General features: G+C 41.8%; 3 protein-coding genes across 6 annotated transcripts; 2 read left to right on the forward strand and 1 right to left on the reverse strand.

Annotated features, from left to right (window-relative positions):
* Positions 1-9,201: 9,201 nt before the first annotated feature.
* EDDM3B (epididymal protein 3B) lies at positions 9,202-9,639 on the forward strand. Its single transcript, XM_047074591.1, has one exon. The coding sequence runs from the start codon at positions 9,202-9,204 to the stop codon at positions 9,637-9,639; it is 438 nt and encodes a 145-aa protein (XP_046930547.1).
* Positions 9,640-20,324: 10,685 nt separating this feature from the next.
* LOC124508759 (ribonuclease K6-like) lies at positions 20,325-21,769 on the forward strand. Its single transcript, XM_047075389.1, has 2 exons — positions 20,325-20,577; positions 20,963-21,769. Exon 2 carries the CDS (start codon positions 20,970-20,972, stop codon positions 21,432-21,434), a length of 465 nt encoding a protein of 154 aa, XP_046931345.1. The 5' UTR covers positions 20,325-20,577; positions 20,963-20,969; the 3' UTR covers positions 21,435-21,769.
* Positions 21,770-40,415: 18,646 nt separating this feature from the next.
* LOC124508760 (ribonuclease pancreatic-like) lies at positions 40,416-89,912 on the reverse strand. 4 transcript variants are annotated; one of them, XM_047075390.1, is made up of 8 exons: positions 89,768-89,912; positions 89,214-89,502; positions 83,882-84,020; positions 77,254-77,402; positions 72,402-72,530; positions 70,243-70,380; positions 69,415-69,512; positions 40,416-42,468 (listed from the first exon to the last, which is right to left on the reverse strand). In XM_047075390.1, exon 8 carries the CDS (start codon positions 41,333-41,335, stop codon positions 40,646-40,648), a length of 690 nt encoding a protein of 229 aa, XP_046931346.1. In that variant the 5' UTR covers positions 41,336-42,468; positions 69,415-69,512; positions 70,243-70,380; positions 72,402-72,530; positions 77,254-77,402; positions 83,882-84,020; positions 89,214-89,502; positions 89,768-89,912; the 3' UTR covers positions 40,416-40,645. The 4 variants fall into 4 exon arrangements, with proteins under 4 accessions (XP_046931346.1, XP_046931347.1, XP_046931349.1 ...); XM_047075393.1 differs by lacking the exons at positions 40,416-42,468; positions 69,415-69,512; positions 70,243-70,380 and having other exon boundaries at positions 72,191-72,530; positions 83,882-83,952; XM_047075392.1 differs by lacking the exons at positions 40,416-42,468; positions 69,415-69,512; positions 70,243-70,380 and having other exon boundaries at positions 72,191-72,530; positions 83,882-83,974.
* Positions 89,913-134,920: the final 45,008 nt, after the last annotated feature.

Here is a 134,920-nt window from a genome sequence, read left to right on the forward strand (position 1 = left end):
AAAACTAAACTCTCAAAATTGTAGGCATACCACCCATGACTCCAACAAAGGCAGAGTCTGCACACTCCTTCTCTACACAAGAGTTCACTGTATGACTTTGAGTGTGCCATGTACCTTCCAGAATATATGATTAATAAGCTTTGTTTTTTCCAAGTTCACAATGGTTGTTGCTGAGATGTATCCTGCCATCATAATAAGAGCCACAAGGGCCAGTCCGCCCACAAGATTGGCTCTGGTTGGGGAAATGTCTGTGGGGGCTCAACACAAATCATGCAGGCAATGTACATGCCTCCAGGGATCCCTAGTTGATGACATCACGATACAAAAGCTGAGTCCAAGACAAAAGAGTGAGGATATACAGAAAAGAGAACCCTGCTAACTACTGGTGGGAATGTAAACTGGTGCAGCCATTATGGAAAACAGCATGAAGACTCCTCAAAAAATTAAAAATAGAACTATCCTTTGATCCAGAAATCTCATTTCTGGGTGTTTATACAAAGGAATTGAAATCAAGATCTCAAAGAAATACCCACACCTTTATGTTCATTGCAGCATTGTTCACAGTAGCCAAGACAGGGGAAAAAAAACAAAAGGAGCTTCAGCAGAAAGAAATCTTAACTGAATTTCCATCATTTGACTAAAGCAGAGCCTCCTAAAAAAATGGCCACCACTAACTTCCCTCCAAAGCAGTCTCCAGACAGGAGGTGTTTCAAAAAAACTGTGTAGAGTTGCCTGGGTGGCTCAGTCAGTCGAGCATCTCACTTTAGCTCAGGTCAAGATCTCACAGTTCTTGAGTTCAAGCCCCACAACAGGCTCGCTGCTGTCAGCACAGAGTCCGCTTCAGATCCTCTGTTCCCCTCTCTCTCTCTGTCCCTTCTCAGCTCGTGCATGGCTCTCTCTCAAAAATAAATAAATAAAATGTTGAAAGAAAGAAAGAAAGAAAGAAAGAAAGAAAGAAAGAAAGAAAAGGGAAGGGAAGGGAAGGGAAGGGAAGGGAAGGGAAGGGAAGGGAAGGGAAGGAAAGGAAAGGAAAGGAAAGGAAAGGAAAGGAAAGGAAAGGAAACTGTGTAGATGAGGTTTATCAGAACCCTTCATTTGTCTTCCCTAAAAGCCCATTTGTTTTTCCCTTGGAAGTCTTTCCCCACTCTCTTTCCCCTAACTAAGTTGGTTTATAAACTTCTATCTCTAGCTGGTCAGTGAACCTCTTCATCACAATGCATGTGTACAATTAAACCTGTTTTCTTTTTTTCCTGTTAATCTACCTATTTTCCTCCCAAAGACGTGTTTGGAAATGTATATTTAGAGTGAGGAGGAAGGATGAGAAAAGAATTCTGTCCTTGGCTCAATCCAAGTAGTCGTGAGAGTCGGTAAGTAAAAGAAACAACCTGAGGTGCCTGGTTGGCTCACTTGGAAGAGCATACAACTTTTGATCTGGGGGTCATGAGCTTGAGACCCATGTTGGGTGTAGAGATTACTTTAAAAAAGGCAACCTTAAAAAATAAATGAATAAAAGAAACAACCCATGCTGGGCACATAACTCACTTGTGGAATTTACCATCGACTCTTGTCTGTATGCCCTCTGCTTATGTTCTACTGACCTTCAATCCTTCCATAATGTATCAGACCCTGTATTACCTACTGTTTTCAAGTGTAGAGGTAGCAAAATTTTCCCTCCTTCGTTTCTAGGTTCTTTGACTGTTGTGACAAATAAACTGGCATAAAGCAAATTAGCAAGAGAAATTATAAGAGAAGTATTAAGGCACAAGTGTATTTCTGCCTGAATGTGTTTTTACTGAGACTTCAGAAATTCATCCAAAGCCTAATAAAAATAATGAATTGTCTTTTTTTTTCTTACATACCATTTCTCTCTGCATAAATAGTTATGGAAGATTTTAATTAGAACATTATGAATAATAAAAGATAACATTTATCACAACTGTCCAGACAATCAAGATGGGGTTAATTATGGAAAGGCTAGAACAAAGCATTTTATTTGTCTCTCATTTAAGAATTCCCAGGTAAGTGGTATAAGTTATTTAGGAATCCCATTTCTTCTGTTACATTACTCTGCCATCCCCAAGGGGAGAGGTGTTAAGCTCAATTGTATCATACACCCCTTTGGCATTCTGGTGAAGCCAATGAATGAGAATAACAATAATAATTAAGAACAAGACAATATTTTTAAATGCACAAAATAAAATACATTGGATTTTAAATGAAATTAAATAAAATATTTAAAGTTTGTGATATAGTAATATATGTGTTTATTAGTGCATTAAGTAATAATATCTAAAGGGGGTCTAATCACTACTGTAGTTTTGAGTATGATCAGTGCAAAATATTTTGAGATATTTGCAATGACTATAAACTGATATCAAAGATTTCCACTGTTTTTAATTCAAAAGTGAATAATTGTTTTTTTGTTTTTTGTTTTTGTTTTTGTTTTTTAATTTAACCCAACATCAGACTCGAACTCGAACCCCAAGATGAAGGGTCACGTGCTGTATCGACTGAACCAGTCAAGCGCCCCCAAAAGTGAAAGAATTGTTAAATTTCAGTTGCAGGTTAGTGAAAATAAAGATGTTAATTTTCCCCCCTGTGAAAATAAAAAGGAAACCTGGTTTAGAATGGCGTGGGGAGGCCAGCAGGGGGCGCTCTCATACCCTGCCACTCACGCCAATTACAGATCCTACGGAAAGACTACTTTGCAAGTCTTAATACTTTACAATCCCAGCAGGAAGATAGGCTTTCCCTCCCTACTAGGGAACAGCCCAGCCACTTAAGACTGTCACAACCCAGCCAATGAAAAGCCATTACACCTCCAATTCCTAGTTTACGCCAATGGACTGTTTATAACAGGCTTCCAAACTTCTTCCTTTCCTCTAGAAACAAGTGTTCCTCTCCTTTGTTCAGGGGACTGGCCTATGGTTTTGCTGTAGCTTGCTTGTCCTTGATTATAATTCTCTGCTATTCCTGAATAAGCCCATTTTTGCTGGTAGAATAACTGGTAGTTTTGTTTTTTAAGGTTGACACCCCATACCAGTTCATGGATCCTATAAATTCCATTCCTGTGGTTCTTGGAAACCCCTGGATTCCAGGTTAAGACACCCTGAGACATAATGATCATCTGCATGAGAAAATTTATCACTATGTTTTTGGGAAACAGCTGTACCAAAACACTGAAAAACTGAATAATGGTCAACAAAAGGATATATCAAGGAATTAATAGAAAGGAGCTAAAGTCAAGGAAAATGTTTAAAGAAAGAATATAATTAACAAATGGTTTTAAATTTGTATTCAAGGATAATATCTCTTTAGGAACTCAAATCAGAAGCCACAACCCAAGCAGCTTCTATTACAAAAGCTGGTAGAACTCTAGGAAGCAGACCAAATGAACAGCTCTCAGAAACAATGGTTAACTCACTTTCCTGGGTTGCTTTGGTAGTTGATTTCTGCAGATATAAAGGGATATGTTCCTACAGTTCAGTTCAGGTTGTTTCCCAACTGGCTTTATTTCAGAGAAGCCGTAGAATTTATGGCTTAGCCCATAGTTGAATGTGTGGATGTATGCTTTGGTTCACAATTTTTCTTCCACATCAAAAGTAGAATATCACACTTATTTCAGAAACACTGGATGAAGTAGTTAAAACTAGAAATGACTGGGCTACAACAACCTGATATTATCAACCAATATTATCAACAACTGATATCAACATAACACTTTATTGTTTAAAAAAAGCTACTTTTGGGGCGCCTGGGTGGCGCAGTCGGTTAAGCGTCCGACTTCAGCCAGGTCACGATCTCGCGGTCCGGGAGTTCGAGCCCCGCGTCAGGCTCTGGGCTGATGGCTCAGAGCCTGGAGCCTGTTTCTGATTCTGTGTCTCCCTCTCTCTCTGCCCCTCCCCCGTTCATGCTCTGTCTCTCTCTGTCCCGAAAATAAATAAACGTTGAAAAAAAAAAAAGCTACTTTTGGGGGTGCCTGGGTGGCTCAGTCAGTTAAGCGTCCGACTTCAGCTCAGGTCATGATCTCATGGTTCGTGGGTTCGAGCCCTGCATCGGGCTCTGTGCTGACAGCTCAGAGCCTGGAGCCTGTTTCAGATTCTGTGTCTCCCTCTCTCTCTGCCCCTCCCCCACTTGCACTCTGTCTCTCTCTGTCTCAAAAATAAATAAACATTAAAAAAAATTTTTTTAAAAAGCTACTTTTGGGGCGCCTGGGTGGCTCAGTTGGTTAGGCGTCTGGCTTCGGCTCAGGTCACGATCTTGTGGTCGCGAGTTCGAGCCCCACGTCAGGCTCTGTGCTGACTGCTCAAAGCCTGGAGCCTGTTTCAGATTCTCTGTCTCCCTCTCTCTGACCCTCCCCCCGTTCATGCTCTGTTTCTCTCTGTCTGAAAAATAAATAAACATTAAAAAAAACTTTTAAAAAAATAATTTAAAAAAGCTACTTTTCCATGCATTGCTTCCTGTAATTCTCAGAATTACTCACTCATGTCCTAGAATGTACTGTAAAATATACGGTATTGGAAACCCATGGATCTCTTTCTGAGCTTGCACCTTCACACAATAGTCCTCATAGTTTCTCCCCACTGCCTCTCTCTGTGTTCATTAAGTCACTACCTGATTCAGCAGATCACAGGAACTTGTTAGAAAGGGCTGTTGATATGTGGCCACATGATGGCCACCTTAATTCTTCTCAGAGTCATCTTTCAAATCCTCCAAACCCAGGTGCCCAAAATTCCTGCCTTTTTACTCTCCCTCTTCACCCAAAAATACTAGAGAGTAATTGGACTTGCAGTACACCCTGAGACAACTCCCATTCAGTCTCTCAGCACACAATTACCAATTATTCAAGGAAAACTTGACATGAGCTGGGCTTTGAAGTGCACCAGAGTTTCTGTAAATCCAAATGTGTTTCTATAAGTGCCAATACTTCTCTACCTAATCCTAATGACATATCTCCCATTCAAAGAGAAGATCAGGACACTATATACCAGGATGGCATTGCTACTAATATGCTTTGAAGATAAGCTCTGGGTATGAACTGAATGTGATGACTATAAAACAACAACAACAAAAAATTTCCCTTTACTCTCTGTGAGCAGTGAAATAAAATAAAATCACTTATGGGGTGACTAGCTGGCTCAGTTGGTACATATTGTGACTCTTGATGTTAGGGTCATGAGTTTGAGCCTCATATTGGGGGTAGAGTTTACTTGAAAACAAAAATAAATAGTCACTTAGGTCAAGGGGGTGGGTAAAATGGAGCAGGGAGACCATTAAGGAGGTGGCCTTTATCTATGTCCTCATTCGGTGGAGTCATGAACTTTTGAACTGGGTCAACTCATAAATACTCTAAAGACTCTGCAGAACACCTGCAACTTGCTACAGTATCAATTGTACCTTTGCATAGTGATAGCTTTAGCAACCAATTATGTTTAGCCAATATTAGTTTTCTGTCAACAACACCAATCAAAATTCTTTGTAAACAATGTATAACAGCATTCCTCTTTTGTCTCTAAAATCCCTGACTTTTGCTCTCTTGTGGGACACTATTTGGGTTGTGTGATCAGAGCACCCCAAATTACAATTCTGGATCTCAAATAAGTGATTTTGCTTAATCATTGCCTCCTTACAATTTTTGGTTGACACCGTCTAGGTTCTTTTATTACCTCTGTAATAAAAACAGATTAACAAAAGAAAAACATACAGAAATTCAACAACATGTGTATCTCTTGTATATATTGTGGATAGTCAGAAAAACTGAGTAAAACTTCCCAAAATGACTCAAGCCACCACCTTAAATACCATCTTCAGCTAAAGACAAAAGAAATGGGTTCTGGGTGGCTCAGTGGGTTAAGCAGTTAAGCGTCTGACTTCAGCTCAGGTCATGATCTTGCAGTCTGTGAGTTTAAGCCCTGTGTCGGGCTCTGTGCTGACAGCTCAGAGACTGCTTTGGATTCTGTGTCTCCCTCTCTTTCTGCACCTCTAGTGCTCTCTCTCTCTCTCTCTCTCTCTCTCTGTCTTTCAAAATGAATAAATGTAAAAAAAAAAAAAAAGGACAAAAGAAAGATATTGCAGTGGGAGTGGGGAGGCCAGTTAAGGGAGGTTATGAGGAAAAGCGCAGCAAACAAAGTTAAGGTTTGTTGTGTATATTTAAGTCTGTGCCTTCTCCATTGGTAAGAGTTTCTTGTGATTTAGAGTCAGCCTTCTCTTCCTGGTACTAAGAGTGAGATACTCTCACAAATGGAGATTTCCTAAATGTCCCTTACAAAAGGGTAACTTCCACTCCCGGGTTTCAGAGCTTCTCCTGGGCTTGTGGCTTCTTAAAAATAACCAGCTTAAATAATCCTTATGCCAAAGAGGTATAATTTGGAGTGGCATGCTTTGCTACCGTTCATGACAATTTGATGATAAGGTGGCCCAGTGAGAAACTCAACCAAGGTGGCTTAGCTGGGAGTAGCCCTCAAAGAAATGCATTGATAGGGACGCCTGGGTGGTTCAGTTGGTTAAGCATCCAACTTTGGCTCAGGTCATGATCTCATGGTTTGCAAGTTTGAGACCCATGTCAGGCTCTGTGCTGACAGCTCAGAGCCTGGAGCCTGCTTTGGATTCCGTGTCTCCTTCTCTCTTGCCCCTCCCCTGCTCGTGTTCTCTCTCTCTCTCTCTCTCTCTCTCTCTCTCTCTCTCCCTCTCTCAAAAATAAATAAACATTAAAAAAGGTTAAAAAAATTCATTAATGGAAAGCACATTCAAGGATCTCACTTTATCCATAAATTGCACCTTGGACTACATACCCTCTTTATCTCTCAATGAAGATTCCACAGTTCACAACTCCAGAGGTGTTTTGTTTTGTTTTTCACTGATGTTCCCATAGACCATAGCCTAGTCATCCGGGGAATTTTCCCCAGAGGTTTTTTGGGATGTGAATTTAGGAGATAAATCTCTGATTGTCTCCTGATAACTCCAGACAACGCCTCTTCAGTATTACCTCTCCCCAGAGCCTTGCCATTCCTTTGTGCCCTCAAGTGAGTCTTTGATGTTGGACACCTTTGCTCCAGGCTATTCTCAGAGTGAACCCAAGTGTTCTAGATGAGAAGGTACAGGAACAGGTTCACTTAGTAAGTCTGTTCCCTCTCTCCCCACCCCCCACTATTAATCGGTGGAGTGCTGTACCTCTCACTGCTATTCCTCTCTTCACTGGCACAGACTTCTTGGCTCTCTGCTCTTCAGATCCACATACTGATTTCCACCACCAGTGACACGTGAGTGTTGGATCTGAACAGGGTGAGTTAGATTTAGGGTTGGTGCTGAGGATGCTTGAGGGGAAAGGCCCAGGAACACTGGAAGGGACCTGACTGAACTTCTAGACGGTAGAGTTAAGATTGGAAAGTGCTCCAGTTTGTAAGAAGCAAAGACCTGAATTCAACTCAGGAGTAATCCCACTGATACAGTCTGTCCTGTCAACCCTTCCAATCTTTCCAAGCATAATATTTTGAAGCAACTTGAATCCTGATCTTTTATCCTGGTTAGGACCTTTGGCCAGGTATAGGGTGCCAGAAATGAGCAAGTGCCTATTCTGTCTTCTATGCTCGATGAAGCACTTTACACAATAGGGGAGGAAAAAAATTTCCTTCCATCCTTCAAGATACTTCCAACTGGTTTAAGAATTAAAATGAAATAAGATTTAGCAGGAGGGAAAAACACCAAAGTTTTATTATGTGCACATGGAGGCCCAGTAATGAAATGGAGACCCCAAGTAAATGACTGAGGCAGGCAGCTTTTATACATTTTAAATAGTGAGACAATACATTTGTGAGGAATTGACAGGAGAGAGAAAACAAATGTTTGGGAGTTCCAATTAGTAAGGAATTCTAAGCAGAATCTGGTCTGAAATAGTAGATTAGTAAAAAGGAATAAAGTTTGTTTATTCAGCTTACTTGGCTTTAAAATTCCAATCTCTGGTGGGTTGCCTGGCTGGCTCAGTTAGTGGAGCATGCAACTCTTGATCTCAGGGTTAAAAGTTCGAGTCCCACGTTAGGCATAGAACCTACTTTAAAAATAATTTTAAGCAAGTAAAATCTCTATCTTTGGTGATAAGAATATCTTTTTATTTCTTAGTATAAGGAGGGTACCTTTCATATGAGATTCATTTTCTGCTTTTAGGGGGACAGAGGAGGGTCTGAGTGTCCTTGTACTGGCTGTTTTCCAAGTAGCTTCAATTCAAAACAATCAATATACTATTGTGACACCTTTTAGGGCTCTCACATGCATATCTTGTTAGAGTCCCTCACAAGTCTGTGAGGCAGCTATTATTAGGCAGATTTGAGGACACAAGTGCTCAGAGAGTTGAGAATCAGGTTAGAGATTTCATAGGGCCAGCTCCACTCCCCATGGTAAATGAGGACAGAGAGCTGGTTTAAAGGAGAAACTTTTTCACACACCTCTATGCCCTAATTTTGGCCAGGGTAGCTCCTGTGAGGGTAGTTTCAATCTTGGTACAGGATTGATTAAAATGATATTTCAGAACTGGAGCTCCTATATGATGGCATTCTTAACAATAGATCAAGATTGTTTATAACTATGATAACTAGGTAAACGGCCTCTGAGAAGGTATGTGGGTAGTCAGAAGTGATAACAGGCTTTGGGGAAGTGTTATAAGGAAGGCAGGATTAGATAAACACCATCTTGCAGAATCAGTGTAACTGTAGCCTGGGGTCTGAGGGAACCAAAGCCTTCTTGCTTGGAAAATATCACCCAAGTCTTCACTCATCTTCTGCATTCCCTTAAAAGGTGGCAATCCTTTCCACTTCACAGCCATACAGCTTAAAATGCCATTTTTTTTTTCAGACTCACGCTCTTCTGAGAACTGATCCGCACTGTAAGACAGAATTAGCTAGAGGGTGATTGGTGGGAGTGGAAGAGAGGGCAGACAGGAGGTGTTTGAAATCCTCAAAATAAACTCCACCTATTTTTTACAATTTTGTGTTTGTCTCACTCAGGCTCTAGCATAATTTCAGTTCTCATAAACTTTATTATCTAACGAGATTCATCACCTTCAAGCCTGGGAACAAAATGATAAAATTGGGCCCAAGTGCCTACACTGGCAGGGAAGGAATTTTAAGTTGGAGGTCAGCTCTTAGGGCAGCTGAAATAATGCTTTCCTCTCTCCCTGCTGTGGACTCACAGGTGGCCCTGGTGACTGAGATGGCATCCTCTCTAAAGGTCCTTGGCCCTATCTTGGCCCTGCTGTTTCCCCTATGTGGGCTGCTTATACACAGCCAGAACCTTTCCTGGAGGGAATTCATGAAGCAGCACTACCTGAGCACAAGCTGGAAATTCAGCGACTACAAATGCGATGATCTCATGAGGGAAAGAGGAGCTCCAAAAGACAGGAACTATCACACCTTCATCTATACCTTGTGGCACAAAATCGAGCATATATGCCTCAGGAAGTGGAGAGATCGTTACAGAAATGTATATATATGGGCCCAGCATCCCTTCAAAATCCTCCAGTGCTACCAGGAGAGTAACAAAAAGGGCTACAGAGAACATAGCAGCTACAGCTACATTGAATTCCACTGTGGCATGGATGGGTATGTGGACAGCATAGAGGACATCCAATTGTTAGACATCAAAAATTAGAAAGTCTACCCACACCCCCAGGTTTTAGTAGAGTGCCCATTACTTCCCAAGTGGTAGCCTGATGCCTACATCAACAGCGCTGGCTACTCCTTCCTTTGCATGTATGTGCCAATGTTTTCTCACGACTGGAGTTATGTACCACAAGGTTTCTTGATATTAAAACTGCCTGTGTTGTTTCTCTACCCTGAATACCTTTCTGCCCTCATTTACCTGATTTGCTCTTACATTTTTTTTTTTTAAGATTTACCTCTTATGGCTTTTCTTTTTTACTGAACCAGGGATTTTCCTGATAATGACTCTCCTTACACCTCCCCGAGCTAAATGATCTTCCCTTCCTTAAATAAATTATATCATTCCAATGTGTACGAAATTTATACATGCTATATGTGCAGAGTATGTGTTCTGTGACTGGTATAGGTGTTACAGGGTGTGTGATGCAGATTATGCTTGGATATGATTTGTGCTGAGTGTAGGGTTAAGGTGTGTGTTACTGGACTCATTCATCAAACATATCTCTAAGGAAATGCATGCATTTTGGATAGGTTAAGGCATTATGTTTCTTGAGGAATAATACATTAAGTAGAAGATAATCACAGAAATGAGTTTACCTGATAATAACCATTTTCACTAGGCAGAGAAATAGAGTCCAATACAGGACTTTAAAACGCAACCTTCAAGAATGGGTCTTAAGACTTCAATTTTGTTGGAGAAAAGAGGAAGTGAATTGCAAAATGAACTGTTGAGGACACAAGTAAGCAGAGTCCACGAGAATTCTGTTTGCTAAATGGGGAAGAGAGATTCAGAGAAAGATAAGTCTTCACTTCATATAATTTTGCCTCAGGCAGGTATGGGGAGGAGAAATACTAAACACTAAAGTACCTTGTGTTCTTCAGCCTCTTGCATTGTTGAAAGACTCCAGTCCTGAAACAATCAGAGAAAAGACCAAGGTATGAACATTTTCAGTGAGGCGGCTGTGCTCCTAGTCCTAGAGGTCTGGCCTCAATGAGTAGCCAATGAATCTAGGTTGGTCATCCTGTGCCAAGAGCAACACCACAGGTTTGCAATTTTTCAGTGCACCTGGGGATGAGCAGACAGTGGGGAGATGATGACCTATACAAACCAAACTCACAAGAGATTAGTGTTAAACCAGTAGTTCTGTATCAATAATCAATCTACATATGAGGAGGAATACTGATTGTTTTTCTCAGTTGATAAAAGCTGCTTCACAATGTAATGGCAGGGGTGCCTGGGTGGTTCATCCTGTTAAGAGTCCCACTCTTGATTTCGACTCAGGTCAGGATGGTGAGTTCGAGCCCCACATCGGGCTCCTCACTGTCAACTTGGGATTCTCTCTCTCCCTCTCTACCTCTAGCTGCTTGTGTTCTCTTTCTCTCAAAATAAATAAATAAACTTTTAAAAATGTAGTGGAATATTTTGTGGTGGCATATTTTGGTTTCCTATAGTCATATTTCAGAATGGTCTTTTCTGGTCACCCACAGTAAGTTTTCACAAATACCCCACTTAAAAAACTTTGAAAGTTCCTTTTGTTAAAGTGTTAAAAGATGATAGGAGCACCTGAGCAGCTTAGTCGGTTAAGTGTCTGACTTCAGCTTAGGTCATGATCTCACAGTTCGTGAGTTCAAGCCCCGCATTGGGCTCTGTGCTGACAGCTTGGAGCCTGGAGCCTGCTTTGGATTCTGTGTCTCCTTCTCTCTCTGCCCCTCCCCAACTCATGCTCTGTCTCTCTCTCAAAAATAAGTAAACATAAAAAAAAATAAAAAGAAAATAAAAAGATGATGGTCCAAAACAGTATAGGAGGAAAATGGATTTAAGCCCAATTAGTATAATAGCTTTATGTTGTTGCTTGGGTTTTCCCACATCCACTTCTTTAACCCCATTTGAATAGCTGCATATTCATTTCCTGTCAGGAACTATCCTTTTATTAGAGGGAGAGAGAGTGCAAGCAGTGGAGAGAGGAAGAGGGAGAGAGAGAGGGAGAGGGAGAGGAAGAGGGAGAGGGAGAGGGAGAGGGAGAGGGAGAGAGAGAGAGAGAGAGAGAGAGAGAGAGAGAGTCCTAAGCAGGCTCCACACTCAGCACAGGTCTCCACAGGACTCAACTCAGGGCTTCATCCCACAACCCTGGTATCATGACCTGAGCCAAAACCAAGAGTCAGATGCTCAATCAACTGTGCCCCTATTCTTCTCCCCCTCTTTTAATTTATTTTTTTTAATTTACATCCAAGTTACTTAGCATATACTGCAAACAGTAATTTCAGGAGTAGATTCCTTGATGCCCTTTACCCATTTAGCCCATCCCCCCCTCCCACAACCCCTCCAGTAACCCTCAGTTTGTTCTCCATACTTATGAGTCTCTTCTGTTTTGTCCCCCTCCCTGTTTTTATATTATTTTTGTTTCCCTTCCGTTATGTTCATCTGTTTTGTCTCTTAAAGTCCTCATATGAGTGAAGTCATATGATATTTGTCTTTCTCTGACTAATTTTGCTTAGCATAACACCCTCCAGTTCCATCCACGTAGTTGCAAATGGCAAGATTTCATTCTTTTTGATTGCCAAGCAATACTCCATTGTGTATATATACCACATCTTCTTTATCCATTCATCCATCTATGGGCATTTGGGTTCTTTCCATACATTGGCTATTGTTGATAGTGCTGCTATAAATACTGGGGTTCATGTTCCCCTTCCTATTCTTCCCCTTTTTGTGTGCAGTGGTGAAGTTTTGGGGTGATGGGGGGGGTTCGTGGGGTCCAGAGCCGATGGCCAAGAAAGAATTCTTGAAGATGTCTTTGGTGCAAAAAGATGATTTTATTAAAGCATGGGGACAGGACCCATGGGCAGGAAGAGCTGCACAGGGGTCGTGAAGGGTAACTCATTATATACTCTCAGGTTGGAAGGGATCAGGGATAGAGTCTGTAAGGAATTTTGGAAGCAAGATTTCCAGGACCTTGAGGGGCTAGCTGTTGCTAGGGAAACACCACTTATTACCATTTAATAAAACCTCAGTCATGAGACCCTTCAGATGGATATCAGAGGGGCTATAATCCTGGAGCATGATTGCCAGCATATATCCTGGGGCACTTGACATAAAGGAAGTAGACTTACAGGATCCTGGAGGTTGGGATAATGTTTTGTTTTATTTAATTTTTTAATGTTTATGTAATTTTTGAGAGTGAGAGAGCAACGGAGAGAGACAAAGCATGAGCCCAGGAGGGACAGAGAGAGGGAGACACAGAATCTGAAACAGGGTCCAGGCTGTCAGCACAGCTGAGGTGTTGAACTTGCAAACCACGAGATCATGACCTAAGCCAAAGTCAGACACTTAACCAACTGAGCCACCCAGGCTCCCCTAAGTTTGGAAAATGTTAAGCCAAGGTTCCTGTTGCCCAAAGCAAAGTGTCATCATCAAGGCAGCTGAGCTCCGGTAGGGAGATCACTCTGCTGGTCTCAAAGGCTTGTCAATGGGCTGCTTACAGTAAGGGAATTTAATTTCGCTTTTGCCTTACTTTCCCACATCACCATGGCAAGCACTTAAACCTCTTTCCTTTGTTCTTGGGTAGCCAGGAGCATGTGAGGAATATCACACATATTCCACCTGGGGAGTGGGATATGCCAGCTTGTATTTTTCCCTCAGCTTGCCTCATGCTCCCTTATCATGCAGTATTGGTGGAGTTATCCATCAAGGTTCCCAATCTCCTCTACTGGGCCAAATGATGGTCATGAGATTCGAGCTAGGCTAACAGGATTTTTTCTTATAGGAGACCAGAATATAACACCCTAAAAGATGACTCTTTGGCATAAAGATTATTATTTTTTATCAATGGAGAAGGCACAAACTTAACTATGCATAACAAACTTTACTTTTGTTTACTATACTTTTCCTGGTCATCTTTCCATAACCTGCCAGCCCCACACTGTTCTTCCTTTGTTTTAGCTAAAAATAGTCTGTAAGCCCAAAGTCATAGCACCTTATTGAATGACTCATCCTGATGTGGAGAACAAAGGCAAAAGAAATATAGGGAAAAAATTGGGGCACATACTTTGCTAGAGGCGAAAGGCAACCTTAGCTTGACATTAGCCTGATCTCCAGGACCCTGTAAAAATCCCTTTGGAAACTTCCTTTTTCTCTACCCCCCCCCCCAAGGTATACGTTAGGAATCATCTTCCAAGCATATGGCCCACTGCTATTCACCTGAAGGGTCTCATGACTAACATTTTACTAGACAGTAGTAAATGATCTTTTCCTAACAGCAGCTAGCCCCTCAAGGTCTTGGAAACCTTGCTTCCAAATTCCTTAGAGACTTAGGCTGTCCCACACCCCCTCTCAACATGAAGGTATATAATCAGTCATCCTTTACAACCCCAGTGTTAGCTCTTCCTGCCTGTGGGTCCTATCCTCATGCTTTAATAAAATCACTTTTTTGCACCAAAAATGTCTTAAGAATTCTTTCTTGGCCTTCAGCTCTGGACCCCCACCACCCCAAAACCACATCAGAAAGGAGCTCCAAAGAGCCGTACAAAAGGGAAGACTTTTCTAGTCAGGGCTGTGGAGCAAGGAAATTTTAGCAAAAGAAAGCAAAGGATTGTTTCAGGGAGGGTCACTTTCCTTTAGGGGGAAGAGCAGTGGAGGCTTATCATGCCAATTACCTCACCTTCCTTTGGGGTGCGAAAAGAGCCCATCTGAACGATTATTGACTTGGTGCTGACCAGAAATTTCCTAACCGACCAGTTGAGACTACATTTCTGGGAGAGGTTGAAATTGCAGTTTGGTTAGGTATTAGGCCCCACCTGGATGACTTGTCCCAGCATAAGTGACTCTTGAGCTTACGGTTCTCTTAACATTCCTAAATTTCCATTCCAGGTACAGGAGGCACACATTCTTTCCCCCTGTAGTCTTATTATGGGAAAGCTGTGTAAGTTAGAAATCAATTTGCTTAACGGAGGAATTCTAACCCAATTACAAGGAAGGAAGGAAAGCGTTTGGTGTAAATGTGTGGTTAGTAAAAGCCACCTTGCCTTGAAGAACTACAGTAAAGAACAGAAGAGTGAGACAGCACATGTGAAGTTTTCTCACTGAATATACCCTTTGATTGCACTTTGGTATAATTATAATGTAATTTAATAATCTTAGTAGAATGCAATAAGCACTAGTAAAAGCTGAACACATTAAGGCTGAGACAATAGTTCTGTGCCTAGAGAAGGGAAAGATCAGAGGAGAGGGTATCTGAGCACAGCCTAGAAAGATAGGTGAGTAATCAAGCAGAATAGATCAGAATAGGTCAGAAAGAGTAATCAAGCAGAATAGGTCAGAATAGGTCAGCAAAAGAAACAACACCAGTGAAAGTGTGAAGTGCTAAAATATAATGTTTTCGAGGTACCTGGGTGGGTAGCTCAGTCGGTTAAGCATCCAACTCTTGGTTTCGGCTCAGGTCATGATGTTGCAGATCTTGAGCTCGAGCCCCATGTCGGCCTCCGTGCTGACAGTGTGGAGCCTGCTTGGGATTCTCTCTCTCTCACTCTCTCTTCCCCTCTTCTGCTTGCTCTGTCTCTCTCTCAAAAAATAAATTAAAAAAAAATTTTAAATATAATGTTTTCTAAAAGTAAAAAAGAGTAGCTATCATGAAAATTTTAAAAATAAATCCATGTTATTGAATAACTTCATAAATAAACCCATTTTATTGGACTCATTAATTAATAAGGAAATCAGTAACATGTTCAAAATGGTTCAAGTGTGATCTTGGTTTGTAGAAATGTATATTTTCTGCTGGACAAAATTCAGTTGCACTGCAATGAACAGGAAATATCTGCATTATATTCAGTTTTGTACAATTTCATTTCTATACTGCAGGTCAAGGAAAGGTATACACTTCTGTAGTGTCTGTCCATCCCTGTAGATCTGCTAAAGAACTCCAGGCACTCCAATGGGAGGACACACAATAATCTCTTTTGTCCATTTCCAAGTCTCAGACAATTTTCCCCTCAGGAGATATGGAAAACTGACAACTTATGCAGGAAAATGTATAGAGTTCCTTAATACTGGTGTGGAAAGGAAGAAAGAAATCATAAGAAACAGTATGACCTAGTAAATGGCCAAAAAAAAAAAAAAAAAAGGCATTACATGCCCAAATTGACCAATGGGCTAAAGGTTGGGGACAATTTTGAGTGCCAGCTCTGCAGAAACCATAAAACCAAACCTCACAAAGAAACTTGGAATTTAGCACGTAGCATCAGCTTCTGACTCACTGTTCTGGCCACTCACTGGCCAGATGCCTGACACAGAAATACCTCAGTAACCATGGAAGGGGGAGTGTTCTAAGCGGTCTGAATATGGCTGATAATCATCATTGTTGTTTGGTTAAAGATACTAATCTTCTGGGGTGCCTGAGTGACTCAGTCGGTTAAGTGTTCGACTTGGTTCGGGTCATGATCATGCAGTCCGTGGGTTTGAGCCCTGCATCGGGCTTTGTGCTGACAGCTTAGAGCCTGAAACCTACTTCAGATTCTGTGTCCCCCCCTCTCTTTATGCCCTTCCCCCGCTCACGTTCCGTCTCTCAAAAATAAATAAATGTTAAAAACATTTTTTTAAGATACTAATCTGTTATCTCTGTGACAAGAATTTGGCACTCTTACTTTTGCCATCAGCAAGCATATAAGTCTAGAGAAAGGAATAGGCTGAATAACAGGCCTATCCCCTTCCAGCTGAGCAGGAGAGTGGAGGAGACACAGGTGTGTTTAAATACACATGGGGGTGTGTGAGGTGTGCCCACAATGGACACATCAGATGCCCTAAACTTGCTTTGCGATTGTAGGGCTGGAACAAGGGCCAAGCCAACCACCAGGGTCTGTTCCCAACACAAGGAGCTTCTGACAGTGTTCAGGATACATTACTCCAGGATATGGCATCTTGGCATAGAGAATCTTTTAAGCTAAAGAAATTTGAGAAACGACAGGTGAGGAAAAGACTTTCTGATCTTCCCCTGAAGCAGGCCATAAAACTCTCACGCGAGAGGTGCTCTCCCTATACCCAGAGGAAAGGAGCATCCTTATCTCCAAAGATGGAGAGACATGGAGAAGAATCTGAACAAACTTCTTGCTGAGTTTCCCCCAGTTGACTACACTTAGCTCATACCCTTTGTTCTATCACATCTTTCCACAACTTTCCACTTGTCATCAAACCTAGCATGAAAACACTCAGGTTTAACCACTTCTTTGGGTCTTCACATCCTTAGCAAGGCTCCCATTTCACATTAAACTTATGTTAAATAAATGTGCATGTTTTTCTGTTGTTAATCTGTTGTTGTTATAGGGAGCCCAGCTGAGAACTTCAAAGAGTAAAAGGAAAAAATATTTTTCCTCTCCTGCACTTCTAAGATTTGGGATAATTTCAGAAAGATAGATAGGAGAAGTAGACTCTCCCATTCATGTCCTCCCCAATCTGTCTTGCACTTTATCTGTGGTAGCTAGGCAGTAATTCACCTGCCTGAATTAAGACAAAGTGAAAACTTTATTTCAGGAGTCAGGCAAAGCCCAGTCTTGAGAACTTGGGCAATGGGTGAAAATCCATGTCAGCCAAGTAAAATGATTCTCAACTAGAAATTGGTATCAGATTCACTGTGGAGTTAACCAAACATAGGTGTGCAAAAGACCTCATTCCCAAAGATTCTGTTTCAGAAGGCCTGGGATCTTGGCATTTAAAAAAAAATTTCTTGGACCATTCTTTTTCTTTTATGTTTATTTTTGAGATAGAGCATGAGCTTGAGCAGGGGCAGAGAGAGAGGGAGATGCAGAATCCAAAGCAGGCTCCATGCTGTCAGCACAGAGCTCAACATGGGGCTTGAACCCACCAACTGTGAGATCATGAGCTAAGTTGAAGTCAGACACTTAACCAACGGAGCCACCCAAGGCACCCCTCTTTAGGCAATTCTGATGTGAGGCCAGGGTTGGGAAGCCCTGCCTAGGGACATGGTAATCAGATACAGTTTCCCTCTGCTGGTGAGCTTGGGTACTGTCAAGTTGTGGAAGTGCAGAGAAAAGGGGTACTGTCCTGACACATGTGGCTGTACAATTGGATATATGAGTGCTAGGCAAATAGACATCTTTTTTCTTTTCTTTTTCAATTAATAGACTTATTTGTTCAGAGCAATTTTAGGTTTGCAGAAAAATTGGGCAGAAATTAAAGAAAATTCTCTTATGCTTCTCCCTTCCTCTCTCTCCTAACCACACAGTCCACAGTTTTCCTGCTATTAACATCTTGTGTTAGTGTGCTCCTTTTGCTGTAATTGATGAACCCATATTGATTATTATTATTAACTGAAGTCCACAATTTAATTAGGATCAATTTTTTGCATTATATAGTTCTATGGGTTTCGACCATGCATAATGTCATTGTAGGAGAGGAAAAAGTTTTCCTTGGCTCCCTAAGGGTCTCTGGCTGGGTTTGAAAATTAAACCAACATGGGGCGCCTGGGTGGCGCAGTTGGTTAAGCGTCCGACTTCAGCCAGGTCACAATCTCGCGGTCCGGGAGTTCGAGCCCCGCGTCGGGCTCTGGGCTGATGGCTCAGAGCCTGGAGCCTGTTTCCGATTCTGTGTCTCCCTCTCTCTCTGCCCCTCCCCCGTTCATGCTCTGCCTCTCTGTCCCAAAAAATAAATAAATGTTGAAAAAAAATTTAAAAAAAAAAAAGAAAATTAAACCAACAAAGAGAGATTTAGTAGGAGAAAAGCATATGAATTTTATTGAATTTTTTACATGTACATGGGAACCATCACAAGGGAATGAAGAGCTGAAGAAATGACCAGAGCAAGAAACTTCATACCTTTTAGACAAACAAACAAAACATCTGTGAAGAATTGACAAGATAAAGGGGTTTGGTTTGTGGATAGTAAATGGTGAGGAAGTAACTAGAAAGACAAGGGCTAGCTTAACAAGGTTTGTTTGCAGGTTCCTCTGTACCACCTCTGGCTGGTATGTCTTTGTCTCCAGTAAAAGAATTTATTTCCTGCCTTTATGCAAAAGAGAGAGAGAGAGAGAGAGAGAGCGCTTTTCTGCATTTACTGATTCTAATTGCCTTTACTGCAAAAATAATTTTTATGTCTAAGAGCCAGATTTTGAGGTGGAGGTCTGGTTTCCTTCAGCATGAACAAGGACTATCTCCTCATTTATTTAGACTTTCTTTAATTTCTTTCATCAGAGTTTTATAGTTTTCCTCATTGATCTTGTACATTTTTATTAGATTTATATCTAAACATTTCATTTTTCTTTGATGCTAATGTAAAAAAAATTTTTTTTCAAATTCCAATAGTTCATTGTTGGTATATAAGAAAGCAATTGATTTTTGTATATTAACCTTGTATGCTACAATTTTGCTATAAATAGACATCATTTTTATCCTGTAGGTAACTGAGGCCATTAAAAGCAAAAGTGTCCCACTATTACATTTATGCTCCAGAAATACTAACTTGGAAGTGATATGTACAACAGATTGGAAGGAAAAGAAGCTTGAGGCTGGGAGTCCATGCAGGAGGCTTTTATGTGAGCCCTCCATGAGACAACAAGATTGTGAATAAAGGTATTGCAGCACCAGTGGAATAGTAATAACAGATTCAAGAGGCAAATACCCTCAATTTGCCCTTTTCCTTCGTGTGTATGGGTCTTTTTGTTACCAAACTCAAACTTGTCCGTGCATCTGATGCACAGTAAGCCAAATTCTGAGACACTGGATTTAAAACAAAGAAAGCTTTATTGTAGGAAAGGCAGCCCAGGGAGAAGTCAGAGGATCATTCCCAAAGCTGCTTTGCCCTGATGAGCTTAGCTACAGCTTATATACATGAGAGAGGGGAAGGTATGAGGTTTCAAGAAACCCCCTTGTTAGGAGGGAGGCCTTGAAACAATCTGGAGGTAAGCATTCTTCTGGAAAATGAGTCGCTATTTGGGACCTGGGATCAGACACATCAAGATAGATGTTACTGTCCGGTCTCTATCAGGTTTCTACAAGTGGTGGGTAAACAGGGAGTAGGGGTGAAAAACTGACTGATGGTGCATGGGGTTAAGAGGTACGTTAAACGTAAGTACAGAACAAAACAACGTGGAACTGAGTTAATAATGCAATTAATTCAACTGTAGTTTTGCTCATGCTTTCAAAACAGGTCCAAAAACCAATAGTCCTGCCTTATCTTCACACACAGTTCCCTCTTTGGGGTGCCCTTACCCCACCTCTTCACCTAACTTCTAATTAATCCTCAAAACTCAGTTCAGGTGTTGTGACCTTCTCTCTGCTCACTCCTCACAGTTCCCTGTTGTTTCCTCCACCACAGCTGCAAGTGCTATTTATATTTATTAATATACAATGTAGTGTTCTATTTATCCGGCTGTCTCTTTCATTAAATCATGAGCTCCTGAATCTAAGTAGCCATTATCTAGCCCCCAATAAACATACACATAAATAAATAATTCATTCATGTCTGTTGTTGGAATTCACAACATTATCAAGTACATGACAATTATTATATCAAATTTACATGGTGTGCTTTGTCCTAAAGAACTGAAATCATAGAGCTTCAAAACGCTGAAGCTTCAGATCAGGAAGGAAACACTCAACCCATATCAGGAAGTCATCAGTTCCTCAAAACTTCTTTGAGTCACGTTGTTTGTTTAAATAAGGCTTACTCCTCCTGTGTCTGCAGTGATACTGATTTTAAACAGTGAGTTTGAGAGTCTGGGTTTCATCCACACTGTGCGTAAGAAGTTCACCTTTCAAGTCCTAGGTTTCTCTTTCCTAGGGCCCAGAACCCATCAGTCCCCTGCTGCACCCAGGTGGACAGGAGGCTCTGGCATACCTGGGAGGGGAACAGCAGACAAAAGCCTCTGAGTCTGGGACTAACCACTGCTTCTGTTCTCAGCGGGAGCCCCGACACGGAGACCTGGTAAGGAGAGAAGCCTGGGAGCTGGGGAGTAGAGCAGTGAAGATGGCTGGAAGGTCTGCATCAAATAGATGGAGGACAAATATTCCAGGAGGGTGGAGGGAAGAAACAATGTTCTGTAAGCATAAGTATAGGAAAAAGAGAAGAAAATGATCTGCCAATCAGAGGAAAAGACATCTTACCTTATATTCCTCCTCACTGGGCTTCAGTCTCTTCATAGGATTGTGAGACTCAAGTGAGGAAGAAGATAGCTAAAAAAAAAAAGAAAAAGGAAAGACCAATGACCATCTTAAAAGGCACAATAAAAATCTAAATGGTTGTGAATAATAATTTTGCTCTTATTGCTTCTACTACTATCACTACCTCATTTTTTTCTCTCTTCTTACAGAGAAAAGATGAGACTGGATCTTCTGGGACGCTTTCCTCTCCTCCTGCTGCTGCTGGCTTTATGGGGGCCAGTGCGTCCACTTTGTGCTTGGCGTCAATTCCTCACCAGGGCCCAGTGGTTTGAAATTCAGCATGTAAGGTCAAGCCCTGTCAGCTGCAACACGGAAATGAATGGTGTCAATAATTATACTCGGAACTGTAAGGTTCACAACACCTTTCTGCATGACTCCTTCAAGAACGTGTCTGATACCTGTCTTTTGTCCAACGTGACCTGCAAAAATGGGATGAATAACTGCCACCAGAGTCCACAGCGTGTTAATATGACTGACTGCACACTCACTTCAGGGAAGTATCCCAACTGCAAGTACAAAGATACTCCCCTGTACAAATTCTTCATTATTGCCTGTGATCCCCCTCAGCAGGGCGACCCTCCCTATCGGTGGGTTCCTGTACACTTAGATAAGGTTATTTGAAGTTTCCATCACTTTCCCTGTCATTCAGCACAGGTTTTCTTATGATATCCTCTGCTATTTCTTTTCCTTTGTTGATTTCCATGGTTCCCATAGAAGAAAGAAGGAGGGTACTGGGGGGGGGGGGTGGATTCACATGCCAAGGATGCAAGACCAGCGCTGGGGACAAAGAGACATGGGATTCTTTTCTGCTTTGGGAGCTCTGTGTGTTTTGAAGGAAGGCAATAGGCAAGAGGGCAAAGAAAGACACAGGCTTCCATATTTTTAATCTTGGAACTTCTGCCAGGCTTTGGTGCACTGTGTTCACAGCAATAAAACCACTTTCTTTTGCATTGTAACGACTATGAGTATGTGTGTTTGGGGCCCCTGTACATCATTGCTACTCTGGAGCCATCTAGACTTGCATTTGCCAGCATTCTCAGAACTATTTGGGTCTTAGGCAACCTTAGAGGTTATTAAGCAAACTTGGGCCTCTGCCACTTCTCTCACCACTGTGTCTTTGGGACTTTGGAGCAAGAAAGTTCTCTATCCCTTCAAACTCTGTTCATAGATTTTACATATTTCCCTTAAAACCATTGTCTATGTTTATCTGTAGGTGGCATGGATGCCTCATAGACTGTTTTGACAGCACTTTCACACACAGATTCTAACACTGACAACTGACGCATCGTAGATCTTTACTATTGGTTTCTATATTTCATCAGATAATGTTTTAAATATAGGTAGTAGTAAGGATAATAATCCACTATAGGCTTAGAGTCAATTCTCCCATTATCATTTTTTAAAAAAACTATTTTTTAAATGATTATTTATTTATTTTGAGAGAAAGAGTACTAGCAGGGGAGGGGCTGAGAGAGGGGAAGAGAGACAATCCCAAACAGGCTCTGTGTCATTAGCGCAGAGCCCTATGAGGGCTCAATCTCATGAACCATGAGATCATGACCTGAGCTGAAATCAAGACACTCAACCGACTGAGCTACCCAGGTGCCCCCAATTCTCCCAATCTTTTGGAATCAATGAAGAGAAAACATAAATTCAAGAAAAAAAAAGCAGTGGGAAACTAAAAAAAAAAGCCTTATGTAAATCCTGAAATATCACAGAAATAATGGCATTTTGGAACAGGTAGTGGATTTAGAAATTGAAGGACTAGGGCTAAGAATTAGGCTGGAGTAAGAATTTAGGTCTTACATCCGGATGGCCAACAGGCACATGAAAAGATGTTCAGCGTCGCTCCTTATCAGGGAAATACAAATCAAAACCACACTCAGGTATCACCTCACGCCAGTCAGAGTGGCCAAAATGAACAAATCAGGAGACTATAGATGCTGGAGAGGATGTGGAGAAACGGGAACCCTCTTGCATTGTTGGTGGGAATGCAAATCGGTGCAGCCGCTCTGGAAAGCAGTGTGGAGGTTCCTCAGAAAATTAAAAATAGACCTACCCTATGACCCAGCAATAGCACTGCTAGGAATTTATCCAAGGGATACAGGAGTACTGATGCATAGGGGCACTTGTACCCCAATGTTCATAGCAGCACTCTCAACAATAGCCAAATTATGGAAAGAGCCTAAATGTCCATCAACTGATGAATGGATAAAGAAATTGTGGTTTATATACACAATGGAATACTACATGGCAATGAGAAAAAATGAAATATGGCCCTTTGTAGCAACGTGGATGGAACTGGAGAGTGTGATGCTAAGTGAAATAAGCCATACAGAGAAAGACAGATACCATATGGTTTCACTCTTATGTGGATCCTGAGAAACTTAACAGGAACCCATGGGGGAGGGGAAGGAAAAAAAAAAAAGAAAAAAAAAAAAAAGAGGTTAGCTTGGGAGAGAGCCAAAGCATAAGAGACTGTTAAAAACTGAGAACAAACTGAGGGTTGATGAGGGGTAGGAGGGAGGAGAGGGTGGGTGATGGGTATTGAGGAGGGCACCTTTTGGGATGAGCACTGGGTGTTGTATGGAAACCAATTTGACAATAAATTTCATATAAAAAAAAAAGAATTTAGGTCTTAGATGTAGGGGAGGAAGAATAATTTTCCCTCTATCCTCCTAGATTCTTGACTGAGACCCTCCCTATCCCATAATAAAAAGGCAGATTAATGAGACAAAAACCATTTAAATTATGTACATACATATGGGAGCCCCACAAAAATATGAGATATTCAAAAGCAGCCAGCCAGCTGAGGCTTATGTACCATCCTGGGCTAAGGAAAGGATAGGGGTCAAGGATTTTAAGGCGGGGGGGGGGGGGAAGGCAATTCATAGCAAGGTAAGAAGAGGAAATGTTTGGTAAACAAAATTTGCCCTGCCATGAAGATGAGCCACTCAGATGAAAAAGCAATCTCTATTATAGCTCACTTCCATGTACAGGTCCCCTTTCTCATGTAAATTTGCTCTATGAAAGGGTAACCTCTACTCTGCTTTCAGAATTTCTCCTGTGTCTCAAAATGAGCAGCTTAAAATAATTCTTATGCCAAAGAGTCACATTTTGGGGTGGCATATTCTGCTACACATCATACCCTTCAGTTTTCTTGTCAACTACTAGACTCATTGGGCTAGCAGGCCAGTGTAAGTCAAAGTCTTTTGTAGACTGATCTGACTTTGAGTAGCAGCCAAACACAATGCATATTAGAAAGGCCACATATTGAAATAGTTTCAAGTCTGTCAATTACCAGTACTGCAGAATGGTTCTTTCCAAACCAAGCTATTCCTTTAACAGGTGTGCTAATTGGGCTCACTTTCCTTTATGCCACATATTTATATCATATCTTTGAAACAAAGACTGAAATATGAAGTTTCAGGTTTCAGGAGCATGGATTCCAAGGGTGCTAAATATTTAAGGCCCTTCTCAGTGGGAAGAGAAATGAAGGCAGGACAACTTGGCGTCTGAAAAGGTGGGTACCCATAGGGGAAATTCTGAGAGGATTTCAGTCCTCCAATTTAGAGCAGCTTTCTTTTTTTTTTCCCCAATATATGAAATTTATTGTCAAATTTGTTTCCATACAACACCCAGTGTAGAGCAGCTTTCAATAGTATTCATCTTTAAGCAGTGTTGTACTTACATTGTATAGTTTCAGTCTTCAAGTAAAGTCTGTGGGGAGTGGACAGAAGGACCTGTGTTCGTGCTTGATGTAAACCAGTGTAAGAAAGTAGCATCATCCTCAGGGAACGGGATCTTCAGATGGCCTGCGCTGACCTAATCGGGAATCAGAATGGACTTATGTACAATATAAATGATGGGGTTTGGGAATGGTGGTGGGGGTTCGGAGCTGACAGCCAAGAAATACTGTATTTCTTGACAGCCAAGAAATAATTCTTAAAGATGTCTTTGGTGCAAAAAGTTGATTTTATTAAAGCACAAGGACAGGACCCAGGGGCAGAAAGAGCTGCACTGGGGTTGTGAAGAGTGCCTGGTTATATACTACAGAGTTGGGGGAGGTAATGGCAAAAGGCAGGCCTCCAGAAGGACTCTGATATGCTAAAGAGGACTCCAGGGATACCTGAGTCCTTGCTATTGTCAAGTTCAGGTTGTTTTTTCCTCTAGTAAGGCATTATCATTAGGATGGTAGGGGGTTCGTGGAAAAATATTATACTCTGTATTTGCCTCAAGTATTTGTCAATGAGCTCAGGTTATAAGGACATTTAATTCTACCTGCCATTTCCTTCTTGCCTTTATTCCCCACATCACTATGGAGGGGAGGGTGATAATAGGGCCTCCAGGAAAGTGAATCCATAGTTTTCGGGAGATTAGGCTATTGATTGTAAACTGATAGATTAGGCTATTGATTGTAAACTGATAGAGATATGTCCTGCATGACTGTGATCTCTATCAGTCAACCACTTGTTTCCTTTCCTTTCCTTTTGCTCTTGGGAAGCCAGGAGTGGCTGAGGAATATCATACATATCCCACTGGTGGGGAGGAGAGGTGCTAGCTTGTGCTTTGTCCTCAGCTTGCCTCATACTCCCTCATCATAAACATTACCTGGACAATTCCACAGATTCTTGGAGAAAGAAAAGACTGAATTTCCTTTACTCAAACCACTCAGTTACTCACTGTTACTCAACTATAGTTATTTATACATTAAAGGGAACTCATAGATTGAAGAAATTGTAGGAGGGAGTAAGAATGAGGATAACTTGGGGAAAATCTCTTATGATGAAAGGTGTTAGTTCTAAACAAATGGACTAGATGGTGGAGTCTCTCAGATTTGTGCTATTTTCTGCATTCAATAATGTATTCTGGGAGAGTCAAGATAATTGACTAAATCAGATACTCATTTAGGTATATCCCTAAATCAGCTAAAATGACCTGAGAGCATTATACAATGGTCCAAAAAGTAGTAAAACTTAGAAAAAAATTTAGGAAGTAGGAGTTAAGATGGCACAGTAGTGGGGGACCCTATGCTTGTCTTGTCCCTTCAACATAGCCAGATAAAGATCAACTCATTCTGAACACCCAAGAAATCAATCTGAGGACTGAGAGAACAAACTGCACATTCAGAGGGAGAAAAATGGCCACATAGTGGTAGTTAGGAGCTGCAAAGAGTTGATTTGGGGGAGAAAATAATCAAGGCTGCTGCAGAGGGGAGGGACCCCTGATCATGGAGAAGGAAGCAAGAGAGAAAGAGTGAAAGTAGCACATAGGGAATTGCATAAGAAAAACTCTTCCCCAAAACCATTGACTGAGAAAAGGAGAAGGGCTGACTATTGCAAGTTTTTATAAGCAGCAGATCTCAAAGTTTGAAGTTTTAGAAGTCCACCCTGATGTGGGAAATAATGGCAGAAGGAAATGCAGATAAAATCATATTTCCTTATGACCTGCAGCCCATTGACAGATACTGGAAGCAAGCAGAGTAGAAAATTTCTCCCGGAACTCCCTACTGTCTTAATGTTAAAGCTTTGCTAGAGAGAAAAACAACTTTAGCCTGACAGCAGCTAAGCCTCCAATATCCTGTGAGTCTTCTTTAGCATATGAAAATCACTTTGGAAACTTCCCTTTGACTTTACCTCCCCCAACTACTAAGTATATAATCAGTCTCTCCTCATGGTCCTGGGGTGGCTCTTCCTGCCCACGGGTCTTGTCCCTGTGCTTTAATAAAATCACCGTTTTGCACCAAAGATCTCTCAAGAATCCTTTCTTGGTTGTGGGCTCTAGACCCCACCACCATTCCAAAACCCCATCACACACCATCTCTGCCTAGTCAACTCAGTGGTTCTCCTCTGGGGAAGGAGGACAGAGGCCCAGGAGTTGGACACTTAACTGACTGAGCTGCCCAGGTGCCCCCAGATGAACTAGATTTTAAACTGAGGTCTGTAATAAGAGATGAAGAAGGGCACTACATCATAATTAAGGGATATATCCATCAAGAAGATCTAACAACTGTAAATATTTATGCCCCTAACTTGAACACCCAAATATATAAATCAATTATTCACAAACATACAGAAACTCATTGATAATAATACAATAATAGTAGGGGACTTCAACACCCCCACTTAGAGCAACCGACAAGTCATCTAAGCAGAAAATCAAGAAGGAAACAATGGCTTTGAATGACACACTGGACCACACGGACTCAGCAGATCCATTCAAAACATTTCATCCTAAAGAAGCAGAATACATATTCTTTTCAAGTGCACGTGGAACATTCTCCAGCATAGACCACATACTGGGTCACAAATCAGGCCTCAACAAGTACAAAAAGATTGAGATCATGCCATGCATATTTTCAGACCACAATACTATGAAATTTGAAGTCAACCACAAGAAAAAATTTGGAAAGACCACAAATACATGGAAGTTAAAGAACTTCCTTCTGAAGAATGAATAGGTTAACCAGAAAATTAAAGAAGAAATAAATAAATAAATGGAAGGCAAATGAAAATGAAAACAGGACAGTCCAAAACCTTTGGGATGCCCCAAAGGTGGTCCTAAGAGGGAAGTATATAGCAATACAGGCCTGTATCAAGAAGCAAGACAAGTCTCAATACACAGCCTAACCTTACACCTAAAGGAGATAGAAAAGGATAAGCAAATGAAGCCTAAAGCCAGCAGAAGAAGGGAAATAATAAAAAATAGAGTAGATATAAATGATATAGAAACAACAGGAACAACAACAACAACAAAAACAGAAGAACAGATCAATGAAACTAAGAACCGGTTCTTTGAAAGAATTAATAAAATTGATAAACCTCTAGCCATACTTAGCAAAAAGAAAAGAAAAAGGACCCAAATAAATAAAATCACAAATGAAAGAAGACAGATGACAACCAACACAACAGAAAAAGTAAGAATTATAAGAGAATATTATGAAAAATTATATGCCAACAAACTTGGCAATCTGGAAAAAAGGGATAACTTCCAAGAAACATAAAAATTACCAAAACTGAAACAGGAAGAAACAAAAAATTGAAGAGACACATAACCAGGAAACAAACTGAATCAGCAATCAAAAATCTCCCAACAAACAAAAGTCCAGGGCCAGATGGCTTCCCAGGAGAATTCTACCAGACATTTAAAGAAGAAATAGAGGCATCTGGGTGGCTCAGTCAATTAAGCATCTGACTCTTGATTTTGGCTCAGGTCATGATCTCACAGTTCATGGGATCAAGCCCCACACTTGGCTGTGCTGACAGCACAGAGTCTGCTTGGGGGTTCTCTCTCTGCCCCTCCCCCACTCATACTCTCTTTAAATAAATAAATAAATTTTTAAAAATAGTTAATATCTATTCTTCTCAAACTTTTCTAAAAAATAGAAATGGAAAGAAAACTTCAAAACTCATTCTACAAAGCCAGCATTATCTTGATTCCAAAGCCAGACAAAGCAGAATTATAGGCCAACATCCCTGATTAACATGGATGCAAAAATTGGCAACAAGATATGAGCAAATCAAATCCAACAGTATATTAAAAAATTAGTCACCACAATCAAGTGGGATTTATTCCTGGGCTGAAAGGGTGGCTCCATATTTGCAAATCAACCAATATGATACACCACATTAATGAAAGAAAGGATAAGAACCATATGACACTCTCAATAGATGCAGAAATAGCATTTGACAAAATACAGCATCCATTCTTGATAAAAATCCTCAAAAAAGTAGGGATAGAGGCAACATACCTCAATATCATAAAGTCCATATACAAAAGACCTACAGCTAATATCGTCCTCAATGAGGAAAAACTGAGAGCTTTTTCTCTACAGTCAGGAACAAGACAGGGAAATCCAGTCTCATTGTTATTTAACATTGTACTGAAAGTCCTAGCCTCAGCAATCAGACAACAAAAAGAAATAAAAGGCATCAAGGAAGGATGATGCCTTGATTTGATGATCATTTGATGATGATCAAATCATCAAGGAAGAAGTCAAACCTTCACTATTTGCAGATGACATGATACTCTATGTAGAAAACCTAAAAGACTCCACCAAAAAATTGCTAGAACTAGTACACAAATTACTCAAAGTCACAGGATATAAAATAAACATACAGAAATCTGTTGCCTTTCTATACACCAATGATGAAGCAGCAGAAATCAAGTAATTGATCCCATTTACAATTGCATCAAAAACAATAAAATACTTAGGGATAAATTTAACCAAACAAGTAAAAGATCCGTGTACTCTGAAAACTATAAAACCTTTATGAAAGAAATTGAAGAGGACACAAAGAAATGGAAACGCATTCCATGCTCATGGATTGGAAGAACAAACATTGTTAAAATCTCTATACTACCCAAAGCAATCTACACATTTAATGCAATCCCTATCAAAATAACACCAACATTTTTTAATTTATTTTTTTAATATACATCCAAGTTAGTTAGCATATAGTGCAACAGTAATTTCAGGAGTAGATTAATGCCACTTACCCATTTAGCCCATCCCCCCTCCCACAACCCCCCCAGTAACCCTCTGTTTGTTCTCCATATTTAAGAGTCTCTTATGTTTTTGTCCCCTTCCCTGTTTTTACATTATTTTTACATCTCTTCCCTTATGTTCATCTGTTTTGTGTCTTAAAGTTCTCATATGAGTGAAGTCATTTGATATTTGTGTTTCTCTGACTAATTTCACTTAGCATAATACCCTTTAGTTCCATCCACATAATTGCAAATGAACACCAGCATTTTTTACAGAGGTAGAACAAACAATCCTACAATTTGTATGGAGCCACAAAGGACCCCAAATAACCAAAGCAATCCTGAAAAAGAAAAGCAAACCTGGAGGCATCACAATTCTGGACTTCAAGATGTATTACAAACCTGTAGTCATCAGGACAGTATGTTACTGCTGTAAAAATAGACACATAGATCAATGGAATAGAATAGAAAACCCAGAAATGGACCCACAACTATATGGTCAACTAGTCTTCAACTAAGCATGAAAGAATGTCCAATGAAAAAAACAAAGACAGTCTCTTCAACAAATGGTGTTCGGAAAACTGGACAGCAACATGCAGAATGAAACTGGACCACTTTCTTACACCATACACAAAAATAAATTCAAAATGGATGGAAGACCTGTATGTGAGATAGGAAACCATAAAAATCATAGAGGAGAACAGAGGCGGTAACCTCTTTGACCTCAGCTGAAGCAACTTCTTACTAGACACGTCTCCAGAACAAATGGAAACAAAAGCAAATATGAACTACTGGGACTTGATCAAGATAAAAGTCTTCTGCACAGCAAAGGAAAAAATCAACGAAACTAAAAGGCAACCTATAGAATCTCAATCTTCTGTTGATGAATATGTAGAAAATTTTTACCAATGTAGATTTAGATGTGGAATTGTCAAGCCATATGTATATTTTCAATTTTACTGAATATTGCCATATTTTCTTCAAACCGATCGTAGCATATTGCATTTTCCAAAGATGTCCACACCAACATATCCCATTCTACATGCTCTTCTTGTAGTGTGATGTTGATTCTCCTTTATTAAAAGGTATGGTCTGTGTTTCCTTTCCCTGAGTATGGGTTAGTTTTAGGAACTCACTTCTATTTTATTTTTTTAATGTTTATTTTTGAGAGAAAGAGCGCAAGTGGGGGAGGTGCAGAGACAGAGGAGAGACAGAGAATTTGAAGCAGCTTCCGCAATGACAGCAGAGAGCCCCATATGGGGCTTGAAGTCATGAACCACCACGAGATCAGGACCTGATTCAAAATAAGATGCTCAATGCCTAAGCCACCCAGGGACCCTGGAACTCACTTCTAATAAATAGAACACAAAGTAGCACTGCATGATGTCCACGGCCAAGTCATAAGAGGTGATACAGCTTCAGCTGCATTGTCCTTCTCTGTCTTGGGACACAATCTCCATGCTATAGAGAAGCTCATGCCACCCAGAGAAGCCTGGTACAGATATTTCAGCCAACAGGCCCAGCTAATGTCTCAGCCACTATCAACCACTCATCATGTGTGGTGAACACGCCTTCAGGTGATTCCTGCTCTTAATCTTTGAGTCCTCCAGCTGTGGCCTCAGACATTGGAGCAGAGACAAGCTGCCCTCACTGTGTTCTATTTGAATTCCTGACCCACTCAAATTTTTCCTTTCTTTATAACAAAACAAAACAAAACAAAAAACCCAAAGGAGGGAGATTTCTCACACAAACCTTCTAAGGGAAATATTGAGCAATATAACAGCCTATGGCCCCAGTTTTTACCACATATGCAGAAATGTTCTTTTTTCCCCTCTTGTGGTCATATTGTATAGCACCCTCCTAACAACAGTTAACTAACAACAGTTGATAAACGGCCGTTAGCCAAGATTGCAATGCAGGCTGCAGCTCAGTGTCTAAAAGTATGAAAGTCCATTCATGTCATGTTCCAGCTACTGTTTTAATCAAAGGAGTTCACCATGCGGGAGTCTCAGAGTGTTCACTATCAAGGACAGAGTAAAGCTGGGGAGTGTTTTAGTTGTTTTTTTTGTTTTTTGCTTCTTTGTTTTTTATTTAACTGAAATCCATACTTCATTCAGATTTCCTTAGATTTTACCAATGTTCTTGTTCTGTTCCAGGGTCCCATCCAAGACACCACTTTATATTTAGTTGTCATGTGTCCTTAGGCTCCTCTTGACTATGACAGTCTTTCAAACTATCCTTGTTTTTGAGGACCATGATAATTTTGTAGAGAACTGGTCAGGTGTTTTGCAAAATGTAATCATCCTAGTTTTAAACCAACTTTTCTGGGGTGCCTGGGTGGCTCAGTTGGTTAAGTTTCGGACTCTTGATTTAGGCTCAGGTCATGATCTCAGGCTCTGCGCTGACAGCACAGGGCTTGCTTGGTATTCTCTCCCCCCGCCCTTACCCCTTCCCTCAAAAATAAATAAATAAACATTAAACCAAATTTTCTTTCAAATTGTCATTAATTGGTGGGCCCAGGCTGCAAAGAGGAGTAGTTGGCTTTTGCATTGAAAAGACCTGTGGTAGGAATAAACAACGGAATATCCTTGGAAGTGGGGGGCTGAGTGAGTGATTGATTGATTGATTGATTTTCACACTGACACGTTTTTAACCTGCAGCTTTCAGAGCAGAGATGACCCGGTTCTGGCAGGTGCACGGAGACCAGGGCCCCTGTGCCCACCGTGTTCGCAGGGCGGGCAGTCTATCACACCCTGCATCCTCCTGTTGTGTCCGCCAAGCACAGGCCCGGGTGTCTGTGTCCAGCTGGGCCAGCCCACAGCTAAAGTCGGTCTGGTACATGGCACCTCTGCAGGGTCCGCACCCCCTCCCACGGTTGCTTCAGGGTGCCAGCCGTCCCTCGGGGACCGGGTGGGGGACCACGGAAGTCCCTGGCTCTGAGGAGCACCCGTTAGATGAGACCCGGACCCCTGCCTCCCTTCAGGGCCCAGTGGGAAGAGCGTCCAGGAAAGATCTGGGGTCCCACGGTGAAGACTTCGGGGGCGCGGTGCGCCAGGGGCTGTGCCCAGGCTCTCTGTCCGGATTCAGATACGTGCTCCCCGCGTGCACTCGTCACAGTCTCCCACTTCCGAGCAGCAGTGTGAGAGTTACAGTCGCTCCACATCTTTGACGATATGTGGTATGGTCAGTCATTTTATTTTGATCACTATAATAAGTGTGTAATGGTTCTAATTTGCATTTCCTTAATGACCGATGATATGGAACAATTGGATAGTTTGATTTCCTATTACTAAATGTTGAGTTTTGAGATTCCTTTATGTGCTCTGGATACATATTTTTAAAAATCAGATATCTGGTTTGCAAATACTGTCCTAGTTAGTAGCTTGTCTACTCATTCTCCTGATTCTTCTTTTAAAGAACAGAAGTTCCCAGTTATGTTTAAAGCTTTATTGACATAGAGCTGAAACACCATATGCTACATGTATTTAAAGAGTATAGTCTGGTAAGTTTTGACCTATGCATCCACTCATGAAACCACACCATGATCAAGATAGTAAACATATCCATGCTTCCCCCAAATTTTCTTCCTACTACTTTATAATCCCTCCCTCCTGATTTACTGCCCCCACCCCCACACCAATTTTATAATAAGTTTTGAAACCAAGTGGTGTTAGCCTTTCAACTTTGTTCTTTTTAAAGTTGTTTTGGCTATTGTAGGTTCTTTGTATTTCCCTGTGAATTTTAGAATCAGCTTACCCTCCAGGGATTTTGATTAGGAATGATTTGATTCTATAGATCAATTTGGGGAAAACTGACATATTAATAATACTGAGTCTTTAGACCCATGAACATTATATAGCTCTCTTTACATTTTCTTGGCAAATCTTTTGATTTTTAATATTGATGAGGTTCAGGATGCACGTCCCAAACTATGGCACCTTGGCATAATATATGTTCATCAATCTGTTCCCATTGCTCAGATGAAGGAAAACATGGAGCCTTCCCTTCTGTCCCCACTAACACCAAGCTCCAATGCTTTAGTGCAGGATGTATGATGGGATGAGTTACTTCAGGGACTGGGGGATGAAATGGTGGCACACAGAGCACTGATCCAAGAAATTAAGAGATTCAACTCAAGACAACTGGAAGAATTGGTGACAGAGTGTATTAGTTTGCTAGGGCCACCATAATAAGATACCACAGACTGAGTGCCTTAAACAACAGAAGTTCATTTTCTCACAGTTCTGGAAACCAGAAGTCCAAAATCAAGGCTTTGGAAGGTTTGGGTTCTTCCGAGGCCTCTTTCTGCAGCTTGCAGAAGGCTGCCTTCTTGCTGTGCCCTTACATGGTCTTCTCTGCCCACATGAACACCTGACATTTCTCTGTGTGTTCAAATTTCCTCATCTTATAAAGACACCAGTCACATTGGATTAAGGCCCACCCTAAGGGCCTCATTTTGACTTAATCATGTCTTTAAAGGCCCTAACTTCAAATATAATCACATTCAGAGATACAGTCAAAACATTTCTGAGAACCTAGGGCTTCATCATATAGCCTTTGAGAAAATACAATTCAGCACATAGCAGAGGGTATCAAGAAATGGATAAATTTTTAAAGAGTGGTTTATAGGAGCCTCTAAAAACCAAGTAATGATGTGAGGCATTCATGTGTTTTAGTCTCTAATTACAGCTTGGCTACTTCTGTGAGATGAGAATACAATGAATAAATTTAATCTGTACTCTGCTCTTATGACAGCTGTTTATTTGGTGGCTACCAAGAGTGTTGAAGATTTCACAGATAGCAGTTATGTAAAAAAATGTATTGAGGAAAGAAATGATGGTTTTATATCTCCCATTATCTAGGCTGACTGAAGGAATTGCAGGTGCATATAGGTGCTATAAAAAATACAAGGGTTGCAAAATGAACTACTGGGACCTTATCAAAATAAAAAAGTTTCTGCACAGTAAAGGAAACAGTCAGCAAAACTAAAAGGCAACTGACAGAATGGGAGAAGACATTTGCAAATGACATATCAGATAAAGGGTTAATATCCAAAATCTATAAAGAACTGATCAAACTCAACACCCAAAAAACAAATAATCTAGTGAAGAAATGGGCCATTTCTCCAAGGAAGACATCCAGATGGCCAACTGACACATGAAAAAGTGCTCAACATCACTCATCATCAGGGAAATACAAATCAAAACCAAAATGAGATACCACCTGACACCTGTCAGGTTGGCTAACATTAATAACTCAGGCGACAACAGATGTTGGCGAGGATGTGGAGAAAGAGGATCTCTTTTGCATTGTTGGTGGCAATGCAAGCTGGTGCAGCCACTCTGGAAAACAGTATGGAGGTTCCTCAAAAAACTAAAAATAGAACTACCCTACGACCCAGCAATTGCACTACTAGGCATTTATCCACGGGATATAGGTGTGCTGTTTTGAAGGGATACATGCACCCCCATGTTTATAACAGCACTATCAGGAATAGCCAAAGTATGGCAAGAGCCCAAATGTCCATCGATGGAAGAATGGATAAAGAAGATGTGGTATATACATATATATACAATGGAGTATTGCTTGGCAATCAAAGAGAATGAAATCTTGCCATTTGCAACTACGTGGATGGAACTGGAGGGTATTATGCTAAGCGAAATTAGTCAGAGAAAGACAAAAATCATGTGACTTCACTCATATGAGGACATTAAAAGACAAAACAGATGAACATAAGGGAAGGGAAACAAAAATAATATAAAAACAGGGAGGGGGACAAAACAGAAGAGACTCATAAATATGGAGAACAAACTGAGGGTTACTGGAGGGATTGTGGGTGGAGGGATGGGCTAAATGGGTAAGAGGCATTAAGGAATCTACTCCTGAAATCATTGTTTCACTATATGCTAATTGGGATATAAATTTTTAAAAAAATAAAAAATTAAATTAAAAAAAAAAAAAGAAAGTGCCGAAGACCTAGAATAGCTAAGACAAACTCATAATTTGTGATTTGAGGAAGTAGTGGGGGAGATCTGAATTGGGAGGATTTTCTAACTGCTTTGGAACCACATTTATCATATTGTATCCAGAACTAGTAGTAAATAAGTTGTTTTAAATCAAAAAAAGAAAAAGAAAACAGAAAAACTGAATTAAAAGTGGTTAAAAGATTTGAATAGACACTTCAAGTTGTGGATGACAAGCAGAGGAAAAGATGCTCAATATTATTAATCACTAGAGAAATGAAAATTACAGCCACAATGATACACCACCCTATGCCAGTTATAATGGCTAAAACTAAAAGGACAAACAATACCAAGAGCTGGTGAGAATGCAGAGAAAATGATGGGAAGGCAAGATAGTACAGATTCTTTGGAAAACAGTTGAATAGTTTATTATTATGTCAAACATATATTTACCATAGGATCTAGAATTCCAAATCCTGTTAAGTAGCCAAGAGAAATAAAAATATGTGTTAATATTTGAATATTTATAAAGGATTTATTCATAACTGCCAAAATTTACCATCTCAAATGTCCTTCAAATGGGTAAAGAAATTGTGGTATACCCATATAATGGAACACAAACGACTGATACATACAACACCATGGATGAGCTTCAAATACCTTATGCTAAATAAAAGAAGCCAGATTTAAAAAAAAAAAAAAATACAAGGACTGGATATCACTCTACAGAACTTAAGTAAAACATCAAGGCTCGCCATAGAGTTGGCCCACCATTCCTAAAAGCCCAAATAAAGAAGGTAGAATTCCGGAAAAGTGAAGCTATATTTCCTGTGAGGAAAAATAGATATTCTTCCTACTCCTGAATGATTTGATCAGTGAACTTTCCAGACCAGAAAGTCAACAGAACCAAGGGAGCTATGTACCCAACTATGCCATCCTTTCTAATCTTGTTTTCTTATCCCTTTTTATCTCCAAGTCTCTCCAGACCTACTTCTTTGATGCCATATCCTTAATTCCTTCTACCTTCCATCTTCTGACTTCCTCTGCTTTCTCCACTGCCTGCCCTCCCCAACCTCAACACTCCCACTTATACAATCTCCAGCTGAAAGCCGATCAGTACTGTATTGTACCGATCAGTACAATCTCCAGCTGAAAGCCGATCAGTACAGTATCAGTATTGCTGAGTGCAGTACTAAGAAGCATATCATAGGTCTCTCCACTGGACTGCCTCTGTGGAAACAGTGGGCAGGGGAAGGAAGATTTGGGGTGTAGAAATTTGGGGAGGGGAGTTTGCATGGTTCTTTAGGATGTTGAATCACCATTTGCTGACTGGGCCCGCCAGGCGCCCCCCAACTTCTGTTAGGCGTGTTTCCAATGGCACGCAGGAAATTCCAGATCACACTCCTGCGTTCTCTTGTTTGCTGTCCAGATCTTGGCTCCGCATGAGCTGTCAGGGTCCAGAAAGCCTAACAAGCCCCGATAGGAGCTAGCTGCCAACTTTGACTCTCAGAGACTGTCTAAAGTTGCCTGAGAGGGAAATCAGCCCTAAAAGGGTGCTTGAAGTTGGCTAGGACAATGAGAGAAGAAATCTGAATAAAACCAGATCTCAATGATGTGACTATTCTAGAGATGCCTTCTCACACGTAACCAAAAACCACATGCCACTGGCCGGCACAGCTAGAAAGGGAATAGTTGCTCACCTAGAAAGTCGTCAGTGTGAGGGGACTTTGAAATTACCAAACCCATCCCTCTGGCTTTACAGATTAGAACACTGTGGTCCAGGAATGCTTGGCTGGCTTAGTCAGTGGAACATGCAACTTTTGATCTCAGGGTTGTGAGTTTGAGCCCCACATTTGGTATAGAGATTATAAGAAAGGAAAAGAAAAGAAAAGAAAAGAAAAGAAAAGAAAAGAAAAGAAAAGAAAAGAAAAGAAAAGAAAAAGGAAGGAAGGAAGGAAGGAAGGAAGGAAGGAAGGAAGGAAGGAAAGAAAGAAAGAAAGAAAGAAAGAAAGAAAGGAAGGAAGAAAAGGAGGAAAACGGTGGCCCAAGAGGGCTACAGACTTGCCTCAGGGCACAGGGAACTGATAGTAGGGCTAGGACTAAAACAGTTGCCCTGGCCCAATTATCCACCCGGCTGCATACTCAGAGAAGGTGAAAAAGGAAGGAAACTGACCCCGTGTGTAGGCCCCGTCCAGACTTGCAGCAAAATGAATGTAGGGAATGAGGAATAGCAGTGATGAACTTTAAAGTACAGTTACCAAACTCATTAGCAGGAGCCGCCCAGTGATACTCTGTCCCTTCAGGTGAACAACTCCTTCTTTATTGTTAATTAAGAAGACAATAAGAGAGTGAGAAGGGGGATAAGCTTGGAGGGAGGAGGCTGAGAAGACACCCACCCATCCACACGTACTGCAAGCCACAGAGAAACCCAAAGTACGTGTGAATTTCTTGAATGATCTGTGGAGGTGCTATCGGTCTTGTCCCCCAGAAAGTGACTCCTGGCAACATTCTGAGATGCTTCCAGGTATGTTACTATACTAGTCATCTAGTACGTTTTCATTCTGTAATTTCTGTGTACGGACCTCCATCATGAAACACGAATCATACAGGCGGAGGGCCGTCCCACACTTAGGATCAAGTCCCAAAGGCAATACTGAAGTGCTTTCCATTGAGGCAGATAGATTCAATGCCCCGTTAGTGTTCCCACTTGCTCCATGAGGGCTGAATCAGTCTAAGAAGGCAGGAGGAGGGTGTTGGGAGCAGCCTTTCATTTCAGTTAGAGAGAAAGCTCAAACTGCAAGCACTAATGAAGCAGCACTTGGAAAGAAAGAACCTGAGTGATTCTCATTGACTATGCAGGGGTCTATTGGCTGCTGAACTGAAGGAGGAGTTTACCCCAGAGAGGGCCAGGAGAGGATCAGTGGGGCAGGAGCCACTGTGATTTTGTGGGTACACTCGAAGCTGTGGGAGTAAGGAAGAGCTGGGACACTGAGCTGTGTTTACCTGTCCATTGAGAATGCAGAATTCCTGAAGCTTGTTTGGTTTAAAGAATTTTCTGAATATTAGCATTTTCCTTCTTAGAAGAATCACTGGATATGGCCATTTCTGCCTTTAAACAGATACTCATCTTAACGTGTTAGCACCTCCAACTTAAAATTAATCTGCCTGGATTAGTCTCCTGGAAGGGGTTACTTACACCTTTATTTGTGGGCTAGCTACAGTCTCCCCACTGAACAGAGATCTCTGGTTTGTCACCAGACTGTTTGAGGTCTTTCTCTCCTTGATTGTGCCTGACCCTCTCCAGGACAGGACTAGGTCTTTCTTCTCCACGTGTCCTCCTATTCAGAGTACTTTCCCTCTGCACCAGCTCCCTGGCTGTGCAGGTATGGACCATTGTCATCACCTATCACTTTATTCCCCAGATGGAAGCCCCCAGCAGTCCCAGGCCCAGAATGTGCGGGCGGTCAGAAGCCAGAGCTGGTGAGTGCACAGATATTGATGCAGTCACACCCCAAGTGAGAGTTCTTAAAAGCTCCAGTGAAGTATTCTCTCAGCACCAGCAGGAGGGAAATGAGGAGCTTTGGGTTTGGGAACAAAAGTGAAATGAACTTAAGACAAATTCTGGCTCAAGGAACATATCTAGGAACTCCAAGTTTCCTTCTCTTCCATCCTCACTGCTAGTAAGAACGTGATCCCCATTACCACAGAAATGCCCCCCCACACACAGAGAGGGACAAATGGCTCCCTCTCACCTGTAGCCCTCCTCCCTCATACAGATGTGAAAGATTCATGTTGCATAAGGGAAACACAGTCTCTTCTGACATTTATGAGTGTGGCACATAAAGACAATGACAGAACTGGGCAAAGAGGTTGGAGGTAGGGCCTTTCTCTAGTTCTATGACCTTGTCTAGAGCCAGATGCAACTGTAAAGAGGGGGGTCAGATGTAATGATTAAATGACGACAGAAGCTGAGTCTAGCCTTTACAATGACTGTACAGAAGTGGCGCCAAGAATGGAGCACTCACAGGCCAAGTGCACTGGGAACCTGGGAGAGAGCCACCAGTGAGCTCAGGGAGAAAGCCACCAAACTCCCTCCACAGCACTTAGTAAAAGAGAGACTACAGACTATTCTTCCTGAGTCAACTCTGGTAGCAGAAAGGACACCAAGTGGAAGGAAGCCAGGGGACTGGGGTCTAGCCCCAGCTCTGCCACTAACTAGCAGTGGCCATGAACAAGTCACTGAACCTTTCTGAGATTCAGGCTGTTCCTCTGGAAAAAGGCAGGGATGACATTAGGGATGGTGAATGGCACACACACCTTTACCTCCATCCTGCCTTTAATAGAGGCTATGGTTCAACCACATCACTTATTAGAATTTTTTTCTACAGCATTCTGGGCAGGACCTTCCAAAAGGGTTGGTACAGAAGCCAAAATCTCCTTATTCTCCAATTTTATAAACTCTACAGTGCCCTCTAATTCCTACATTGAAGGTTCCGACTTTCCAACTAGGACATAACTATTTTTTTTTCTGATTTAGTGATAGCTCACTCAAAAAAAAAAAAGGAAAAGGACAATTTAGGATCACACTTTCATACACTCCTGTATGCAGTCTGTTCCACCCAGGGGCTGAGCAGGGTCTTCCTGAGGTTACCCCGTCCTTCCTTCTGTGCCAGACATTCTTGTATTTGAGCCTTGCCCTCTGTCAGTTCACCCAGCATGACAGTCCCAGACTGGAGCTCCCTTCTATCCCAAATAGCCCATACTTCACAGCTTAATAATATTTGGCATCAAGGAATCTACAAGGAGGGGAATGATCTCCAGTTACTAAAAACCAAGACGAGAGAAGGCATTGAATGATTCTATCCAATGCTTACCAAAGCTAACCAGAATTTCAGTTCTCACCCCTGGCAGGAAAGCAATCACACAAACAGTACGAGGATGAGGCCAGCTTCAGAAATTCAGGTGGAGGGGCGCCCGCGTGGCTCAGTTGGTTAAGCATCTGACTTCAGCTCAGGTTATGATCTCACAGCTCAGCTCACGAGTGTGAGCCCCGAGTCAGGCCGGGAACTGGATTCTCTCTCCCTCTCTCTGTCCGTCCCTCCCTGCCCCTCCCCCCCCACTCTCTTTCAAAAAAGAAAGAAAAGAAAAGAAATACAGGTGGATGCAACTGTGTTTTATTGAAAGAAGTTGTGAAGTGGTTAACATGGGGCACACCTCACCCCTCAAACCATGCAAGGGCAAGCCTTGGGCAGGGAAACATTTGTGTACTGGGGAGGAGCACCAACTTGAGTTACTTCCCTCAGGGCAGGGGAGAGAGAGGGGAGACGCAGGGGTCACAGTGGTGAGGGGGTGCATCTCACTGCTCCGGCCTCAGGTGGAGACCTAAATAGAATCATCAAAGTGGACTGGCACGTACGGGTCCCCCTCACAGGCCACGATGATGTATTTATCTTTCTGGGTGGTCTCATATATACATCTGGGGTATCTGGAGCTACGCCTCAGGTGGCAGTCGGTGATATTCATCTTTGAGACACTCTGGTGGCAGTTGGGCTGCCCATTCTTGCAGGTGACATTTCCCTGGAGGCAGACGTCCTGGACATCTGCCAGAGGCTCGTGTACAAAGGTGTTCACCGGCTTGCACCGTCCGTCTGTCATTTGCCGGCGCCTCATCATTTCGTTGCAGTAGTTGGGGCCGAAGTTGGTGGGGTTCGAGTCCACGTGCTGCCGCTGGAACTTCATGGCCCGGGATTCCTTGCCCAGAGAAGGCTGGACGTACCCCAGCGCCAGCAGCACCAGGACCAGAAGTGGGAACCAGATGCAGAACCTTTTCTGAGCCATGGTGGTCTCACTTCCCTGGGAGAGCCTAGCTAGGAAAGGGAGAGGAGAGAGAAAGCGCTGCCTGAGAAAGAGAACCCCAGCTCCTACCTGTGGCCTCCCTGGCTCACAGTCTCCCTTTGGGTCCTTCAGAAAGATATCCCTCCCTCTGCACAATTTTCCAAGTAATGACACACTCACATACACTGTTCTCCCACTAGCTAGAGAGAGGTGGTCTTCCCCTCCGGGTGGTGACATTGAAAGTGACCTCAAATCCTGCAGTCCTGTGCCTGACTACTAGGGAGTTTTAAATTTAAAATACGTCTAGACCCAGAACTCAAGTGGCTCATTAGAAAATACTTTTGAATAAACTGTGAGCTAAATTGCATCCCTGAGATACCACCAGAACATCTAGGATCATAACTGACAGAGCCCTGTTGTCCTCCAACACAAGGGAAGCAGCCCACTGCCCAACACTGGCATCACAAAGGGATGCCATTGTATTCCAAAGAGAGGTGCTTGTGTCCCCCAGCTTGGGGCAGGGGGGCTGCTGCTCTTTCTCCAGCCCCATTCATTAGTTGTCTGCAGCTCCCATGCTCCATCTGGATATTTGCCTAGCCCAAGCTTTCTCCATGCGAGCCTCACCCACCCTGATCCTTCTTCTCCAACCCTTAAGCAGAAGGAGTCCCTGAGACTGCCTCTTGGGCTACTGACCTGGGTCTCTAGCTTCGTCTCCAGGTGAGAGCAGAAGGCCAGTCTCTGCAATCCCTGGATCCCCGGGGTATGAATCTTATATAGATTACAAAGGGGCTTGGCTTCTAAGAAAAGAAGGGTGGGAGGAGCATCTTGCTTTCAGTCCAGAGGGAATCGAGGACGTTGGGAGCAAGGGGTGAGGAATCAGCCAGGCCAAACTTTTGCAGCATTGCTGGGAAGGATGAGTCTTTTCCTATAGGAACCTTCCTGTGAATCTCATGGGTCTGCTGGTTCACAAGGAGCAGCAGAGAAAGTCACCACAGCACTGGTGCCTGAACTCCAGCAAAGTCTTTGTAATCTCAGGGCCATTTTCACCAAAGAGCCCTCAGTAGTGGTTAGCAGAGGGCACATAAACATGTGATCACCAAGCAGGAGGGAAATGAAGGTCCTCTCTCTCCCCAGGAGTCCTGGAGTGGTTGAAATTCCTTCTGTGAGGAGGGGGGGTGAGGCGTCCAGCTGGAGGCTTCTCAGGTCCAGGGGCAGGGAGGTAGTGCCCGCCTGTGACCTAGCCCAGTGTGGCCACTGCAGCCGACGTGGGTTCGGAAGGTGAGTGTGTGGGTGGTTCGCATCTACAGCGACCACTCCTGTAAGGTCAGAGTTGAGGAGAGGAACTGAAGCTAAACCAAAACCCCAAATCCCTGTTGAAGAAAAAAAAGAGAATGCCATATTTCTTTTTATTTTATTTTATTTTTTAATTTATTTTTTTAAATTTACATCCAAGTTAGTTAGCATATAGTGCAACAATGATTTCAGGAGTTGATTCCTTAATGCCCCTTGCCCATTTAGCCCATCCCCCCTCCCACAACCCCTCCAGCAACCCTCTGTTTGTTCTCCATATTTAAGAGTCTCGAATGTTTTGTCCCCCTCCCTGTTTTTATATTATTTTTGCTTCCCTTCCCTTATGTTCATCTGGTTTGTCTCTTAAAGTTCTCATATGAGTGAAGTCATATGATATTTGTGTTTCTCTAATTTCGCTTAGCATAATACCCTCTAGTTCCATCTACGTTGTTGCAAATGACAAGATTTCATTCTTTTTGACTGCCAAGTAACATTCCATTGTGTGTGTGTGTGTGTGTGTGTATATATATATATATATATATATATATACCACATCTTCTTTATCCATTTATCCATTGATGGACATTTAGGCTCCTTCCATACATTGGCTATTGTTGATAGTGCTGCTATAAACATTGGGGTGCACTTGCCCCTTCAAAACAGCACAACTGTATCCCCTGGATAAATACCTAGTAGTGCAATTGCTGGGTTGTAGGAGAACGCCATATTTCTTAACAGCAGAATTGCCTCTGCCAACCAAAAAAAGAGGCAAGACTGATGAAGAACAAAGGCCTTAATGGAGGTGGGAGGTCTCAGGATTGCAATTTGGGGAGCAGATTCCAGAGTACCCAGAAAAGTGTTCTGCCTACACAGGAAGAGTGGGATTTTCAGGAGAAAGAGGGACAGGGGGGCAATTACCTAATTCAAATAAGGGAGGAGAAGGAAAAATGTGATTGGCACTAACAGACTGAGCCATGGGTATTTACACTTTGACTAACTGACTTCTTGGTGTTATCAAGCCACACTCTTCCTGATAGGCATTAATTAATTATTCTGTTTTCAGAAAGTCCACACTGCCACTTTTATGATCCAGATGCCAGGTGTCCTGCTGACTTTGTAAACAACTGCTTGTAAAACAATTACTGTGTCTGGCCCAGATCAAAAGGTCTTCTTGCCCAATTCAAAAGTTCATTAGAAAAGGAAATGGAATTTCAAGATGGATTCTGTTGTGTCTAGAAATTTTATAAAATTTCACACCTCCTAGAAAGGGACCTGTTTTTGCTGGGTGACCATTTCAATTCTTGTGGAGTGAAAAAAATAAACATACCCTCCAACTGTCTTGGTCCAAATTCTGACTTAGCATCTTACGAGTTGGGCAAGCTAGTGAACTTAATTTATTTCTCTGTTCCTCAGTTTCCTCATCTCTGAAATGGGGATGATGATATGTATGTCTTAGCTTTATTATGAGGACAAAATAAGGTAAGGTGTACAGAGGGCTTAGAAAGGTCTCTAGAAAGCATGATCAATGTTGGCTCTCGTGATTGCTCATGTAGGGTGGTGTTGAGATCCTTAAGGAGTCTGTTTCATTAACATTGTGCCAACTCTGACTTACTCCTTATAAGGGGTGAAGTAAGGGAACTGCCAGGCTTTTGCTTTACTGAAAACCTGAATTGAAAAAAGCATGAAGTTTTGAAGCCCTGGGATGGGAGAGACAAGGGAAAGGGAGAGAAGAGAGGGACTTCTGGGAGAAGAACAGAATTCTTTAAAGGGAAACGTTTTTATTGTTTGCCACATGATATCCAAGAAATCTGTAGTAAAGTCAGCACTATTTGCTAATGCACATGAATTTGGAAGTAGCAGTAGGGCCAAGGAAGATGTGGTATGGTGTGAGTTTTCAGTTTTGTATTTCTGTAATTTGACCAACACCCCACCCTCCACCTGGGTTTTGTCTTCTCTTAATCCTTAGACAGTACTCATATCATCTGGAGTAGTGTTGGGAGGAAAACTTTTCCTAACCACTTAGGTTCATGTTGGAGAGCCTACAAATTAACTGACAAAAGACAGTTTAACAGGCAAATAGACAACATTTATCCATATGCCTGTGTAAGAGCACAAAAGTGGCTTAAAGCTAAAAAGCTAAGGATGAGGGTTTATATGCTAACTTAATAGGGAGAAGGGGGGGCTCTATAGGAAACAGGTGGGGTTTTGTTTTGTTTTTTAATTTTCTTTTTAATGTTTGTTTATTTTTGAGAGAGAGAGAGAGAGAGAGAGGAAGACTGCAAGCAGGGGGAGGGGCAGAAAGAAAGGAAGACAGAATCAGAAGCAGGCTCCAGGCTCTGAGCTGTCAGCACAGAGCCAGATGCGGAGCTCAAACCCACAAACCGTGAGATCATGACCTGAGCTGTAGTCAGTCACTTAACCAATGGAGCCACCCAGTCTCACTTTGTTTGTTTGTTTGTTGTTTTTTTTTTTTTAAGAGAGATAAATGAGCTTTTAGGGGAACAAGTAGGAAGTAAGATAACTTGTGATAATGTTTGTTTATGCAGGTGTGAGTGATTTGTCTTCTTTCTGGCTGTAAAACTGCCCCAGAGGGGATTTACAGTGCCTTCACTCTCAGAAGACTCTGCCTTTATTCAGATAAAAGAAGCTCTGAAAAGCCTTCTTCTGCATCTTCTGAGTCTCAAATATCTTCAGTTTAAAATAATCTCCATATCGGGGCACCTAGGTGGCTCAGTCAGTTGAGCGTCTGACTTTGGCTCGGGTCATGATTTCATGGTTCATGAGTTGGAGCCCCACGTTGGGCTTTGCACTGACAGCATGGACCCTGCTTCAGATTCTCTGCCTCCTTCTCTCTCTGCCCCTCCACCATTTGTGCTCCTCTCTCTCTCAAAAAATAAACATTAAAAACAAAATCTCCCTATCAACTCTGGGGATCCAAGTGGGCCATGCTAAAAAATCAAAATCAAGCAGAGTGAGTATACAGATGTAATTGGCTTTATTTGATGATCCATGAATGGGGCTGCATCCCATTGAGCAGACAGAAGCTCTGAAGAGCTGTACAAAATGGAAGACCTTTATAGGCAGAAGAAAGTGGGACAAGGAAGTTAATCTAGCAAAGAGTGGATTGTTCCAGGCATAAGTAATAGAGTAAGTCAAAATATCACGTGCTACCTAATTAAAGTACAACAAGAAGAACACAGCATCACTTCCCTGATCTTCCTATCAAAGATGCTTAACTTGAATTTAATAATGAAGAAAATCAGGCGAACCCAAATTGAAAGATATGCTACAAAACAACTGTCAAAGTCAGGAAGTCAAGAAAAACCTGAGGAATTGTCCCAGGTGGAAGGAAAGTAGAGAGACATAGCAACTAAAACAACATGTAATTCTGAACTGAAATCTTTTGCTATAAAAGACACTATTGAGGGGTGCCTTGGTGGCTCAGTTGGTTAAGCGTCTGAATTTGGCTCAGGTCATGATTTCACGGTTCGTGAATTCAAGGCTGCTTCAGATTCTCTGTCTCCCTCTCTTTCTGCCCCTCCCCTACTCTTGCTCTGTCTCTCTCAAAAATAAATAAACATTAAAAAACAATTTTTTTTAAAGACACTATTGAGGCAATTGGCAAACTTGAATGGGATCTGAGGATTAAATTGTGGTTCAGCATCAATGTTCATTTCCTGTTTGATGACTGTGGTTAAGTAGGAGAATGTCCTTGTTTGTATGCAACACACGCTAATGTATTTGGTGGGGGTGAGGGTGGCAGGAGGTGGTGGGCATCATGGTTTTAAACTGGTTTATGGCTCAATTGGCTCAAGAAAAAGAAAGCTCTTGGAATTCTACTTTCAACTTTTAGGTGAACTTGAGTTTCTTTTCAAAATGAAAAAAAAAATCTCATTAAAAAAATATATATCACAATGGGAAAATCCAGACAGGATATTTTAGAAAGAGAGAGAGGAGAGGCAGAGGGAGAGAGAAAGAATCCCTGGGATCATGACCTGAGCTGAAATCAAGAGTCAGACACTCAATCAACTGAGCCATCCAGGCACCCTTCAGACAGAAGACTTCTAAAGTTTATTTGTTTATTTCAATAGCAAGAGAGAGAGAGAGAGAGAATGTGTAGGGGAGGGGTAAAGAGACAGGGAGAGAGAGAGAATCCCAAGCAGGCTTTGCACTGTCAGCACGGAACCCAATGTGGGCTCATGAACCAGGAGATCATGACCTGAGCCGAAGTCGGACGCTTAACCAACTGAGCCACCAGGCACCCGTCAGACAGAGGACTTCTAAATCTAAGAGGACCTGAGTCAAAATTTCAAATGCAAGTATGTTGCAAAATATTCAAAACCAGAGATGAGAATGAGCACCAGAAAATCTGGAACAAGAGGGCATGAATGGGATGGTCTTAAGTGATCACCTAGGATCCTTGTAAGGACAGGGTAGGATATGATATCTGGAGTGGTCACATAGGTTGAAGGGCCAGAGGAAGTGAAAACAAAAAAGAAACAAATGGAGTCCAAAAATAATACACTAACTCCAAGAAAATTCCAAACAGAGCAATTAAAGCTCTGATTTACTGTTCGGACTTGAAATGAAATGATAATAAATAACAGTCAAGCACAGATTCACATGAAAATGAAATGAAACTAATCTCATTCCCTGCCTTGACAAGATAGAATTAAGGAATATTTGGCATCTTTACTTCAGCAAAGCATTGGATAAAGTCTCGTGATACATGGCTACCTGTCTCCCTGGTTAAGTCAGATCTTATAATGCTGTGACATGGAGCTGCTTCATCAGGCCTGTCCTGTTCATCACATTTACAGATGATTTCAACAAAGATGCAGGATCTCATAATACATGGTGCAACAGACAGATGACAGAGAGAGAAAAAAACATGGATGATAGAATCAAGACCCAAAAAGCTCTTGCCAGTCGTAGTGGATTACATCCAAAAACTAAAAGATGAAATTTCACAGGTATAAATCTTCTGACTTTGGAAGCAGAAAACAAAATGCATAACTACTGGACAGAGGTGGGATGATGATGAGTTTCCCAGCAATACCTTCCTCCATGCTACGCTGCGTGCTTGCATAGTGTAGGGCTGTGCTAGGCAATATGGATACAACAGTGATTCAGACAGAATTGCTGCCCTCAGTGACCTTACAGTCCTTTGGGAGATATAAGCAAATAAACAGTAAAATAAAATGCTACGTGACAGTCCAACTCTTGGCTTTGGCTCAGGTCACGATCTCACAGTTTGTGAGTTTGAGCCCCATGTCGAGCTCCTCGCTGAGTGTGGAAACTGCTTGGGATTCTCTTTCTCTCTGCCCCTCCTGGCTCATACACTCACGTGCATGCGTGTTCTCTCTCTCTCTCTCTCTCAAAATAACTAAACTTTAAAATGTTTCATGGCAAAGACCACTAGTGTGAGAGATCGTATGGAGGAACACTTCGCCCTACTTTTGTAGGCTTCAGAAATGTTTCCCAGAATAAGTCACAGCTGAGTGGGGACCCAAAAGATGAGTAAGAGTAAAGTAATGTTGAGGGAGAGTTTTCCAGATAAATGAAGCAGCAAGTCAAAGATCTGTAGATGAGAGAGGGCATGGCTCTTTGGGCCTTGAAAGTCCTGGTGGGCCTGTGGGGCTAATGTAGGAAGTAACAGGTATTAGGAAAGACAGTAGGGAAGGACTAGAGACAGCTACATTAGAGAACCTGAGGGAATTGATGGTGGCCTGAAATAAGCTATGAGAATAAAAAACAGCAGACAGAGATGAAAGAGCCAAAATCTACAGAACTTGGTGATTGGTTGGTTCAGGGCAATGAGAGAAAGGGGACATTGACAGGGTGCCTGGCTGACTCAGTTGGTGGAGTGTGTGACTCTTGATCTCAGGGTGGTGGGTTCAAGCCCCACACTGGGTGCAGAGATTATTTTTTAAAAATCTGAGGGGCGCCTGGTTGGCTCAGTCGGTTAAGCGGCCGACTTCAGCCAGGTCACGATCTCGCGGTCCGTGAGTTCGAGCCCCGCGTTGGGCTCTGGGCTGATGGCTCAGAGCCTGGAGCCTGCTTCCCATTCTGTGTCTCCCTCTCTCTCTGCCCCTCCCCCATTCATGCTCTGTCTCTCTCTGTCTCAAAAATAAATAAACGTTAAAAAAATTTTTTTTTAAATCTGAAAGAATGGGAAGGGAAGGGAAGGGAAGGGAAGGGAAGGGAAGGGAAGGGAAGGGAAGGGAAGAGAAGAGAAGAGAAGAGAAGAGAAGAGAAGAGAAGAGAAGAGAAGAGAAGAGAAGAGAAGAGAAGAGACCTGGTGAGTAGAACCCCAGATTACATTGCCCTATGTAGCAATTTAATTGTTCATTTAATACTCCCAACAACACCAAGAGATGAATGCTGTTATTATATCACTTTGCAGATGAGCAATCTCAGAGAAGTTATATAACTTGCCAGACTTGAGGCCAGAAAGTAATAGATTTGATATTCAAGCCCAGATTAACTAAAACACACTGGACTGGGCATTTATTTTCACATATCAGGTATAAGACATAAATAAGAAGTAATAATTTTTTAATTAATTTATTTATTTTGAGAGAGAGAGAGAGAGTGTGCACACACATGAGCAGGGTGAGGTAGACAGAGAGTGAGAGAGAGAATCCCAAGCAGGATCTGTGTTGTCAGTGCAGAGTCCAACAGGGGGCTCGATCTCACAAACCATGAGATCATGACCTGAGCTGAAACCAAGAGTTTAATGCTTAACTGATTGAGCCACCCAGGTGCCCCAAAGTAATAGTTTTTAAAATGTCATTTTCCATTTAAATTTGAAAGTTTATGGGGGCACCTGGCTTGCTCAGTCGCCGGAGCATGTAACTCTTGATGTCAGAGTTGTGGGTTTGAGTCCCATGTTGGGTATAGAGATTACTTTAAAAAACTGTTTTTAAGTTTTACTTTAATGATCTTCTGGATTTCAAGTTTTTGTTCATATGTGTACATAGATGTCCAAAAGTGTTGATGCTTGAATGGCAAGTCATGGCAAAGGGAACAGCAAAGTATCTTCCAGGTCCTGCTTTGTTACCAATGGAATGTCCATTAGCAGAAGAGGCACAGAAGTGCTAGGAAGTGATGACTGTAGGAATTCTGGCTTATGTGATTCATTTATAAAGATGAAGAACACAGGAGGAACACCCAGTATAATGAGAAAGATAGACTATGGGGTTTTTGAGATTATTTTCAAAGGAATGACAGACTGATAGGTGACTTCTCAATAGAGACTGTGGAAGGCAGAAAAGCAAGGAACTATTATTATGTTTAAAGTGCTGACAGGAAATCATTGCCAACTGTGATGAGAAAAACAATTTTTGAGTTGCTGCCTAGACATCTTACAGTGTGACAACTGCTCAGAGTCTGGATATTTAGATAAGAACAAGTTCTTGCTCTGCTTTACCCAGGGCACCTTTTGAAATAACCACTTGTAGCTGAGCTGGTGGAAAGTTAGTGGCCTCCACGCCAACCACCTTTTAAGTGATGGGTGCCTGTTACCTTGCTCTCTATCTCTTGCTTACTTGTGACCAGGGACAGAGGACCGCCCTATCCCCTGGTTCACTGTGCCATTGGCTCATCCCCCAACCTTCCCTCCCCACCGCCCCACCACTGCCTGCCCGACCCTCCATCTCACCATTTCTGGGATCTGTAAGTAAAAATCTTGTGACTTTACTTCTATTTATGTGTACTGAAACTATGCCTCCAAGCAAAATGACACTGGGCTTTTCATTCCCCAAAGTGGCAGCTGGAAGGCTGACGGAGTAACATGGCCATGTAGGTGGCTTGCACCTCCTCTTCAGCAGGTCATAATCTGCGTATTCTTAGTTTAATACCTGAGCTCTGGTTTCTCAACACAACAGCCTAGAATTATTTACCCTGTCACATAACAATTAAGGTAAAATAAAACATTTGCAGACATAAAAATAAAATAAAATAAAACCTCATGGAATTTCTAACTAGTAAACCTTCACTAAAAAAATTTCAAAGCACGGATTTCAGTTTAGAGGGAAAAGCTATTCGATGGATGTCTGAAATTCAGGAAGGAATAAAAAAAAGATGATGATAAATATGTGAGCAAATATAAAAAACCTTCTCAACTGCATAAAATAATAATATCTTGTTGAATTAAATAGATAAAATCAGGGGTGCCTGGGTGGCTCAGTCGGTTGAGTGCCTGACTCCGGCTCAGGTCATGATCTCGTGGTTCGTGGGTTCGAGCCCGCGTCGGGCTCTGTGCTGACAGATCGGAGCCTGGAGCCTGCTATGGATTCTGTGTCTCCCTCTCCCTCCTTCTCTCTCCCTCTCCCCCACTCACGCTCAGTCTCTCTCTCTCTCTCTCTCTCTCTCAAAAATAAATAAACATTAAAAAAATTTTTTAAGATAAAATCGAAATATATGTCAGTAACATAATTTGGAAGTAATATGAATTGCCAAGTGTTCAAGAGATGACTAAAAGGTATTGATTAGACTTTTATATGTTTAGTATGCATTTTGGAATCTCTAAGGTAAATAATAAAAAGAATGGGTATGAATTCCAAATAGCAGAGACAATAAGTGCAATGGGGATCAGTTAGGATAGGCTTGGTTGTACTCCAGTAACAAAGAAACTCAAAATTTCCCGTTTCTGCTACAGGTCTATCCTGGTCCAACCAAGGGGCTCTGCCCCCTGTAGTTACTTCGGAATACAAACACACAGACTTCGTCTTGACACATACCTCATAATCACAGAGGCAGAGGAAAGACAAGCAACCCACAGGATGGTTCTTAACCCTTCTACTGTAAGGGACACATGTCATGTCTACTCACACTTCATTAACCAGAGAAAGCCTCATGGTCACATTTAAGTACAAGGGACAGAGAAATAGAATCCTTTTAGGGGAGCCAAGATGATGGAACAGCATGGAAGGTTTTTGTGTCTCTCGGGTCCATGAAATAGAGCCAGACCAACGCTAAACCTTCCTGCACACCTAGAAAATTGATCTGAGGATTAACACAACAATCTTCACAAACTGAACCACAGAATTCAGTACGTACGCAGCATGGAGAGGTGAATTTAGGGAGAAAGAAGCCACAGAGGGTAGGGAGCCAGGTGTGTGTGCGGTGAGACGACGGAGATGGGGGGAGAATACAGGAAAAGCACCCCCCAAAAAACAGCTGGAGAGAAAGTGGAAAAGTGAAAACAGCTGCAAGGACTGAACTAAAAAGGGAGAAAGGAAAGGGTTTAAATTCCATTAAGACTATCAACAGGGGGCGCACAGAGTCTGAACTCCGCAGCTTGATACCTGGCGGTGCTCTGGTGGGAAGGGTGAATCCCCAGGAGCAGAGTGGAGTCCAGGGTTCTTCAGGCCACAAGTGGAAAGGCAGTTGCCTTGCCGGGAGGACACCTGGTAGAGGCTGTGTGGGTCCCCCAAAGGTAAGGCCCCAGTGGACCCGGGAGAACAACCACATTCGCTGGTGCTGGAACAAGGTCGTTAAGGGTGAAGCCTGGTGCCAGATGTGTGTTGCGATTTTCCATAATCCTTGAAACGCTGATGCTACACTATCTTATGAACTTTTTCTGGGGTGGGCTGGCACCCAGCCACAGTCTCTGGGCATCAGTAGCAGCACTGTCCCGCAAACGTTCCTCGGTGCAGCTGGCACCCGGTCATTGCTCAGTGAGACCCTCCTGCAGAGGGGCAGAACAGGTCAAAGCCGCAGTCCCTCAGAAGTAAGGGGTGGGGAGAAACAACAGCATCTGAGACAAAACTCAAGAGGCAGATGCTGCCTGGGGCTTGGTCGCAGACTGTGTAAAAGCGTGGAGTGGATGGAAGCTGAAGACAAAGGATGGGTGTGCGATTGCTGATCGGGGAGAACAGAGTTCGATACTAAGACTGGGTGACTGGGTGACGCCATTTTAACCGCACCTGCGCATGCGCATACGCACCTACAAGCGCCACAAGAATCCACCCCAAAAGCTAGGCAGCGCCATCTAGTGGAGAATGGAGCCATTACCCTATGCCCCGCCCAACTGGGCCAACCTCACTCTTTAGGAACACAAGTCTCTCCACCTGCTTAGTTTATGGACTATAAAGTGCTTCATAGTTTGACTCCTAGGGGAAGACAAAATAGCTTTAGTCATATTTCAGTCCGTTCGTCGGTCCATGCATTCAATATTCTTTCTTTTTTTTCTTCCTTTTTTCTTTTTTTCTTGTTTCTTTTCTTTTTTTTGAATACAGAAAAGAAAAAATTCATTTTTATTTTCAATTTTCACTAAAAATATTTTCTTTAATTTTTTTCTACCATATTTTTTACTTTTCTGTAAATTTTTTCAAATTCTATTTTACTTCCATCATTTAATTTTAGTCTACTTCAGTGTTTTCATTTTTTCAAATTTTCAAACAATTTCTTTTTTTCTTTCCCATTTTCTCTCTAACTATCAAGCCCCTTTCCATACCCAGACCAAAACACACCTAGTATCTAGCATCATTTATTCGATTTTGTGTGTGTGTGTGTGTTAATTTTTTAATTTTAATATTTTTTAATTTTAATTTTTTAATTTTAATTTTTTCTAACTCATTAATTCCTTTTCTCCCTTCAAAATGACGAAACAAAGGAATTCACACCAAAAGAAAGAGCAGAGAGAAACGACAGCCAAGGATTTAACCAACACAGATACAAGCAAGATGTCTGAACCAGAATTTAGAATCACGATAATAAGAATACTAGCTGGAGTCGAAAATAAATTAGAATCCCTTTCTGCATAGATAAAAGAAGTAAAACTAGTCAGGATGAAATAAAAAATGTTGTAACTGAGCTGCAATCTCGAATGGATGTTGTGGTGGCAAGGATGACTGAGGCAGAACAGAACATCAGCGATATAGAGGACAAATTTATGGAGAAAAATGAAGCAGGAAAAAAAGAGGGAGATTAAGGCAAAAGAGCACGATTTAAGAATTAGAGAAATCAGTGACTCATTAAAAAGAAACAACATCAGAATCATAGGGGTCCCACAAGAGGAAGAGAGAGAAATAGGGGTAGAAAGGTTATGTCAGCAAATCACGGTGGAAAACTTTCGTAACCTGGGGAAGGACACAGACATCAAAATCCAGGAAGCACAGAGGACTCCCATTAGATTCAACAAAAACCAACCATCAACAAGGCATATCAGAGTCAAATTCACAAAATACTCAGGCAAGGAGAGAATCATGAAAGCAGCAAGGGGAAAAAAAGTCCTTAACCTACAAGGAAAGACAGATCAAGTTTGCAGCAGACCCATCCACAGAAACTTGGCAGGCCAGAAAGCAGTGGCAGAATATAGTTAATGCGCTGAATCAGAAAAATATGCAGCCATGAATTCTTTATCCAGCAAGGCTGTCATTCAACATAGAAGAAGAGATAAAAAAAAGTTTCCCAGACAAACAAAAATTAAAGTAGTTTGTGACCACTAAACCAGCCCTGCAAGAAATTTTAAGGGGGACTCCCTGAGGGGAGAAAAGATGGGGAAAAAAAATAAAGACAGATCAAACTCAACACCCAAAACACAAATAATCCAGTGAAGAAATGGACAAAAGACATGAGTAGACACTTCTCCAAAGAAGACATCCAGATGGCCAACTGACACATGAAAAAGTGCTCAACATCACTCATCATCAGGGAAATACAAATCAAAACCACAATGAGATACCACCTGACACCTGTCAGGTTGGCTAACGTTAACAACTCAGGCAACAACAGATGTTGGCGAGGATGTGGAGAAAGAGGATCTCTTTTGCATTGTTGGTGGCAATGCAAGCTGGTGCAGCCACTCTGGAAAACAGTATGGAGGTTCCTCAAAAAACTAAAAATAGAACTACCCTACAACCCAGCAATTGCACTACTAGGCATTTATCCAAGGGATACAGGTGTGCTGTTTTGAAGGGACACATGCACCCCATTGTTTACAGCAGCACTATCAGGAATAGCCAAAGTATGGCAAGAGCCCAAATGTCCATCGATGGATGAATGGATAAAGAAGACGTGGTATATATATACAATGGAGTACTACTCGGCAATCAAAAAGAATGAAATCTTGCCATTTGCAACTACGTGGATGGAACTGGAGAGCATTATGCTAAGCGAAATTAGTCAGTCAGAGAAAGACAAAAATCATATGACTTCACTCATATGAAGACTTTAAGAGACAAAACAGTTGAACATAAGGGAAGGGAAACAAAAATAATATAAAAACAGGGAGAGGGACAAAACATAAGAGACTCATAAATGTGGAGAACAAACAGTGGTTGCTGGAGGGGTTGTGGGAGGGGGGATGGGTAAGGGGCACTAAGGAATCTCCTCTTGAAATCATTGTTGCACTACATGCTAACTAATTTGGATGTAAATTTTAAAAAATAAAAAATAAAACAAGTTAAAAAAAAGAGTTAGTACAGAAGACACTGAAAATACAGCGCAGAGACAGAGCATAGCCCCAGGAACAAGGCAGAGATGGGTAAAGAACAGGAGACTGTGTTCTCTGTGAGCATCTTGGAAAGGGGAACATAGGTACCAGACAAGGAAAGGGATGCAGCTGAGAAACGGGGAAGTTGACTAAGTATATGAGTGGAACAGGAACGTCCTTTCTAGCAATGGAATTTTCTCCTATGAAAGGGACTTGAGTGACTTCTCTTGTTTGCCTCAAACCTCTGCTTTAAAACAGGGTTCTAGGGGTGCCTGGGTGGCTGAGTTGGTTTAGCATCTGATTTCGGCTCAGGTCATGATCTCACAGTTCGTGGGTTTGAGCCCCACGTCAGGCTCTGTGCTGACCACTCAGAGCCTGGAGCCTGCTTCTGATTCTATGTCTCCCTCTCTCGCTGTCCCTCCCCCACTCACACTTTGTCTCTGTCTCAAAAATAAATAAACATTTTTTTAAAAACCAGGGTTCTAAGAATGTCTACATCATCTCTGTTGTCCTCTGGATCATAGGGAAAGTTATCCAGTATAGAATGAGTCTGTGACCCATTACTGAGAGGCCTCATTTCATCAACATTGATTTATCTTCACTATACATATCAAAAGGTGATGTCAATCTCTAGGAATGTTTCTCAAGTAGTTTGACTTACATCACAACTGTAGTTTCTTTATGTACATACAACATGATATTTATTTCCATAAATTGCTTTTGAGAAACTGAATAGAACCAGTAGTGGGGTACCTAGCTGGCTCAGTCAGAGGAGCATGCAATTCTTGATCTCCAGGTCATGAGTTCAAGCCCCATGTTGGGTGGGGAGATTATTCAAATAAATGAAACTTAAAAAAAAAAAAGAATATATCCAGTAGAATGAAGAGACCGTATGTATTAGCTGTAGCTTCACGACTGGTTTGCTGTGTTCAGGGAAGATTATTTCACCTCTCTGGATCTGTTTCATCTCTACAAAACAGACAGGCTTGATGATTGGCAAAGCAACAATAAAAGATAATTTAAATGTATAGGTATTGGAGTGTATTTGGACAGAGGTGTAGAATCAGTTACTGCAACACTGACTGGCATTTTTGGATGAGTAAGATTAATACACAAGAGTCCTACATTACTATTTTTTGGGTTTTTTTGTTTTTTGTTTTTTTTAATTTATTTTTGAGACAGAGAGAGACAGAGCATGAACAAGGGAGGGTCAGAGAGAGAGGGAGACACAGAATCTGAAACAGGCTCCAGGCTCTGAGCTGTCAGCACAGAGCCTGACACCGGGCTTGAACTCATGGACCACAATATCATGACCTGAGCCGAAGTCGGATGCCCAACCAAATGAGCCACCCAGGTGCCCCTCTGTTTTGAAGATCAGTGATATTTCAGCCTCTGTAATTTGTTTCCATATCTGTAATTAGGGATAATTAAAGTACTTTACTCAAAGATGATACAGACTGAATGTTTGTTTCCCCACCCCCACCCCCAAATTCATCTATTAAAACCTAACTCTAAATGTGAGGGTATTTGGAGGTGGGGCCTTTGGGAGGTGATTAGGTCATGAGGGTAGAGCTCTTATGAATGGGATTAGTGCCCTTATAAGAGAAACCACATAGAGCTCCCTTACCCTTATTGTCATGTGAGGTAATAGAAACTGGTTCATAGCTACAAAACCATACGCCCCTGTTTTCCCAGGACCATCCCTATTTATGCCCACTCTCTTGGCATAATACATAATAATGTCCCTTTTCACTCTCAAAAATGTCCCAAGTCAGGGGCGTTTGGGTGGCTCAGTCAGTTGAGGGTCTGACTCTTGATTTCAGCTCAGGTCATGATCCCAGGATCATGGGATCAAACCCTGCACAGGGCTCTGCACTGAGCATAAAGCCAGTTTAGGATTCTGTGTCTCCCTCTCTCTCTGCCCCTCCCCTCCATCTCTATCTCAAAATAAATAAATAAATGTTTTTTTAAAGTATCTCAATTCAGACGGTAAATTATACAGTCACCATATTCAAAGCACATAACAAGCCCTTAACAGAATTGTAACACTATTATTACCAGTGATGAGGAAAACAAAGGCAAGAGAAATGTAGCTTAAATTAAATCTCCCTGCAGCTTGTAGTCCACTGATAGACACCTGAAACATGCAGAGCATGACCTTCCTCAAGGAACTCATGGCTGCCTTACTGCCATAATATTTGTGTTTTATTAAAGACTAAAAGTAACCTTATCTTAACAGCAGCTGGCCCCTCAAGGTCCTGACATCCTTGCTTCCAAATTCCTTAGAGACTTATGCAATCCCTAACCCCCACTAATTAAAAAGTATATAATCGGTCCCTCCTCCTCTCAGTGCAGCTCTTTCTGCCCACGGGTTCTATCCCCATGCTATAATAAAATCGCCTTTTTGCACCAAAAACATCTCAAGAATTCTTTCTTAGCCATTCGCTCATGAACCCCATTTCATAATTTCATCACGAGTACTGATATTGTTTCCTAAAGAGTCACAATTAAAAGTTCAGTTTTAATTCTGAATTAGTAGGTGTGACAATGGTTGAAGTTTTTGATTAGGCATTTTCCTATCAGGAAAATGCAGACAGATCCGGACTTGGACATCATTATGGACACACTGAGATTTACATTGGGGGAACTTGCAGCAGGCAATGAGAAATTCGAAGCAATGCCTCTGAGAGAGCCTTGGGACACCATGTACAACTGAGCATAACTCCATGGGGGCCATGGTGGGCGCTATGGCTGCACCCAAGGGGGAAAACGGAACAGATAAGTTTGTTAACAGGAGGCAAAGGGTGTCAATGAAGGCTGAAGGAAGAGGTGTCTAAAACAACACAGCTTCCTTGCACTTGAAGGTTGGATACCAACCTTTGGATACCACCTCTGTGTGGTAGACAGAAGAGGGGCCAGGAAGAAAAGGGAGCAGATCTGGCTGTCTGGGCTGCATCCCCTGTCATGCCCTATCTCCTGAACTCCCTCTCAAGAGCCCTTGATTCCTGCTAGGATCCTTGAGGCAGTTCAAATCTCCCAGACACACCCTGGCCTCAGAAAAACAGACCATTGCAGATAGCATTTCAGAGCTAGAAGTTGGTCAGCCAGTTCAGATGACTGGAGTTACAGCCAAATAATAAAATCATTATTGACTTAGGGTCTCAGTGAACAATGCAGTATTTGTGTAACATTTCTGAGCTCTTGCTGATTGTTCAAGTTTCAGAAAATACTCTCTTCCAGAGAAAAGCAATTAAAATTAAACTGGGTATTTGGAGTGAGGGGAGAACATCTGGGGTTTGCCCTGAACTTTCACTGACCTTCAGCCCCTTAGGGCATGCTCCTCATAATCAGTTCATCACGTCCACTGACTAGTCTAAGGAAAGAAAAGAGGGCTCCCCCTGGGATGGCCAGATGCATCTGCCTACTTATCTTTCTGTTACCATCTCAGTCTAGAAACCACTTTCTGCTCCTGATTCTATGCCCAGTTAATTTCATTTGTGACTTTGTGGAACATAATGTAGTGGAAAACAGCACAGGAATGAATTTGAGCCTGAAAGCCAACAGTCTAACCTAAGGTTAACAACGTTGTGTTGACTATGTATTGCTATACAGCACGCTTACTAAACACCGACACTTTTATTATCTCTGATTTTATGGTGTAAGTGTAAACCTTCAGTCTTAAACAGGGTGGGGCAGAGGTAAGGGGAAAATTGCAAGCACATCCTTAACTTTTTGAGTGGTCTTATTCTTTTTTTTTTTTAATTTTTTTTTTCAGCGTTTATTTATTTTTGGGACAGAGAGAGACAGAGCATGAACGGGGGAGGGGCAGAGAGAGAGGGAGACACAGAATCGGAAACAGGCTCCAGGCTCTGAGCCATCACCCCAGAGCCTGATGCGGGGCTCGAACTCACGGACCGCGAGATCGTGACCTGGCTGAAGTCGGACGCTTAACCGACTGCGCCACCCAGGCGCCCCAAGTGGTCTTATTCTTTAAAGTGGTACTGGCAAAGCAATTCTCAAACTACATTAGGTGTATTACAGGAGTGATCAAATGAGCCCAAGGGTTAATGTTGTGAAGAGCCAGGGTTCAACTTGGACATGTGATTACAGAATGGTTGGAGGAAACATAAGGGAGGAAGAAACTTTCTCTTCTACCCTCTTAAGTTAAGTGACTGAGGACCTACAAATTAAGCTGACAAAACAGAGTGGCGCCTGGGTGGCTGAGTCGATTGAGCATCCAACTCTGGATTTGGGCTCAGGTCATGATCCACGGTTGTGGGACCAAGCCCCATGACGGGCTCTGCACTGAGTGTGGAGCCTGCTTGAGATTCTCCTCTACCTCTTTCCCCCCCCCACCCCCTCCCCCACTCACACTCTCTTTCTAAAAATAAAAAAGAAAAAGAAACAAATAAATAAACTGACAAAACATAGACTAACAAGAGAAAAAATTAATTACATACATATATACAACACCAAGAATGAACCCTAATGTATTCTATGGATTTTAAGTGATTATGATATGTCAATGTAGGTCCATTGGTGGGAACAAGTGTACCACGTTAATACAGGAGGCTATGCATGTGGGCATGGGAGGCAGAGGGTATATAAGAACTCTATACTTTCTGCTCAGTTTTTCTGTGTATCTACAACTGTTCTTTAAGAATTAGGTCTATTTAACAGGAAATCTAAAAAAGAGAGATGCTAATTTCTTCAAAACTTTCAAAGACCTAAAAGACTATGTAAATGTTACAGATTAAAGGTGGCTAAAGAGACATGGCAATTAAATGTGACACCTGACATTAGGCTGGAACCTGTACTAGAGGGGAAAAAAATATTCTGTGGAGATTATTGGGCCAACTGGCAAGTTGGTATGCAAATAGACCAGATAAAAATATTGCTTCAAAGGTACATTTAGTGCTCCAACCAAATGTGTCTATGTATTACTGTACAAGTTTTCTTTTTGAATCCCTTGCCATTCCTGTTGTCCAGAGAGCTTTTGCCCAACTGATCTCATCCCAGCCACCTCCCAACTTCAACTAACCACCCCATGACCACCCAGAGAACCTGGCAGACCATTTCAGCCCTGAGTGATCTAATCTTGCTCTGAACTCAGAGAGGCTATTTCTGCACTGCTTACATTATGTTTTTAGAACCTTGTGTTTCAGGGGCACCTGGGTGGCTCAGTTGGTTAAGCATCTGACTAGTGATTTCGGCTCAGGTCATAATCTCATGGTTGGTGAGTTCAAGCCCTGCATCGGGCTCTGCAATGACAGTGTGAAGCCTGCTTGGGATTCTCTCTCCCTCTTCCTCTGCCCCTCTCCCTGCCCTCTCTCTCAAAAACAAACAAACAAACAAAAACACCTGGTGTTTTCAGTCATCTCCCTGTATAAGTTTGCATGATAACTTTCCAACTAAACTGCAAGGAAACTAATACTGGGCCATTGTGCTATGTTTCTTTTTACCTCTTGGACTTTTCTTATGATAGATGTTCACTATAATTAATTTATTTGACAATTATGTATCAAGCATCTATACGCACTGGGCTTTATAGTACAAAGATAAATAAGATATGGTTCCTGCCATCAGGGCATTTATAGTTCTATATGTGGACCCACACTGTAATCAAAGAGTTTTAAATGTGCTAGGAACATAAAGGAAAGAATAGGAACTGTCCCAAGGAAACCCCAATGGAGTAGTTGACCCTTAAGAGTTGAAATATTTGCAGGTGGTCACCAGGTGGACAGGAAACTGTTGGCAAGGTCTTAATATGCACAGCTGACACAGCAAGTGCAGCGCAGGAAAGTCTTCTGCATAATCTCCAGGTCTGTGCTTCCAGTCCCTCAGCATGACAGCCGCAAGCCTTATCCTACACTAGCCCTACAGCTCAAATGTGCAATGACAGGTAGGTGGAGATGGGTGAGCCCAGGAGATTAAAGCCATGGCTGGACACAGGAGGACCTAGAGTGGGGCACACACAGTTTCAGGGTTTGCCATAAGCAGAGAAACAAGAAGGAAGCCTTGATCTTAATCAAGAATGTATGGACAGGCCATGAGGTTGATACAATGAATCCATCCTGAGAACAAGCTGTCAGGCACCTGGGCAGGCTGCGTGCGGTAGCCATGCACCCAGAGAGGACAGGCTGTGTGCACTCTGTGTGGACAGACGGATTAGACCACAATAAATGATGCTGATAAAGGAGGAAATTAGGCTAGCGAAAAAGGAAAGGACGATTCAACAGAAGACCTTTATTTCATCAATGATCTTTCATGATCGTTGACATGTGGGATAACTGATTCTTTTAAAGACCAGCCCATGGGGCGCCTGGGTGGCTCAGTCGGTTCAGCGTCCGACTTCGGCCCAGGTCATGATCTCGCGGTTCATGAGTTCAAGCCCCGCGTCAGGCTCTGTGCTGATGGCTCAGAGCCTGGAGCCTGTTTCAGATTCTGTGTCTCCCTCTCTCTCTGAACCTCCCCCATTCATGCTCTGTCTCTCTCTGTCTCAAAAATAAATAAACATTAAAAAAAAAAATTTAAAGACCAGCCCAAATATTCTGCTTTTCTGGCAGAAAAAAAAAAAAAAAAAACATATAGAGAGAAGCAACAGAGGGAGAGTCAACATTTATCTTTTCGTAATCCAGTGGAGCATCTCACAGCCTTCTCCACTGCTCTGTAATAATTGTTCTAACTCTCTGTGTTCGCATTTTAAATGCAATTAATTTTTCTCTATTCTCAATATTTATGGTAAGTTAACATCCATACAGAATTTGTCACTACTTAACATAGTTTGTCACTGCCACCGCTGCTATCATTTGAAGCTAGTGGCAGAATGCTTAGCATGGCTCCTCCAGGGGAAGCATCACTCAGCTCCTCTCTGTCTAGTACTGAGGCTCATTGCATCTTTCTGTCGTCTGCAAGGGATCTCAGAACCTCAGAGACATACCGCCTCACTTTCAGGGTCACAGTGGAGAGAATTGTTAACCTGGGATTTGACTGCTGGAGCTCAGGTTGGATCTTGCCTAACTCCTTGTTGTGAGCTGATCCAAAATTTCATTCAAATGAGAGTCTGCAGTCACTGTTGTCCCTTCCTTTAAGAAACTGGGGCTTTCCGGGGCACCTGGGTGGCTCAGTCAATTGAGCATCTGACTTTGGCTCAGATCATGACCTCACAGTTCGTGGGTTCGAGCCCTGCATCAGGCTCTGTGCTGATAGCTTGGCACCTGGAACTTGCTTCAGATTCTGTCTCCGTCTCTCTGACCCTCCCGTTCGTGCTCGCTCACTCTCTCTCTCTTTCAAATATAAAATAAAACATTTAAAAAAAATTTTTTTAAGAAATTGGTGTTTTACTTGGGGCGCCTGGGTGGCTCAGTCAATTAAGTGTCCAATGCTTGGTTTTGGCTCTGGTCACAATCTCATGGTTCATGAGTTCGAGCCCCACATCAGTCTTTGCAATGACAGTGCAGAGCCTACTTGGGGTTCTCTTTCTCTCTCCCTCTCTCTCTGCCTCTCCCACTCACTTACTCTCTTTCTCAGAATAAATAAGAAATGGGAGCTTTCCTTTTCCCATTTTCCTGAGGCCATGCCGACTCTATGGCAAGAAATCCAGGAGCTGTTGACTCTTCAGCTGATTCCTTCTAGTATGGATTTTATTTCTTCCCTTTCTACCTCCTCACCATCATCTTGCACCCCCTTACTTCTCCCCAGCCATACTGGCCTCTTTAAGGACAGAGAAAATGCCAAGCTTTTGCCATTCTCAGGGTTTTTGCACTTGCTATTTTTTCTACCTGAAACGTTCTTTTATAAGACTGTCTCCTTATCTGACAGGTTTCCATTTAAATTTTCCCTCAGTGGAGATTCTTCCCTGACCACCCTGTCTGTGGTCCTTGTCTTGGTCCGTTCAGGATGCTACAACACACTCCCATAGACTGGGTGGCTTATAAACAATGAACTTTTATTTCTCACAGTTTTGGAGGCTGGAAAGTCCAAGATCAAGGCACAAGCAGATTTGGTGTCTGGTGAGAGTCCACCTCCCGGTTTATCGATGGCTATCTTTTTGCTTTGTCCTCATATGGTGGCAGGACCAGGACCTCTGGGGGATCTCTTTTATAAGGGCACTAATCCCACTCCAGAGGGCTCTACCTTTATAACTTAATCATCTCTCAAGGGCTTGACCTCCAATACCATCACATTAGGGGTGAAGATTTCAACATTTCATTCAGTCTATAGTAGTTCTGTTCTTCTACACACCAATTCCTCTATTACATCACATTTTTTCCTTCATAGCTCTTATTGTAATCTGTATTATTTATTTTGTTACTTGTTTAATATTGTCTGCCTCCACTCAAATGAATGTTTCAAAAGGTAGGGCCTTTGATTTTTCACAGAACTACAACAAACAATCCTGAAATGTGTATGAAACCACAAAAGATCCCAAATAGTCAAAGCAATCTTGAAAAAGAAAAACAAAACTTAAAGTATCCAATTCCAGACTTCAAGTTATACTATAAAGCTGTAGAAATCAAGGCAGTATAGTATGGCACAAAAATAGACATATAGATCAATAGAACAGAATAGAAAACCCAGAAATAAACCCACAACTATACAGTCAACTAATCTTCAACAAAGCAAGAAAGAATATCCAGTGGGGGAAAGATGGTCTTTTCAACAAATGGTGCTGGGAAAACTGGACGGCTACATGCAAAAGTATGAAACTGCACCACTTTCTTTCACCAAACCCAAAAATAAACTCAAAATGGATTAAGGACTTAAATGTGAGTCCTGAAACAATAAAAATCCTAGACGAGAGCACGGGCAGTAATTTCTCTGACATTGGCCGTAGCAACATTTTTCTAGATATGTCTCCTGAGGCAAGGGAAGTAAAAGCAAAAATACACAATTGGGACTACACCCCCAAAAAATCTTCTACACAGCAAAGGAAATAATCAACAAAACTAAAACCAACTTAATGGGAAAAGATATTTGCAAATGACATATCCAATAAACAGTACCCAAAATATACATAAACTACATCTATATCTATATCTATATCCATATCTATCTCTATCTATCTATCTATCTATCTATCTATCTATCTATCTATAAAAGGAACTTACAAAATTCAACACCCAAAAAACAAATAATCCAATTTAAAATTGGGCAGAAGAGGGGCGCCTGGGTGGCGCAGTCGGTTAAAGTGTCCGACTTCAGCCAGGTCACGATCTCACGGTCCGTGAGTTCGAGCCCCGCATCAGGCTCTGGGGTGATGGCTCAGAGCCTGGAGCCTGCTTCCCATTCTGTGTCTCCCTCTCTCTCTGCCCCTCCCCCGTTCATGCTCTGTCTCTCTCTGTCCCAAAAATAAATAAACATTGAAAAAAAAATTAAAAAAAAATAAATAAAATTGGGCAGAAGACATGAACAGACATTTCTCCAAAGAAGACATACAGATGGTCAACAGACACATGAAAAGATGCTCAATATCACTGATCGTCAGGGAAATGCAAATCAAACCACAATGAGATATCACTTTGCACCTGTCAGAATGTCTAAAATAAACAACATAAGAAACAACAATTGTTGACAAGGATGTGGAGAAAAAGGAACTCACATGCACTGTTGGGAACGCAAACTGGTGCAGCCATTGCAGAAAACAGTAAGAGCTTCCTTAAAAAGTTAAAAATAGAGGGATGCCTGGGTGGCTCAGTCGGTTGAGCATCCGACTTTGGCTCAGGTCATGATCTCACAGTTGATGGGTTCAAACCCCACATCTGGCTCTGTGCTGACAGCTCAGAGCCTGGAGCCTGCTGTGGATTCTGTGTCTCTCTCCCTGTCTCCCTCTCTCTCCCTCCCCTGCTCATGCTCTGTCTCTCTCTGTCTCTCAAAAATAAATAAATGTTAAAAAATTTTTTTTAAGTTAAAAATAGAACAACCCTAAAATCCAGTAATCTCACTACTGGGTATTTACCCAAAAAATACAAAAACTCATTCAAAGGGATACATGCACCACTATGTTTATTGCAGCATTATTTACAATAACCAAATTATGGAAGCAGCCCAAGTGTCCATCAACAGATGAATGGATAAAGAAGATGTGGTATATACACACACACACATATATATATGTGTATATATATATGTATGTATATATATGTGTGTGTGTATATACGTGTGTGTATGCGCATATATATATATATATATATATATATATATATAATATTCCATTATATTACTCAACCATAAAGAAGAATGAAATTTTGGCATTTGCAACAACATTGATGGAGCTGAATAATATAATGCTAAGCAAAATAAGTCAGTCAGAGAAACACCAATACCATATGATTTCATTCATATGTGGAATTTAAGAAACAAAACAAACAAGCAAAGAAGAGTAAGAGAGAGAGAGAGAGAAGCTAAGAAACAGACCCTTAACTATAGAGAACAAACTTATAGTTACCAGAGGGGAGGTAAGTGGGGGGATAGGTGAAATCGGGCATGAGGATTAAAGAGTGCACTTATCATGACATTAAAAAATTTAAAAAGTAGGGCTTCTGTCTGTCTTTCACACAGCTGAGTTACAATGCCTAGCACATTTCTCACATTTCCTGGCAAATAATAGGCACTTAAATAACAGTTGATGAATGAACAAATGAACGGTGAAAATTAACTCTCTGGCAAGTGATTTTGCAGTTAGTTTTTATCAGATTAATGGAGTCAATGTGATCCTTGATCAGAACTTTATCAAAGCTTCTGATTATAAAGGATAAGAATACCTATTTATGATTATATTTTCTTATTAAACTAGTTGTAGGCACTTAAAAAGCAGGAACCACATGTAAGTTCACACAATCATGATAAAGCCTACATGAATATCATACTTATTAAGGTTAAAATCATTCGATAATAGTTGGAAATAGCAGAAGTTTTTTTCAATTACCCGTGGGCCTCTTTAAGCATGGTGTTTTTAGAAGTCTTTCAGACTTTTCTTCATATTTTTATGATCTCCCTCCACTACCACCACCACCCACACATGCTTTAATGTACTGATTCATTCCTTACCCTAACAGAGGTTAGGTCAGCACTCATTTTCTAGGGGAAAAATAACCTTATCTTTCATTCGTTCAGAAGGAAAGGAAGACACAGAAACTCTAATAGGAGGATTACACATCTACTCTTCACCTAAGACTGAGTCTGGGACAAGCATCTTATTCTAGAACTTTCCTTGGAAGAGAAATGCTAAAGGGAAGAGGAGGAGTGGATATCTGTTGGGGGTTCCTTTTCTTTTGATGAAAAGAAAGGACCGTGGGTCCAGTGCTTAAGAAGTTGCCTCTCCCACTAGATGGTTCAGTGAGCTATGCTGTATGGCATCATTATTACCTTTGTGTTTGCTAAATTTCCTTTAGGTCTTTGTTTTTCCTTTGTTAGTAACAATAGTTCCCAAAATGCCAAATGAATTTCCCATTCACACTGGGCTCTGTGGGGGTTAATGTGGCAGAGAAAATGAGACAGTGGTAAATGGAAACCGAGGGAACAATTCACAAGTGTTCAAAATTAATCTGATTAAACCTGAAAGAATTTTTCATGGTAGTAATTCTTTTATACCTCTCATAATAAATATGTCTAAGGCTTCACTAAGTTATAATTATGTTTTAAAATTTCTAAATGTTTGTGCTGGGAGAACTGGATACCAACATGCAGAAGGTTGAAACTAGACCACTTTCTCACACCATTCACAAAAATAAACTCAAAATGGATAAAGGACCTGAATGTGAGACAGGAAACCATCAAAACCCTAGACGAGAAAGCAGGAAAAGATCTCTCTGACCTCAATCGTAGCAATTTCTTACTTGACACATCCCCAAAGGCAAGGGAATTAAAAGCAAAAATGAACTATTGGGACCTCATCAAGATAAAAAGCTTCTGCACAGCAAAGGAAACAACCAACAAAACTAAAAGGCAACCAACGGAATGGGAAAAGATATTTGCAAATGACATATCGGACAAAGGGCTAGTATCCAAAATCTATAAAGAGCTCACCAAACTCCACACCCAGAAAACAAATAATCCAGTGAAGAAATGGGCAGAAAACATGAATAGACACTTGTGTAAAGAAGACATCTGGATGGCCAACAGGCACATGAAAAGATGCTCAACGTTGCTCCTCATCAGGGAAATACAAATCAAAACCACACTGAGATATCACCTCATGCCAGTCAGAGTAGCCAAAATGAACAAATCAGGAGACTATAGATGCTGGAGAGGATGTGGAGAAACGGGAACCCTCTTGCACTGTTGGTGGGAATGCAAACTGGTGCCGTCACTCTGGAAAACAGTGTGGAGGTTCCTCCAAAAATTAAAAATAGACCTACCCTATGACCCAGCAGTAGCACTGCTAGGAATTTACCCAAGGGATACAGGAGTACTGATGCAAAGGGACACTTGTACCCCAATGTTTATAGCAACACTCTCAACAATAGCCAAATTATGGAAAGAGTCTAAATGTCCATCAACTGATGAATGGATAAAAAATTGTGGTTTATATACACAATGGAGTACTACACAGCAATGAGAAAGAATGAAATATGGCCCTTTGTAGCAACATGGATGGAACTGGAGAGTGTGATGCTAAGTGAAATAAGCCATACAGAGAAAGACAGATACCATATGTTTTCACTCTTATGTGGATCCCGAGAAACTTAACAGAAACCCATGGGGGAGGGGAAGAAAAAAAAAAAAGAGGTTAGAGTGGGAGAGAGCCAAAGCATAAGAGACTCTTAAAAACTGAGAAGAAACTGAGGGTTGATGGGGGGTGGGAGGGAGGAGAGGGTGGGTGATGGCTATTGAAGAGGGCATCTTTTGGGATGAGCACTGGGTGTTGTATGGAAACCAATTTGACAATAAATTTCATATATTAAAAAATAAAAATAAAATAAAATAAAATTTCTAAATGTTTAATTATTTTGAGAGGGAGAAAGAGAGAGAACGAAGCAGGGGAGGGGCAGAGAGAGAGGGAGACAGAATCTGAGCACAGAGTCCAATGTGGGGCTCAAACTCATGGACCATGAGATCATGTCCAGAGCCGAAGTTGGATGCTTAACTGACAGATACACCCAGGCGCCCCTAGAATTATGTTTTAAATTGTTAAGTTCCAAGTAACTGATTAAAATTTTAAAATAATATTTGTTTAATAATTTTTATGCATCAAGCTCTGCTATTCAGGGAACACCATCCCAGGGTCCTCCCTGGATTGCTCATGTCTGCATATAGAGACCCATAACACTATGGAATCTTAAGGAGAGGCTTTCTGGACCTGATATGCTCACCAGCATCAGGGAATAGATGTACATCAAGGAAGAAAGGCTTCACAAAATTCCACATGGGCTAACTTCTTCATTCTGCAACTTCTTTCACAAAGCCCCTCTCAGTTCAGACTATTCTCATTCCAACAATTCTCATATCAGAAGAAGCATGGAGAAGAGTAGGATATAAGCTTTCCTGCTTATCCTGGAGAAGGAGGACTAGAAGAGTTTCTTTATGTTATTTTTGCAGGCCCTCGGGCCATCAAAGTAAATGGTATGCTCTTTCCATTGGTATTTGAAAGCTTCTACCTGACAAGGCCCTTGTAATTTATTGGCACCATAAATTCTGTTCAGAACTGTGTAACCTTCCTATTGTTCAGGTTTGTTGCCTAGTGTGATACCAAGATTACATTGACACTGAAGAGCAAACATGGGGAGAATCTCAGCACCCAAAGGGGATCATGAAATAAATCAAAAGCATTTTCCAAAGTTTATCAGAAACCATGGGGAAAAGGGGTTCCAAGGCCTAAACAGTTAGAGACAAAGAACAAAATAAAGTTATACTGAATTTATAACAGACCTTTCCATGTTCTAACACACATTGTAAATATCTTAGAACCAACCATGATAAGCAGACTTTTAAATTTTTTATTTTATTCTATTTTATTTTATTTTATTTTATTTTATTTTATTTTATTTTATTTTATTTTATTTTATTTTATTTTATTTTATTTTATTTTATTTTATTTTATTTTATTTTATTTTATTTTATTTTATTTTATTTTATTTTATTTTATTTTATTTTATTTTATTTTATTTTATTTTATTTTATTTTATTTTATTTTATAGGAGAGAATGAGTGGGTGAGAGGAGCAGAGGGGGAGAGAGAATCCCAAACAGGCTCCACACTCAGTGTGGGGCTCAACACACAGCTCGATTCTACCACCCTGGGATCATAACCTGAGCCGAAACCAAGAATCAGATGCTCAGCCTACTGAGCCATCCAGGCGCCGCAGCAGACTTTTTAAACTTCTTAACACAGACGACCTACTCTTTCCCCTCAACAGAGCATCCAGTACTACCAGTGTTTCTGCAATAGTATTCCTCTAAGATATAAGAGGATTAGTGGTCTTTAAACCATTATCAGGAGAACAAAAAGGAAAAGAAATGAAAGTCAAAGGGAGAAAAGGTTTTATTTACTTTTACCTCCTCTGAATGGCCTTACTGACATTTTAATTATTCTTTTTAAAGCCTTAACCCATAACTATTGACTAATGTGAATTAGAAAAACTTACCTAATCCTTTTCCCTCTCCATAGAGGACCTGGTGGAACCTTCTGTTCCCACAATACTAATCTTCTGAGATAACAGGGAATTAAGACCTTTGAAGTTCACTACATAGGAAAAGAAATGAAATGCAAACCAATAGGTGCTATGGTTCTATGCTATGGTTTTAACCCCCCTGGATGGTTGACTGTCTAGGTAGCCTTTTGCAAAGCCTTCTTAACCATAGTTGTTATGCATTAGTGTGCGGTGGGATTAAACATTCCATCACACCGCCAGTTTTCAGAGAATTCATTAGGATACCTAAGATACTCACAAATGCATTTTCCAACTTCCCTTAAATCATGTCCCCACTTGACTACTGGTCACATGGAAACCCCTGAGATAGTCCACTGAGTAAAAAAACAAGGTGGTTCTTGTCAGGATATACTGAACTGGCTAAAGAGCTGACTCCCAAGGAGAGTGGCCAGAGTGCAAAGTAAAATGCCCTGTTGATTCAGGCTGATGTCAGAATTCTAAAAGAACCAGGGGCATCTGGGTGCCTCAGTCGGCTAGGCATCCAACTCTTGGTTTCAGCTCAGGTCATGATCTCATGGTTGGTGAGATCCAGCCCCCCGTCAGGTTCTGTGCTGACAGAGTGGAGCCTGCTTGGGATTTTCAATCTCTCGCTCTCTCTCGCTCTCTCTCTCTCTCCCCCCCTAGCCCCCCACACATGCTCTCTTTCCCTCAAAATAAAGAAACAAACAAACAAAAAATTCTAGAAGAACCAGCCCAGTGGGAGGACAGGTTTCAAGCACTACCTGACTCTATAAGTCAGGTGGGAACTGTGGTAATATTTACAGTGAATAGCCTGCTGAAAGAAGGCTTCTGCCACCAGCTCAAGGGTCTGGAACTAAGGAGGCAGCTCTTGACAGGAGAGCACTGGTAAGAGATTTGAATCTCTAGGGTTCTGGTCCTGGTGCCAGTCCTAGAAGACAACTAGAGTTAAAAACAGGAAACCCAGACAATCAATGAGATATAGAACAGAAATTAGTATCACATATAATTGGTAGAATATTCTGGTTTATATACTTATTGATGTTTAGCACACTCAGTGTACTGGGTCAGATGAAAATATGTCCCACCATTCATCAATCAAACATTTCTCAGCATGGACTCTGTACCAGGTAATAAGGATTCAAAGACACACCCCAGTCCCAGGGAGCCTCCAGCCTCATGGACTCACTAGATATGGCCACTCATCTGCCTCCATGCACAGCAAGACCACAGGCATTATGGGAGAAAGTGTCTCTCACACTGGGAGCTTTATCTTCTCATGGAGTCTTTGCTCATACCCTCTTATATCCTCCCTTCCTCCTTCTTTCCTCTTCTTGTCTCCTTTTCTCCCTTTCAGATATTCCATATCCCTTGGCCTATTTCAGTACATGGCTCACTCACATTTGATTACAGCACATGTGTGTCTCTCTGTTTTCAACAATATGTGCTGAACTGGAACATTCTAGAGATCATTATCTGGGCGTAATCTGGCTTGGATATTATTAGTGGACCTTCACATATTTTTACTTAATAAACTTTCAGACTATTGGAGAATGTTCACGCAGGAGATCCTGATAGAGTCTCCAGAGCTCTATCTCAGAGAAATCAGGAGCATCTGAATTTGTGATGATGCACAATTAGTGAGAACAAAAAGATGCATTCTAAGGTTGTTCACTTTTAAAATGATTCCATATTTGCATAGAATTATCTTCCCAAATAACAAGATCTGTTAGCAAAGGTCTATAGCACAGTAACTTTTTTTTAATTTATTTTGAGAGACACAGGGAGAGCACAAGCAGGGAGGGGCAGAGAGAGAGGAAGAATTTCAAGGAGGCACTGTCAGCACAGATCCCAATGCAGGGCTCCAACCCCATGAGACCATGACCTGAGTCAAAATCAAGAGTAGTCAGACGCTTCACCAACTGAGCCATCCAGGTGCCCCTGTAGCACAGTAAGTTCTAATTTGAGGCAATAAGTTGGCTCTCAGGAATGTTGCCAGAAACTTCCCCATCCCCACATTTTTGAGACTAAGGAAGAGATGCTCAATCATCAGAAAACCAGTTCTCTTTCTCAGCTCACCTCCCCTGTAACACACACACACACACACACACACACACACACACACACACACACACACCAAAAAGCCTCCTTTAAGCTTAGGTGAGGTTAAGAAAGAGCAGCTGAGGGGCACAGTGCATGAACTCCTCTACCTTTGCAGAAACTGCCGCAGTTCCCAGCAACTGGATCTCACGTTGCAACTCAAGGTAAATTTGAAATTACAGACTGGATACAATTACGTCATATTCTCCCTATTCTGAGTCCTTAGGTGGGAAGAGCACAGAGACAGTGCTCAGAAATTTTTCAGTAAGAAAATTAAAAAAAAAATGCAAGGCAGAATATTTTTCTGAGATCTTACTTTTTCTTTCTTCTATTTTCCTCATTCCCCTCATTCCAACAGGAAGCCAGATGTTTTGTATTTCCTTGGCTTGGGGATATCTGTAGTCTTTGAAGGAGGGATGTATTTGAAGTCATACTTAATTTTATTGGGTTGTTTTTCTTTTTTGAGAAACCCGAATTCAGTGTAAAGTATTAGTCTCAGCATGCCTAGGTGGCTCAACGGTTTAGTGTCCAACTGTTGATTTCAGCTCAGGTAATGATCCCAGGATCATGGGATCGAGTCCCTTGTCAGGCTCCTCAGTAAGTGTGGAACCTGCTTAAAATTCTCTCTCTCTCTCTCTCTCTCTCTCTCTCTCTCTCTCCCCCCCCCCCGCCCCTCTCCCCACTCTCTCTCTCAAATAATTTTAAAAAATAAATTCAAAAAAGTAGTAGTCTCTTAGAAAGTATGGGAATGTTGAGCTTGGGGAGAGACCATAAGAGCAAGGTTGGAGGGAAGGAATGATCGCCTGGGGGAAGCAGCATGGGTGAACCTAGGAAGGCTGACCCCAGGCACAAATAATCCTCACCTGCAGGAAAATCCCTGTGTCCTCAAACTATTTGTGGGTACCCTCTGGTCTGAGGAGAGGGAGCCAGGAGCAGGTCCAGCTGGACAAGCAGCAACATGGAGCCCAGGTCACCATAAGGCTGGCCATTTCCTGCTCAAAAATAAAGAGAGACAAGGGAGGAGTCTAGGTTGCTGATCTCATTGTGCTCTGCAGAGAGGTGCTCTCCTATTATTGCATTTTCTTTTTTAAGAAGAGATCAAGGCTCAATGTGCAAAATATTCTCATCAAAGATACAAATTCAAGCATGGTTTGTTTGTTATTATTATTTTTTAATGCTCATCTCCACAACCACAGACTACACCTCAACTCTTGCTTGCTAGAGGTCCCACTCTCCACATTGTCTTCATTACTTCAAATTTCTTTGGTTTCCTTTTCCCTTAAGGATGATGTTCTCTCCAGCACCAGCACATGACTGCAGCTTGGCCTGGCCACGTGAATCACCACCCATCCCTGGAAGGCAAATTCTCCCCTCAACCCTGACTTACACTAGTCTTTTCTTATCCAAAACCTTGGTACCCAGCTTCCATTAGGAAACAAGTATTTCTTTGGGTGCCTGGATAGCTCAGTCCATTAGCTGAAGTTAGCTGAAGTCCAACTTCAGCTCAGGTCATGATCTTGTGGTTCATGGGCCCAAGCCCCGTGTCAGGCTCTGTGCTGACAGCTCAGAGCCTGGAGCCTGCTTCAGATTCTGTGTCTCTCTCTCTCTCTGCCCCTCCCCCACTCATGCTCGGTCTCTCTCTGTCTCTCAAAAATAAATAAATGTTTTTAAATTTTTTTAATAAAAAAGGAAATAAGTACTCCTTTTATTTGCCTCCATTTGGAGGCCTGATGCCAACAAAATAAGATTTTCCCCATTCCTACCCTGTAGGATTTCTTACATTTACCTACAAAGGTTATGTAGGTAATGCCTCCTCAGATGAGGCAAGAGGTAGCCTGTGGCTCAGTCCACCTTCCAAGTCCAAAGGATAGGAAAAATCAAAAGAAAAAAGGGAGAGTGTTTTTCACACCTTTGAAAATTATCTGGAGAGAGTAAATTCTCCAGAAACTCCCTGGGTCTTTCCATTTTATGTTCAGTGCATCTCTTCTCCTTTTGTCTGTAATGAAACTCTCTTGACCTAAATGCTATGCTCCAGACACTATCCCTCTCAGCCTTAAAGATTTACTTCTGTTCGATACGTCATATTCTATAATCAGAATTATAGAAACTGCCACAGGCCAGTTTCTACAGGATGATAAGTACAATTTATTTTTTTCCAGCTTTGAGGCATAACTGGCTCACAAAAACCTGCACATAATTAATGCAGATCATTTGGTACATGTGGACATAATGTATATAATCAAGTTACCATCACACAATCAAGGTGTGATTTATCAAGGTAATAAACATATTCATCACCACATCCAAAAGTTTCTTTGTGTCCCTTTGTTGTTGTTACTGTTGTTTTGCGATAAAACTTAACCTGAGAGATCTATCCTCTTAACAAAATTTTAAGTGCACTGTACCTGTTAACTGTATGCACTATGTTATACAGAAAATTTCTGAACTTGTTCATCTTGTATGACTAACTTTATGCACATTGAGCAACTCCCCATATTTTCCCTCCCTCATCTACCATCCTTTCATTTACTTCTATACATATGACTATTTTAAATACTTCATATGTAAGAAATCATACAGTATTTTCCCTCTGCAGCTCATTTATTTCACTTACAAAGTTTTAAAGGTCCATTCACAGTGTCACAAGTGGCAGGATTTCCTCTTTAAGGCTGAATAATATTCAATTATATGTATACACAACATTTTCTTTATTCATTCATCTGTTGGTGAACATTTGGGTCATTTCCATATCTTGGCTATTGTAAATAATGCTACAACGAACAGGGAGTCCAGATATCTCTCTAGGATCTTGACTCCAATTCTTTTGGATATATATCCAGAAGCAGAATTGCTGGACAATATGGTAATTCTATTTTTAATTTTTTGAAGAAGAGCCTCCACACTGTTTTCCACAGTGGCTATATAATTTGCATTCCCACCATCAGTACAGAAGCGTTCTCTTTTCTCCACACCCTCACCACACTGTTTATCTCTTATCTTTTTGATAAGAGTCATTCTAAGAGGTGTGAAGTTATATCTCAATATCTTTTAACAGGTGGTAAGTGGTTTTGTTTGCATTTCCTGATGATTAATAATGTTGAGCATCTTTTCATGTACTTGTTGGCCATCTGTATGTCTTTTTTGGTTAGATGTATATTCAAGTCTTTTGCCACTTTAAAATTGGATTATTTTTGGGGCGCCTGGGTGGCGCAGTCGGTTAAGCGTCCGACTTCAGCCAGGTCACGATCTCACGGTCCGTGAGTTCGAGCCCCGCGTCGGGCTCTGTGCTGACGGCTCAGAGCCTGGAGCCTGTTTCCGATTCTGTGTCTCCCTCTCTCTCTGCCCCTCCCCCGTTCATGCTCTGTCTCTCTCTGTCCCAAAAATAAATAAAAAAAAAAAACGTTGAAAAAAAAATTTTTTTAAAAAAAATTGGATTATTTTTTTGCTAGTGAGTTATAGGAGTTCCTTATATATTTTTGAAATTAACCTCTTATCAGATATATGGAAAAGAAAAGTAAAATTATTTCTGTTTGCCAATGACATGATCTGATATGTAACAAACCCTGAAGACCACACACCCCCACCCCCACCCACACACACAATGGATACAACTAATAAACAAATTCTTTAAAATCACAGGACACAAATTCAACATATAAAAATCACTTGCATTTCTATACACCAACAGCAAACTATCTGAAAAGGAAATTAAGAAAACAATCCCATTTATAATAGCACTAAAGAGAATAAAATGCTTAGGAATAAACCTAATCAAAGAGGTAGAAGATTTATATACTAAAAACTATAAAACGTTGATGATAGAAATTAAAGCATAAACAAATAAATGGAAAGACATTCTGTGTTTGTGGATTAGAAGAATCAATATTGTTAAAATGTCCATATTACCCAAATCAATCTACAGTTTCAATGCAATTTTTATCAAAATCCCAAAGACAATTTTTATAGACACAGAGGAAAAAAATCCTGAAATTCTATATGGAACCACAAAAGACCTCCAAATGGCCAAAGCGATTTTGATCAAGAAGAACAAAGCTGGAGGTATCACACTTCCTGATTTCAAAATATATTACAAAGCTACAGTAATTTAAATGGTATGGTATTGGCATAAAAATAACTATGATTTAGTCTCCACTTACTTTCTGAGCTTCAAACCAAATTCCATTTCTTTCCCCATTTTTCTCATCATCATAGATTTATAAATAATTCCATTCCCTTTCTCCACTGGCACCATCACCATGAATTTACCATACTCCAGATACCCAGGGCCTGGATGAGGATAACTGGCCAATAAGCTTATGTCTCTGGGAACTCAGTGTAGTGTGTGCACATGTGTGTGCACATGTGCCTGTGTATGTGTGTATGTGTGTGTGTTTGTGTGTAGTTTGAGGTAAGACCAGATCTCTAACTGGATGGGGAGATGAGGAAATTGACTTCAGTAAGTATGCGTGGAAGTCTTCCCTGTGTCAAACACAGATCTAGGTGCAGGAGATATGTGGATAAATATGCATGGACTTTCTCCTGATGATCTCTCAATTAAATCAAAGATGAGAATCTGGACATGACAGACGTAAAGATTGTACTTTCCATAGAATAATGGACGTACCTGTTAGTTATGTCTCTCTGTTCCATCATCCTATCTGAAAGAAAGTTCTTTCTTTTTTTTCATAAGCACTGAAGGGTGAAAATATGTCAGATCTGGCAATAAGTTTAGTGTTGCTGCCTAAAAGAGCTTATGTCTTGCTTACTTTTTCATAGCTACGATGTTAACTGTATCACACAATGGGATATTTGTATATATAGCTTTATTTCTCATATAGTCACAGAACTTGTGAGGCAAGGAAACCTGGATTGGGCCCGCATTCATTCAGTTCCTTGCCTGTTGCAGTGTTTGTAAGACTCGATCTCTCTAATGGACCCTCAGTAGCTAATACAGGTTCTCCGCATGCTCCAGGGTGGCTCTGAAGGTGAAAGCACCTTGCTTGAGGTCATACAACTTAAAAGTATCAGGACTTTTAATGAAACTTTTATTTTTGAGAGAGAAAATGAGTAGGGGAGGGGCAGAGAGAGAGGGGGCAGAGGATCTCAAGTGGGCTCTTCACTAACAGCAGTGAGTCCAATGCAGAGGTAGAACCCAGGAACTGTGATATCATGACCTGAGCTGAAGTCAGACACTTAACCGACTGAGCCACATTTTAATGACACTTTTGATGATAATTGTCATCATACAAGACTTGTGCTTTCTTCCTAACATCAAACTGCCTTCTTAAGAAAATGGTAGGAGACTGGGAGAGGTGCCAAGATGGCGAAAGAGCATGGAAGTTTTTTGTGTCTCTCGGGTCCATGAAATAGAGCCAAACCAACACTAAACCGTCCTGCACACCTAGAAAACTGATCTGAGGATTAACACAACAGTCTGCACAACCTGAACCACAGAATTCAGCAGGTACACAGCACAAAGAAGTGAATTTGGGGAGAAAGAAGCCACAGAGGGCAGGGAGCCACATTTGTGTGTGGTGAGACGACGGAGATGGGGGGAGAATACGGGAAAAGCACCCCCAAAAAACCGCTGGAGGGAAAGTGGAAAACTGAAAATAGCTGCAGGGACTGAACTAAAAAGGGAGAAAGGAGAGGGTTTAAATTCCACTAAGACTATAAACAGGGGGAACACAGAGTCTGAACTCTGCAGCTTGATACCTGGTGGTGCTCTGGTGGGAAGGGTGAATCCCCAGGAGCAGAGTGGAGTCCAGGGTTCTTCAGGCCACAAGTGGAAAGGCGGTTGCCTTGCCAGGAGGACACCTGGTAGAGGCTGTGTGGACCCGGGAGAACAACCACATTCGCTGGTGCTGGAACAAGGTCATTAAGGGTGAAGCCTGGTGCCAGATGCATGTTGTGATTTTCCATAATCCCTGAAACACTGCTGCTACACCATCTCATGAACTTTTTCTGGGGTGGGCTGGCACCAGGCCTCAGTCTCTATGCATCAGCAGCAGCCCAGTCCCGCAAACATTCCTGGGTGCGGCCGGCAACCGACCATTTCTCAGTGAGACCCTCCCGCAGAAGCGCAGAACAGGTCAAAACTGCAGTCCCTCAGAAGTAAGGGTTTGGGAAAAACAGCCACATCTAAAACAAAATTCAGGAGGAAGGTGCTGCCTGGGGCTGGGTTGCGGACTGTGTAAAAGCTTGGAGTGGATGGAAGCCGAAGACAAAGGACAGGTGCGCGATTGCTGATCGGGGAGACAGTGGGTAACTGGGTGACGCCATGGTCAACGCTTCCGCGCATGCGCATACACACCTACAAGCGCCTCAAGAATCCACACCAGTAAGCTAAGCAGTGCTATCTACTGGAGAACGGAGCCGTTACACTAAACCCTGCCCAACTGGGCCAACCTCCCTCTTCAGGAACACAAGTCTCTCCACCTGCTTAGTTTATGGAATATAAAGCATTTCACAGTTTGACTTCTAGCGGAAAACAAAGTAATTTCAACTGTATTTCTGTTAGACCGTTCATCTATTCAATTTTCTTTTTATTTTTTCTCTTTTTCCTTTTTCTTTTCCTGAATATAAAAAGAGAAAAAATTCATTTTTATTTTCAATTTTTATTATAAATATTTTAATTTTTTTCTACTGTATTTTTTACTTTTCTGTAAATTTTTTCAAATTCTATGTTACTTCCAAAATTTCATTTTAGCCTACTTCAGTGTTTTCATTTTTTCAAATTTTCAAACGACTTCTTTTTTTTCCTTTACCATTTCTCTCTAATTATCAAGCCCCTTTCAACACCCAGGCCAAAACACACCTAGGATCTAGCATCATTTATTCGATTTTGTATGTATGCATTTGTTTTTAATTTTAATATTTTTTTAATTTTAATTTTTTCTACCTCATTAATTCCTTTTCTCCCATCAAAATGACGAAACAAAGGAATTCACACCAAAAGAAAGAGCAGAGAGAAATGACAGCCAGGGACTTAACCAACAGAGATACAAGCAAGATGTCTGAACCAGAATTTAGAATCACGATAATAAGAATACTAGCTGGAGTCAAAAATAAATTAGAATCCCTTTCTGTGGAGATAAAAGAAGTAAAACTAGTCAGGATGAAATAAAAAATGTTGCAACTGAGCTGCAATCTCAAATGGATGTTGTGGTGGCAAGGATGGCAGAGGCAGAACAGAGAATCAGCGATACAGAAAACAAATTTATGGAGAAAAATGAAGCAGAAAAAAAGAGGGAAATTAAAGCAAAAGAGCACGATTTAAGAATTAGAGAAATCAGTGACTCATTAAAAAGAAACAACATCAGAATCATAGGGGTCCCACAAGAGGAAGAGAGAGAAATAGGGGTAGAAAGGTTATGTCAGCAAATCACGGTGGAAAACTTTCCTAACCTGGGGAAGGACACAGACATCAAAATCCAGGAAGCACAGAGGACTCCCATTAGATTCAACAAACACCGACCATCAACAAGGCATATCAGAGTCAAATTCACAAAATACTCAGGCAAGGAGAGAATCATGAAAGCAGCAAGGGAAAAAAGTCCTTAACCTATAAGGAAAGACAGATCAGGTTTGCAGCAGACCTATCCACAGAAACTTGGCAGGCCAGAAAGGAGTGGCAGGATATATTCAATGTGCTGAATCAGAAAAATATGCAGCCACGAATTCTTTATCCAACAAGGCTGTCATTCAACATAGAAGGAGAGATAAAAGTTTCCCAGACAAACAAAAATTAAAGTAGTTTGTGACCACTAAACCAGCCCTGCAAGAAATTTTAAGGGTGACTCTCTGAGGGGAGAAAAGATGGGGGGAAAAAAACAAGTAAAGACCAAAGCAACAAAGACTAGAAAAGACCAGAGAACACCACCAGAAACTCCAACTCTACAAGCATCATAATGGCAATAAATTCATATCTTTCAGTACTCACTCTAAACGTCAATGGATTCAATGCTCCAATCAAAAGACATAAGGTAACAGAATGGATAAGAAAACAAGACCCATCTATATTCTGTTTACAAGATACCCACTTTAGACCTAAAGACACCTTCAGATTGAAAGTAAGGGGATGAAGAACCATCTATCATGCTAATGATCAACAAAAGAAAGCCAGAGTACCCATACTTACATCAGACAATCTAGACTTTAAAATACAGACTGTATCAAGAGATGAAGGAGGGCCTTATATCTTGGTCTATCCACCAAGAAGGCCTAACAATTGTAAACATTTATACGCCAAATGTGGCAGCACCCAAATACATAAAGCAAGTAATCACAAACATAAAGAAACTCATTGATAGTAATACCATAATAGTAGGGGACTTCAACACCCCACTGACAGCAATGGACAGACCATCTAATCAAAAAATCAACAAGGAAACAAGGGCTTTGAATGACACAGATGGACTTAACAGATATATTCAGAACAATTCATCCTAAAGCAGCAGAATATACATTCTTCTCCAGTGCACATGGATCGTTCTCCAGAATAGACCACATACTAGAGCACTCAACAAGTACAAAAAGATTGAGATCATACCATGCATATTTTCAGACCACAACACTATGAAACTCGAAATCAACCACAAGAAAAAATTTGGAAAGGTAACAAATACCTGGAGACTAAAGAACATCCCAGTAAAGAATGAATGGGCTAACCAAGAAGTTAAAGATGAAATTAAAAAGTTCATGGAAGCCAGTGAAAATGATAACACCACAACCCGAAACCTTTGGGATGCAGGAAAGGCTGTCATAAGAGGAAAGTGTATAGCAATCCAGGCTTTCCTAAAGAAGGAAGAAAGATCTCAGATATACAACCTAACCTTACTCCTTAAAGAACTGGAAAAAGAATAGCAAATAAAACCCAGAACAAGCAGAAGACAGGAAATAATAAAGATTAGAGCAGAAATTAATGCTATGGAAACCAAAAAAAAACAAAAACAAAAAACAAAAAACAAAAAACAAAAACAAAAAAAAAAAACAAACCAGTAGAGCAGATCAATGAAACCAGAAGCTGGTTCTTTGAAAGAATTAACAAAATTGATAAACCCCTAGCCAGTTTGATCAAAAAGAAAAAGGAAAGGACCCAAATAAATAAAATCAAGAATTAAAGAGGAGAGATCACAACAAACACAGCAGAAATAAAAACAACAATAAGAGAATATTATGAGCAATTATATGCCAATAAAATGAGCAATCTGGAAGAAATGGACAAATTCCTAGAAACATATAAACTACCAAACCTGAAACAGGAAGAAATAGAAAATTTGAACAGACCCATAACCGGTAAAGAAATCGAACTGGGAATCAAAAATCTCCCAAAAAATAAAAGTCCAGGGCCTGATGGCTTTCCGGGGGAATTCTAGAAAACATTTAAGGAAGAGTTAACACGTATTCTCTTGAAGCTGTTCCAAAAAATAGAAATGGAAGGAAAACTTCCAAACTCTTTCTATGAAGCCAGCATTACCTTGATTCCAAAACGAGACAGAGACTCCCCTAAAAAGGAGAATTATAGACCAATTCCCCTGATGAACATGGACACAAAAATCCTCAACAAGATTTTAGCCAACTGGATCCAACAATACATTGAAAAACTAATTCACCACAACCAAGTGGGATTTATACCTGGGATGCAGGGTTGGTCCAATATCTGCAAAACAATCATTGTGATTCATCACATCAATAAAAGAAAGGACAAGAACCATATGATCCTCTTAATAGATGCAGAGAAAGCATTTCACAAAACACAGCATCCTTTCTTGATAAAAACCTTCAAGAAAGTAGGGATAGAAGGATCATACCTCGAGATCATAAAAGCCATATATGACAGACCCAACGCTAATATCATTCTCAATGGGGAAAAACGGAGAGTTTCCCCCTAAGGTCAGGGACAAGACAGGGATGTCCACTCCCATCACTGTCATTCAACATAGTATTAGAAGTCTTAGCCTCTGCAATCAGACAACACAAAGAAATAAAAGGCATCCAAATCAGCCAGGAGGAAGTCAAACTTTCACTCTTTGCAGATGACATGATACGCTACATGGAAAACCCTAAAGATTCCACCAGAAAACTGCTAGAACTGATTCATGAATTCAGCAAAGTTGCAGGATATAAAATCAATGCACAGAAATTGGTTGCATTCCTATACGCCAACAATGAAGCAACAGAAACAGAAATCAAGGAATCGATCCCATTTACAACTGCACCAAAAGCCATAAAATACCTAGGAATCAATCTAACCAAAGAGGTGAAAAATCTATGCACTGAAAACTATAGAAAGCTGATGAAAGAAATTGAACAAGACACGAAAAAATGGAAAAAGTTTCCATGCTCCTGGATAGGAAGAACAAATATTGTTAAAATGTCGATACTACCCAAAGCAATCTACATATTCAATGCAATCCGTATCAAAAAGACATCAGCATTCTTCACAGAGCTAGAACAAACAATCCTAACATTTGAATGGAACCAGAAAAGACCCAGATAGCCAAAGCAATCTTGAAAAAGAAAACCAAAGCAGGAGGCATCACAATCCAGGACTTCAAGCTGTACTACAAAGGTGTAATCAAGAAGACAGTATGCTACTGGCACAAAAACAAACACTCAGATCAATGGAACAGAATAGAGAACCCAGAAATGGACCCAGAAATGTATGGCCACCTAATCTTTGACAAAGCAGGAAAGAATATCCAATGGAATAAAGACAGTCTCTTCAGCAAGTGGTGCTGGAGAAACTGGACAGCGACATGCCGAAGAATGAACCTGGACCACTTTCTTACACCAGACACAAAAATAAACTCAAAATGGATGAAAGACCTCAATGTAAGACAGGAAGCCATCAAAATCCCCAAGGAGAAAGCAGGCAAAAACCTCTTTGACCTTGGCCGCAGCAACTTCTTACTCAACACGTCTCCAGAGGCAAGGGAAACAAAAGCAAAAATGAACTACTGGGACCTCATCAAAATAAAACGCTTCTGCATAGTGAAGGAAACAATCAGAAAAACTAAAAGGCAACCGACAGAATGGGAGAAGATATTTGCAAATGACATATCAGATAAAGGGTTAGTATCCAAAATCTACAAAGAACTGATCAAACTCAACACCCAAAAAACAAATAATCCAGTGAAGAAATGGACAATAGACATGAATAGACAATTCACCAAAGAAGACATCCAGATGGCCAACCAACACATGAAAAAATGTTCAACGTCACTCATCATCAGGGAAATACAAATCAAAACCACAATGAGATACTACCTTACAACTGTCAGAATGGCTAACATTAACAACTCAGGCAACAACAGATGTTGGTAAGGATGCGGAGAAAGAGGACCTCTTCTGCATTGCTAGTGGGAATGCAAGCTGGTGCAGCCACTCTGGAAAACAGTATGGAGGTTCCTCAAAAAACTAAAAATAGAACTACCCTATGACCCAGCAATTGCACTACTAGGCATTTATCCAAGGGATACAGGTGTGCCGTTTCGAAGGGACACATGCACCCCCATGTTTATAGCAGCACTATCAACAATAGCCAAAGTATAGAAAGAGCCCAAATGCCCATCGATGGATGAATGGATAAATAAGATGTGGTATATATATATATATATATATATATATATATATATATATATATATCACATACACACACACACACACACACACACACACACACACACACACAATGGAGTATTACTCAGCAATCAAAAAGAATGAAATCTTGCCATTTGCAATTACGTGGGTGGAACTGGAGGATATTATGCTAAGTGAAATTAGTCAGAGAAAGACAAATAACATATAACTTCACTCATGAGGACTTTAAGACACGGAACAGATGAACATAAGGGAAGGGAAACAAAAATAATATAAAAACAGGGAGGGGGACACAACATAAGAGACTCTTAAATATGGAACAGACAGAGGGTTACTGGAGGGGTTGTGGGAGGGGGAATGGGTTAAATGGGTAAGGGGCATTAAGGAATCTACTCCTGAAATCATCGTTGCTTTGTATGGTAATTTGGATGTAAATTTAAAAAATAAAATTAAAAAAAGAAAAGAAAAGAAAATGTAGGAGACCAAGGGAGAAACCCATGATGATTCTTCTTAGAGAAAAACATTTCTGTATCAAAATAGGGATTCCCTGTATGATGTGTATTACCAATCAGCCTTCTGAAAGACAACAAAGAGAAAATTGCAGTTACCCAGGGGGTGATGCATTTTTCTTGAAGTGTTCTTGGGGAGAAGAAGTGGATTGGCCTCATAAAGAGCAGTCAAAAAATCCTCTGAGCAACTCTAGAATTCCAAACATTCTTCCTCTATAAGTATCACCCACCTGGAGGAGGAGTCCAAAAGTCTAGCTGAGTATGCAGTCTCCAATGCAGCAAGAAGTGGGTTTTGGTGAGTCTATAAAGAAACCTCAGAATGTCTGATTTAAGGAGCCAATATTTTAAATAACATCTTCATTTTTTTTCCTTATTAGAGAAGTAACACATTTTCAATACAGAAACATTAGGAAATTTGAGAAAATCACAGATCTTAAAAAAACAAAAACAAGTTAGCTGTAATCTCACCAGTTGAAGATACTCTTCATATTCACAAATGTCCAACTATTATTTTGTGTCTGGTTAAATTTAAAACTAAAATGTGTGATAGCATACATACTATTTTATGTTCTGCTTTTTTTCTTCTTTTCTTCTTTTGGTGTTCTTTGTTGTTGTGTTCTTTTGTTTGTTTGTTGCTTAACAATATATAGGGAATATTTTCCCATTCCTATAAGCTTTCTCCTAGGGTGTTTTTTATAGTGGCAGCATTGTTTTCCATCCTAGATTCCCTTCATTTATTTTTTTCCATAGTTTGTTTATTTAAGTAATCTCTACACCTAACATGAGGAACAAACTCACGACCGAGGTCAAGAACCACCGGCTCAACCGACTGAGCCAGCCAGGCACCCCGCCATCACTTTTTATCCTTTCTCTTATTGCGGAGTACTTCAGTTATTTTCCCTACTCAGGACAACAGCCTGAGAACTGAGAACTGTGTTTGAAATTTTGCGTCAGTGGTGGCGGCCTTCCCTCTGCCACAGCTGTTTCAAGTGTATGTGATTACCAGGGTGGGGATCTGTTCTCCTTAAAATTCTTGTAAAGACTTTTCTTTTTAATTTGGAGACAGGTTTACTGTGTTTGACACTTATTGGAAGGCTAAATAAAATTATATTATCAGAGGTTTTCCTTTAGAAAATAAGCATATTCCTTCATGGAGAACAAAATCCCATAGTTTAGCATTGTAAATCAAAACTTTCCAAACTATTCCCATGCATTATTCCCAGGAATTGTTCATATTGTCATATAGCTACAATTTCCAACGTCTTTCATTCCTTGTGTAGATTCCTATTTTCACCTGCTGTCATTTTTTCTCTATCTGAAAGACTTCTTTCAGGCAATGAACTCTTTTAGCTTTGGTATGTCTGAAAAAGTCATTATTTAGGGGGGTGTCTCCTGGATGGCTCAGTCAGTTAAGCGTGTGACTCTTGGTTTCAGCTCCATTCATGATCTCATGGTTCATGAGTTTGAGCCCCACTTGAGGCTCTGGGCTGACAGCATGGAGCCTGCTTGGGATTCTTTCTTTCCCTCTCTCTCTGCCCCTCCACTACTCATTCTCTCTTTCTCTCTCTCTCTCTCTCTCTCTCTCTCAAAATAAATAAACCTTAAGGAAAAGTCACCGTTTGGGGGGGGGGGGGGGTCCCTGGGTGGCTCAGTTAGTAAAGCGTGTGACTTTGGCTCAGGTCATGATCTCATGGTTTGTGGGTTCAAGCCCCATGTTGGGCTCTGTGCTGACAGCTCAGAGCCTGGAGCTGCTTCAAATTCTCTGTGTCTCCCTCTCTCTCTGCCCCTCCCCCTGATCACTCTCTGTCTCTCTCTCTCTCTCTCTCAGAAATAAATAAACATTAAAAAAAATGTTTTTAAGTCACTGTTTGGGGCTCCTGCATGACTCAGTCCATTGAGCACCAGGTCTTGATCTCAGGGTTGTTAGTTCAAGCTCCATGCCCATGGAGCCTACTTTAAAAAAAAAGTATTTGTTTAATAAGCCTAATAACAGAGACACATCTCATAAGTTTATCAATATAAAGGGTACAAATAAAATGTCATAACAGAAATAAGATGTAAAAACAGATGCTGCAAATATTAAATAGCTTATGAATAGCTTTGTGTTGATATATATATTTAAAAATTTTTTATTTACATACAGTATAACTTTAGTTCCAGGTATACAATCACTTCATACATCATCCGGTTATGCTGATATATTTAAAATTCTTTAGATGAAATGGATAAATTCCTAGATAAAAATACAACCTGATAAAGCTATCTCAAGAAGAAATAGAGGGCCACCTGGATGGCTCAGTTAAGCATCCAACTCTTGATTTACGCTCAGGTCATGACCTCACAGTTCATGAGTTTGAGCCCCGTGTCAGGGTCTACACTGACAGTGTGGAGCCTGCTTGGGATTCTCTCTCTACCCCCCTCTCTCTGCCTCAAACTCGCTCTCTCTCTGTCTCTCAAAATAAATAAATAAACTTCAAAAAAAAAAAGAATAGAAAACTCAGTATCTACATAACAATATAAAGAGATTGAAACATAAGTTAAAAAACAGTCACATAGAAAATGCCAGCACGAGACAGCCTTACAGATGAGTTCTGTAAATAGTAAAATAACACACAATTCCAATTATAGGAAATAGAAAAAGAAGGAATACTCTTCAACTCATTTCTGAAGGCTAACATACAACCTGGATACTAAAATCAGACAAGATAATACTAATAATAATAATAATAATGATACATACATACATACATACCAATTTCATTCATGACCATAAATGCAAAATAAAATCCTTAAATATTAGCAAAGTAAATTCATTTATATATAAAAAGTTTAGCATAACCAAAATGGATTTATCTCAAAGCTGGTTTAATAGTCTAAAATCAACTAATGCAATTCACCCAGAATTAACCAAGAAAACAAGGCAGAAGTGAAAAAGAACAAAGGTGGGGCACCTGGGTGGCTCAGTCCACTGAACATCTGACTCTTGATTTCTGCTCAGGTCATGATTTTGTGGTTTGTGGGATAGAGCCTGGAATCAGGCTCTTCCCTGACAATGCAGATCCTGCTTGAGATTCTCTCTCTCCTTTCTCTTTGCCCCTACCCCGTTCTCTTTTTCTCTTTCTCTCTCATAATAAATAAATAAATTTTAAAAGAAAAAGAAGAAGAGCAAAGACTTTTATTTGGGGTCTCAGAGTTATAATGTGGGACTAGATTTAAGGATAACCAGAAAAGTGCCCCCTCAGGTGGGGAAAGCTGGGGGTTTTTTATGAGAAAGAAGGAAGGGGTAATTACATGCTTTAGATAAGAGAAGGAAGAAAAAAAACAGGTAATTTGGTGCTAATTGATTGAACCGCTTCTGATTACTATCTTACTGATTACTTTATTGGTGCTATCAAATGAAACGGTCACTGGTATGTATTAATTAACTTTCCTGTCCTCACATGATCCTAATGCCAGTTGCTCATTTGAAATTTTATGAGGAACTGCTTGTAAAACCATTGTGGCTTCTGGCCCAGTCCAAGAGTTCATTAGTTGACAAGGAAAATAGAGCTTCAAAATGGAGTTGCTTATGTCCAGAAATTTTATTCAATTCCACTCCATTAACTGATTAGGATGGAAATAGTATATGACTGTGTCATCAGATGAAGAAAAATTATTCAACAAAATTCACAATCCATTTACAGGTGGAAACGGAGAGCAGAAGGGAAGGGAACTTTCCCATTCTGAAAACAGAATCTGCAAAAAATCCTTAGCACCAGCAGGACCTATTACAATGGCCCATTAAAGATTTATTGAAAGCTCTCTTATAGCAAGCAATAGGCTACGTGCTAAAGGTCACAAACGAAGACAATACAATCACAGCTCCTGGAATTATGGGGGGAAATGAAAATAAGAGTATCCAGTTTTGTCAGCCTTATTCCAGGACAGTAAAATCTCCAGACCAGTTTCTTTCATGGGCACCCAGCCTGTCAGTCCGTGGATGGGTGCCCTAGAGTCAGGTGCCTTCCTTTGATTTAAAGCCTTGACACGATTTTGGTGGAGTCACAGGGTAGAGAAGAAAGTCACCTACAGATTCTCCCTCTTGTGGGTAGAAAAACTGCCTTCAGAAATGGATTGTGTAGGGGCACCTGGATGGCTCCAAGGATAAAGCATGCAACTCTTGATCTCAGGGGTCTTTGGGCATGGTGCGCACTTTTAAAAAAAGAAAAACAAAGAAAAGAAATGAAGTGTGTATACAATGGATTACAAGATTAAACAAACTGGGGCGCCTGGGTGACTCGGTTTGTTGGGCATCTGACTTTGTGTCAGGTCATGACCCTGACGGGGTCAGGTCATGATTTGTGGGTTCCAGCCCCCCTTTGGGGGGGCTGACAGCTTAGAGCCTGAAGCCTGCTTCGGATTCTGTGTCTCCCTCTCTCTCTGCCCCTCTCCTACTTGCTCTCTGTCTCTGTCAAAAATAAATGAACACTAAAAATTAAAAAAAAAAAAAAATGAAACAAACTCTTTTCCAGTACAGTGAAACTGTAAAGCTTATAGCATAAGTAGCTGCTCTCTACTTAATCTTTTCTTTCCTTCATATCTACAGTGCTGGAATGTAAATCTGAAGGTGGTAAATTCAATACTAAAGAGCATGAGAGCATGAAAGTTATGATAAAATTCAGAAATCTGTTCTTTGAAAGTTAGACTGTAATCATATCGGCTGAATTTTCTGCTTCTTCACCTGTTATCCCCCAGCTGTGTGTTTGTTGGTAACCACAAAACTTCCAACCCATCAACCCAGGAAAAATTTCTGGTCTCTGCTTGGCCAACGGATTCAGGTGGCGCAGCGCCCCCTGCGGGCCAATGAGGCGGCCGTGAGCACCTGCCAGAGTCCCTGCTTCACCACTTCTCCTCCAGGTAGCGGCTTCTTCCAGTGCCGTTTCCCAGCTTCAGGGCTTTGTTTCTGGAAAGGCAGCGGGCTTCCCCATTGGATGTTGTCCCTAATCCCCTCCGCAGGAGCCCGCTGGGGAGAAGGGAGCTGAAGGTGGGGAAGAAAGACCCTGTGAGCCGGACCACTCAGGGCTGCCTAGGGCCAGTGCCACTGCGAGTTGTTACCAGAGCACCTTGTGGGCAAATCTGCCCGGCCAGCTGGGCCTGTGTAGCCACTCAGTGAGAGCAAGGCTTTTCCACAGTAGATGCCCATTACCCAGGCTCTCCCCAACTCCTCCACCCCCATTTTGTCTTGCACCAAAAAAAATTGACACCGTGGCCGGCGTGTCCAGTGGAGTGGTGATTTGGGGGCAGAGGCTGGGAGAGAGATGCAGGAAGTGCACATGAATGGTTACAATGAGAGATCCCTATACGAGGGGAGAAGCATTACAGGGAAGTCTTTGTCCAGGGCCTCAAACGTTTGGAGGTGTGGGGTGCAAGTCACTTAGCTTCCTGTGTGAGGTGCAGGAGTCATCTAGCCATCCAGGTGAACAGGTGCCCCGTCCTCACAGCCTACAGGGATGGGCCTAAGGTGGTAATAGCAGTGCAGGGGTCTGGTTCCTATGCGGCAAAGCACACTGACATCGTGAGTACCTTTGTGACCGTTGTGCATGCAGCAGCTGTTGGTAGAGGGCAGAAGTGGAATTCTGCAGAAATATGCCAACGTGGCCACATCCTCATGAATGAAGGTGTTGATCGTCTTGCATTTACCCCTGTGCATCAGCCACCATCACCTCACCATCACCTCACAGTATCGGTGGTGTCCTCCAGGGACCCAGGACCTGGTGTTGTCTGTATGTTTTGTAGAGGAGAGCAGGCCTGGGGTGAAGAGTTTGCTCCAGGAAGAGAAGGTGGAGGAAGGTCCACATCAGATTCACGCTCCCTGTGAAAACAGGTCAAGAAGAGTGGGGTCAGAGAGTGGGCCATGGTCCCCTTCCTCCTAAGTACCTATTTCTAAGAATTCCTTGCCCCAAATACTTAATGTCATAAATTCTCTTCTCCTGACCTATCTACACTCACTCTTCTTGTACTCACAGCAACTACTGTCCTCACATCCTCCTTCTACCTCACATCCCTTCATTTCTCTGGGTAAGAGACAAGGAGAGAGAAGGACTTGTCAATAAAGGAGATGCCTACCACCTACTCACCCCTGTATGGGACTGTCATACAAGGTTATTTCCCAACCCCAAAGTAGATTCTTGCTCCTTAATTGAGCAGTCCAGTTAACCTAAAATTTTACATCTCTAAAGTGTTTGCATCTATCAGCCACATGATTCCTAGCCTGTGAGGGAAGTGGGTGTCCCTGCTAGCTCAGAACGGAATTGACAAACCATATGCCTTGCATCATAAAAAATGTTTACACTTCCTGAAACACACACACACACACACACACACACACACACTTCTTTAAATACATATGCCTGTTTTATTTTTTTAATGTTTATTTATTTTGAGAAAGAGAGAGTGTGTGCAGGGTGTGAAAGGGCAGAGAGAGAGTGAGAGAGAATCTCAAGCAGGCTCCACACTGTCAGCCACAGAGCCCAGCTCAGGACTCCATCCAATGGATCATGAGGTCATGACCTAAGCTGAAACCAAGAGTTGGACGCTTAACCTACTGAGCCACCCAGGCACCCCTACACATGCCTGTTTTAAATGCTATTGAAAAGAAAATGTGGGGCATCTGAGTGGCTCAGTCAGTTAAGCAACCAACTCTTAAGTTTCTGTTCAGGTCAGAATCTCATGGTTCGTGAGTTCAAGCCCCACATCAGTCTCTGAGCTGACAGTGTGGAACCTTTGGGATTCTCTCTCTGCCTCTCTCAAAATAAATAAAATAAACTTAAAAAAAAAGAAAATGTGAGCATTTCAATTCTAAGGGAGTAGACTTCATGTTTCCCCCACATATTTCTTTGCCTCAAAATAAGGATCCCCAACTCTTCCTTGGATAGGGTCCATCATCAGGAAACTTTCCAACTGATGTTCAGGGTTTCTGAGCACTGCCTGCGTGTCAGGTTCCTGTCTCTGAGTTTAATATTCTAACTCCTTTTTTTCATAGCTGGGAGTCCCAGGGAAGAGTTTCTGCCGAGCAGATGACATCCACAGAAATAGATATGTCCCTCTCAAGAGTGGATATGCCTAGCAAAAATGGAACCTCCACCGCCTCTCTCTTTCCTCTAATCCTGAAAAAATGACATTGTAGATATTTTCTTCCCAGACCTCAGGATGAAGGCCACATGGAAAAAGTCTGTAATGATCTTAAACACATTGCCTAGATGGACTAATTTCACGTTTACTACTTCACATCTAGAATGTTTACCAGCATCAGACAGAGTGCCGATGACATCGCAAGCATGAAGAGAGGAACCTGCCGTTTGGTGCCTGTCTGTCACAAGCTTGCTATGGGAGGCAGGCAAATCACCTCATCCTCCACTTGTTAGCTCTAAAATGAAGGTTATAGACTAAAGATTTTCCACTCTGCCATTCTTTCACTCCCTAATTGAGCATTACTTGTGTGCATCAGCCCACATGGGATTTGTGTATGTGTGCATGTTAGTTCGTATATGTTCAGGTAAGGAGAAATATTTTGTTTGCAAATCGGGTTTCCATTTGAGAACTGTTCATCTAATTAAGGCCAACTGTTCTTAAAAGTGATTGTTAGTTTATTCAGGCAAAAAAAAATATTAGTCACTTTTATGTAAAGATTGCATTGTTTTTGTCTCCACAGTTAAAACGGTGAGTGTTCTCATTACAGAAGAAGCTGCCTGAGACTTGGGTCTGCATTTCAGTAAGGCAAAGGATGGAATTAGTACATATGACTTCCCAGAACTCCAAAACTAGCTAGCTTAGGGACCTTGCTAATGAAGGTGGCAGGAGGTGCACATACAGTCAATCAACAAGTTATAGTGTAAGCAGGTTTCATGGCTCTTAATAGGTTTCCCAGGCAGATGGGTCTCAAAAGCCTTTTGTGCAATTAGGCAACAGGACAAAAGCAATTAGGCAATCTGACAAACTTGAGTTGAGATGGAATGCCTAGATTTCAACATCCTTTAACTTCTATCTACTTTATCATGGCCAAGAACAGAGCACTTCCTCTTTTTGAACTTTACTTTGCTCAGTTACTTTTGTTTAAGTTGCACAACAGTTCTTATTTACAGCTCTCACAATTTGGTGTGTTCGTGGCCCTGCATATCTGGCCATTGGGCTTAAAGTGTCCAATCTTCTGGTGTGTTCCACTTGGCTAAATAGTATGTACAGGGTCTCATTATTCAGAAGTAGTAGAGCTTTGACTCAAACCAGTGTCCTTTATCTGACCTTAACTTTCTGAAGAGGATATGCACCAGGTAGCAGGACAAGGAAATGTTTAGAGATTTGTTCTCCATGAAAACACTTGTCTTCATATTGAGAAGAAAGTTGCCTTTGTAGCGTGAGACTAACCTAGCCCTCTGAAGACACCCAAGAGGAAAAAGCACATTACCTAAAATTAGTAGCTGTGATTAGTGGCAGTCACTGGACAACATTTAGCTTAATCAACAAAAATTTATAAGGAGATTTAGCTCAAGGTAAATATGTTTGCAGGACGCCTGGGTGGCTCAGTTAGTTGAGCATCTGACTCTTGGCTCAGGTCATGACCTTGCATTTTGTGAGTTCAAGCCCCACATCAGGCTCTGCGCCACCAGTACAGAGATTCTCTCTCTTTCTCTTTCTATCTCTCTCTCTCTTCCCCTCCCCTGCTTGCTCTCTCTCTCGCAAAAAAATAAACATTAACAGGAAGTAAGGTTAATATGTTTGCTTATCTGCCTCATGTCTCTGTCCCAGAAGAGGGAGGGAGGACACAGAGAGTAGGGCACCTGCATTTGTTTCCCAAGATACTCTTCTCTCCTTGACCAGACCCCAGGCCCTCAGCACTTCCCATTCCCCACACCTGTCTCCATCTCTCCTCACCCCTCCAAACACTTATAGGAGCAACTTATTCCATGAGGTCCTCCTGCCTGGTCACACATCCATCTCTATCTCCCCCTTCTTTTTTCCCTCCAACTCACTTCCCTGGCCTTGCGGGTTCTCTCAGAGATCTCTACAGATTAGATAGACCCATCCATTTAGGGATTGCCACATAGTACTAATAGATCCTCAGAGCAAGAAAACATGTTTTTAAATAACCAGTTCTATCATTACTTTTTTTTTTTAATGAGCTTGACATATCACTCTACCTTTGCTGCTCCTCAGCTGGAAACTGAGAGGTTTGGTACAAATGTCTTTAGGAGTTCTTTTCAGCTCAGACTTTATTTAGAAATTAAATACTCCAGGGGCACCTGGATGGTCATGATCCCAGGGTTGTGGGATCAAGCCCTACATCAGGCTCCACACTAAGTGTGGAGACTGCTTAAGATTCTCTCTCTTCCTCTGCCCTTCTCCCCTGCTGGTGCGCTCACTCTCACTCGCTCTCTCGCTCTCTCTCTCTCTCTCTGTCAAAGAAGAAAAAGAAGAGGGAGAAGGAGAGGGAGAGAGGGAGAGAGGGGGAGAGGGAGAGGGAGAGGGAGAGGGAGAGGGAGAGGGAGAGGGAGAGGGAGAGGGAGAGGGAGAAAGAGAAGAAGGGTGCCTGGGTGCCTCAGTCTCTTGATTTTGGCTCAGATCATGATCTCACAGTTCATGAGATTAAGCTGACAGCACAGGGCCTGCTTGGGATTCTTTCTCTCCCTTTCTCTCTGCCTTTCTCTTTCTCTCTCTCAAAATGAGTAAATAAACTTAAAAAAAAAAAAAAAAAAAGAGAGGCGCCTGTGTGGCTCAGTCGGTTGAGCTTCTGACTTCGGCTCAGGTCATGATCTCACAGTTTGTGAGTTCAAGCCCCGCTTCGGGCTCCAGGCTCTGTGCTGACAGCTCGGAGCCTGGAGCCTGCTTTGGATTCTGTGTCTCCTTCTCTCTCTGCCCCTCCCAAACTTGTGCTCTGTCTCTGTCGCTCAAAAAATAAATAAATGTAAAAAAAATTTTTTTTAAGTAAGAAAAGAAATTGAATACTCTGATTAAGGAGTCTGGTGTGTGTGTGTGCGCGCACGCACATAGGAGAAGCCATATGGGAAATTTGGTAGATGTGTACTATTTGTCTATGTAAATCTGATTTTCCAGAATCATTATGAATTTGTGCAGAAAAGGTATGATTATTTGAAACAAAATTATTCTTATATACAGATCACATCATTATTTTAAGATGATGCAAACCATTTTTAAGCTGATTTTATTACAGAGAAGATGCCAAGGCCTGTCACTCAGAACTGTCATTTAATTGAACAAGAGAAAAGATCAGCACAAAAGACTACAGGATGTTGCCAAACCTCTGAGACCAGCCAGCAAATGCACTGGAGATGCCTCTCAGTCAGCAGACTTGAATGTTTCTGTCCTCAGCTGTCTCTGATAAAGTCTCTTCCCTTCACCTACCTTTGGTCTAATAGGCAATGAAGAGACCCAGAACACTACACCCAGGAGGAAACTTTGACAGGTACTATATATCCTAACATATCTTGGCTTCATTCATCATTTATATACAGCATAATTTCCCATTAAGCATTGGAAATGAAGGAACCCAACACCATATGGGTATTCCATTCTAGACATTTTTATCAAGCCTTACAACAATGCTGTCTTGTCGGTAACCCCTTCCTTCACTTTTCTAGAGATGATATTGACTTTTACCTTTTTTTACCTTTTACCTTTTACCCTTTCTTACCTTTTTACCTTTTACCTTTTACCTGCTTGACCTACCATCAAATTTATTATGTCATATTTATGTCATATATGTCATATGTGTCAAATTTATTAAATATCATAAAGAATTTTACTGTTTTTCTGGTAGAAAAGAAAGAGTGAGCTCCTGTCTGAGGTCATGAGGTTGGTGAATAGCAAAGCTATGAGTCAAACTCTAATCTTTTTCCCCCCAAGTTTTTACTTAAATTCCAACTAGTTAACATACAGTGCAATTAGTTTCATATGTAGTATCACTTACATACAACACCCAGTGCTCATCACAGCGAGTGACTTCCTTAATACCCACCCCTTATTTCCCCCATCCCCCTACCCACCTCCCCTTTGGTAACCCTCAGTTTGTTCTCCGTAGTTAAGAGTCTGTTTCTTGGTTTGCCTCTCTTCCCCCACACTATGTTCATTTGTTTTCTTTTATAAAGAAAAAGTGGTATATATATATACACACATATATATACACACATATATACATATATATGTATATATATATATATACACACACACATATATACACACATATATGTATATATACATATATACATACATATATGTATATATACATATACACATATATATACATACATATATACATATATATACATATACACATATATATACATACATATATACATATATATACATATACACAATGGAATATCTCTCAGCCATATAAAAGAATGAAATCTTGCCACGTGCACCAACGTGGATGAAGCCAGAGTGTACTATGCTAAGCGAAATAAGTCAATCAGAGAAAGACAAATACCATATAATTTCACTCATATGTGGAATTCAGGAAACAAATTCTAAACTTTTTAAAAAGCCTACGTACTTTAATAGACAACCAAGCTTGTCCCTCTTACAGATGTGAGATGAGTAGACAGAGATGGAAGAAGGAATGATGCTTTGTGCAGGAAATTATCTTGGCTTCGGAGGAAGAACAGGGTAAGAAGCCAAGTCTCCCTCTGAAGGAAAAGCCTCATTTCCTAAAAATTTCAGCAGTAATGAAATAAGTGGATTAGCACAAACTGAGAAATTCAAGCAAGTAGAGTATCGACTTACACAAGCCCAACTGCTTATCTCAGGGCTCTCTAGACATCAGGCACCCGGCCACAGCTCCATTCCACCTGTACTACTGATTAACATTATCCATTTTATGAACTCATGCTTTTACACAACTTGGCCCTAAGCAATAGTATACATGAAATTATGTGTATATAATTATTAGTATATCATGAAAGTGTGTGTTAATTACATAATACATGACAGTGAATACTTTTATATTTACCTACTAACATCAATCAGCTCATTTCCCATCTGTTATACACATTTCAATGTGTACACATACAGTACAGCCATATCGAGAGTTGTCATTTTATTTTTTTTTTCAACGTTTTTTATTTATTTTTGGGACAGAGAGAGACAGAGCATGAACGGGGGAGGGGCAGAGAGAGAGGGAGACACAGAATTGGAAACAGGCTCCAGGCTCCGAGCCATCAGCCCAGAGCCTGACGCGGGGCTCGAACTCACGGACCGCGAGATCGTGACCTGGCTGAAGTCGGACGCTTAACCGACTGCGCCACCCAGGCGCCCCATTGAGAGTTGTCATTTTAAAAACTCCACCTTGAGGGGTGCCCGGGTGGCTCAGACAGTTAAGCGTCCAATTTTGGCTCAGGTCATGAACTCACAGTTTGTGGGTTCGAGCCCCGTGTTGGGCTCTGTGCTGACAGCTCAGAGCCTGGAGCCTGTTTCGGATTCTGTGTCTTCCTCTCTCTGCCCTTACCCCACTAGTGTTCTGTCTCTCTCTATCTCTCAAAAATGAATAAAAACGTTAAAAATTTTTAAAAATACATACATACATAAATACATAAACAAATAATAAATAAATACCTTGAAAAATGCTTACAGAGAAGAGTAAAGGACCCAAGGACAGTAGAAAATAATGAAGCCCAAGGTCAATAGTTTGGCCATATTTATCAAATTCTATACAAAAGAGATACTAAATCATGCACATCCTGATTTGTAACCATTAGGAAAAGGTGCTCTAATTGTTTGCAGAGACACTTCCTCAGATTCACCACTGAACTGATACAAGATGTAATTCTTGTGATCACCTATGTCTCTTTGCTCTGATTTTATGAGTAAAGCAAGATGTTAAAAGGTGATTTCCTCTATTTCAGTTTGGGTAAGTGTCTCTGAGAAATAAGGCCTCATCCGTAGGAGTTGCCGTCCATCTATGCAGGACTCACTCAAAAAGACATGAAACCCTGAGTCCCAGTTCGAATGCCTTTGGGAGTAAGGAAAACAAATGAGCATGTTCTCTCTCATTGTAAACATCACAGAAGGGTCACAGCAGTACTGGATACCACATTGCTACCCTGATAAATAGGATCGATGTTCCTTAGTAAGATCACCTTTTACCTTGTAATGTTTTCTGCTACATATTTTACACACACACGCACACACACACATTTTACCATATTAAATTTCCCCTGCAAACCTGTTATGTGTATATTATTGCTATCAATATTTTCCAGATTAGATGACATAGGCATGATAAGTAACTGACCAACTCTTTCTTTTTAAGTTTATTTATTTATTTTGAGAGAGAGAGAGAGGGAGAGGGAGAGAGAGAGAGAGGACAAGAGCTGGGGAGGGCAAAGAGAGGGAGAGAAAGGGAATCTCAAGCACACTCAGTGCTGGCAGCACAGAGCCCGACACAGGGCTCAAACCCACAAACTATGAGATCATGACCTGAGTTGAAACCAAGAATCAGGCACTTAACTGACTGAGCCACCCAGGTGCCTCTGACCAACTCTTATGATAAGTATTGTATAGAAGGAGTCAGGACTGGTACCTGGACAAGGCTGTTCAAAATCTACACTCTTCATCACTGTACTACAAAACCTGTATAGTAATTTCATTTACAGAACCTGTTTACATAATTAGTTCCCTGTGAGCCTTTAGGTCTCAGTTAATGCCTCCATGTGCTCAATAGGCAATGGGTCAACTTCACCTGAATACAATTTTTCAATTTCTTAGGAAAACACTAAGTATCATCCCTCTTCAGACAGGCCTCTCCATAATTCCATCTGAGCACTCTTTCTCCACTCTCGGGGTAAGGAAAGAACTTGTTATAGTCTAGGAAAAGAAGAAAGGCTCGGTCCTTTCATTTGTCATTCCAGAAACTTTATCAAAGGGGTCAATGCTTTTGTTCAATGGTGTTTGGAGGAGACATTTAAAAGCTTCTGTACGGAGGGGCCTGACGGACTGTGTTCCGACAGCAAGCGCGACTTAGCGTCTGGGAGGTCATAAGTTAACAGCTCTGCTCGGAAAGCGGGAAGGCTGGAGGACAAAGGGAGGGTGAGCTGCGGAGCCCCCGGACGACAGAGCTCAGTTTGGCGGGGAACAAAGGCGCTAGCCAGCGCCATCTCCCCCGCCCATCCCCCAGCCAAAATCCCAAAGGGAACCGGTTCCGGCCAGGGAAATTGCTCGCTCCGCGCGAACACCCAACTCTGTGCTTCTGCGGAGCCAAACCTCCGGCAGCGATCTGACTCCCTCCGGCTGCCACAGGGCCCCTCCTGAAGTGGATCACCTAAGGAGAAGCGAGCTAAGCCTGCCCCCCCTGCCGCCGTGCACCTTGCCTTCCCACCCCAGCTAATACGCCAGATCCCCAGCACCACAAGCCTGGCAGTGTGCAAGTAGCCCAGACGGGCCACGCCACCCCACAGTGAATCCCGCCCCTAGGAGAGGGGAAGAGAAGGCACACACCAGTCTGACTGTGGCCCCAGCGGTGGGCTGGGGGCAGACATCAGGTCGGACTGCGGCCCCGCCCACCAACTCCAGTTATACACCACAGCACAGGGGAAGTGCCCTGCAGGCCCTCACCACACCAGGGACTATCCAAAATGACCAAGCGGAAGAATTCCCCTCAGAAGAATCTCCAGGAAATAACAACAGCTAATGAGCTGATCAAAAAGGATTTAAATAATATAACAGAAAGTGAATTTAGAATAATAGTCATAAAATTAATCGCTGGGCTGGAAAACAGCATACAGGACAGCAGAGAATCTCTTGCTACAGACATCAGGGGACTAAGGAACAGTCACGAGGAGCTGAAAAACGCTTTAAAGGAAATGGAAAACAAAATGCAAACCACCACGGCTCGGATGGAAGAGGCAGAGGAGAGAATAGGTGAACTAGAAGATAAAGTTATGGAAAAAGAGGAAGCTGAGAAAAAGAGAGATAAAAAAATCCAGGAGTATGAGGGGAAAATTAGAGAACTAAGTGATACACTAAAAAGAAATAATATACGCATAATTGGTATCCCAGAGGAGGAAGAGAGAGGGAAAGGTGCTGAAGGGGTACTTGAAGAAATAATAGCTGAGAACTTCCCTGAACTGGGGAAGGAAAAAGGCATTGAAATCCAAGAGGCACAGAGAACTCCCTTCAGACGTAACTTGAATCCATCTTCTGCACGACATATCATAGTGAAACTGGCAAAATACAAGGATAAAGAGAAAATTCTGAAAGCAGCAAGGGGTAAACGTGCCCTCACATATAAAGGGAGACCTATAAGACTCGTGACTGATCTCTCTTTTGAAACTTGGCAGGCCAGAAAGAATTGGCACGAGATTTTCAGGGTGCTAGACAGCAAAAATATGCAGCCGAGAATCCTTTATCCAGCAAGTCTGTCATTTAGAATAGAAGGAGAGATAAAGGTCTTCCCAAACAAACAAAAACTGAAGGAATTTGTCACCACTAAACCAGCCCTACAAGAGATCCTAAGGGGGACCCTGTGAGACAAAGTACCAGAGACATCACTACAAGCATAAAACATACAGACATCACAATGACTCTAAACCCGTATCTTTCTATAATAACACTGAATGTAAATGGATTAAATGCGCCAACCAAAAGACATAGGGTATCAGAATGGATAAAAAAACAAGACCCATCTATTTGCTGTCTACAAGAGACTCATTTTAGACCTGAGGACACCTTTAGATTCAGAGTGAGGGGATGGAGAACTATTTATCATGCTACTGGAAGCCAGAAGAAAGCTGGAGTAGCCATACTTATATCAGACAAACTAGACTTTAAATTAAAGGCTGTAACAAGAGATGAAGAAGGACATTATATAATAGTTACAGGGTCTATCCATCAGGAAGAGCTAACAATTATAAATGTCTATGCGCCGAATACCGGAGCCCCCAAATATATAAAACAATTACTCATAAACAGAAGCAACCTTATTGACAAGAATGTGGTAATTGCTGGGGACTTTAACACCCCACTTACAGAAATGGATAGATCATCTAGACACACGGTCAATAAAGAAACAAGGGCCCTGAATGAGACACTGGATCAGATGGACTTGACAGATATATTTAGAACTCTGCATCCCAAAGCAACAGAATATACTTTCTTCTCGAGTGCACATGGAACATTCTCCAAGATAGATCATATACTGGGTCACAAAACAGCCCTTCATAAGTTTACAAGAATTGAAATTATACCATGCATACTTTCAGACCACAATGCTATGAAGCTTGAAATCAACCACAGGAAAAAGTCTGGAAAACCTCCAAAAGCATGGAGGTTAAAGAACACCCTACTAACGAATGAGTGGGTCAACCAGGCAATTAGAGAAGAAATCAAAAAATATATGGAAACAAACAAAAATGAAAATACAACAATCCAAACGCTTTGGGACGCAGCGAAGGCAGTCCTGAGAGGAAAATACATTGCAATCCAGGCCTATCTCAAGAAACAAGAAAAATCCCAAATACAAAATCTAACAGCACACCTAAAGGAAATAGAAGCAGAACAGCAAAGGCAGCCTAAACCCAGCAGAAGAAGAGAAATAATAAAGATCAGAGCAGAAATAAACAATATAGAATCTAAAAAAACTGTAGAGCAGATCAACGAAACCAAGAGTTGGTTTTTTGAAAAAATAAACAAAATTGACAAACCTCTAGCCAGGCTTCTCAAAAAGAAAAGGGAGATGACCCAAATAGATAAAATCATGAATGAAAATGGAATGATTACAACCAATCCCTCAGAGATACAAACAATTATCAGGGAATACTATGAAAAATTATATGCCAACAAATTGGACAACCTGGAAGAAATGGACAAATTCCTGAACACCCACACTCTTCCAAAACTCAATCAGGAGGAAATAGAAAGCTTGAACAGACCCATAACCAGCGAAGAAATTGAATCGGTTATCAAAAATCTCCCAACAAATAAGAGTCCAGGACCAGATGGCTTCCCAGGGGAGTTCTACCAGACGTTTAAAGCAGAGATAATACCTATCCTTCTCAAGCTATTCCAAGAAATAGAAAGGGAAGGAAAACTTCCAGACTCATTCTATGAAGCCAGTATTACTTTGATTCCTAAACCAGACAGAGACCCAGTAAAAAAAGAGAACTACAGGCCAATATCCCTGATGAATATGGATGCCAAAATTCTCAATAAGATACTAGCAAATCGAATTCAACAGCATATAAAAAGAATTATTCACCATGATCAAGTGGGATTCATTCCTGGGATGCAGGGCTGGTTCAACATTCGCAAATCAATCAACGTGATACATCACATTAACAAAAAAAAAGAGAAGAACCATATGATCCTGTCAATCGATGCAGAAAAGGCCTTTGACAAAATCCAGCACCCTTTCTTAATAAAAACCCTTGAGAAAGTCGGGATAGAAGGAACATACTTAAAGATCATAAAAGCCATTTATGAAAAGCCCACAGCTAACATCATCCTCAACGGGGAAAAACTGAGAGCTTTTTCCCTGAGATCAGGAACACGACAGGGATGCCCACTCTCACCGTTGTTGTTTAACATAGTGCTGGAAGTTCTAGCATCAGCAATCAGACAACAAAAGGAAATCAAAGGCATCAAAATTGGCAAAGATGAAGTCAAGCTTTCGCTTTTTGCAGATGACATGATACTATACGTGGAAAATCCGATAGACTCCACCAAAAGTCTGCTAGAACTGATACATGAATTCAGCAAAGTTGCAGGATACAAAATCAATGTACAGAAATCAGTTGCATTCTTATGCACTAACAATGAAGCAACAGAAAGACAAATAAAGAAACTGATCCCATTCACAATTGCACCAAGAAGCATAAAATACCTAGGAATAAATCTAACCAAAGATGTAAAGGATCTGTATGCTGAAAACTATAGAAAGCTTATGAAGGTAATTGAAGAAGATTTAAAGAAATGGAAAGACATTCCCTGCTCATGGATTGGAAAAATAAATATTGTCAAAATGTCAATACTACCCAAAGCTATCTACACATTCAATGCAATCCCAATCAAAATTGCACCAGCATTCTTCTCGAAACTAGAACAAGCAATCCTAAAATTCATATGGAACCACAAAAGGCCCCGAATAGCCAAAGGAATTTTGAAGAAGAAGACCAAAGCAGGAGGCATCACAATCCCAGACTTCAGCCTCTACTACAAAGCTGTCATCATCAAGACAGCATGGTATTGGCACAAAAACAGACACACAGACCAATGGAATAGAATAGAAACCCCAGAACTAGACCCACAAACATATGGCCAACTCATCTTTGACAAAGCAGGAAAGAACATCCAATGGAAAAAAGACAGCCTCTTTAACAAATGGTGCTGGGAGAACTGGACAGCAACATGCAGAAGGTTGAAACTAGACCACTTTCTCACACCATTTACAAAAATAAACTCAAAATGGATAAAGGACCTAAATGTGAGACAGGAAACCATCAGAACCTTAGAGGAGAAAGCAGGAAAAGACCTCTCTGACCTCAGCCGTAGCAATCTCTTACTCGACACATCCCCAAAGGCAAGGGAATTAAAAGCAAAAGTGAATTACTGGGACCTTATGAAGATAAAAAGCTTCTGCACAGCAAAGGAAACAACCAACAAAACTAAAAGGCAACCAACGGAATGGGAAAAGATATTTGCAAATGACATATCGGACAAAGGGCTAGTATCTAAAATCTATAAAGAGCTCACCAAACTCCACACCCGAAAAACAAATAACCCAGTGAAGAAATGGGCAGAAAACATGAATAGACACTTCTCTAAAGAAGACATCCAGATGGCCAACAGGCACATGAAAAGATGTTCAGCGTCGCTCCTTATCAGGGAAATACAAATCAAAACCACACTCAGGTATCACCTCACGCCAGTCAGAGTGGCCAAAATGAACAAATCAGGAGACTATAGATGCTGGAGAGGATGTGGAGAAACGGGAACCCTCTTGCACTGTTGGTGGGAATGCAAATTGGTGCAGCCGCTCTGGAAAGCAGTGTGGAGGTTCCTCAGAAAATTAAAAATAGACCTACCCTATGACCCAGCAATAGCACTGCCAGGAATCTACCCAAGGGATACAGGAGTACTGATGCATAGGGGCACTTGTACCCCAATGTTCATAGCAGCACTCTCAACAATAGCCAAATTATGGAAAGAGCCTAAATGTCCATCAACTGATGAATGGATAAAGAAATTGTGGTTTATATACACAATGGAATACTACGTGGCAATGAGAAAAAATGAAATATGGCCTTTTGTAGCAACGTGGATGGAACTGGAGAGTGTGATGCTAAGTGAAATAAGCCATACAGAGAAAGACAGATACCATATGGTTTCACTCTTATGTGGATCCTGAGAAACTTAACAGGAACCCATGGGGGAGGGGAAGGAAAAAAAAAAAAAGAGGTTAGAGTGGGAGAGAGCCAAAGCATAAGAGACTGTTAAAAACTGAGAACAAACTGAGGGTTGATGGGGGGTGGGAGGGAGGGGAGGGTGGGCGATGGGTATTGAGGAGGGCACCTTTTGGGATGAGCACTGGGTGTTGTATGGAAACCAATTTGTCAATAAACTTCATATAAAAAATAAATAAATAAATAAAAGCTTCTGTACAAGAAGGCAGGCCTGGGGCCACCTTGCTGACCAAAAGACCATGAAAAGCCTAGCAACCAAATGTCTTTTGAATCTAGGTTAATTACAATCTTATTCCATTCACTGTAATTAAATTAACCTACACCGTGTTATCGCTACAGTCCCTGTGGACAGGAGTGCTGTTTGAGCGCCCCGGGAACCCGAAGCACAGCATCCCAGGGTGGGAGCATAGCTTTCCGGAATAAACGCCCAGCACCGCGTCACCACCGCCCTGGAAGAAGGCGGGATTTGGGGACAGAGCGGGGAACCCGCACAGAAATGGGCCAGGCCGGAGCTTGGCGAGCGTCCAGCACTGGATTGCGCGGCGGCTCCTGCCCACTGCTGGCAGTAAGGCGCATTTACACCCGCGGTCGGGGAGACTCACCCAGGGCGGCCAGCGCCCACCCCGCTTTGTGGTCAAGGGCCTCAGCCATTGGAGACTCTGTCAGAGAGGCAGCGGGCTGGGGTCAATGAGGGGTGCGGATTCCGGGGAGGAAGCGTTAGAAGGAAGGATTGAAGTCCCCCACGGATAAAGAGGGGTTAGATCACCAGCACTTACCAGATAGGGAAAGGGGTTGTCTGCATCAGCTCCCTCCCCCTCCCCCGCCCAAATTAGGCCTCATGGATGACCAGAGTGCAGATGCAGTTGAGCGAGAAGCTGGTAAGAGCTGGCCTGGAGCCCAAATCAGTCCGTGACCTTGACATCTCAGCAATATTGTGTAGTGGCAGTTGGGCCTTTCATTGGGGAGCCTTATTCAGCAATCATGTCTTGAGTACTTATTTGCTAGACACTTATGTGCAGACTTTGTGGGAGTCATCTGAGAATACAGCAGGCCAAAAAGAGAGAGAGACAGAGAGTAAATATAAGAAGAATGTAAATTATGCAGACGGTTAAGGTGATAAGATCCATGGGATCTTATAGCAGAGAGGAAGAAAATAGAAGAGGAAGGAGAATGAAGGGCAGCTATGAATAGAATTTTTAAAGCTGTTTTTTTTTAAGTTTATTTATTTTTTTAGAGTGTGTGTGTGTGTGTGTGTGTGTGTGTGTGTGTGTGTAAGCAGGGGAGGGACAGAGACAGAGGGAGAGAGAATCCCAAGCAGGCTTCTTATGGACAACACGGAGCCCGATGCATGGCTCTAAATCACAAACTGTGAGATCATGACTTGAGCAGAAACCAAGAGTGGGAGGCTTCAACCAACTGAGCCACCCAGTCTTCCTGAATAGCATTTTTAAGTAGGGTAGTTAAGGGCCCTTGATAAGGTGACATTGAAGCACAGACTTAGAGGTGGTATGGGAGTTAGCCTTACATATATCTGGGGGAGAGGAGGTGATTTCTTAAAGAGAATATGTCTGTCTTTCACAAACAGCAAACAGACCAGACATTGGAGAAGAGTGAATTGAGAGGGAAGATAAATAGTAGGGGAATTGTTCTGAAAAGTAAGGGTGTGAGAGGAGAGATTGCTTAAGAGTGTAAGGACTTTTGTAAGGATTTTAGTTTTTACTCAAGAGTTAAATGAGGCATTAGAGGATTCTGAGCAGAGCTGTATGATCTGAGTTATATTCTGAAAGATTACTCAGGTTGCTGTGTGTGAAGTTAAGGGTAGAAGCAGGGAGTCCAGGTCCCAGACTTGTGTAATGATCCTGGTGGGGAAAAAAATGGTCTCTCAGACCAGGTGGTAGCAGTGGAGGCAGTGAGAGAGGGCTGAATGTGTTTTGAAGGTGAAAACAACTGACTTTACTGACAGGTTGGAAGGGGGGACAAAATAAAAAGAAAGGAATCAAGAACAACACCAAAGTTGTTGGCTTCAAAGTGGAAAGGATGATATTACCTTCGACTGAGAAGGGAGATGTTAACAGAGGAGCAGTTTTAGGGTAGGAGAAGAAGAGAAATCTCTCCCTTTGAGACATGGTAAGTTTAACATGTCTATTAAACATCCAGTGATGATGCCATGTGGACACTTGGATATATGAGTCTGAAGTTCAGGAGAGAGAGCTAGACTAAAGATATAAATCTAGGAATTTTAGAATATCAATGCCAATGGCATTTAAAGCCTTGAGACCATATAAGATAATAGACTGTGTAGATGACGAAGGGCACACACTGACCATGGGGCTTTCCAAAATCCAAGTATCAGGAAGAAGAGGCGGAACTTGTAGAGAGGCTGAGAACAGATGCCCTGTGCAGTCATGGAAGAGCCAGGAGACAGGAATGTCCTGGAGACCAGCCTGAAACTTGACATGACTATCTGCCTTGAGGGTACAAGGACTGATCTCACAGTGGTTTCTATCCTTGCCTCTGTCATAAGAAGCTGCATTCCCCAGATAAGCCTCACCAAGGAGGAGGAGTGATCAACTGTGATGCTGAGCAGAGAGAATCAACCGTGTCCGTGTCCGGAGAGGGAAGGTCTTACTTCACATCCATATCCCCAGTGGTAGAGTGGAGGAGTCTGGAGAGTTGATTACAAAGCTTGGCCTAGAAGGAGACAGTCTTGTCCAGGAGTGAGTGGGAAGAGGATCCACATGTGGGTCGTGTTTTCTGTCCCAAAAGAGGGAATGAAGAGACAGAGAGTAGGGCATCCGTGTCTCACTTCCCCTGGTTTACCAGTCCCTCCTTCCCCTGACCCCAAGACCCTCAGCACTTCACATTCCCTCCCTTTCTCCTGTCTCCTCACTCTAAGTACTCAGCTGAGGATCTCACGTTGTCAGATCCTCCTTCTTCTTGCACACCCAGTCCCAGCTCCTGCCTCCTTCCTTCCCTCCATCCCACTACCTGGAGATTCTCTACAGATTGCCCACAGACCCATCTCATTTGTTAAATTGCCACATAGTCCTAATGGAATCCTTGTATCAAGGAGCCATTTATTTAATTCCCAGTTCTGTCAGCTAGACAAATTTTCTGTGTCAGAGAGACAAATCACCCCACCATTCTGGTCCCCAGTTGCTAAATGAAAGACTTGGAATGAAAGACCTAACAAATTCCTTCCAGCTCAGATTCTCTGTAGTTCTCTGAATCCCCAACAAAATAAAGGAGTAGGTATATGGGCATGTAGAAGAACATTTACAGAAAATGCAATTGACATTTCTGAATTTTTCTACTATGTAAACCTGATTTTCTTAAATGATTATGCCTAAATCCAGAAAAAAATAGACTACCTGAAATAAAACCTATTCTATTATAAATACATATATGTATATATGTGATGTTTAATTTTATGTGTCAACTTGAGTGGGCCACAGGGTGCCTGGATGTGGAGGATAAGCTTAGGAATCCCCTGGGCTTACACCAATGGGTTAACAAGGCATAAAGAACTACAAAGTCAATAAAATGCTCACACCCGAGTTTGGGTAAACCAGATTGGCACTCCAAGAATAGAGGGGTTCAAAGACACCCGAGAATAGGGAGGCACAAAGGTGCCAGGAATAGGGAGGTGCAAAGGCACCCCAAAGTAGGGAGGGGCTGCTGAGCCCCCAAAAATAGAAAGGGAGAGGCAAAGGCCTGAAATAGAAACAGTGCAAAAGTGCCCAATATATAGGAATAACAAGATTAGATATTCAGGGTGAAACCCCCCCTAATTTAGTACTATAGCAGAAAGCTGCTTTCATAGGAGAATAGGGCCAGGTTAGGTAAATTGGTGAATTGGACTTTGGACCGCTGTGTTGCAGGCAAAGCAGGCCGGAGCTGAGATGGTTAACAAAAGAAAAGGTGTCTTGTTAACCCTGAGGTGATTCCCCCTATCTGTCTCATCCCCTAGGCTGGCAAAGATAAACAAGCAAGGCACCTCCTGTCTGCTGTTAACTACCATCCACCCATCTGCCTGGCGCCTGAATTTTGTTTTATATTGCCCAAACCCCAAACACTGTATATCTTCAAAATCCCCTTTTCCCCCTCATGTCCTCAAGTTAATGTTCACAGTTTCTTTGTCTCTTTGTGTACGCCCGCCACATTTGTAAGCCTTCTGATCTGAATAAATACGGGGCAAGGACCCTTATTCAGGGCTCTTGTCTTTTCCCAGACATTAGCCATCCCTCACTTCAGTTGTATCCACTCTTTTGCTAGACAAGAGAGATCTTTAGACTTAGAGTCTACAACACCTGGATATTCAATCAAACATTATTCTGGATATTTCTGCGAGGATGGTTTAAGGTGAGACTAATATTTAAATTGATAGACTCAGTAAAGCAGAGTGCTCTCTCTAATGTGGGTGAGCCTCATCCAATTAGTTAAAGGTCTGAATAGAACAAAAACGTAGACCCTTTCCCCAAATGAAAGAGAATTCTCTGGCCTGATGGCCTTCAACTGGGACATCAGCTTTCTTCTGCCTTCTGACTCAAACTGAAACATCAGCTTTTCCTTCTCAAGCCTGACTGCCTTCAGACTGGAACTACGCCATCAGCTCTCCTGGTCTTGAGCTTGCCGACTCACCCTGGAGATCTTGGAACTTGCCAGCCTTCATAACTGCATGAACCAATTCCTTATAATAAATCTCTTTATGTATATTCTATTGGCTCTGTTTCTCTGGAGAAACCTGACTAATGCAACATGTATATTTGTTATTGATGCTTTAAGATTATTAAGAAAAGCATTCACTGTTACATTGAAGGCAACATGCAAATCCCTACCCCTCAGAGCTGTTGTTCAGTTGAGCAAGAGAATTGAGCAAGAAAACAGTTCAACACAGAAGACTACAGAGTGATCTTACACCACCGAGACTGTCCAGGTGTGAAGTGTGGTAACTGGCTAACGCCCTGGGGGATACTGGTTGGTTAGTCAACAAATATCAGTGAAGTAGTTCCTGCCCTAAGCTAACTCCAAGAAGGTTCAAACACTGCTCTAAGAAAAACAAAAAAGGACTAAAACTCATTAAACCCAAGAGGAAGCTTTGATGGGTGTTATATAGCCTAAATATCTCAGCATCATTCATGATTTGTATGCCTCGTGGCAAGTTGGAAATAAACAAGGAAACCACCACCTCTTTGGTGCACCTATTTCATACAAGGCTATTGGGATTAAGCCTCACACAAATGCTGTCTGGGAGGTCACACTCTCAGCAATTCCTAGTGTTTTTACCTGTGTTCAGAATCTAGAGTAGCCCACCATCAGACTTAGTATGTCTGTGTATCTGGAAAGAAAAAGGAAGACAAGAGCCTTGTCTGAAGTCACGTGGTAGGTGAATAGCAGAGCTGTGAGTCAAACTCTGATCTGTCTTTTTAAAAAGCCCATGCACTTTAGCAGAAAACCAGGCTTGTCCCTCTTAAGGGAAAGGTATGAGGCAAGTAGAAGACTGAGACAGAGTAGGGCATGACACTCCATGCAGGAAGATACCCTGGGTTTGGAGGAAGAACATACCTTAACAATAAAGAGGCCAACAATTCAAGGGAAAGACCCAGCTACTAAATATATCAGCAGTAATGACTATTCTTGGAAAACAACACTGTTGGGAAACAAGTTCAAACTGAGAAGCCAGACAACTAGGGCGTTGACCTACATAAGCCTGTTTATCTCAGAGTTTCCCAGATGTCAGGCACCCAGCACCAGAGCTCCAGCCCATCCCTATTATTAATTAACATTTCCTTTTTCAACTCACTTTTTCACATAGTGTTGTTCTAAGCAACAATACTTATGAAACCAGAGATGTAGTGTATTGATTATTCATTTGCATTAGAGTGAACACATGACAATGAAGGCTTTAGCTATTTATGCATCCTGCCTTCCATCAATCACCTCACTTCCCACCAGTTGTTCACATTTCATACTTCTACCAACAGCTTTATTTCAAGCTTCAACTCAAAAATATGTACCTGGAAAACGTTTTCACAGAAGAATAAAAGACCTGGGGCGCCTCGGCCGCTCAGTCGGTTAAGCATCCAAATCTTGATTTCGGCTCAGGTCATGATCTCACCTGAGATGAGATCAAGCCCCAACTCAGGCTCTGCACTGACAGCAGGGAACCTGCCTGGAATTATCTCTCTCTGCTCCACCCCAGCCCCTGCACACGGTGTGCGCTCACGCACTCTCTCTCTCTCTCAAAATAAAGAAATATGCTTTAAAAATAAAAGAATAGGGGCGCCTGGGTGGCGCAGTCGGTTAAGCGTCCGACTTCAGCCAGGTCACAATCTCGCGGTCTGTGAGTTCGAGCCCCGCGTCAGGCTCTGGGCTGATGGCTCAGAGCCTGGAGCCTGTTTCCGATTCTGTGTCTCCCTCTCTCTCTGCCCCTCCCCTGTTCATGCTCTGTCTCTCTCTGTCCCAAAAATAAATAAACGTTGAAAAAAAAATTTTTTTTAATAAAAATAAAAGAATAAAAGACCCAAGGACAGTAGAAAAAATGAAGCCCAAGGTCAAAGATTTTGTCATATTTATCCAATTCTGTTCAAAACCAAGCAGCCTCTATAATCTCATCATTCTGCAAGTGTTTCTAATTGCTCACAGAGCTGTTGCTCATATTCTTCATGGAGTTAATAAAAGAAGTAATTCTTATGACACTTTATTTCTATTTGCTCTGATTGCACAAGCAAAGTAGTATGTTAAAAGCTGATTCTTTGTGTCTCAGTTTTAGCAAGGGTCTCTAGCTGATGGTTACACTGAGGTAATGATGGCCACCTACTTGACTACATTAAGGCAAACCAGAAATCCATATTTTCTATATGAAAATTCTCATTTGGATATCTTACCACCAACTTCAAAAATCCTATTTTAAAAACAAGCAACAACAAAAAACCTATTGAATAGGCAAATCAGAGCAGCTCTTGAGCCAGATATACCCACTTTGACTACAGTGTGTGGGTTTTGCCTCCTGTTATAAACACTTGAGTGCAGCTCTTTATCCATTAAGACTGTAAGCATTAGGGGTGCCTGGGTGGCTCAGTTGGCTAAGCATCTGACCAGCTCAGGTCATGATCTCAGAGTTCGTGGGTTCAAGCCCTGCTCTGGGCTCTGTGCTGACAGCTCAGAGCCCGGAGCATGCTTCAGTTCATGTGTCTCCCTTGCTCTCTGCCCCTCGTCCGTTCACACTCTGTTTCTCTCTCTCAAAAATAAATAAACATTAAAAAAAAAAGACCGTAAGCATGACTATCAGCATTACAGAGACTATAAGCATTACAGCATTACACCACACTTAATTCACTTTTACATCCTCATCACCTATAAAAATGCTTCGCACACCAGGTATATGAATAAACTTTCTTAATAATCAGAGGAATTAAGGAATCCGACAGAACAAGATGACACAGCCGAGTGCTATTAGCTCTGCATTGAGTCCTGTCCAGGTCACAGTTTGTGTCCATATTTACATAAGGACATCAACGGTCACATGAATGCATTTTCAGATAACAAGAATATAGAAAACTAGTAAAAAATTATATGGATTCACTTTGTCATGATATTATACCAATTCAAGAGTCTGATTCCAATTTTTCTTACCTAAAAGCTAGACATCTGTTGAACATCTATCTCTTAGCGCTCAGACCTTCCCCACCTTTGTGCATTTTTCCACACCAACCCATCAGTCTAGAATGCTCATCCTTTCTGTATTACCCAGCAAACCCCTGCTCGTCCTCTTGGCCCTGCTCAGATGGAGCTTCCTCTTGGAAGCTTTCCTGGATCAAAGAGGGAAAATAACTCCATCTCCTAAGCTCCCATAAAACCATGTTCATACAAGTATTATTACTTCTATCACACGTTTAGTTTCTCTAATTTCCCATAAGCTACTTAGAGGTCATGTATCTTAATATGCCCTGTGATTAACAGTTTCAGAAACAGAGAGCACAGTCCACAAATAGCTGGTTTCAAATAAAGATAAAATTCCCATTTTACATAATGAAATACAAGCACTGGAAATATAAATGACAGGTATGTAGAAAACAGCACATATGTGAAGTCATGCAAGATTCTAGAAACCTAGGTTAGTATCTTACACAACACTCATTCTCTTCCAGATTTCACAGGAAGACCTCTGTGTTTTTTCAGGTTGTTAGTTGACATAGACTAGAGGCAAAAATTAGGTCAAGGCTAAAAATTAGATAAAGTAATCCACTTCAAGTGGAGCAGAGGAAAAAAAACCCAAGAAGAACTTAAAAGGCTTTAAACTTCTGCAGATTTATGAACAGCAAAAAATTCACAGCCTCGAGTTTCCAGCATCAGGAGGTGATGAGATGGAGAATGTTTGTGTGAAGAAAAAATGGGGTATTACTAAAAATAAAAAGTAACATGGGTTCCTCTTTGCAAATGGCCCTCCCTTGCTCTATTTTTTCTAAGTATTAAGCCTCTATGTAATGTGGCCCTTTGGTGGGCTGGAGTAGAATTAAAAAGAAGGGAAGTGGGTGAGACTGACCTGGCCTGTAGAATCTTGGGACACTTTATTGATGTCTGATGCCCATAGTGCCTTCAGAGCTTGGATAAAGGCATCTTACCAAGATCAAAATGTAAATTTGGAACAAGAATTGTGTAAGAAATATAAGAGAGCTCTTCCCATAATACATTCCACTCCTCTCCTGGTTTTAGCCCCTAACACAGAGTTCAGGACATTTAATGCAGTCAGTAAAGAATCCCACTAACTCAGAAATGAAAAATCATTTCCATATTATAAATATTTTTTCTTATTATACACCTTTCTCTCCTCCTTCTTTTCTCTTTCTTAATCCCTTTCTTCTTATATTTCTTCTTCATTTTCTTTTCTCTTCTCCTCCTCCTCCTCCTCCTCCTCCTCCTCCTCCTCCTTTTGCATCTCCTCCTCCTTCTTCTTCTTCTTCATTTTCTAGACAACTTCTTGGGCTGGATAGCTGTGCTGGCCATTCCCAGTGATTCTCAAAAATACTGACATATCCTTCCAAAAAGTTCTCTCTTGAATTGGTCCTTGTTGCAAGATAATATATTAGAAACAGTATTTCTAGAAGGCATGGAAGAGTTAGTGAGTTAATGATAAATCCAAGTTTCCTTCTTGGAATTCCTCTCCTGAGTCTGGACTAGAAACTGCTAAATTCATTCTTGGACAATGGGTGCCCTGACCCAGACCACTATGATAGGATAATTTTAAGATTTTCTTCAGTCATGAACTAAAAGCAAGAGGATGTCTACATCCTCTGATTGCCATAGCCATTCTGGCACCCATGTCAAAGTCCCAGTCCATCAAGAGAGACATGGGAGGGGTGCCTGGGTGGCTCAGTTGGTTAAGTGTCCAACTTCAGCTCATGTCATGATCTCTGGGTTCACGAATTCGAGCCCCACTTTGGGCTCCCTGCTATCAGTGCAGAACCCACTTTGGATCCTCTGTCTCCCTCTCTCTCTGCCCCTCCCCACCCCTCACTCTCTCTCAAAAATAAATAAACATTTTTTTTTTTTTTAATATTTTTTTTTTTTCAACGTTTATTTATTTTTGGGACAGAGAGAGACAGAGCATGAACGGGGGAGGGGCAGAGAGAGAGGGAGACACAGAATCGGAAACAGGCTCCAGGCTCTGAGCCATCAGCCCAGAGCCCGACGCGGGGCTCGAACTCACGGACCGCGAGATCGTGACCTGGCTGAAGTCGGACGCTTAACCGACTGCGCCACCCAGGCGCCCCTAAATAAACATTTTTTAAAAAAGAGAGAGACATGGGAGATTCCCAGTTCCTGCCCAGTCCTTGGCTTTTCCTCTAAGAGCTTATCCATGAACTAGAATCCACACCCTACCTCTAAGAAGTTTCTACATGAACATGACTCATGTTCTAAGGATGTCAGGGTTCAATTCATGCTATCCCATGCAGAGACCAGCACTGCTCTGTGATGCCATGTGGACTGGTGCTCCTCTGTCATGTATCTGTAGAGAGCCCTGACTGGGCCCACCCCAGCCAGAGTTTAAAAAATCTATGATCCTGGGGCACTTGGCTGGCTTAGTCAGTAGAGCACATTGATCTTGATCTCAGGGTTGTGGGTTTGAGCCCATGTTGGGCATGGAGATTACTTTAAAAAAATTTTTTTAAGTAAAAAAACACAAATTTTCAACAACAACAAATGACCTCTGGAACCATCATGCTCTCTTCAACATAGGTTTTTGCCGAAGCAGCCAGATCCAATTGTCAAATCTCTGCCCTGTAGCAGGATGCTTTGTAATTGGACTAGTTTCAATACCAGCAACAACAATGCTGCCCTTAAGCATGAGTTAATCAGCCAATCACAAAGCAAGGAGACCCATACCAATCCGTGGGATTGCCTCATAGTTGGGACTTATGCATCAAGATGCAGATCTGACTTGTGCCTCTCCCTGCCTTAGGCTGAGAGATTGAGGCTTCCCCACCTGGTATCTGCCACCCAAGAGATAAATAAGCCCCGGAGAGTAAGGAGAAAACAAATGTGATTGGTTCCATCTGATTTGCTTGTCAGTTTTCTTTTTTAAATTAATAATAAAATTTACATTCAAAGGTATCTTGCGTTGTAAAAAGAAGGTGAAGGGAGGGAGGCAGGTAGGGAAGGAGGGAGGAAAATAAAACAATAAAATAGAAAAAAAGAAATATAAAAAGAAAGCAGCAAGAGACAGGAGACCAAGAACGAAAATGGAACACTTCGGGGAGCCTGGGTGACTCAGTCTGTTAGGCGTCCTCCTCTTGATTTCGGTTCAGGTCGTGATCTCATGGTTCATGAGTTCGGGCTCCACTCTGACAGTGTGAAGTCTGCTTGGGATTCTCTCTCTCTCTCTGCCCCTCCCCCACTTGCTCACTCTTGTTTCTGTCTCTCTCTCTCAAAATAAATAAATAATTTTTTAAAAATTATTTAAAAAAAAAAAAGGGAACACTTCAACATCCTCTGTCCTTCTGGTGGCCCAAACAGAGGAAAGGGAGTGTGCCCTGAGCCTTACAGACAGCCATAGATAAGACACCATCACTTGGGCAAACACTGAGCAACTACTACAACCAGGAATACAGTGGGAGGCACTGGGAATAAGGGGACAAAGTCAAGATGGCTCCTACTGCTGCAGGGGAACCAACAACGACTGAGAATCTCAGACAAGTCACACTGCAGGTGCTGTTCCCCTGGATGCATACACTACGAGCTGAGGTGAAACCTGTGTCTCGTCTCTCCTCTCCTCTCCTCTCCTCTCTTGGAGCACAGACACTGGGGAAAGCCCCTGAATAGTCCCTGGGTGGTTGGCCCTGATGACAGCAAGTGAGATCTGGGGATTTCTTTGGACTCATTTCACAAAGCACAGTGTGCACCCATAATTTTGATAGTGACACTTGGGGTCACGACATGGTCTCAGCTATGTGAGTAGAAGTCTGAGGGAAACAGGATGTGGGATTTGTTCCAGATCTTCTTCCATTAGTTGACTGTAGAATCTTAGTAGATATTCCCTTCCTTTCTTCACTTGCAAAATGGTTATAGAGCAAGGCAAGGGCCCTTGCCACTGAGCTGAATGCAAACAGTCTCATTAAGCGACTCACCTCAAAATAGCCTTAGGTCCTAACTGACCAATTACAACCAGGCACAGTTCCTAAGATTACAAAAAAGGGGAAAAGTTCATACATCCCCATACTCCCTCTGCCTCACTACCGCCTCATCACAGACAGTCTCTCCTCTACTGTCCTGCCTACTGCTCCCTTGCAGTGTAGTCAGTAAATTTCTATCTCTTTTGTTCTTTATTTAAATTACTTTTTTTAATGTTTTTATTTATTTTTGAGAGAGCACAAGCAGGGGAGGAGCAGAGAGAGGGGGACAGAAGATCCAAAGAGGGCTGTGCACTGACAGCAGAGAGCCCTATATGGGGCTTGAACTCACAAACTGTGAGATCCTGACCGGAGCCAAAGTCAGATGCTCAACCAACTGAGCCACCCAGGCATCCCTTCTATCTCTTTCGGTCTGCTTTGGGCAAATTCTTTCACCATCCACACCACCAACACCCACCCAATTGGGACACCCAACAATGGCCTGTGTGCATGTAAATTTGGTTTACATGCATAATTAAATTAAATCAAATAATTTTATTTGGATGGTGCATTATAAGCATGAGTCCCTGCATGTAAAAACTCAAATTTATATATTATATTATATTATATTATATTATATTATATTATTATATTGTATTATTATATAAAATATACAGAACAACCTTTGCATTTGAGCAAGATAAAAGATTAACACAAAAGAGTGAGGGGTGATCTCAGTAGTAACAACTTCTGAGACCATCTGGGTTAGTGGATTTGCCAACAGCCTGGAGAGAACAATCCATCAGTAAGTATTAATCTAACAGTTTCACTCCTCAGATATCTCTAGAGCAGGAAGTCTTCCCTTTTTTTTTAATGTTTATTTATTTATTTTGAGAGGGAGAGAAGAAGAAGAAGGGAAAGGCATAGAGAAAGGAGAAAGAATCCCAAGCAGGCTCCACTGTCTGCATGGAGCCAGATGCAGGGCTCAAACTCATGAACTGGGGACCATGACCTGAGCAGAAATCTATAGTTGGCCACTTAACACACCGAGCCACCCAGGTACCCCAGGAAGTCTTTTTCTTCCTGCCCCTAATTACCTCTAGCCCAATAGAAAGCAAAAGGGCAAAATATCTTTAACTCTAGGAGGATGTCCTGGGTGATGAGTTGTGATATATAGCTTAGACCCCCTCAGCATCCTTCATTTATCATCCCTATGGCTATCTAAGAAGGCAGAGAAATATAGAAAGAAGCCAGTAACACTTTTAAACACCTATTTTGTGTCAGGCATATACATACACACATATATCCTATATACATATAGAAAGAGATTTACTATATATTTCTTATATATTTGTAAATATATGATGCATATATTTGCTGTATAGCAAATCACTGAGTGACTTAAAACAGCAATTATTTATTAATTTTCATTATTATGTAAATTGCCTGAACTCAGCTAGGTTAGCTCATCTCTGGACAACTCTGGTGTCAAATGGGCTGGCTCTTGTGGTTGTCATTTAAGGTGACTTCACTCACATATTGAGTTCCCCCAGATGGGATGACTGGATGTTGGGCCTTTGTCTCCTCATGTTCATTCACACTCTAAGACCCCCTTCTCCACATGGTTCTCTAGAAAGAGATGCTCGGAGCTCCATAAGAGTGAGCACAGAGGTCACAAGATCCAAACTTGGAAGATGTATGTGGCCACCTTCCATCAGTCAAAGCAGCTTAGAATGAATGCAGGAGAGGATTATACAAGGTCATATATGTAGTATGATAGACCAGGGGCCATTCTGTAATATTCTACTACAGAGCAAAAGCATAAATTCCTACCACAGCCCCAACCATGCGTAGCTCACCAAGACCTCCCACCTCAGGTTCCATCAGGGTTTCTGTGATCACTGCAGCCTCCATCCCCAAATGGAGCAGGTTTATGAGCTCTTTCTGGCAGCCATTCTGGGCCTGCTGACTTTCCAAGTCAACACAGGGCTTATGCACCAAGCTGAAGAAATGGTGAAGGCTAGACTAGTCCCCTCACTAGAATGGCTGGACAATGAAACTCTTCTCCTCATGATCTCTTGACCTCCAGAGCCTCTCCATCCCTGTGGGCTCTCCAGTAATGAAGGGCTTTATAAAGACAGTTGGTTTTCATCTTTGTTGAGGGCAGAGCAACAAAAATACTTCCAATGCTTCCAAATTCTGCAATTTCCCAAATGCAATACAAGAAAAGGCAAAAATCACTTAATATGGGACTCTCTATGAATCAGGGGAACACAAGGATTATATATTAGTGATCAGCACATAGGCTTAAAGTCTTCTTAGGCATCTTAATAAATACTCAAAAGAACAAAAACAAAAATCCTCCTGGAATCCTACCTTATTTGACTCTTTAATGCAATAACTGCTCTTTTGCACATCTAGGAAAAGTCACTGATTGAGTGACCAAACCCAGATGTTTGGCTCAGCTCCAGTTAACATCCTCCTGCCCTTGCCTTGGATATTAGCCTGATCACGGGTAACCACATTTATATCTTTAGCCTCAAAGAATGGTGGGGCAGAGAAGCAGCCGTAGGGATGATACAAATTCAATGTAAGACATGCCAGTGTGAAACAACTCCTTCCCCTCTGCCTAAGTATGCTACACTTGATAAAACTAGTACATGATATATCCAAAACCCTAATGAAAACACATTTACTCACATTACACATGAATAGGATGAGCTAACAAAGCATTTGAATGTGAAGTGTTTTTGTAGAGCTAATACTAATTATTTCTTTAATTAATTTACTTATTTTGAGAGAGAGAGCACATATGCATACTTGAGAGTGAGCGGGAGAAGGGCAGAGAGAGAGGGAGAGAAGCCCAAGCAGGCTCCTTGCTATCAGTCAGTGCAGAGTCTGAGGCGGGGCCTGAACTCACAAAACGTGAGATCATGACCTGAGCCGAAATCAAGAGTCGGATGCTTAACCGAGTGAGACACCCAGGCACCCAGAGATAATACCATTTAAATCAGGTAATCAGAAGTACTGCTTGACAACTATATATGTAGCTGATCACTAAAAAAAAATGGCCCCCAAAACATACCAGTTTACTTAGTATGTTCTAAAGACATGTGTTTCACAGGCAGGGATAATGACACAGGTCCTGGGGGATAAAAAGGGTGAGGACCACCAGAATGGAGACCCCCCCCCTTACATCCTAGAATGCATATTTTATTATGGCAACAACATTATTACCTAGAAAATAAACAGGATAATACAGATAAGTTATCCTGAATGATTGTCCCTATTTTAGAGACAAAGAAACTGAGACAAGAAGAAAGAAAGGATTTACCCTAAAGAGACTGTGTACCCTCGATCCCTCTAAGAGACAGCCCAGAATAAATGGGAACACTCTGGCTTTGAGGGAAACACTCTTGGTTCTGTCACTACTGTCTCTTAACTATGTGGGCCGCTGTCTGCTCATGTTTAAAATGGAGATAATAGTATCTATTTTGTGGGATGTTTTGAGGGTCAATTTTGTTTTTGAGGGTCAATTTGTTGGATGTTTTAAATGAGTCAGTTTAAGTACAGTGCTTATCCTATAGAAGTTGCATGAAAATGAGAGCCTACGATTTTGTCAAAAATTTTCTGTATGTGATTAGAAACTAAATTAGTTGCCCTTGTATCCAAGTTTATCTCACACATATAAACAGGTATTGCTTTCACTCTCTCCAGGATTAAAAGATCAGAATGTTGAAACAATAGTGCTGACTTCTATGTACAGAGACGTTACTGGGCTCTCATTACAAGGAAAACATTTTGCTGGTAATGTTGTTATATTCTGAAAAATAATACTTCCCAGAATTCCTTGGAGCCAATGATATACACGGGCATCTGGAAGATTGGGTGTTGCCAACCCACAGGTCCCTTTGCCCCACACTGCGCAGGATCCGACGCCAGGTCCTCGGAACACTGACAGTGTGCATAGGAGTGAGCTTGTCAGTAGCTAAATACACAGGGCTTGTTGTTGCTTTGTTCCAGGATATATATTCCAGCTTTATAGTCATAAACAAAGTGTACACCCTGAATAATAGATTGATTAAGGAAATGAATAAACAGCCATAGAACCAGGAGAATATTATTCAGCCATTAACTAGAGTGAGGTACATCCTTTGCCAAATATATTGTTAGTGACCAAAAAAATAAGGTGCGGAACACTGTGTATAGGATGCTACTATATGTGGGGTAAAATGGGGGAGAGACACACAAACACACACAAACCTAAATGCACACCAATAAGTTTATGTATGCGTACAGGCTTATATATTATGTACACATATGTGAAAAGACACAAAGAAAGTGAATACTTGCTGCTTTTAGAAAAGAAACTCGGGGGTGGGGAGTGTCGCCTGGTGGCTCAGTTGGCTGAGCAGCCAACTCTTGATTTCAGCTCAGGTCATAATCCCAGGGTCATGGAATGATGCCCCTCACTGGGCTCCATGCGGAGTGTGGGATCTGCTTGGGATTCTCTCTCTCTCCCCCCCTCTGCACCTCTCTCTCTCTCTCTAAAATAAAAAAAAAAGAAAAGAAACTGGAGACTGGAACAGAAGAGCCAAGAGCTCTGCTGATATTCTCTTTCCAGCCCAGCTCCCCCTCCATCCTCACCCTGCTGTTGGAGGCTCATGGCACACAATGGATGCTCATTAGATGTGTCTGTTGCTGGCCTTCTCTCTCTGGAAAGTGTGACTGTCCCAAGGCAACAGGTAGAATGAGACAGAGACTGGGGGCCAGTTCACAGAAGAAGGGTTAAAATTTTATGCTTTGGGGGTACCTGGGTGGCTCAGTCAGTTAAGCGGCTGACTTCAGCTCAGGTCATGATCTCATAGTCTGTGAGTTCAAGCCCCACGTCAGGCTCTGCGCTGACAGCTCAGAGCCTGGAGCCTGCTTCCTATTCTGTGTCTCCCTCTCTCTGCCCCTCACCCGCTTGCTCTCTCTTTCTCTCAAAAATAATAAACATTTAAAAAGTTTAAAAAATAATTTAAAAAAAAAACCTTTATGCTTTGGAAGTCAATCTGCTCTGAGATATTTAAATCCTATGTGTCTGTTTCTCCATCGTCTTCCACAGGGCTCAAAAAGCCTTTCTTTTTTCTTTTTTTTTTTTAATGTTTATTTATTTTTGAGAGAGAGAGAGAGTGGACGAGGAGGGATGGGGTGGGGGTGGGGGGCAGAGAGAGAGGGAGACACAGAATCCAAAGCAGGCTCCAGGCTCTGAGCTGTCAGCACAAAGCCTGATGCGGGACTTGAACTCATGAACTGCGAGATCATGACCTGAGCCGAAGTTGGACGCTCAACCGACTAAGCCACCCAGGCATCCCTCAAAAAGCCTTTTAAAAGCTAAAGCTGGTCTCAGCCTTTGCTCACAGAGCCAAGAGGAAAAGAAGTTCCCCTCTTGGCTGTCGGGGAGCAAGGCAATAGCGCCTCTGTGAGAGAAGGGGGTGCAGCCGCCAGAAGAGAGAAGCTGCCAGTGGGGATCAGGGTCAGCGCCTGCAGGAGTGTTATTAGAGCAGCTCTTGAACAAACTAGCCCCAAGACTCAGAGAGCATCACCTTAGGGTGGGATCAAGACTTCCTGAAGTAGATGCTTCCCCCGCTCCCACCCCTCACACTATGCACCCAGCAAAGATTCTCTGGGTGAAAGGGGAGCCGAGAAAACTTGGAAAAGAGGCAAGTGTCAGCCTAGGATGTCACATCTGGCCAGAAAGGGCATTTACCCACAGAGGAGACAAAGTGAGTGGCCCTTCTCCTGTTGTCCACCCATGATTCCTCTTCCCAACCCCTGAACTTGAGGAGCCCGAGAAAGCTGGCAGGCAGGGGTCAGTGAGGTGTGCAGCTTCTGGGAAGCTGAGTGAAGGGGAGGACCACAGAAGGCAGTCCTACTTGGGCACGGTGGTGCTGAAGTCCCCAAACCGCCCACAGTGGTCCTGGAGTCTAGCCCTCCAGATGAACCGGCTAGCTCCGCACACAGGCCTGCTCGGGGACCAGATCCTAGATCTGTAAGGATAGTCATGGGGCTAGGACCCCTGGAAGACCACACACTCAGTGACCTTGGGTTTTCAGAGGTAAGTTAGTTGTCCACTGCAAGATCCCAGCACCTTGCAGGTAGGGCACTGCATATGTCATTTATCCTTCAGAAGCTCTAGTGAGTGAAGGTAATGATGGACTTGCAGACCTGGAGACCATTCCCCTGAGCTGCTTCCTCACCTGGCCATATCAACTAGACCCCCATGGTGAACTGGACCTCCAGGAGCTCTGATTCCACCATAGAAGTCCTAGGCCTGGGAGAAAACAGTCTGATCTAGCAGCAGAAGCAAAAGAGTCCACGTCAGAATCATGGTTTCTGAGAAAGACATGAAGGAAGCATCAGTCCCTGCCTGAGACACAGTGTCTTCCCCCTTTCCTCATCAGGAAATGTAGTGTTGCAAATTCCCTCCCCTCCACGTTTTTCTACACTGCCTTTTCTTTTTTTATTTTTTTAAAACATGTTTTTAATACTTTATTTTATTTTTGAGAGAGACAGAGAAAGCACAAGTAGGTGAGGGGCAGAAAGAGAGAGAGAGAGAGAGAGAAAGAGAGAGAATCCCAAGCAGGCTCTGCACTGCCAGCACAGAGCCCGATGCAGGGCTCAAACTCATGAACTATGAGATCATGACCGGAACCGAAACAAAGAGTCCAACGCTTAACCCACTGAGACACCCAGGCACCCCTACCTACACTGCCTTTTCTGCACCATCTCAGAAACACACTTGGTCACACCCTCTTCTACTTGACCCATCTTGTTCCCAGCGAGAAAGGAGCCCCCTCAAAGTCAGCTGAAAGGAAGGTTTTTATAGGTGTGCTTTCCCCCTGCAGAATGTCCGTTCCTGAAGGGAACAGTCTACAACATCAGTCTCTGATGTCTCTGCCCGGAATGTTATCTGTCATATGGAAGGGACTCTATAAATGTTTACAGTATAACCAGTTTGGGATCAGTGGATCAAAGGACATCTTTTTGGCTTCAAACATATTGCAAACTGCCCTCCAAAACATTTGCACCTATTTACAATGCCATCTGCTATGCATAGAGTATAGATTTCACTGCAACCTATTTTATTAGGAGAAACTGTGTCTTAATGTGTTTTTTTAATGTTTATCTATTTTTGAAAGAGCACAAGCAGGGGAGGGACAGAGAAAGCAGGGAGGTGTGGTAGGGGACAGAGGATCTGAAGTGGCCTCTGTGCTGACAGCAGCAAACCTGAAGCAGGGGCTCGAATTCAAACTGTGAGATCACAACCTGAGCCGAAGCCAGATGCTCAACCAATTGAGCCACCCAGGCGCCCCACTGTGTCCTAATATTTTGACATGTCTTTCTTTACTAGTGAGGTTAGATATCTTCTCCAACGTTCATTTTACTAAACATAATCCTCTATTGTGAATTGTCTCTTTATATCCCAGTAATCCTTTTCTCAAAGTTTGCCAAGACTATAGCTGAATTTCTTTCTCTCCCTACGCAAGAAGCCACAGGCCCAACCTTAAATGGAGGACTTTTCCTAAACTATGTAGATCTGTATCAGTGTGCCCCAGAAGGCAGCTTACAAACTAAGTTTGCTACAAGGCCTAGGGCAGTTAGGATTGTCTGCATTATGGACTCTTTTCTTGGGATGAGCTTCAGGTAAGAAATAATCTCCTGGGTGGCTCAGTCAGTTAGGCGCCCAACTTTAGTTCAGGTCATGATCTCACAGTTCATGGGTTAGAGCCCCACATCAGGCTCTCTTCTGTCAGCACGAATCCCACTTCGGATCCCCTGTCCCCCTCTGTCTCTGTCCCTCCCCTGCTTGTGATCTCTCAAAAATTAATAAATAAACTTAAAAAAAAAAAGAAATATAGTCTCACTGTTTTCAGCAGATTGCTAAAACTTCTGGGAAAATGCAAGTATATGAAAATGGTCCTTCCTTCCTATCCTTTAAAACTTGCCAAGTCTGGAGGTGCCTGGGTGGCTCAGTTCATTGGACTTCTGACTTGGGCTCAGGTCATGTCCTCACGTTCACGAGTTCAAGCCCCACATCAGGCTCTGTGCTGACAGCTCAGAGCTTGGAGCCTGCTTCGGATTCTCTCTCTCTCTCTCTCTCTCTCTCTCTCCCTCAAAAATAAATAAGCATTAAAAAAATAAAAACAAAAAAGCAAAAACAAAACAAACAAAAACCTGCCAAGTCTGTTCTCTAGAACTTCTCCCCTTAAACCTCTAAATGGAGAGGGAAAGCAGAAGTGGGCTACAGGTGGTATTGACAGAGCATAGCTCAAGGACAAGTCCACACTGAGAACTTTTTAGCCAACTGTGTGATCAGTTGGTTAAGTTGTTGTGATACAAGTTTGAAATACAAAGTCTTTTTCTTCAAAAAGTATAGCCTGAGGGGCGCCTGGGTGGCGCAGTCGGTTGAGCGTCCGACTTCAGCCAGGTCACGATCTCGCGGTCCGTGAGTTCGAGCCCCGCGTCGGGCTCTGGGCTGATGGCTCAGAGCCTGGAGCCTGTTTCCGACTCTGTGTCTCCCTCTCTCTCTGCCCCTCCCCCGTTCATGCTCTGTCTCTCTCTGTCCCAAAAATAAATAAACATTGAAAAAAAAAAATTAAAAAAAAAAAAGTATAGCCTGAGATTTTAGTCTATCCTTATACCTCCCTCATATGGACCTCCCTCTGTTTCCTCTCATTGACATTTACATAATGAATAAATATTATTTTACCAGGGTAACAATGACTTTCCACAGTACATACTAGATAGTGTTAGGGAAGATTTATAGCTACTATCTCATGCCAGACAATTGGTTTGGCCCAATCTCACCCACTCTTCAGACTTTGGAGCCTGCTCCGGTTTATTTCAAAGTCCTGTACTCCCAGTCCCCATTTTAGGCCAGGGCCATTTATCCCTTGATCTTGGAAGCAGCAGGTTCTTTCCATATGAACTTAGGGCCCTCATGACTCAAAGAGAAACTGCTCTCCTCACTTGTCCATACAAAGCCAGCTCAAGAGTTTATCTGTATTTTGTTTGGAGAACATTTCTAAACTAATCTCTTTATGGCCAGCAATTCTAAACTCCTCCTGCCCCAAAGGCTTTCTCTCCCTTATCTGTACTCTAAAGAAACTCTTCTTAAAATTCATTAACTATAGGGCATCCAGAAGGCCAGCAACACATCTCTTTCAGGCGCTCATCCCATTCACTGAAAAATTATTTGATCAGGAATTATTAGGAATCACCTATTACTTTGTACTTGACTTTGCCTCAGTGCTGAAGATACAGCCAGAACTACCCTTGGGCCAAGACCCTTCCCTGGGCCTCACATTTAAGAAAGGCCCACAGGTAACTAACACTATTATTTTATATAAAATAATAAATTTATTACAGAACACAGAGATGCTTCTGTGGCTTGAGGTCCAATGTGACCAATAACCCTAAACCTCTACACTTCTCTTGTCCAAGATCCTTAAAACAGGGCTATGTCTGAGTAATGACACTGCTTACAGATTGTGCCTCTGCCAGAATAGGAGACAAACACTGCTTCCAAGTTCTGGAAGAATCTGAGCAGCAGAAGCATGTCAGTGAAAGAAAACACTGACTTGTCAAATTCTTCCCTTCAGGTGGCATGAATGAAGCACATTTTTATATTGTGATGTATCTTGGTGCCAAGCATCTCTTTCCTTCTTTTGCTTCATGTTCCAAGGCACAGTTCTGAAGGTACTCACAAATTAGCACAATTTCCCCCAACGGTTGTACATGGCAACTGAGGCATGTTTTGCAATATTCAACAATTTCTTTACTCTTTTAAGTTTGTACATATGTAGTGTGACTCTTCTTACTAATTCTTTACAAGGCTCTATCTATCCAGATATTGCTGTAAGAAGTGGGAAAAATTGCAATAGAAGTTGTAGAACTTCATATAATAAAATGAAAGTAATCCATAACAGTGTGATCATCTTAATTTAACATATGCAACCCCATTTCAATGTTACAACATTGTAAAACTCACAACTCATTTCTTAAAGTATTGCTTTAAGAACGGTATTGACAACACTAATCACGATCACCTTGCAAAATATCTTCAAACAGAAATTAATTTTTAAAAACTAATAACTTACAGGGTACCTGGATGGCTCAGTCATTTAGCATTCAACTCTTAATCTCAGCTCAGGTCTTGATCTCAGGGCTGTGACTTCAAGCCCCACACTGCACTCCACACTGGGTGTAAAGCCTACTTAAAAAAAAAATTAAAAAAAAAATAATATAAATAAAAAGTAATAGCTTACAACAATCCAAGAAAGATTAGCTAATTGGATATCCATTACTGTCAGAGGAACATAAATTGTGTAAAAATCTGGACTGTAAAAACCACGGATATTGCTGAAATGGAGGCAAAATAAATAAATTTTCAGCTGTGCCTTTAGGCCAATCTATCTGCCTTCCTTCCTTCAAACAGAAGACATCCAACACATCATCGACTTGTATGCTGCTTTCAACAAGAGTGGTTGTATGGACACAATTGTATGGATGGTAGCTACTTCAGGTGGAAAGGACTTTCAGGACTACAGAAAGGAGACTTGAGGACATGGGACCCTGGGCTCCTCATATGTTTCTGGGTCACTGATGCTATCAGCATCTGAGGGAAATGAGCAGAGGTTGGGAGATTTCAAGCAAGGGTGAGTCATGCACGTTTTGCCTCCTCCCAGCCCAGGAGCCCTTACATTCCCTTTCAGCCACCTGTGCTTTCAGCCATCAGCACTCTCTTTCCTTCCACGACCATCGCCTTTCCTTTCCCAAGACCTACTAACCAGGACAGGAACCATCTTTAGCTGGAACCATATCATATCAAGAGCTGGAATAAAGCTCGAGAATGGCTCCCTAGAGAGAACATCGGGATCAGAAAAAGGAACAATCGGATCATTTCCAAAAGCTATGAATCCCCAGCGAGGAGTCAGAGAGGGCTATAAAGGAGCAGATGAAGGTGACTTTAAGTGAGCTTGCAGTGAGGAAGGATGGACTAAGAAAGGGCAGAGGGACGGAGCTGAGGACAGAGGGAGAGCTGAGGTAGCTGGACCCTGGCAACTGGAAGCCAGATTCAGGAGTAACTTAGGAAGGGAAGTGAGACCTGGGGAAAGTTAAGAAGAACCATGCCAACCACAGGAGGGCAGTGCGTCCCCATGGGCTAGCCTGGAATGTCTAGGACCAACAACGTGAAGAAGTCAGACAAGGACAGCGAACCCCCTCTCCCTTGCTCCCAGCAGAAAGCATCTCTCCCTCTTCCTAACTCTTGGGTTTCTCATGCTGACACAACTATAGTAGAGGGACACACAGTCACCACCATGTCACATACCACCTGCGTGACAGATACACACACACTCACACGTGTACACATGGTATCCTCCCTCTTCTGAAGATTACCTTGCTAACGGTGTTCTCTGTGTAGCAAATGAGCAGAGAAGGCCTGCCTTCCTTTCCATAATGCACAATAGCACCTCTTGTCAGGCAAGGCCGATGCAGGTTGGAGTTCTTTGCCTTTCCCTCAGCTTAAAAATATCAGGGCTTTAAGATATGGAAGCAGCCTTGGGGTACCTGGGTGGCTCAGTGGATTGGGCATCCAACTCTTGATTTTGGCTCAGGTCATGATATCATGGTTCTACAATCAAGCCCTGAGACAGGCTCCACACTGAGAGAGTAGCCTGCTTAAGATATTCTCTCTCTCTCTCTCTCTTTCTCTCTCTCTCTCTCTCTCTCTCTCCTCCCCTCTCCCTCTGTCCCTCTCCTCCTCTTGCACACATACTCTCTCTCTCTAAAATTAAAAAAAAATGTTTAAAGGAAAAAACAGATATGGAAGCAGATTAAATGCCCATATATGGGTAAATGGATTAAAAAATAATAATAATCCGGGGCACCTGGGTGGCTCAGTCAGTTAAGCATCTAACTTTGGCTCAGGTCATGATTTCATGGTTTATGGATTTGAGCCCCACATTGGGCTCTACACTGACAGTGTGGAGCCTTCTTGGGATTCTCTCTCTCTTATTCTCTCTCTCTCTCTCTCTGACCCACCCATACTTGCACTCTCTCTGTCTCAAAATAAATAAGTAAACTTAAAAAAAAATAATCCACACAATGGGTTATTCAGCCATAAGAAAGGAGAATATTCTGACATTTGTGACAAAATGTATGGAACTTGAGCACATTATGCTAAGTGAGATAAGTCAGACAGAAAAAGACAAGTATTGTATGATATCACTTATAAGTGGAATCTAAAAAAGTCAAACTTGTAAAAACCAGAGAGTAAAATGGTGGTTACCAGGGGACAGGGGGTGAGGGAATAAGACTGATGTTGCTTAAGGGTACAAACTTGAAATGAGTAGTAAATAAGTCATAGAGATCTAATGCACAGTATAGTGAATATGATAATAATGTTGTACTACAATTATCAAAATTGCTAAGAGACTAAAATGTAATTATCCCAAATACTAAAGGGAAAGGATAATTATATAATGTGTTAAAGGTGCTAAATATAGCTATAAAGGCAATCGTATCACAATATATAAATATATCAAGTTAGCACATTGTACATCTTAAATTTACACAATGCTGTATGTCAAACATTCAATTTTTTAGTCAGGGCTTTTGTGATATCCTACCTGTCCTCATACTAAGTTCATATGTTCTTCTTGACACCAAACTTTGCCTTCGTAAGAAAGAAGGGTAGGAGATCAAAGAAGAAGTCAATCATGGTTCATCTTAGAGAAAAATATTCTTGTATCAAAATATAGGTTCCCTTGTATCAAAACATAGGTTCCCTGGATGATGTGTGTTACCAATCAGCCTTCTGAAAGACAACAAAGAGAAAATTGCAGTTGGCCAGAGGGTGAAACCATTTTTTTTGAAGTGTTCTTGAGGAGAAAGAAGTGGATTGGCCTCATAAAAAGCAGTCAAAAATTCTCTGAGCAACTCTAGAATTCCAAACATTCTTCCTGTATAAGTATCACCCACCTGGAGGAGGAGTCCAAAAGTCTGGGTGAGTGTACAGTCCCCACCATAGCAATAAGAGGATTCTGGTGAGTCTGTAAAGAACCTCAGAATGTCTGATTTAAGGAGCCAATATTTTTTTTTTAATTTTTTTTTTCAACATTTATTTATTTTTGGGACAGAGAGAGACAGAGCATGAACGGGGGAGGGGCAGAGAGAGAGGGAGACACAGAATCGGAAACAGGCTCCAGGCTCTGAGCCATCAGCCCAGAGCCTGACGCGGGGCTCGAACTCACGGACTGCGAGATCGTGACCTGGCTGAAGTCGGACGCTTAACCGACTGCGCCACCCAGGCGCCCCCTTTTTTTTTTTTTTTTTTAATTTTTTTTTCAACATTTATTTATTTTTGGGACAGAGAGAAGGAGCCAATATTTTAAATAACACCTTCATTTTTTTCCTTACTAGGGAAGTAACACATATTCAATACAGAAACGTTATAAAACCAGAAAAAAAACTACAAATCAAAAAAACAAAAAAAAAAAAGAAAGAAAGAGTCTATCTGTAATCTCATAAACCAAAGATAAACACTCTTCATCTTTATAAATTGCCAATCAGTATTTTTTCTGGTTATATTTAAAACTAAAATATGTCATAGAATACATAGTATTTTATGTTGTGCTTTTTTTGTTTCCCCTTAACAATATAAAGGGAATGTGTCCCCATTTCCATAAGCTTTCTCCTGGGGTGTATTTTATTAGTGGCAGCATTGTTTTCCTTCCTCAATTGGTGTCATCACTTATTTATTCTTTCTCTTATTGCTGAGTGCTTTGGATATTTTCCCTACTCAGGACAACAGCCTGAGAGCTGAGTTTGAAATTTTGCCTCAGTGGTGGCAGCTCCCCACAAGCTGTTTCAAGTGCATGCGATTACCAGGGTGGGGACCTGTTCTCCTTGAAGTTCTTGTTCTTTGTTTCATTTTAGAGTGGTGTTATAAGACAAAATTCAACCAAGTAAATCTGAATATCTGATTGGCTTTATTAATCAATGGATGAGAAAGCATCCTATCTAGTAAGTGGAGGGGAGCTCCTAGGAATTCTACAAAATGGAAAGTTTTCCTAGGAAGGAGGTGGGACAAGAAGTTATTAGCAGAAGAAAAGAAAAGATTGTTTCAGGCCAGGACATTTTTTGAGGAAGCAGGGAGGGGAATGGCAGGGTTTTTATCATACAGGTTACCACATTAGTGCTGATCAGGACATTTCAGATTGACTGTTAAAAGGTTGCATTCATGGAACAGATTGAAACTAATTCGATCTTTCTTTGCTGTTGTCAGGGACAAATGACTCCATTTTGGATTTCTTTCTTTTTTAACAATGTTAACAACATACCTCACTTCTGGCAAAACAAAAATGCATGCTCTTCTAATCAATGGAAGGATATCTGGGCCAGCCTACATGGCTGTAGGTATCTTACAGACAAAAACAAAAAAAAGACAAAACAAAAAAACCGAAAGAGGATGTACTGGCTTGACTTCACCCACTTCCAGTTTCATTCTTCTACAATTTTTCCCAAAGTGAGCATAAAACAAAATGGATGACTGTTCCAGAATTTTCCTGTTTCCAGAATGTTATAAAAATTGTCATTATTTTTCACTTTCTGCCCGATTGCAGAGATGGCAGCACAGCTTGACTCAGTAAGTGGCATCCTGTGGCATAGAGATGTTGTTACAGGTTCAGGCAGAAGGGAGTTCTCTGCATTCTTTTCCTCCTGTGAGGAGGCTCTGCCTTAAACCATGCACTTTCCATCACTCAGGTTTCCTTTAGGTTAATGACAAGAAGCCAGTGATGGAAACTCAGTTCCCTCAAAGGAATCTGGCCACCCCAGGTTGCAGTCCTAAATTGATGGTGTTTAAAAAAAAAAAAAAAAAAAAAGGCCCAAAATAGAGTCATTTGCCCTCCACAACACCCAAGAAAGACTCAATTAGTTTCACTCTATCCCAGGAACAGGACTTTTAAAGAGTCAATCTGAAATCTCCTGATCACTACTGCAGTAATCTGTAGGATGAAAACCCTGTGTTTCTGCCCCTCTCCCCCCAAAAGACTTCCTGGCCTGAAACAATCCTTTCTTTTCTTTTGCTAATAACTTCTTGTCCCAACCTTCTTATAAAGACCTTCTATTTTGTACAATTCCTAGGAGCTCCCCTCTATTTGCTAGAGAGCATGCTTTCTGATTCATGCATTGATTAATACAGCCAATTATGATGCAGGCTGGCCAGGTTTGAGGACCCAGCGGGGTTCCACAGGACCAGCCAAGAGGATCCCCAGCTTCACACAGGATAGAAAGAAATCAAACATGAGTGAGCAGGCAGGAAGTAAAAGCAGAGTTTATTGAAGACATAGAGTGCAGACAGATACAGACAGAGCATCTGGGACACTCAGAAAGGAAAGGAGAGAAAGTTTTGTCTTTGTTTGGAGTATGAGGTTTTTACTGACAATTGTGCTCTGGTGCACATGCCCTCTCAGGCATCCAGGAACTGGTCAGAACAAGGACAGGGGCCAGGTATCCATCATAAGTCACTTATTCCCTGGAGGCAGGGGGTTTAGGCACCCAGATGTCCAGTGCCAATGGTCTAGAATACACACATGTGGCCTCACCTGCTCATTCTTGCCTGGTCACTCCTTTGATGTTATCTACTCTGCTGGAAGACTCCAAAGAAATCATTAACTCCTTGTCCCTTATCAGGAAGACATACACTAAGGCATGCATAAGGTAGAGGTGCAGGTCCTAGCAAGAATAGAAACAAGAGAAGGAGAAAAATAAAACAGCTTTTTTTCATGGGGTCCTTTCAGTTTCCCCTATCTCAATGAGATCTTCTAATTTACTCAGTTGGATTTTTTTTCTTCAACAATGGAAGGTGAGTAACAAGAAGAGATTGCTTATAGCTCTAAGATACATAGAGACAAATCAGAAGGATGTCAGTCAACTAATACTGGACACGTATTGTAAATTGTGAGAAATAAGCCCACTGCCCCAGTCAAAGGAGGGACGCGGAGACTAGGAGCACAGTGAAGGGAGGCTTTAATCAACGTTCTTGTAAGAGCAGGTGTCTGATGGACAGGCACACTCCGGGTGGTTACAGCAGACAATTTATCTCCTAGCATGCAAGTCCCTCCCCTGGATCCTTATTGGCTAAGTACTACAGAGGTTACAGCCTTCACCCAGAAGTTGCCTATGCCCATGTGAAGCCAAAAAGTAGTGTGATTGGAACAAATCCTTGGGGCGATGCAGAGACTTCAGTTCTTCGGCACATACTCACTGCAAAGCCCGCAAAAAATAAGCCCTCAAAATGGATAAGAGAAGAACCAGGAAGTGAAGTGTCTAAGGGTTTGGGACTCCATTGTCAGGCTGGGCGGGGTGAGGGGGGCAGTGTTCATACATAGTTTCAATACATAGTTTCATACATAGTTTCCGCAAACCTACTGTTAACTAGACAACACAGCTTTTATTTGGTATTTGAAAGTGAATCATCTCACTTCCCACAAAAATCATGTGATTTGTTTAAGGATTTTTAATAGATGCCCCATCTCCACTGAAGTGGGCTTGTTTTGACAGAAGGTTTTCACCTTACCTTGTCAAATTACAAAATTATATTGTTCTTAAGAAATCTCATAGACAGGGTTGCCTGGCTGGCTCAGTTGGTGGAGCATGCTACTCTTCATCTCCAGGTTGTGAGCTCAAGCCCCACGTTGGGTGTAGGGATTAGCTAAAAAATAATACAATCTTTAAAAAGAAAAGACAGAAAGAAATCTCATAAACATGCTTACATAATCTTTTTAAACTTGTTTTTTATATTTATTTATTTATTTATTTATTAACTGAAAGGAGGGAGAGGAGCAGAAGAAGAGGGAGAAAGAAAAATCCCAAGCAGGCTCCAGGCCCAGCATGGAGCTGATGTGGGGCTCAATCTTATGACCATGAGATCAGGACCTGAGCTGAGATCAAGAGTTGGGTTCTTAATTGACTGAGCCGCCCAGATGCCTTAAACTTGTTTTTAAGAGAATTTATTTTATTTTTTATTTTACTTATTTATTTTTGAGTAATCTCTACACCCAATGGGGGCTAGAACTCACAACCCTGAGATCAAGAGTCACATGCTTCTCTGAACCTGCCAGGTGTCCCTTCTGCACTTAATGGGGAAAGTTGCATAGGATTTTTGCAGACCATGAAGCCCAGTTTTTAAGGCTACTCCAGCCTCCTTGTGCAAAAATGAGGAAGAATATCTTGCAGGTGGAGGTCATTGATTAACATCAGTTTCTGGCATCATCAGCAGCCTGGCACTGAGACACTGATTGTTCCTACATAAGTTCGTGTGTCTCCCTACTGTCCTACCCTACACATTCACTTGCTCCCTGCTTAGCTACTTGACAGAAATAAATGTCAATGTTGTATTAATCAAATGTGTGGATATATGTCCTGAATATTTTCTCTCAGTACTGCCTACATTTTGAAATCATGAACCAAAGATTTTACGTGTAACCTTAAGTTATTACTCAAAATAAAACATGCATCCTTTCTTTTTGTAGTTTTTGACCTGCTGAATCCTTGAAAGCCCTAAGAGTGATAAGAGCAACCTATTGTTACTCAGTATTGTCAATCTAATGAGTCTTTGTCACTCTAAGAGAATTTTCCTGGCCTCATCCTCCTCTCTTGTACAATCATCACCCTGAGACCAGGGTCATGTTTAATTGCATTTCAGTCATAAAGAAGTCCAGCTGGTAGAAATACACAATGTCCACCTGTTGAATATGTAGCTCGGTCCCCAAAATTATTAACAGGACCTACTAACCTAAAAGGGCACAAAATCCCTCTTTGGGAATATATTAATGTCTTTATAATTCCCTATTTCTACATTGTACCAAGTATAGCTTACAAAGTTCAGTCAAATGTCAGGTACCTAAACACCTAACATTAGAATGACTTTGGTGATTTGGTTGATAATGACATTTTCCCCCTTAATTACAAGGGGAAAAAAGGATAATGCATCTCACTTGATTCCCAGAGAAATCAACCTAAAATACACCAAGATTCCAAAAATGAACTTAGAACACAAGACACAGAATCAATAATCAAAAATAGAAGAGACATTCTTCGGCAGAAGGTGGGGCTGGTTTTAGAAATAGATGGGGGGGGGGGCACCTGGGTGGCTCAGTCAGTTGAGCAACCGACTCCGGCTCAGGTCATGATCTCACGGTTGGTGAGTTCGAGCCTCGCATTGGGCTCTGTGCTGACAGCTCAGAGCCTGGAGCCTGCATCGGATTCTGTGTTTCCCGCTCTCTGCCCCTCCCCTGTTCATGCTCTGTCTCTCTCTATCTCAGAAATAAACCTTAAAAAAAAATTTTTTTAAAAGAAAAGAAATAGAGGGGCATCTGGGTGGTTCCTCTGTCTCCCTCTCTCTCTGCCCCTTCCCCACATATGCTGTCTCTCTCTCTCTCTCTCTCTCTCTCTCTCTCTCTCAAAAATAAGGATTGGATAGTTCTCAAACTAGCTCCAAGGTGTATATTTTAACTAAGAAGAGAAAAATCTTTCTATTGTAGCAGTTAATTATCCTCAGTAAGAGCCCATCATAACCAGGGACATTGCACACTGGGCACCAAGACTATGGCTTGGGACCTCTGTGTACCTTGCATCAGTGGATCAAGTGAGGACAAATCATTAAATCTGGGAAAGATATGGGGCACCTGGGTGGCTCAGTCAGTTGAGTGGCCGACTCTTGATTTTGGCTCAGGTCATGACCCCAGGGCTGTGGGATCAAGCCCTGGGTCAGGCTCCGAGCTGATCCTGGAGCCTGTTTAAGATTCTCTCTCTCTCTCTCTCTCTCTCTCTCTCTCTCTCTCCCTCCCTCCCTCCCTCCCTCTCTACCAACCGGCTCTCTCTAAAAAATAAAATTTTTAAAAATCTTGTAAAGATAAAAGGCAAATATCAAAGATGGAAAAGTAGGGGCGTCTCGTGGCTCAGTCGGTTAAGTGTCCAACTTCAGCTCAGGTCATCAGCTCAAAGCCTGGAGCCTGCTTCAGATTTTGTGTCCTGTCTCTGCCCCTCCCTTGCTTGTGTTCTCTCTCTCTCAAAAATAAATAAACATTTACCAAAAAAAAATTAAAAAGATGGAAAAGTAGTGCAGGTCATCAGCAGATGGCTCTACTAGCTCAATAAGTCAAATCAAAGTCATACAGGACTATAACCAAGAAGAATTAAGTATGACATGCTATTTAATCACAGTTCAGAACAGCTCCCCTAATTTCTGCTGAAGATACTTCAATAATATCATTTAACTTTGGAAGAAAGTAGAGGACTAATGGGAAGAGTGGATTGGTGTTTACTTCAGAAAAAAAGAAAAGACAGGGGCCACTATAGCTCCAAGGGAGAGAGGTGGAGGGGGAGTGAAGGGAGAAGGAAAGAAGGAGAGAGACAGAGAGAGAGAAGGAGGAAGGGAAGAAAGAGCAGGGAGACTGGTTTTCTAAAGGCATAGCTAAAGCAACAACTCAGAGGCAACATTCTGAAAGGATGGGTACCATTCTTCAGGATACAGTGTATTTGTTAAACCAGAGACCTCTAAATGATACTGTGTCTCTAACAGGAAGAATACATGGTTCCAGCAACCAAAGAGTAGAAGCACTCCCATTGACCCATTGAGAAATTTTGTTTTTTTTTTTTAATTTTTTTTTAACGTTTTATTTATTTTTGAGACAGAGAGAGACAGAGCATGAAGGGGGGAGGGGCAGAGAGAGAAGGAGACACAGAATCGGAAGCAGCCTCCAGGCTCTGAGCCATCAGCCCAGAGCCTGACGCGGGGCTCGAACTCACGGACCGCAAGATCGTGACCTGAGCCGAAGTCAGACGCTTAACCGACTGCGCCACCCAGGCGCCCCCATTGAGAAATTTTGTACTTTCCTCTGTAACTCTGGGCTCGGTGGGGCCAAAGGTTCAGGTCCCCAAAGTGGATGCTCTTTTGCCAAGTGATACATCAAAGGTGCCACTGAACTACAAACTACAGCTGCTGCCAGGACACTGGATTTCTTGGGTCCAGCGACCAGCAGATGAGAAGAGCGGTTACGAGGAGCACCTAGCTGGTTCAGTTAGTAGAGCGTGTGACCTCGGGGTTGTGAGTTCAATCTCCACGTTGGATGTACAGATTACTTAAAAATAAAATCTTAAA

This window comes from Lynx rufus, unplaced genomic scaffold (assembly GCF_022079265.1).
Source record: "Lynx rufus isolate CCGP_SWC_20201006 ecotype Redwood Valley unplaced genomic scaffold, mLynRuf1.p SCAF_13, whole genome shotgun sequence".
NCBI lineage: Eukaryota > Metazoa > Chordata > Mammalia > Carnivora > Felidae > Lynx > Lynx rufus.

Excerpts from the sequence above, each read along its gene's own strand:
- EDDM3B (XM_047074591.1), top strand. The coding sequence starts at position 9,202 with ATGGCATCCTCTCTAAAGGTCCTTGGCCCTATCTTGGCCCTGCTGTTT.
- LOC124508759 (XM_047075389.1), top strand. The coding sequence starts at position 20,970 with ATGAGACTGGATCTTCTGGGACGCTTTCCTCTCCTCCTGCTGCTGCTG.
- LOC124508760 (XM_047075390.1), bottom strand. The coding sequence starts at position 41,335 with ATGTCACCACCCGGAGGGGAAGACCACCTCTCTCTAGCTAGTGGGAGA.